At 52.0% G+C, this 115,937-nt stretch overlaps 2 protein-coding genes across 2 annotated transcripts; one reads left to right on the top strand and one right to left on the bottom strand.

Moving 5' to 3' along the window:
• Positions 1–5,680: 5,680 nt before the first annotated feature.
• Positions 5,681–61,594, top strand: BEGAIN (brain enriched guanylate kinase associated; the record flags this gene model as incomplete). Its single annotated transcript, XM_089667477.1, has 5 exons — positions 5,681–5,747; positions 39,826–39,933; positions 43,673–43,756; positions 46,088–46,111; positions 46,208–61,594. Coding segments are annotated over 5 exons (1,540 nt in total), but the record flags the coding sequence as incomplete, so codon positions are not given.
• An 11,646-nt stretch (positions 61,595–73,240) lies between these two features.
• Positions 73,241–115,164, bottom strand: WDR25 (WD repeat domain 25; the record flags this gene model as incomplete). The annotated part of the gene is made up of 4 exons (XM_089667476.1): positions 73,241–74,171; positions 82,098–82,238; positions 100,215–100,385; positions 115,034–115,164. Coding segments are annotated over 4 exons (665 nt in total), but the record flags the coding sequence as incomplete, so codon positions are not given.
• Positions 115,165–115,937: the final 773 nt, after the last annotated feature.

Here is a 115,937-nt window from a genome sequence, read left to right as displayed (position 1 = left end):
ATCAACCAATTACAAACATGGTTTTTGATTGACCTTTAAGCGTATGTAAACTTTTAGATTTGAACTTTAGCTTTGGGGAAATTTCCCTTTACTTCCTGTCCCAGAGATGCAACAGGAAATGAGAGGAAATCTCCCAAAGTGATGGGAAGTTGTCCCTGAACAGGTGTCCCCATTGAGAGATTACCTCCATCTTTTCCTCTGTGATATTAGTCACCAGAACACAAAGGGACGAACATTTCCCACAAACAGCAATAAAAAATCTTGACAGAGGGTCCAACCCTTCCCCACCCTACCCAGAACTAAAAACAGCTTGGCCTAGAGATGCCCCTCCGCAGGGTGACACCACTGCCCTCCCATAGACACAGTGGAGGAGTGAGTGTAGCCACCAGAGGACAGGAAGTGTGTTACTGGTCAGGTGAAATTAAAGGAAAAAAAAGAAAAGGAATGCGGCTGCCACATGGGAGGACGAGGAATGTAGAGTATATGATATTCTGTGTTCCTGGCTTTAGATAAAAATCCATCCATTGGATAGAGGAGGGGAGGGGGGGGTTAGATCCCTCGTCTGTGTTTGTCCTGTGACTCCGGTCTCTGGAGATTCAGTGGAAAGATTTATAGTCTACAGGGCAGGAAGTGGAGAGAAATCTCCCCGATGTGTCACACTCCACCCCCTCAGATGTCAGACACTCCATATCAATCCTCCGCTTTCCTCTCCATCACGGTTTATCTTTTGTCTCATTTCCCCCATATGATGATCTGTGGGTGTCGGACATCTGATGGGACTCTGCCCAGGTCTGTAGACAGGAAATCTTCCTCTTTTCTTCATCGTGACCCCAAAAAATCAGCCATACAGCCCGTGTCACAGCATCACCCGAGGATGCCCAACAGGGGAATATAATTGGCTCCGTCCTGGCGGGTCCCAGATGACAGCCATGGACCACAAACCAGGCAACATGCTAAAGGAGAACTCTATCCTCCCTTCCAGCCTTGAACAGGTGTACAGGCTCCTCCCATTCAGTCTTGCAAGGGTGTACCGGCTCCTCCCCTTCAGTCTGGCACAGGTGTACTCCTGTGTAATCAATGGAGAAGATACAGGTGGGATCATTGGAGAAGATACAGGTGGAGTCATTGGAGTAGATACAGGTGGGATCATTGGAGAAGATACAGGTGGAGTCATTGGAGTAGATACAGGTGTGATCATTGGAGAAGATACAGGTGGAGTCATTGGAGTAGATACAGGTGTGATCATTGGAGTAGATACAGGTGGGATCATTGGAGAAGATACAGGTGGGATCATTGGAGAAGATACAGGTGGGATCATTGGAGAAGATACAGGTGGGATCATTGGAGTAGATACAGGTGGAGTCATTGGAGAAGATACAGGTGGGATCATTGGAGAAGATACAGGTGGAGTCATTGGAGTAGATACAGGTGGGATCATTGGAGAAGATACAGGTGGGATCATTGGAGAAGATACAGGTGGGATCATTGGAGTAGATACAGGTGGAGTCATTGGAGAAGATACAGGTGGGATCATTGGAGAAGATACAGGTGGAGTCATTGGAGTAGATACAGGTGGAGTCATTGGAGAAGATACAGGTGTGATCATTGGAGAAGATACAGGTGGAGTCATTGGAGTAGATACAGGTGGAATCATTGGAGTAGATACAGGTGGAATCATTGGAGAAGATACAGGTGGGATCATTGGAGAAGATACAGGTGGGATCATTGGAGTAGATACAGGTGGGATCATTGGAGTAGATACAGGTGGGATCATTGGAGAAGATACAGGTGGGATCATTGGAGAAGATACAGGTGGAATCATTGGAGTAGATACAGGTGGAATCATTGGAGAAGATACAGGTGGGATCATTGGAGAAGATACAGATGGGATCATTGGAGTAGATACAGGTGGAATCATTGGAGAAGATACAGGTGGGATCATTGGAGTAGATACAGGTGGGATCATTGGAGAAGATACAGGTGGGATCATTGGAGTAGATACAGGTGGGATCATTGGAGTAGATACAGGTGGGATCATTGGAGAAGATACAGGTGGGATCATTGGAGAAGATACAGATGGGATCATTGGAGTAGATACAGGTGGAATCATTGGAGAAGATACAGGTGGGATCATTGGAGTAGATACAGGTGGGATCATTGGAGAAGATACAGGTGGGATCATTGGAGTAGATACAGGTGGGATCATTGGAGTAGATACAGGTGGGATCATTGGAGAAGATACAGGTGGGATCATTGGAGAAGATACAGGTGGGATCATTGGAGAAGATACAGGTGGGATCATTGGAGTAGATACAGGTGGAGTCATTGGAGTAGATACAGGTGGAATCATTGGAGAAGATACAGGTGGGATCATTGGAGAAGATACAGGTGGGATCATTGGAGAAGATACAGGTGGAGTCATTGGAGTAGATACAGGTGGGATCATTGGAGAAGATACAGGTGGGATCATTGGAGAAGATACAGGTGGGATCATTGGAGAAGATACAGGTGGAGTCATTGGAGAAGATACAGGTGGGATCATTGGAGTAGATACAGGTGGAGTCATTGGAGTAGATACAGGTGGGATCATTGGAGAAGATACAGGTGGAATCATTGGAGAAGATACAGGTGGGATCATTGGAGTAGATACAGGTGGGATCATTGAGTAGATACAGGTGGGATCATTGGAGAAGATACAGGTGGGATCATTGGAGAAGATACAGGTGGGATCATTGGAGAAGATACAGGTGGGATCATTGGAGAAGATACAGGTGGGATCATTGGAGAAGATACAGGTGGAGTCATTGGAGTAGATACAGGTGGGATCATTGGAGAAGATACAGGTGGGATCATTGGAGAAGATACAGGTGGGATCATTGGAGAAGATACAGGTGGGATCATTGGAGAAGATACAGGTGGGATCATTGAGAAGATACAGGTGGAGTCATTGGAGTAGATACAGGTGGGATCATTGGAGTAGATACAGGTGGGATCATTGGAGAAGATACAGGTGGGATCATTGGAGAAGATACAGGTGGGATCATTGGAGTAGATACAGGTGGGATCATTGGAGAAGATACAGGTGGGATCATTGGAGTAGATACAGGTGGGATCATTGGAGAAGATACAGGTGGGATCATTGGAGTAGATACAGGTGGGATCATTGGAGTAGATACAGGTGGGATCATTGGAGAAGATACAGATGGGATCATTGGAGTAGATACAGGTGGAATCATTGGAGAAGATACAGGTGGGATCATTGGAGTAGATACAGGTGGGATCATTGGAGAAGATACAGGTGGGATCATTGGAGTAGATACAGGTGGGATCATTGGAGTAGATACAGGTGGGATCATTGGAGAAGATACAGGTGGGATCATTGGAGAAGATACAGATGGGATCATTGGAGTAGATACAGGTGGAATCATTGGAGAAGATACAGGTGGGATCATTGGAGTAGATACAGGTGGGATCATTGGAGAAGATACAGGTGGGATCATTGGAGTAGATACAGGTGGGATCATTGGAGTAGATACAGGTGGGATCATTGGAGAAGATACAGGTGGGATCATTGGAGAAGATACAGGTGGGATCATTGGAGAAGATACAGGTGGGATCATTGGAGTAGATACAGGTGGAGTCATTGGAGTAGATACAGGTGGGATCATTGGAGAAGATACAGGTGGGATCATTGGAGAAGATACAGGTGGGATCATTGGAGAAGATACAGGTGGAGTCATTGGAGTAGATACAGGTGGGATCATTGGAGAAGATACAGGTGGGATCATTGGAGAAGATACAGGTGGGATCATTGGAGAAGATACAGGTGGAGTCATTGGAGAAGATACAGGTGGGATCATTGGAGTAGATACAGGTGGAGTCATTGGAGTAGATACAGGTGGGATCATTGGAGAAGATACAGGTGGAATCATTGGAGAAGATACAGGTGGGATCATTGGAGTAGATACAGGTGGGATCATTGGAGTAGATACAGGTGGGATCATTGGAGAAGATACAGGTGGGATCATTGGAGAAGATACAGGTGGGATCATTGGAGAAGATACAGGTGGGATCATTGGAGAAGATACAGGTGGGATCATTGGAGAAGATACAGGTGGAGTCATTGGAGTAGATACAGGTGGGATCATTGGAGAAGATACAGGTGGGATCATTGGAGTAGATACATTGTATCCCCTGGTGATGTATATTATGGGATGTCCCCCTCCTCTATATAGGACATTTTATATACATTGTATCCCCCGGTGATGTATATTATGGGATGTCCCCCTCCTGTATATAGGACACTTTATATACATTGTATCCCCCGGTGATGTGTATTATGGGATGTCCCCCTCCTGTATATAGGACACTTTATATACATTGTATCCCCCGGTGATGTGTATTATGGGATGTCCCCCTCCTGTATATAGGACACGTTATATACATTGTATCCCCCGGTGATGTATATTATGGGATGTCCCCCTCCTGTATATAGGACACTTTATATACATTGTATCCCCTGGTGATGTGTATTATGGGATGTCCCCCTCCTGTATATAGGACATTTTATATACATTGTATCCCCCGGTGATGTATATTATGGGATGTCCCCCTCCTGTATATAGGACACTTTATATACATTGTATCCCCCGGTGATGTATATTATGGGATGTCCCCCTCCTGTATATAGGACATTTTATATACATTGTATCCCCCGGTGATGTATATTATGGGATGTCCCCCTCCTGTATATAGGACACGTTATATACATTGTATCCCCCGGTGATGTGTATTATGGGATGTCCCCCTCCTGTATATAGGACACTTTATATACATTGTATCCCCCGGTGATGTATATTATGGGATGTCCCCCTCCTGTATATAGGACACTTTATATACATTGTATCCCCTGGTGATGTATATTATGGGATGTCCCCCTCCTGCATATAGGACATTTTATATACATTGTATCCCCTGGTGATGTATATTATGGGATGTCCCCCTCCCGTGTATTGGGCAGAGTTGAGCTCCTTAATGATTTCATTTTATCCCCATGCGGCTCTAGTTTGCCGATAAAAGTGCAAATCAACGTGAGACGTTTACGAGCGCCCCGCGCCCCTCATCATCTGTCGCAGAGTCCGCGTTTATTATCCGTCCCAGGCTGCCTGGACCTTAATGATCCCCGTCTGGCGGAATTTTTCAGAGCTGACAGCCCGTCTGTGATTCATTGTTTCTGCGGCATTTAGAATAATTGGTGGACACGGGAACTCATTAAGGAACCAGCGAGAAGTATGGCTGCCATAACCCCGCCAGAAAGATTTCACTGTGCCGCAATGAATATTCATCATCTAAAGCAGGTCTGTCCAGAGAGATCCCACGGAACTCCAGGGGTTCCACCACCATCCACCAATGCGGCACATTCATATCGGCTCAGCCGTGGCCTCAATGCCCCGACACATAATCAGGGGTGGGCAAAGTTTAGCGCCAGGGCGGGGCTCAGCCACGTCATTGGAAATCAATCCCTTGGTGACAATATGAAACCAGATCGGGGGGGGGGCGCGGAACGTGTCTTCTCTGGGGGACAGACAACAACGGGCGTGAATGAAACGTTTCAAGTGGCTGACATGATCGCTTAAAATGGAAGTTGTTGTTTCTCATCGATTTTTTATTTTTTTTTCAGAATACAAACCAATTACTTGTCCCTGCAGAGGATAAACCAGGAGCTGGAGGAGAAGCTGCACCGGATGGTGAGAACCTTCCATGGATGTATTGCTGGAATTGCTGTCCAATCATTTGTGGGCTTTCCGTATCGTGAACACTTACCTGCATTTGATTTGAGATAAACAGAAGCTTTCAGGGGCGAACTACGGGGGGCTGAACTACAGGGTGGGGGCTGAACTACGGGGGGGCTGGACTACAGGGGGGAGGCGAACTACAGGGGGCTGAACTACGGGGGGCTGAACTACAGGGTGGGGGCTGAACTACGGGGGGGCTGGACTACAGGGGGGGGGGCGAACTACGGGGGGGCTAAACTACGGGGGGGCTGAACTACGGGGGGGGCTGAACTACGGGGGGGTTGGACTACAGGGGGGGGGCGAACTACGGGGGGGCTAAACTACGGGGGGCTGAACTACGGGGGGGCTGAACTACGGGGTGGGGCTGAACTACAGGGTGGGGCTGAACTACAGGGTGGGGCTGAACTACGGGGGGGCTGGACTACGGGGGGGGGGGCGAACTACGGGGGGGCTGAACTATGGGGGGGCTGAACTACAGGGTGGGGCTGAACTATGGGGGGGCAGGTGGTAAACGTTTTTGCAGTGATTTGCAGATTGGCTGACGTATATGAAGCCTGAGGATGACAGCACAGAGCCTGCAAACAAGTGGGATGCAGAACCCGAATATATCTGCCCTAACAGCTTCATTAGCTGAACAATCCACAAAATGTACAGCTGACCATTCGAGCACTGTCCAAGGGCCCGGGGTCAGTAGGGGGCCCCACAGGGGCGGACTAACCATTCGAGCACTGTCCAAGGGCCCGGGGTCAGTAGGGGGCCCCACAGGGGCGGACTAACCATTCGAGCACTGTCCAAGGGCCCGGGGTCAGTAGGGGGCCCCACAGGGGCGGACTAACCAATCGAGCACTGTCCAAGGGCCCGGGGTCAGTAGGGGGCCCCACAGGGGCGGACTGACCATTCGAGCACTGTCCAAGGGCCCGGGGTCAGTAGGGGGCCCCACAGGGACGGACTGACCATTCGAGCACTGTCCAAGGGCCCGGGATCAGTAGGGGGCCCCACAGGGGCGGACTGACCATTCGAGCACTGTCCAAGGGCCCGGGGTCAGTAGGGGGCCCCACAGGGACGGACTGACCATTCGAGCACTGTCCAAGGGCCCCGGGGTCAGTAGTGGGCCCCACAGGGGCGGACTGACCATTCGAGCACTGTCCAAGGGCCCGGGGTCAGTAGGGGGCCCCACAGGGGCGGACTAACCATTCGAGCACTGTCCAAGGGCCCGGGGTCAGTAGGGGGCCCCACAGGGGCGGACTAACCATTCGAGCACTGTCCAAGGGCCCGGGGTCAGTAGGGGGCCCCACAGGGACGGACTGACCATTCGAGCACTGTCCAAGGGCCCGGGGTCAGTAGGGGGCCCCACAGGGGCGGACTGACCATTCGAGCACTGTCCAAGGGCCCGGGGTCAGTAGGGGGCCCCACAGGGACGGACTGACCATTCGAGCACTGTCCAAGGGCCCCGGGGTCAGTAGTGGGCCCCACAGGGGCGGACTGACCATTCGAGCACTGTCCAAGGGCCCGGGATCAGTAGGGGGCCCCACAGGGGCGGACGGACTATTCAAGCACTGTGGCGCTGCCTGAGGGCCCAGGGTCAGTGGGGGGCCCCATGAGTTCTCAGTCCGCCCCTGCGGCTGACGTATATCTGCCTGACGAATGATTGGCCAACAATGAGATGACCAGGCTGAGGACCGGACTTCTCTCTTGGTCACCTCCCTGCCCCCATCCTGTGATTGGTCTGTGAAGGAGCAGCAGAGTACTGGTTAGGTATCCCTCTGCTCTGTATGTAGCCAGCTGATTGGCTGCCATTATCTGCTAGACAGAGGAGTACAAGAAGCTGATATGAAGACACATTGATGGGATGACAATAATTCCATATACTACAGATGTGAGTGCGTCCTGCAATGTGTTACTGACCGAGTACCGGGACCGACTGGGGAATCCTTCTCTCTGCCTGGGGAATCTTTCTCTCTGCCTGGGGAATCCTTCTCTCTGCCTGGGGATTCCTTCTCTCTGCCTGGGGAATCCTTCTCTTTGCCTGGGGAATCCTCTCTGCCTGGGGAATCCTTCTCTCTGCCTGGGGAATCCTTCTCTTTGCCTGGGGAATCCTTCTCTCTGCCTGGGGAATCCTTCTCTCTGCCTGGAGTTCACATTTAAAGGACAACTAAGTTCCCCTGTAAGTTCCCCTCCCCCACATCCCCATAGCACCCCGCTGCCTATGTATCTATAGGGTGACGCATTTCCCACAGGTCACGCGTGGCTTCGCTGTGGCTGCATTGTGCTGCCACTTATTAGGAATGCCAATTAAATGTAAAAGTACAGTCAGTGCCTCCGGACCCCGACGCAGCACCCCCCCTCCTCCAATGCACACGCCCTTCGATGTGCACCCCACCCCCACCCCCCCTCCTCCCAATGCACACGCCCTTCGATCTTCAGCACCCCCCAATACATGCTCTTGGATGTGCGGCGACCCACAATGTACACGCCCTTCAATGTGCAGCACCCCCCAATATAAGCTCTTGGATGTGCGGCACCCCCCAATGTACACGCCCTTCAATGTGCAGCACCCCCCACCCCCCCTCCTCCTAATGTACACGCCCTTCGATCTTCAGCACCCCCCAATACATGCTCTTGGGTGTGCGGCACCCCCCAATGTACACGCCCTTCAATGTGCAGCACCCCCCAATACATGCTCTTGGATGTGCGGCACCCCCCAATGTACACGCCCTTCAATGTGCAGCACCCCCCAATACATGCTCTTGGAAGTACAGCACCCCCCCAATGTACACGCCCTTCAATGTGCAGCACCCCCCAATACACAATCTTCGTTGAGTAGCACCCCCCAATACACACTCTTGGATGTACATCACCCCCAATGCACACACCCTTCGTTGAGCAGCGCCCCCCCAATACACGCTCTTCATTGAGCAGCACCCTCAATGTACACGTCCTTCGTTGAGTAGCACCCCCCAATACACACTCCTGATTGAGCAGCACCCCCCAATACACACTCTTGGATGTACATCACCCCCAATGCACACACCCTTCATTGAGCAGCGCCCCCCCAATACACGCTCTTCATTGAGCAGCACCCCCAATGTACACGTCCCTCGTTGAGCAGCACCCCCCAATACACACTCCTGATTGAGCAGCACCCCCCAATACACACTCTTGGATGTACATCACCCCCAATGCACACACCCTTCATTGAGCAGCGCCCCCCCAATACACCCTCTTCATTGAGCAGCACCCCCAATGTACACGTCCCTCGTTGAGCAGCACCCCCCAATACACACTCTTGGATGTACAGCACCCCCAATGTACATACCCTTCGTTGAGCAGCACCCCCCAATACACACTCTTGGATGTACATCACCCCCCAATGCACACACCCTTCGATGTACAGCACCCCCCAATACATGCTCTTGGATGTACAGCACCCCCCAATGTACACACCCTTCAATGTGCAGCACCCCCCAATACACACCCTTCGATGTGCAGCACCCCCAATACACACCCTTCGATGTGCAGCACCCCCAATACACACCCTTCGATGTCGGTATAACATACTATATCCAGTCCGGTCTTTGCTCTGTTGCCATGAATTGGTAGCACAACAATAACATGAAAAGCACTCGCCATTGGGCGGAGCCAGCATGCTGATGTCACACGTTGCCAGTCAGGGAAGCGCCGGCAGTTACATCACCTGGAAGAGCGGATGACGTAGATTGGAGGAGTTCACAAGAGAACAATTATTTCATCTCCTGAGGACTCATCGTCTGTGGTGGAAGCTGCTTCTATAGTAGCTTTATGTTGCAAATGTTAGCATGGGCCAATGGAAGGGCCAATGAAAGGGCCAGGAGTGAAAGGGCCAATGGAAGGGCCAATGGAAGGGCCAATGGAAGGGCCAGGAGTGAAAGGACCAATGGAAGAGCCAGGAGTGAAAGGACCAATGGAAGAGCCAGGAGTGAAAGGACCAATGGAAGAGCCAGGAGTGAAAGGACCAATGGAAGAGCCAGGAGTGAAAGGACCAATGGAAGGGCCAGGAGCGAAAGGACCAATGGAAGAGCCAGGAGCGAAAGGACCAATGGAAGAGCCAGGAGTGAAAGGACCAATGCTGCGTTCCACCCGCCAAACTCCCACTTCTGCAGGGAAAATCACATCCATTCCTTGGGAGACCTTTAATGGTAATGGCCCCTTCATAGCAATAGTGGAATCCTTACTGAGCATGTGCAGAAGAAATGGAATGTTGGCTGGAGGGTTTGCAGGAGCTGCTGTGGAGCTTCTCATAGGTGGATCTCATACTGTGGACAAGTGGCACTGAGGGGGAGGGGCTAACTTCAAGGATGTGGAAAAGTCCAATTCTCCTGGAATTGCAATCTTCCTGATGGTAATGTCCTTCAGAGACGGAAGATAAAATTCTGTGCAGAGATCTCTCACCCCTCTTAGTGGACGGACCTCTGACCAGTCTACATACGGAGTTCTCTCACCCCTCTTAGTGGACGGACCCCTGACCAGTCTACATACGGAGTTCTCTCACCCCTCTTAGTGGACGGACCCCTGACCAGTCTACATACGGAGTTCTCTCACCCCTCTTAGTGGACGGACCCCTGACCAGTCTACATACAGAGATCTCTCACCCCTCTTAGTGGACGGACCCCTGACCAGTCTACATACGGAGTTCTCTCACCCCTCTTAGTGGACGGACCCCTGACCAGTCTACATACGGAGCTCTCTCACCCCTCTTAGTGGACGGACCTCTGACCAGTCTACATACAGAGATCTCTCACCCCTCTTAGTGGACAGACCCCTGACCAGTCTACATACAGAGATCTCTCACCCCTCTTAGTGGACAGACCCCTGACCAGTCTACATACGGAGTTCTCTCACCCCTCTTAGTGGACGGACCCCTGACCAGTCTACATACGGAGTTCTCTCACCCCTCTTAGTGGACGGACCCCTGACCAGTCTACATACGGAGTTCTCTCACCCCTCTTAGTGGACGGACCCCTGACCAGTCTACATACAGAGATCTCTCACCCCTCTTAGTGGACAGACCCCTGACCAGTCTACATACGGAGTTCTCTCACCCCTCTTAGTGGACGGACCCCTGACCAGTCTACATACGGAGTTCTCTCACCCCTCTTAGTGGACGGACCCCTGACCAGTCTACATACGGAGTTCTCTCACCCCTCTTAGTGGACGGACCCCTGACCAGTCTACATACGGAGTTCTCTCACCCCTCTTAGTGGACGGACCCCTGACCAGTCTACATACAGAGATCTCTCACCCCTCTTAGTGGACGGACCCCTGACCAGTCTACATACGGAGTTCTCTCACCCCTCTTAGTGGACGGACCCCTGACCAGTCTACATACGGAGTTCTCTCACCCCTCTTAGTGGACGGACCCCTGACCAGTCTACATACGGAGTTCTCTCACCCCTCTTAGTGGACGGACCCCTGACCAGTCTACATACGGAGTTCTGTCATCCCTCTTAGTGGACGGACCCCTGACCAGTCTACATACAGAGATCTCTCACCCCTCTTAGTGGACGGACCCCTGACCAGTCTACATACGGAGTTCTCTCACCCCTCTTAGTGGACGGACCCCTGACCAGTCTACATACGGAGCTCTCTCACCCCTCTTAGTGGACGGACCTCTGACCAGTCTACATACAGAGATCTCTCACCCCTCTTAGTGGACAGACCCCTGACCAGTCTACATACAGAGATCTCTCACCCCTCTTAGTGGACAGACCCCTGACCAGTCTACATACGGAGTTCTCTCACCCCTCTTAGTGGACGGACCCCTGACCAGTCTACATACGGAGTTCTCTCACCCCTCTTAGTGGACGGACCCCTGACCAGTCTACATACGGAGTTCTCTCACCCCTCTTAGTGGACGGACCCCTGACCAGTCTACATACAGAGATCTCTCACCCCTCTTAGTGGACAGACCCCTGACCAGTCTACATACGGAGTTCTCTCACCCCTCTTAGTGGACGGACCCCTGACCAGTCTACATACGGAGTTCTCTCACCCCTCTTAGTGGACGGACCCCTGACCAGTCTACATACGGAGTTCTCTCACCCCTCTTAGTGGACGGACCCCTGACCAGTCTACATACGGAGTTCTCTCACCCCTCTTAGTGGACGGACCCCTGACCAGTCTACTTTCGGAGTTCTCTCACCCCTCTTAGTGGACGGACCCCTGACCAGTCTACATACGGAGTTCTCTCACCCCTCTTAGTGGACGGACCCCTGACCAGTCTACTTTTGGAGTTCTCTCACCCCTCTTAGTGGACAGACCCCTGACCAGTCTACTTTTGGAGTTCTCTCACCCCTCTTAGTGGACGGACCCCTGACCAGTCTACATACGGAGCTCTCTCACCCCTCTTAGTGGACGGACCCCTGACCAGTCTACTTTCGGAGTTCTCTCACCCCTCTTAGTGGACGGACCCCTGACCAGTCTACATACGGAGTTCTCTCACCCCTCTTAGTGGACGGACCCCTGACCAGTCTACATACGGAGTTCTCTCACCCCTCTTAGTGGACGGACCCCTGACCAGTCTACTTTCGGAGTTCTCTCACCCCTCTTAGTGGACGGACCCCTGACCAGTCTACATACGGAGTTCTCTCACCCCTCTTAGTGGACGGACCCCTGACCAGTCTACTTTTGGAGTTCTCTCACCCCTCTTAGTGGACGGACCCCTGACCAGTCTACTTTTGGAGTTCTCTCACCCCTCTTAGTGGACGGACCCCTGACCAGTCTACTTTCGGAGTTCTCTCACCCCTCTTAGTGGACGGACCCCTGACCAGTCTACATACGGAGTTCTCTCACCCCTCTTAGTGGACGGACCCCTGACCAGTCTACATACGGAGTTCTCTCACCCCTCTTAGTGGACGGACCCCTGACCAGTCTACTTTCGGAGTTCTCTCACCCCTCTTAGTGGACGGACCCCTGACCAGTCTACATACGGAGTTCTCTCACCCCTCTTAGTGGACGGACCCCTGACCAGTCTACTTTTGGAGTTCTCTCACCCCTCTTAGTGGACGGACCCCTGACCAGTCTACTTTTGGAGTTCTCTCACCCCTCTTAGTGGACGGACCCCTGACCAGTCTACATACGGAGCTCTCTCACCCCTCTTAGTGGACGGACCCCTGACCAGTCTACTTTCGGAGTTCTCTCACCCCTCTTAGTGGACGGACCCCTGACCAGTCTACATACGGAGTTCTCTCACCCCTCTTAGTGGACGGACCCCTGACCAGTCTACATACGGAGCTCTCTCACCCCTCTTAGTGGACGGACCCCTGACCAGTCTACATACGGAGTTCTCTCACCCCTCTTAGTGGACGGACCCCTGACCAGTCTACATACGGAGTTCTCTCACCCCTCTTAGTGGACGGACCCCTGACCAGTCTACATACGGAGTTCTCTCACCCCTCTTAGTGGACGGACCCCTGACCAGTCTACTTTCGGAGACTGAGATGTATGTATCTTGTATACAGGATTCTTTTTTTCTCATGACTTTCAGTAGCGTCTGCAGTGGCAGCTTTGAACTCGTACATGATGTTTCTTCACATGCCATCCCCTCGCTGTACATAAGGACTTCAAAAGGAACCCGTCCTTCTTCTTCATTCTTCACTGGAAATTGGCTCGGAGTGATGAAGGTATCAAAGTGAAGATGTGAGACGTCTTCCTGGCTGGAGATCTGGTCAGAACGCCCCGGAAGCACAGAACAGTTTTTTGAGGCTGGGATCGTGGAATGCTCTGAGGGATCCGTCTGCCGCCTTTCATTCTCCTTGTAGCTTCCTTTTTTTCTTCTCTTTTCAGTATTTTGCTGTTGAGCCACTCGAGTTCCATTCCGCCATTAGATTGGGTTGTATTGTTTCCCTGTTTACATTACAGATTGCATTTTGTTTAGTTTTAGCTTTGGATGGTCATCAAGGGTTAGACCCTCAGGCACCTTCTGTTGATGTCTATCCCCACTTTTAGCCATAAGGAATAGCAAGTGACAACAGCAGGTCAGATCTCACCGCGCTTCTACCAATGAGTGACAATGACACCCTCAGCCTCACCTGACACAAAGACTTTCCAGCTCCAGGGAACAAAGTGCCAACAAAGTGAGAATGGCTAGCACTGGGGTTGGTTAACTATGCAGTTCACCTGTTACACACCAAACAACTGGCGGCACATGGAAACACGATCAATTCACAATATCTGCCATAGAAATGAGGACTTTTCAGAAATGTTCACAATATAAACTGCCACACCAGACAGGACATTTCAGAGATTACAATATAGTAGCACAGGAGACAGATTCAGAGATCAGTTCTGCCTGAATGCATTACAGAAGATTTTCAAATATCATTTGTTCAAAGACAGCAAAAATGGTGCAAATCACATTTTTACAGAAAGAAAATATTGCAAAAGATAAAAGAATATAATACAACAGGAAACAATAAGGGATCCTAGTTCTCCGATGGGCTGACCCCAGTTCTCCGATGGGCTGACCCCAGTTCTCCGATGGGCTGACCCCAGTTCTCCGATGGGCTGATCCCAGTTCTCCGATGGGCTGATCCCAGTTCTCCGATGGGCTGTTCCCAGTTCTCCGATGGGCTGATCCCAGTTCTCCGATGGGCTGTTCCCAGCTCTCCGATGGGCTGATCCCAGTTCTCCGGGTTTCGGTGTGATTGCTGATAACACTTTGTAGAGTTTACTGCTAACAGCCATGATAACCAACTACTAAATGACTGCAGTGTTCTGTTCCAGATATTCTGTTCAGAATTTCAATAAATTATTTAAATATTTAGCTATGGACAGCTGTCAAAGATCTACTGAATAAGATTTATGGTGCTCCTTCCCCCGCTGGAATATATGATAATGCAAGGAAATTTTAATGGAAGTCGTTGTGTCTGGTCTTGGTCTTTTCTGGGTCTTGCTCTGGTCTTGCTCTGATCTTGCTCTGATCTTGCTCTTGTCTTGCTCTGATCTTGCTCTGGTCTTGCTCTGATCTTGCTCTGATCTTGCTCTGATCTTGCTCTGATCTTGCTCTGATCTTGCTCTTGTCTTGCTCTTGTCTTGCTCTGATCTTGCTCTGATCTTGCTCTGATCTTGCTCTGATCTTGCTCTGATCTTGCTCTGATCTTGCTCTTGTCTTGCTCTTGTCTTGCTCTGATCTTGCTCTGATCTTGCTCTGGTCTTGCTCTGATCTTGCTCTGGTCCTGCTCTGATCTTGCTCTGATCTTGCTCTTGTCTTGCTCTGATCTTGCTCTGATCTTGTTCTTGTCTTGCTCTGGTCTTGCTCTGATCTTGCTCTGATCTTGTTCTTGTCTTGCTCTGATCTTGCTCTGATCTTGCTCTTGTCTTGCTCTGGTCTTGCTCTGATCTTGTTCTTGTCTTGCTCTGATCTTGCTCTGATCTTGTTCTTGTCTTGCTCTGATCTTGCTCTGATCTTGTTCTTGTCTTGCTCTGATCTTGCTCTGATCTTGCTCTGATCTTGTTCTTGTCTTGCTCTGATCTTGCTCTGATCTTGCTCTGATCTTGCTCTTGTCTTGCTCTGATCTTGCTCTGGTCTTGCTCTGATCTTGCTCTGATCTTGCTCTGGTCCTGCTCTGATCTTGCTCTGGTCTTGCTCTGATCTTGTTCTTGTCTTGCTCTGATCTTGCTCTGATCTTGCTCTGATCTTGTTCTTGTCTTGCTCTGATCTTGTTCTTGTCTTGCTCTGATCTTGCTCTGGTCTTGCTCTGATCTTGCTCTGATCTTGCTCTTGTCTTGCTCTGATCTTGCTCTGATCTTGCTCTGATCTTGCTCTTGTCTTGCTCTTGTCTTGCTCTGGTCTTGCTCTGATCTTGCTCTGGTCCTGCTCTGGTCCTGCTCTGATCTTGCTCTGGTCTTGCTCTGATCTTGCTCTGATCTTGCTCTTGTCTTGCTCTGATCTTGCTCTGATCTTGCTCTGGTCCTGCTCTGATCTTGCTCTGGTCTTGGTATTGTCTTAGTCTGGTCTTGGTCTGGCATCACACACTGCACAACTGTCAGGGCTCCGGGTATGACCAGAGGTGTGTGGACTGACACAGGGAAACGCAGACTTCAGGTATAGAGTAAACAAAACAATTTATTAAAAGACTAAACAACACAAACGCAGTGCAAGGTAAACATAACACAGTGCAAACAACCCAACCTCCAACAGATAACCATATATACAAATCAAACATAGTCGGGCAGGCCGGGTCGGTAGCAAACGGGCAAACAGGGTACAAGGAGCGAGCGGAAGAGTGGTCAGGAATAGCCTAGGTCAGGACAGGCGGAATTCGTTCAGAGTCAGAATCAAAGCAGGATCAGACAGGAAGCAGACAGGATGCAGGTACAGGGGCTCATGGGAAATATACACCAAGGCACTGATCACAGGCCTGGTCCTGCTTAAATACACCTCCTGCAATCAGCCTCAGGTGATGGCCTGATTGCAGGAGTGAGATTCTGGCTGCTGAGAGCACCCGCTGGACAGCCTTGCTACTGCAGTCCACAAGGCAGGTGAGTCCCACCACCATTGGCAAGTCCATTCCTGACAACAACATAGAGCTAAGTGTAATCTGAGACCTGAGTGGAGGGAATGGACACCCCCCCTCCCTCTACCCAGTCTCATAAGGAAACATGGAAAGCTATAGAAGGACATGCTTTGTTCATATTTCATTTTAGAGGTTTACAACCACTTTAATCCATTCAGCATGGGATGTGTAGATGTCGGTTGTCCGAAAACAGGAAGGGATTATGTAAGTAGAACAGGGGGGGTCCACAACTTTCACTCCTCCCATCCTTTCCTTGGACAATCACATGGTGATTGGATGAAGGTATTGGGGCTCCCTGTGTAAATATAAATGTTGGGGTATCTTCCTGACGCTCTGAACTGAAGAATCTCCGTCTTGAAGAAGTCCAGCGAGATGTGTCTATCACTGGCTTCATACACCGTGTTCCACTTCATCAGGCCGGTGTCTTTGTGTTGAGACATTGTAAGTGGTGGCCCAATTACGGGTGACAAGTACACCGTGCAATCAGCTCCATGAACAATAGTCAGCCTTGATGTTCTGCACCTTGCCGCTCGCCGTCTTCTGAGGAACTGTACGTGAGCGATTTAGGAAAAGCGCTTTCTTGGAAAGGTCTCTTCTGAGGGGATCGGCGAGGAAAGCTGCGTGCCGGGATGTAAATGGCGGCACTTTAGGAAGTAAATGAATTTGGTGAAATGATGCAGGAAAATGTCGAGCTTTGAGTTCTTATTGCTGAAAAGTGTATTTATGGTTAGAAATGAGCGGCGGGATGTCTGTCTGGGGATTTCATGCCTCCTTCTACGTCTCAGAAATATAAGAAGTGTTGGGTGTGATGAATGGCGCTGACAGTGGAACAAGTCGCAGCCACAACAAAATGTTTTTGCCTGAAGCCATGAATACAAAATGAGGCACCGGGGGAGAGAGGAAGGCGCTGAGCTGTGGGGTGTGTGGTTCCCCCACCACTAACTGCAGGAATGTGCCGGGGGAGGGGGGGCGGCCAAGACGCGGGGAGGACTGCTGACATCACCCAACCTCACTTATATCCTCGAATAAAATGACCAACATTGTAATGATGCAATATATATATATATATTGTGGCAGAGCGTCCCAAAGGAACCCTGGGAAAGTCCTGTTCGGGGTTTATAGATCTCCCAGGTTCCTTTCCTATAACTTTAGGGATCTCTAATATGAGATCAGTGCAGAGTTCACCTCTCTCCGGGGGCAATTAAATCCACCTGTTACAGCAAGGATGGAAGAACACACTTGTCTACAGTATGATGGAGGATTACCAGGATCCATCACTGGAGACACTTCAACTCAATAATCTCTTCTAAATCCTTTGGTCGATACAGTGTATCAGTTTGGAGTGGAATGCCCCTATTACCAATACTGGTAGAGTTCTTTATTTATGGGCCTGCAAAATCAGGACTGATGTTGGATGAGAAGACCTGGATCACCATCATCATTCCAATTCATCTCAAAGGTGTTCAGTAGGTTGAGGTCAGAGCTGTGTACAGGACACTGGAGTTCCTCCACCCCAATCTGGTCATCCATGTCTTCATGGGCCTGCACAGACAGGACTGATGTTGGATGAGAAGACCTGGATCACCATCATCATTCCAATTCATCTCAAAGGTGTTCAGTAGGTTGAGGTCAGGGCTGTGTACAGGACACTGGAGTTCCTCCACACCAAGCTGGTCCTCCATGTCTGTCATGATCAGGGGTCAGGCTCAAAGACCAGTTGCTATAGCAGTGGAAAGGCTTACCTGAAACCAGCAGGATAGGTACACAGGCAGGTCACCGTGGCGGAGGAGTGGGATCAACCGAGGTGCAGAGTCAAAGTACCAACCGGTATTCACCAGAGCTCCTAATGGTGGAGGTGGATTTGGCTGCGTGTTAGCACCAGGTCGCGGTCCTCATGATCAGCCCACCAGGAGGTGAGCAAGCGGAGGTCCAGTAGCATATAAACAGGTAAGGATCAAACGGAAGCGTGGTCAGTAAACAAGCCAAGGTCGGTAAGGAGCAGTCGCAGGTTGGGATCAGGCAGAAGCGTAGCCGAGAACAAGCCAAGGTCGGTAAGGAGCAGTCGCAGGTTGGGATCAGGCAGAAGCGTAGTTGAGAACAAGCCAAGGTCAGTAATGAGCAGTCGCAGGTTGGGATCAGGCAGAAGCGTGGTCAGTAAACAAGCCAAGGTCGGTAATGAGCAGTCGCAGGTTGGGATCAGGCAGAAGCGTAGTCGAGAACAAGCCAAGGTCAGTAATGAGCAGTCTCAGGTTGGGATCGGGCAGAAGCGTAGTCGAGAACAAGCCAAGGTTGGTAATGAGCAGTCGCAGGTTGGGATCGGGCAGAAGAGTAGTCGAGAACAAGCCAAGGTCGGTAATGAGCAGTCGCAGGTTGGGATCGGGCAGAAGCGTAGTCGAGAACAAGCCAAGGTCGGTAAGGAGCAGTCGCAGGTTGGGATCAGGCAGAAGTGTAGTTGAGAACAAGCCAAGGTCGGTAAGGAGCAGTCGCAGGTTGGGATCAGGCAGAAGCGTGGTCAGTAAACAAGCCAAGGTCGGTAATGAGCAGTCGCAGGTTGGGATCAGGCAGAAGCGTAGTCGAGAACAAGCCAAGGTCAGTAATGAGCAGTCTCAGGTTGGGATCGGGCAGAAGCGTAGTCGAGAACAAGCCAAGGTTGGTAAGGAGCAGTCGCAGGTTGGGATCGGGCAGAAGAGTAGTCGAGAACAAGCCAAGGTCGGTAATGAGCAGTCGCAGGTTGGGATCGGGCAGAAGCGTAGTCGAGAACAAGCCAAGGTCGGTAAGGAGCAGTCGCAGGTTGGGATCAGGCAGAAGTGTAGTTGAGAACAAGCCAAGGTCGGTAAGGAGCAGTCGCAGGTTGGGATCAGGCAGAAGCGTGGTCAGTAAACAAGCCAAGGTCGATAAGGAGCAGTCACAGGTTGGGATCGGGCAGAAGCGTAGTCGAGAACAAGCCAAGGTCGGTAATGAGCAGTCGCAGGTTGGGATCCCGCAGAAGGGTAGCCGAGAACAAGCCAAGGTCGGTAAGGAGCAGTCGCAGGTTGGGATCGGGCAGAAGAGTAGTCGAGAACAAGCCAAGGTCGGTAAGGAGCACTCGCAGGTTGGGATCAGGCAGAAGCGTAGCCGAGAACAAGCCAAGGTCGGTAAGGAGCAGTCGCAGGTTGGGATCAGGCAGAAGCGTAGTCGAGAACAAGCCAAGGTTGGTAAGGAGCAGTTGCAGGTTGGGATCCGGCAGAAGCGTACTTGAGAACAAGCCAAGGTCGGTAAGGAGCAGTCGCAGGTTGGGATCAGGCAGAAGCGTAGTCGAGAACAAGCCAAGGTTGGTAAGGAGCAGTCGCAGGTTGGGATCAGGCAGAAGCGTAGTCGAGAACAAGCCAAGGTCGGTAATGAGCAATCACAGGTTGGGATCAGGCAGAAGCGTAGTCGAGAACAAGCCTAAGTCGGTAATGAGCAGTCGCAGGTTGGAATCAGGCAGAAGCGTAGTCGAGAACAAGCAAAGGCCGGTAAGGAGCAGTCGCAGGTTGGGATCAGGCAGAAGCGTAGTCGAGAACAAGCCAAGGTCGGTAAGGAGCAGTCGCAGGTTGGGATCAGGCAGAAGCGTAGTCGAGAACAAGCCAAGGTCGGTAATGAGCAGTCTCAGGTTGGGATCAGGCAGAAGCGTAGTCGAGAACAAGCAAAGGCCAGTAAGGAGCAGTCGCAGGTTGGGATCAGGCAGAAGCGTAGTCGAGAACAAGCCAAGGTCGGTAAGGAGCAGTCGCAGGTTGGGATCAGGCAGAAGCGTAGTCGAGAACAAGCCAAGGTCGGGAAGGAGCAGTCACAGGTTGGGATCAGGCAGAAGCGTAGCCAAGAACAAGCCAAGGTCGGTAATGAGCAGTCGCAGGTTGGGATCAGGCAGAAGCGTAGTCGAGAACAAGCCAAGGTCTGCAATGAGCAGTCGCAGGTTGGGATCAGGCAGAAGCGTAGTCGAGAACAAGCCAAGGTTGGTAATGAGCAGTCGCAGGTTGGGATCAGGCAGAAGCGCAGTCGAGAACAAGCCAAGGTCGGTAATGAACAGTCGCAGGTTGGGATCAGGCAGAAGTGTAGTCGAGAACAAGCCAAGGTCGGTAAGGAGCAGTCGCAGGTCGGGATCAGGCAGAAGCGTAGTCGAGAACAAGCCAAGGTCGGTAAGGAGCAGTCGCAGGTCGGGATCAGGCAGAAGCGTAGTCGAGAACAAGCCAAGGTCAGTAATGAGCAGTCGCAGGTCGGGATCAGGCAGAAGCGTAGTCGAGAACAAGCCAAGGGTCAATAACGAGTGATAGCAAAATATGGATAACAGCAGAGAAGACAAGGAGCACGATACTGGCTGGAGAACACAATAATCTGGCAAACAGGAAGGGCAGAGACATGGCTTATATCAGGAAGTTCATGGGAGGAGCAAGGGGTTCAAGGTTCATGATAAACAAGGTCAAGGTAGGTTCATCCAAATAATTGTCAAGGGAGCTGTCCAGCATTCCAGGTGGCTCAGCAAGAAGAAACATTGCCAGTCACCGCAGAAGGCCCAGGTTCAGACCCAGGCTCTGACAATGTCCTATGGAGCTGGCTTTGTACACAGAGGACAGTCATGGGGGAACAGAAAAGGGTCTTCACCAAACTGGTCATCCATGTCTTTATGGAGCTGGCTTTGTACACAGGGGACAGTCATGGGGGAACAGAAAAGGGTCTTCACCAAACTGGTCATCCATGTCTTTATGGAGCTGGCTTTGTACACAGGGGACAGTCATGGAGGGACAGAAAAGGGTCTTCACCAAACTGGTCATCCATGTCTTTATGGAGCTGGCTTTGTACACGGGGGACAGTCATGGGGGAACAGAAAAGGGTCTTCACCAAACTGGTCATCCATGTCTTAATGGAGCTGGCTTTGTACACGGGACAGTCATGGGGGAACAGAAAAGGGTCTTCACCAAACTATTACCACAAGGCTGGAGGAGCACAGTTGTCTCCAATGTCTTTGTATGATGGAGGATTACCGGGACCCTTCACTGGGGACACCTGAACACCATCATTGGAAGGGGGTCCACGTGTTTTCACCATATAATGACCGTCAGGGTTTGCTCTTTGTATACATCAATGTATATGTTCTCTTTCATACCACAATCTCTTCCTGCAAGGCGTAGCAGTTAATTACTTTCTTCTATTGACTTGCTTCCCAAATATTCGTCCTCATACTTCTTCTTCTGTACACCGAATGTACGTGCGAAAAACAGCAGCTGCTCCTCTTCCTTCTCGGCCCGGCGCAGATGGTCTTCATGAAAAGCCAGCGAAGCCAATCAAGTTGAATATTTGTTAAAGTCGTAGCCGAAGACAATCGTCCTTCCTACATCCTTCTTCTGTAGACTCGAGGAGCTGCATAATCAGGTTGAGGATGGAAGACATGAATACAAAAGTCAGAGATAAAGACACAAAAGGGGGGCAGAGGAGAAGAAAGAAGTCCTCTAGGACGTAATTGGATGATGGGTCTTGTTGCCTTCTAAGGTCGGCACAGCTGCGTGTAGACAAACGCTGTCACAACAAAGAGCGAGCAAATCAGCGTGCCGGGCTTCAGTGTGGAAATATGATAATTCGAGGGAACGCGGCGTTCTTCGCGGGAACCGCTTGAAAGGAAACATTGTCTATCTCCAATGCTGCAGCACCACACGGGGATAATGAATGTACACGGAGACGAACAAAGATGCCGAAGAAACGTTCCATTCATGACTTGGTGTCTTCTCAGAGGAACGCTGGAATGTTGGAGGAACTCTAACTCCTCCACAACTTGGATCCTGCAAAATCGGTGGCATCCGGTGAAGTCACTCTTGTGGTCCTTTTCTATAAGCTCCACCCATTGTGTCATGTGATTATTTTTATCTGTAGGGACCGGCAAACAAGGGAATGGAGAGATAGATTTAGGGTTCCTAAAGTCCAACTCCGGACTGGAAGAGGGACAAAACCTGCTCCCCTCCCCCATCTCCTGCTATGGCAGGCTTCGGTGCTGTGCTCCTCTCCTGTGGGCGGTCCTTCAGTGTTATCATGTACAATGCAGGGCAATCAGCCTGGAGAGGGCGAGAGTGGGAATGGGAGCACCTTAGAGATGAGGCTTCAAGGGACCTGCCAACCCGCTGGGGGAGGGGATCCCGCTGGAGAGAGAAGTAAGGTAACTGTCACAATCTATTCCTCCAACACCCCACCCCCCACCCCCCCAGCAAGAATCAGCATGTAAGCCTTGTAGTGTGCAATGAAAATCATCCTGGCACGCAGGGACTGCGTCGGTGATGTAGGTTGAGCTGCGCATGCACAGGGGTCAGTCATCCTGGCACGCAGGGACTGCGTCGGTGATGTAGGTTGAGCTGCGCATGCACAGGGGTCAGTCATCCCGGCACGCAGGGACTGCGTCGGTGATGTAGGTTGAGCTGCGCATGCACAGGGGTCAGTCATCCCGGCATGCAGGGACTGCGTCGGTGATGTAGGTTGAGCTGCGCATGCACAGGGGTCAGTCATCCTGGCACGCAGGGACTGCGTCGGTGATGTAGGTTGAGCTGCGCATGCACAGGGGTCAGTCATCCCGGCATGCAGGGACTGTGTCGGTGATGTAGGTTGAGCTGCGCATGCACAGGGGTCAGTCATTCTGGCACGCAGGGACTGTGTCGGTGATGTAGGCTGAGCTGCGCATGCACAGGGGTCACTCATCCCGGCACGCAGAGACTGTGTCGGTGATGTAGGTTGAGCTGCGCATGCACAGGGGTCAGTCATCCTGGCACGCAGGGACTGCGTCGGTGATGTAGGTTGAGCTGCGCATGCACAGGGGTCAGTCATCCTGGCACGCAGGGACTGCGTCGGTGATGTAGGTTGAGCTGCGCATGCACAGGGGTCAGTCATCCCGGCACGCAGGGACTGCGTCGGTGATGTAGGTTGAGCTGCGCATGCACAGGGGTCAGTCATCCCGGCACGCAGGGACTGTGTCGGTGATGTAGGTCGAGCTGCGCATGCACAGGGGTCAGTCATCTTGGCACGCAGGGACTGCGTCGGTGATGTAGGTTGAGCTGCGCATGCACAGGGGTCAGTCATCCTGGCACGCAGAGACTGTGTCGGTGATGTAGGTTGAGCTGCGCATGCACAGGGGTCAGTCATCCCGGCACGCAGGGACTGTGTCGGTGATGTAGGTTGAGCTGCGCATGCACAGGGGTCAGTCATCCCGGCACGCAGGGACTGCGTCGGTGATGTAGGTCGAGCTGCGCATGCACAGGGGTCAGTCATCCCGGCACGCAGGGACTGCGTCGGTGATGTAGGTTGAGCTGCGCATGCACAGGGGTCAGTCATCCCGGCACGCAGGGACTGCGTCGGTGATGTAGGTTGAGCTGCGCATGCACAGGGGTCAGTCATCTTGGCACGCAGGGACTGCGTCGGTGATGTAGGCTGAGCTGCGCATGCACAGGGGTCAGTCATCCTGGCACGCAGGGACTGCGTCAGTGATGTAGGTTGAGCTGCGCATGCACAGGGGTCAGTCATCCTGGCACTCAGGAACTGCATCGGTGATGTACGCTGAGCTGCGCATGCACAAGGGTCAGTCATCTAGGCACGCAGGGACTGCGTCGGTGATGTAGGCTGAGCTGCGCATGCACAGGGGTCAGTCATCTTGGCATCACAAAGACAAATATTTCCCCAAATCTTCAGACAACAAAGACCCAACAGAGGTCCCTCCACACCCCATGGCCTCTGTCCTTCCAGGGTGAGGATCGTCCTCCATGTTCGTTCTCGCGGCGGGTAATGAGAAAAGCTGCATCTAGACTTTCCTTCTTCCTGTTTCGGAGGAGACGTCACCTGACGTTCCATTTCCAGGCGATTTCTCCTCATCTTCATGGAAGATTTTATGAATAATTGGCTTTGATTCCGTGGAGATAAAAAGCATCGAATCCGTCATTAAAGGCGACTCCGGGCCGCACGCCGCGCCTTCCACATTCAATTACAAGCCATTAGCGCTGTTAATGAATGCAGCCCGGCCGTAACCCACGGCCCTCCGCTGTACCATGAAGTGGGGTCAGACGTGGAGGGGATGCCGGTGACGCACGCGGTGCACCGTGCAGAGATGTGGAGACGTGTGGCCCCTTCCCTGTGGGGCCCCGTAGTGCCTCCACGTTAATTATGCAGAGATGTGTGCCGCCTGTGGCCATCAATTAGATTCCAGCTGTCCTGGTTTTACCTCGGGACGCGGCGTCTCTCTGGTTGCCAGGGGCAACGCTGATACTTTCCGCTCTGTATTCCCAGCGACGGCTCTCTGGTGGGCGGATCGTCTGTAGAAATTCACAAATCTGTCCATATGTGCCGGATCCGACCTTCACCATCCCGGCACCCGGCAAATCCTACACCCGGCAAATCCTACACCCGGCAAATCCTACACCCGGCAAATCCTACACCTGGCAAATCCTACACCCAGCAAATCCTACACCCGGCACCCGGCAAATCCTACACCCAGCAAATCCTACACCCGGCACCCGGCAAATCCTACACCCAGCAAATCCTACACCCGGCAAATCCTTCACCCGGCACCTGGCAAATCCTTCACCCGGCAAATCCTACACCTGGCACCCGGCAAATCCTACACCCAGCAAATCCTACACCCGGCACCCGGCAAATCCTTCACCCGGCACCTGGGAAATCCTTCACCCGGAAAATCCTGCACCCGGCAAATCCTACACCCAGCACCCAGCAAATCCTTCACCCGGCAAATCCTACACCCGGCAAATCCTTCACCCGGTAAATCCTACACCCGGCAAATCCTTCACCCGGCAAATCCTACACTCGGCAAATCCTACACCCGGCAAATCCTTCACCCGGCAAATCCTACACCCGGCAAATCCTTCACCCGGCAAATCCTACACTCGGCACCCGGCAAATCCTACACCTTGCAAATCCTACACCTGGCAAATCCTACACCCGGCACCCAGCAAATCCTTTACCCAGCAAATCCTTCACCCGGAAAATCCTACACCCGGCACCCAGCAAATCCTTTACCCAGCAAATCCTTCACCCGGAAAATCCTTCACCACAGGAGGGCCCTAGTCACTGGGGCTGCATGACACCCAAAGTCAGAATACAAATGTGGTCATTGCTGGCGTCTTCCATGGCGTGAGATCTGGGGGGTCATTTCCCTCCTTGTGTTCTGCAAAATGTACCTTCCTTCCTGTCCCAGTGACATCATCGCCCTTCCTTCCTGTCCCGGTGACATCATCGCCCCTCCTTCCTGTCCCGGTGACATCATCGCCCCGCCTTCCTGTCCTGGTGACATCATCGCCCTTCCTTCCTGTCCCGGTGACATCATCGCCCCTCCTTCCTGTCCCGGTGACATCATCGCCCTTCCTTCCTGTCCCGGTGACATCATCGCCCCTCCTTCCTGTCCCGGTGACATCATCGCCCTTCCTTCCTGTCCCGGTGACATCATCGCCCTTCCTTCCTGTCCCAGTGACATCATCCTTCCTGTCAAATCCTGGCAAATTCCTGTCAAATCCCAGTGACATCATCCTTCCTGTCCCGGTGACATCATCTCCCTTCCTTCCTGTCCCGGTGACATCATCTCCCTTCCTTCCTGTCCTGATAGCCGCCACCTGCAGTGGGATCAGTATATTGGCCGGTCACATGATGCTGAGCGTCGTCTTTCTCCAATGGCCATCCTTCTTCTGTGAGTGTCATATTACATCCCCAGGGGGCGGGTCCATGACACCGTGCGCTCACACAAAGTCTGTGAATGATGCTGGGGGTCATCTAACCCAGAGGAGGAGCCGCAGTCTGCAGAGGACAGCTCTGGGAAGGAGTCACATTGGCGTTTCCTTCTCAGTCTGTAAAATGCAATATGGCCGCCTGGGGGGCGTTCTGTGCACAGGTGGTATGCAGACCGCCCCCCAGAAATCTCATGTCCTGCTGTGTGATTGGCTGACTGATTTCCCCAGAAGTTTGCAGGAAGATACCAGTCAGATTTTTGGCATCCTCTGCAACAAACGTTTCCATTTTTGGGTGAGATATTCCCCAAGGGAAATTCCATGTAGAGGGATGCAGACCCTGCCGCTGTCCTCATTAGAGCCCTGCAGGCGCAGCAGCTGATTGATGAAGTCGCTCCCAGTCCCTCCACACAGGACAGAGAAACAAACAAAAGGTCGGAATCTTCTGCAGTGTTACAACCCGTGCGATGTGCAGAGATCGCCCAGAGGGGGCGGGGCTTCATCCTCCGGGAAGGTGGAGTTACTCTTTAACCCGGATTTGGGCACGGCGGGCGCGGCGGCGCCTCTTCTCTATGATGGTAATGCGGCCTGAAGCTCCATTCTGCTGGAACTGTCAGCCAGATGATGAATTGCTGGAAATGGAGCAAATCTAATTAAACGGCCATTCCCGCCGTCTGTCAGTCAATGTTCCCGCGGCGCGCCGCGCAGACGTGGTGCCGCCACCTTCTCCATCTTCACACGGAGGACTCTATAAAGGGGAACTCTGACTGTACATCCAAATAATGAGCCATGGGAATTCCATAAACCAATAGGGACACTTCTCCGGGAGTACGCCCCCTTAACCCCTCCATGTCCGAGGTCAAATCCCCTCCCCCCCCCCCCCCAGAGACAAACCTGAATGTCCAAACCAACTCCACAACTTTCACCTGTGTTAGTAAATCTGTACATTTCATCCCAACCACTAGGGGGGGATTTACTAACACCAGAGAGTGCAGCTGTGCATGGGAGCCAATCAGCTTCCAGGATTGTCAAAGCTTCATGGAACAAGCTGAAGAAAGAAGCTGATTGGCTGCCATGCAGGGCTGCTCCAGATTCTGAGTGCTCCAGTGTTAGTAAATCTCCCCTCGTGGTGCATCCTGGGGGATCATACCGCCGTTCCTCCGGAGAGATGGGGCACTAAATGGTAACAGATACATGATATTGCCCCAAGTATTGTCCCCCCCCCATATATACACTATATTGCCCCAAGTATTGTCCCCCCCCCATATATACATTATATTGCCCCAAGTATTGTCCCCCCCCCGTATATACACTATATTGGCCCAAGTATTGTCCCCCCCCCGTATATACACTATATTGCCCCCAGTATTGTCCCCGCCCCCCCCGTATATACACTATATTACCCCAAGTATTGTCCCCCCCCATATATACACTATATTGCCCCAAGTATTGTCCCCGCCCCCCTGTATATACACTATATTGTCCCAAGTATTGTCCCCGCCCCCCCCCGTATATACACTATATTACCCCAAGTATTGTCCCCCCCCCCCCCGTATATACACTATATTGCCCCAAGTATTGTCCCCGCCCCCCCGTATATACACTATATTGCCCCAAGTATTGTCCCCGCCCCCCGTATATACACTATATTGCCCCAAGTATTGTCCCCCCCCCCGTATATACACCATATTGCCCCAAGTATTGTCCCCCCCCCCGTATATACACTATATTGCCCCAAGTATTGTCCCCCCCCGTATATACACTATATTGCCCCAAGTATTGTCCCCCCCCGTATATACACTATATTGCCCCAAGTATTGTCCCCCCCCGTATATACACTATATTGCCCCAAGTATTGTCCCCCCCCATATATACACTATATTGCCCCAAGTATTGTCCCCCCCCCGTATATACACTATATTGCCCCAAGTATTGTCCCCCCCCCGTATATACACTATATTGCCCCAAGTATTGTCCCCCCCCCGTATATACACTATATTGCCCCAAGTATTGTCCCCCCCCCGTATATACACTATATTGCCCCAAGTATTGTCCCCCCCCGTATATACACTATATTGCCCCAAGCATTGTCCCCGCCCCCCCCCCCGTATATACACTATATTGCCCCAAGTATTGTCCCCCCCCCATATATACACTATATTGCCCCAAGTATTGTCCCCGCCCCCTGTATATACACTATATTGCCCCAAGTATTGTCCCCGCCCCCCCGTATATACACTATATTGCCCCAAGTATTGTCCCCGCCCCCCCATATATACACTATATTGCCCCAAGTATTGTCCCCGCCCCCCATATACACTATATTGCCCCAAGTATTGTCCCCCCCCATATATACACTATATTGCCCCAAGTATTGTCCCCCCCCGTATATACACTATATTGCCCCAAGTATTGTCCCCCCCCCGTATATACACTATATTGCCCCAAGTATTGTCCCCGCCCCCCGTATATACACTATATTGCCCCAAGTATTGTCCCCGCCCCCCCTCGTATATACACTATATTGCCCCAAGTATTGTCCCCCCCCCATATATACACTATATTGCCCCAAGTATTGTCCCCCCCCCCGTATATACACTATATTGCCCCAAGTATTGTCGTCCCCCCCCCGTATATACACCATATTGCCCCAAGCATTGTCCCCCCCCCATATATACACTATATTGCCCCAAGCATTGTCCCCCCCCCCATATATACACTATATTGCCCCAAGTATTGTCCCCCCCCCCCGTATATACACCATATTGCCCCAAGCATTGTCCCCCCCCCGTATATACACTATATTGCCCCAAGTATTGTCCCCGCCCCCGCCGTATATACACTATATTGCCCCAAGTATTGTCCCCGCCCCCCCCCCGTATATACACTATATTGCCCCAAGTATTGTCCCCGCCCCCCCGTATATACACTATATTGCCCCAAGTATTGTCCCCGCCCCCCCCGTATATACACTATATTGCCCCAAGTATTGTCCCCGCCCCCCATATACACTATATTGCCCCAAGTATTGTCCCCGCCCCCCATATACACTATATTGCCCCAAGTATTGTCCCCCCCCATATATACACTATATTGCCCCAAGTATTGTCCCCCCCCCCTGTATATACACTATACTGCCCCAAGTATTGTCCCCCCCCCCCGTATATACACTATATTGCCCCAAGTATTGTCCCCCCCCGTATATACACTATATTGCCCCAAGTATTGTCCCCCCCCATATATACACTATATTGCCCCAAGTATTGTCCCCCCCCGTATATACACTATATTGCCCCAAGTATTGTCCCCCCCCGTATATACACTATATTGCCCCAAGTATTGTCCCCCCCCATATATACACTATATTGCCCCAAGTATTGTCCCCCCCCATATATACACTATATTCTCCTGGCAACCGCCAAACCCAGACACAACCATCGGATTGCCAGACAGAGAAGCGTGATTGGTCACTCCAGAGAACACATCTCCTCTGCTCCAGAGTCCAGTGGCGGCGTGCTTTACACCACGGCATCCGACGCTTTGTATTGCACTTGGTGATGGAAGGCTTGGATGCAGCTGCTCTAGAGTCCAGTGGCGGCGTGCTTTACACCATGGCATCCGACGCTTTGCATTGCACTTGGTGATGGAAGGCTTGGATGCAGCTGCTCTAGAGTCCAGTGGCAGCGTGCTTTACACCACGGCATCCGACGCTTTGCATTGCACTTGGTGATGGAAGGCTTGGATGCAGCTGCTCTAGAGTCCAGTGGCGGCGTGCTTTACACCACGGCATCCGACGCTTTGCATTGCACTTGGTGATGGAAGGCTTGGATGCAGCTGCTCTAGAGTCCAGTGGCAGCGTGCTTTACACCACGGCATCCGACGCTTTGCATTGCACTTGGTGATGGAAGGCTTGGATGCAGCTGCTCTAGAGTCCAGTGGCGGCGTGCTTTACACCATGGCATCCGACGCTTTGCATTGCACTTGGTGATGGAAGGCTTGGATGCAGCTGCTCTAGAGTCCAGTGGCAGCGTGCTTTACACCACGGCATCCGACGCTTTGCATTGCACTTGGTGATGGAAGGCTTGGATGCAGCTGCTCTAGAGTCCAGTGGCGGCGTGCTTTACACCACGGCATCCGACGCTTTGCATTGCACTTGGTGATGGAAGGCTTGGATGCAGCTGCTCTAGAGTCCAGTGGCAGCGTGCTTTACACCACGGCATCCGACACTTTGCATTGCACTTGGTGATGGAAGGCTTGGATGCAGCTGCTCGGCCATGGAAACCCATTCCATGAAGCTCTCTACGCACTGTTGTTGGGCTCATCTGAAGGCCACATCAAGTTTGGAGGTCTTTAGCTATTGACTCTGCAGACAGTTGGTGACTTCTGCGCACTGTGCGCTTCAGCATGCGCTGACTCCGCCCTGTCATGTGACGTGGCCTACCACTTGGTGGCTGAGTGGCTGTTGTTCCCAGTGGCTTCCACTTTGTTATAATCCCACTAACAGTTGAGCGTGGAATATTTAGTAGTCAGGAAATGTCACGGATGGACTTATTGCCCAGGAGGCCACCTATCACGGGACCACGCTTGGAGTCACGGAGCTCCTGAGAGCGACCCATTCTTTCACCAATGTTTGTAGAAGCCGTCTGCATGCCTAGGGGCTTGATTGTATACACCTGTGTCCATGGAGGGGATTGGAACACCGGAATCACATGATATGGAGGGGATTGGAACACCGGGATCACATGATATGGAGGGGATTGGAGCACCTGAATCACATGATATGGAGGGGATTGGAACACCTGAATCACATGATATGGAGGGGATTGGAACACCTGAATCACATATGGAGGGGATTGGAACACCTGAATCACATGATATGGAGGGGATTGGAGCACCTGAATCACATGATATGGAGGGGATTGGAACACCGGGATCACATGATATGGAGAGGATTGGAACACCTGAATCACATGATTGGGAGGGGATTGGAACACCTGAATCACATGATATGGAGGGGATCGGGACACCCGAATCACATGATATGGAGGGGATTGGAGCACCTGAATCACATGATATGGAGGGGATTGGAGCACCTGAATCACATGATATGGAGGGGATTGGAACACCTGAATCACATGATATGGAGGGGATTGGAACACCTGAATCACATATGGAGGGGATTGGAACACCTGAATCACATGATATGGAGGGGATTGGAGCACCTGAATCACATGATATGGAGGGGATTGGAACACCGGGATCACATGATATGGAGAGGATTGGAACACCTGAATCACATGATTGGGAGGGGATTGGAACACCTGAATCACATGATATGGAGGGGATTGGAACACCTGAGTCACATGATATGGAGGGGATTGGAACACCTGAATCACATGATATGGAGGGGATTGGAACACCTGAATCACATGATATGGAGGGGATTGGAACACCTGAATCACATGATATGGAGGGGATTGGAACACCTGAGTCACATGATATGGAAGGGATTGGAACACCTGAATCACATGATATGGAGGGGATTGGAACACCTGAATCACATGATATGGAGGGGATTGGAACACCTGAATCACATGATATGGAGGGGCGGGGACAATACTTGGGGCAATATAGTGTACCTCCTGACTGAGTTTTATTAGCACAGGAAGACATCATCTTTTCTATATTTTCATGCTGTTCCCATTTCAGGTGTTTGTATGAGAGGTGAGGAATGGCGGGCGTTCTGCGTTCTGCGTCCTGCGCAGGCTCTGGAGTGACTGGAGCCCAGGCTGGGGGGGGGGGGGGGGGAGGGGGGTCATGGGTCAAAGTACAGCCAGAACCAAGAGATTCGTTATTATTTGTGGCTCCATTCAGGGAAAAGTCGTCCGTTTTGTTGGAACGTTTTGTCTTCAGATACAATGTAACCAGATAATAGGTGCCGGTATCTGCGCTTCTGAGTCTCCGCCCCTTGTCTCCACCCCTTGTCTCCGCCCCTTGTCTCCGCCCCCTACCCACCTTTGAGCATCAAGAAACGATAGGCCTCCAGCAATGACAGACCACCAACATCAACATAACCCCCCCGCCCCCTCCCCTGCATTACATGGGGGGGTCTGTAGTCCAGCAGGGGAGCGGAGGGGCGGGGCTGACAACACTTCTCGGGATTTCAGTGCGTCAGTCAGTGAGAGACGTTACTGGACTTCTGGCGGAATCAACCGACAAAATACGGGAAATATTTCTGTATTGCAAAGCCACGCCTTCCCGGGTCACCGCCCTCTAGTGATTGGATAGGCTGCGTTCTCAGTGATGTCACCGCTCTCTAGTGATTGGATAGGCTGCATTCTCGGTGATGTCACCGCTCTCTAGTGACTGGATAGGCTGCATTCTCGGTGATGTCACTGCTCTCTAGTGATTGGATAGGCTGCATTCTCGGTGATGTCACCGCTCTCTAGTGATTGGATAGGCTGCGTTCTCGGTGATGTCACCGCTCTCTAGTGATTGGATAGGCTGCGTTCTCAGTGATGTCATCGCTCTCTAGTGATTGGATAGGCTGCATTCTCGGTGATGTCATCACTCTCTAGTGAAGGGATAGGCTGCATTCTCAGTGATGTCATCGCTCTCTAGTGATTGGATAGGCTGCATTCTCGGTGATGTCACCGCTCTCTAGTGATTGGATAGGCAGCATTCTCAGTGATGTCATCGCTCTCTAGTGAACGAATAGGCTGCATTCTCAGTGATGTCACCGCTCTCTAGTGAACGGATAGGCTGCGTTCTCAGTGATGTCACCGCTCTCTAGTGATTGGATAGGCTGCATTCTCAGTGATGTCATCGCTCTCTAGTGAACGGATAGGCTGCATTCTCAGTGATGTCATCGCTCTCTAGTGAACGGATAGGCTGCGTTCTCAGTGATGTCACCACTCTCTAGTGATTGGATAGGCTGCATTCTCAGTGATGTCATCGCTCTCTAGTGAATGGATAGGCTGCGTTCTCGGTGATGTCATCGCTCTCTAGTGATTGGATAGGCAGCGTTCTCAGTGATGTCATCGCTCTCTAGTGAACGGATAGGCTGCGTTCTCAGTGATGTCATCGCTCTCTAGTGAACGGATAGGCTGCATTCTCAGTGATGTCACCGCTCTCTAGTGATTGGATAGGCTGCATTCTCAGTGATGTCACCTCTCTCTAGTGAATGGATAGGCTGCATTCTCAGTGATGTCACCGCTCTCTAGTGAATGGATAGGCTACGTTCTCAGTGATGTCACCGCTCTCTAGTGATTGGATAGGCTGCATTCTCGGTGATGTCACCGCTCTCTAGTGATTGGATAGGCTGGATTCTCAGTGATGTCACCGCTCTCTAGTGAATGGATAGGCTGCGTTCTCGGTGATGTCATCGCTCTCTAGTGATTGGATAGGCAGCGTTCTCAGTGATGTCATCGCTCTCTAGTGAACGGATAGGCTGCGTTCTCAGTGATGTCATCGCTCTCTAGTGAACGGATAGGCTGCATTCTCAGTGATGTCACCGCTCTCTAGTGAACGGATAGGCTGCGTTCTCAGTGATGTCACCGCTCTCTAGTGATTGGATAGGCTGCATTCTCGGTGATGTCACCACTCTCTAGTGATTGGATAGGCTGCATTCTCGGTGATGTCACCGCTCTCTAGTGATTGGATAGGCTGCATTCTCAGTGATGTCATCGCTCTCTAGTGAACGGATAGGCTGCATTCTCAGTGATGTCACCGCTCTCTAGTGAACGGATAGGCTGCGTTCTCAGTGATGTCACCGCTCTCTAGTGAAGCTGCGTTCTCAGTGATGTCACCGCTCTCTAGTGATTGGATAGGCTGCGTTCTCGGTGATGTCACCGCTCTCTAGTGATTGAATAGGCTGCGTTCTCGGTGATGTCATCGCTCTCTAGTGATTGGATAGGCTGCATTCTCTGTGATGTCATCACTCTCTAGTGATTGGATAGGCTGCATTCTCTGTGATGTCACCGCTCTCTAGTGAACGGATAGGCTGCATTCTCGGTGATGTCACCGCTCTCTAGTGATTGGATAGGCTGCATTCTCAGTGATGTCATTGCTCTCTAGTGATTGGATAGGCTGCATTCTCAGTGATGTCATTGCTTTTTAGTGATTGGATAGGCTGCATTCTCAGTGATGTCATCGCTCTCTAGTGATTGGATAGGCTGCATTCTCAGTGATGTCACCGCTCTCTAGTGATTGGATAGGATGCATTCTCGGTGATGTCATCGCTCTCTAGTGATTGGATAGGATGCATTCTCGGTGATGTCATCGCTCTCTAGTGAAGGGATAGGCTGCATTCTCAGTGATGTCACCGCTCTCTAGTGATTGGATAGGCTGCATTCTCGGTGATGTCACCACTCTCTAGTGATTGGATAGGCTGCATTCTCAGTGATGTCATCGCTCTCTAGTGATTGGATAGGCTGCATTCTCTGTGATGTCACCACTCTCTAGTGATTGGATAGGCTGCATTCTCAGTGATGTCATTGCTCTCTAGTGATTGGATAGGCTGCATTCTCGGTGATGTCATCGCTCTCTAGTGATTGGATAGGCAGATGTCGGGGGGGGGGGATCTCTGCTAGGGACACGGAATATCTGGAAGTCGCAGGATGTGGAGTTTGTTTTAGATGGACGGTCGGCCATTTTCTATTCATTGATGTTGAATCTGTAAATCTGGGTGATGGGTCGGGGATGATCCTTCCAGTACAAGATGGCTGATAACACTGACTCCAGAACTAGGGGGGCAGCTGTGGGGCCCACCGGGTGCAAACATCTCTCCATAACCTTCAGCAAATGTGGGGCTAAATCCCTGTGCATGGAGGAGGGGCTCTAGGACCCCGGGGGGGGGGGGGTGGTATGTAAAGGAAGCCATTGTGGGCATGCTGGAGGGGCTCTAGGACCAAGAGGGGGTAATTATAGAAAGCCATTGTGGGCATGGTGGAGGGGCTCTAGGACCCAGAGGGGGTAATTATAGGAAGCCATTGTGGGCATGGTGGAGGGGCTCTAGGACCCAGGAGGGGAGGTATGTATAGGAAGCCATTGTGGGCATGGTGGAGGGGCTCTAGGACCTGGAGGGGGTATGTATAGGAAGCCATAGTGGGCATGGTGGAGGGGCTCTAGGACCTGGAGTAGGGTATGTATAGGAAGCCATAGTGGGCATGGTGGAAGGGCTCTAGGACCCGGGGGGAAGGGGGTATGTATAGGAAGCCATTGTGGGCATGATGGAGGGGCTCTAGGACCCAGGAGGGGGGGTATGTATAGGAAGCCATTGTGGGCATGGTGGAGGGGCTCTAGGACCCAGGAGGGGGGTATGTATAGGAAGCCATTGTGGGCATGGTGGAGGGGCTCTAGGACCCAGAGGGATAATGTATAGGAAGCCATTGTGGGCATGATGGAGGGGCCCTTGGACCCGAAGGGGGTAATTATAGGAAGCCATTGTGGGCATGGTGGAGGGGCTCTAGGACCTGAGGAGGGGGTATGTATAGGAAGTCATTGTGGGCAATGTGGAGGGGCTCTAGGACCTGGAGGGGTGGTGTATAGGAAGCCATAGTGGGCATGGTGGAGGGGCTCTAGGACCCGGGAGGGGTGGTGTATAGGAAGCCATTGTGGGCATGGTGGAGGGGCTCTAGGACCTGGGGAGGGGGTATGTATAGGAAGTCATTGTGGGCATGGTGGAGGGGCTCTAGGACCTGGAGGGGTGGTGTATAGGAAGCCATTGTGGGCATGCTGGAGGGGCTCTAGGAGCCGGGAGGGGTGGTGTATAGGAAGCCATTGTGGGCATGGTGGAGGGGCTCTAGGACCTGGGGAGGGGGTATGTATAGGAAGTCATTGAGGGCATGGTGGAGGGGCTCTAGGACCCGGAGGGGTAATTATAGGAAGCCATTGTGGGCATGGTGGAGGGGCTCTAGGACCTGGGGAGGGTATGTATAGGAAGCCATTGTGGGCATGGTGGAGGGGCTCTAGGACCCGGAGGGGGTAATTATAGGAAGCCATTGTGGGCATGGTGGAGGGGCTCTAGGACCTGGGGGGGTATGTATAGGAAGCCATTGTGGGCATGGTGGAGGGGCTCTAGGACCCGGAGGGGGTAATTATAGGAAGCCATTGTGGGCATGGTGGAGGGGCTCTAGGACCCGGAGGGGGTAATTATAGGAAGACATTGTGGGCATGGTGGAGGGGCTCTAGGACCTGGGGGGGTATGTATAGGAAGCCATTGTGGGCATGGTGGAGGGGCTCTAGGACCCAGAGGGGGTAATTATAGGAAGCCATTGTGGGCATGGTGGAGGGGCTCCAGGACCTGGAGGGGTGGTGTATAGGAAGCCATTGTGGGCATGGTGGAGGGGCTCTAGGACCCGGAGGGGTGGTGTATAGGAAGCCATTGTGGGCATGGTGGAGGGGCTCTAGGACCCGGAGGGGGTAATTATAGGAAGCCATTGTGGGCATGGTGGAGGGGCTCCAGGACCTGGAGGGGTGGTGTATAGGAAGCCATTGTGGGCATGGTGGAGGGGCTCTAGGACCCGGAGGGGTGGTGTATAGGAAGCCATTGTGGGCATGGTAGAGGGGCTCTAGGACCTGGAGGGGGTAATTATAGGAAGCTATTGTGGGCATGGTGGAGGGGCTCTAGGACCCAGAGGGGGTAATTATAGGAAGCCATTGTGGGCATGGTGGAGGGGCTCTAGGACCTGGGGGGGTAATTATAGGAAGCCATTGTGGGCATGGTGGAGGGGCTCTAGGACCTGGAGGGGGTAATTATAGGAAGCTATTGTGGGCATGGTGGAGGGGCTCTAGGACCCGGAGGGGGTAATTATAGGAAGCCATTGTGGGCATGGTGGAGGGGCTCCAGGACCTGGAGGGGTGGTGTATAGGAAGCCATTGTGGGCATGGTGGAGGGGCTCTAGGACCCGGAGGGGTGGTGTATAGGAAGCCATTGTGGGCATGGTGGAGGGGCTCTAGGACCTGGAGGGGGTAATTATAGGAAGCCATTGTGGGCATGGTGGAGGGGCTCTAGGACCTGGAGGGGGTAATTATAGGAAGCTATTGTGGGCATGGTGGAGGGGCTCTAGGACCCGGAGGGGTGGTGTATAGGAAGCCATTGTGGGCATGGTGGAGGGGCTCTAGGACCTGGGGGGGTAATTATAGGAAGCCATTGTGGGCATGGTGGAGGGGCTCTAGGACCTGGGGGGGTAATTATAGGAAGCCATTGTGGGCATGGTGGAGGGGCTCTAGGACCCGGAGGGGGTAATTATAGGAAGCCATTGTGGGCATGGTGGAGGGGCTCTAGGACCCGGAGGGGGTAATTATAGAAAGCTATTGTGGGCATGGTGGAGGGGCTCTAGGACCCGGAGGGGGTAATTATAGGAAGCCATTGTGGGCATGGTGGAGGGGCTCTAGGACCTGGGGGGGTAATTATAGGAAGCCATTGTGGGCATGGTGGAGGGGCTCTAGGACCTGGAGGGGGTAATTATAGGAAGCTATTGTGGGCATGGTGGAGGGGCTCTAGGACCCGGGAGGGGTGGTGTATAGGAAGCCATTGTGGGCATGGTGGAGGGGCTCTAGGACCCGGAGGAGGTAATTATAGGAAGCCATTGTGGGCATGGTGGAGGGGCTCTAGGACCCGGAGGGGGTAATTATAGGAAGCCATTGTGGGCATGGTGGAGGGGCTCTAGGACCCGGAGGGGGTAATTATAGGAAGCCATTGTGGGCATGGTGGAGGGGCTCTAGGACCTGGGGGGGTATGTATAGGAAGCCATTGTGGGCATGGTGGAGGGGCTCTAGGACCCGGAGGGGGTAATTATAGGAAGCCATTGTGGGCATGGTGGAGGGGCTCTAGGACCCGGAGGGGGTAATTATAGGAAGCCATTGTGGGCATGGTGGAGGGGCTCCAGGACCTGGAGGGGTGGTGTATAGGAAGCCATTGTGGGCATGGTGGAGGGGCTCTAGGACCTGGGGGGGTATGTATAGGAAGCCATTGTGGGCATGGTGGAGGGGCTCTAGGACCCGGAGGGGGTAATTATAGGAAGCCATTGTGGGCATGGTGGAGGGGCTCTAGGACCCGGAGGGGGTAATTATAGGAAGCCATTGTGGGCATGGTGGAGGGGCTCTAGGACCCAGAGGGGGTAATTATAGGAAGCCATTGTGGGCATGGTGGAGGGGCTCTAGGACCTGGAGGGGTGGTGTATAGGAAGCCATTGTGGGCATGGTGGAGGGGCTCTAGGACCTGGAGGGGTGGTGTATAGGAAGCCATTGTGGGCATGGTGGAGGGGCTCTAGGACCCGGAGGGGGTAATTATAGGAAGCCATTGTGGGCATGGTGGAGGGGCTCTAGGACCCGGAGGGGGTAATTATAGGAAGCTATTGTGGGCATGGTGGAGGGGCTCTAGGACCCGGAGGGGGTAATTATAGGAAGCCATTGTGGGCATGGTGGAGGGGCTCTAGGACCTGGGGGGGTAATTATAGGAAGCCATTGTGGGCATGGTGGAGGGGCTCTAGGACCTGGAGGGGGTAATTATAGGAAGCTATTGTGGGCATGGTGGAGGGGCTCTAGGACCCGGGAGGGGTGGTGTATAGGAAGCCATTGTGGGCATGGTGGAGGGGCTCTAGGACCCGGAGGAGGTAATTATAGGAAGCCATTGTGGGCATGGTGGAGGGGCTCTAGGACCCGGAGGGGGTAATTATAGGAAGCCATTGTGGGCATGGTGGAGGGGCTCTAGGACCCGGAGGGGGTAATTATAGGAAGCCATTGTGGGCATGGTGGAGGGGCTCTAGGACCTGGGGGGGTATGTATAGGAAGCCATTGTGGGCATGGTGGAGGGGCTCTAGGACCCGGAGGGGGTAATTATAGGAAGCCATTGTGGGTATGGTGGAGGGGCTCTAGGACCCGGAGGGGGTAATTATAGGAAGCCATTGTGGGCATGGTGGAGGGGCTCCAGGACCTGGAGGGGTGGTGTATAGGAAGCCATTGTGGGCATGGTGGAGGGGCTCTAGGACCTGGGGGGGTATGTATAGGAAGCCATTGTGGGCATGGTGGAGGGGCTCTAGGACCCGGAGGGGGTAATTATAGGAAGCCATTGTGGGCATGGTGGAGGGGCTCTAGGACCCGGAGGGGGTAATTATAGGAAGCCATTGTGGGCATGGTGGAGGGGCTCTAGGACCCAGAGGGGGTAATTATAGGAAGCCATTGTGGGCATGGTGGAGGGGCTCTAGGACCTGGAGGGGTGGTGTATAGGAAGCCATTGTGGGCATGGTGGAGGGGCTCTAGGACCTGGAGGGGGTAATTATAGAAAGCCATTGTGGGCATGGTGGAGGGGCTCTAGGACCCGGAGGAGTGGTGTATAGGAAGCCATTGTGGGCATGGTGGAGGGGCTCTAGGACCCGGAGGGGGTAATTATAGGAAGCCATTGTGGGCATGGTGGAGGGGCTCTAGGACCTGGGGGGGTATGTATAGGAAGCCATTGTGGGCATGGTGGAGGGGCTCTAGGACCTGGAGGGGGTAATTATAGGAAGCTATTGTGGGCATGGTGGAGGGGCTCTAGGACCTGGAGGGGTGGTGTATAGGAAGCCATTGTGGGCATGGTGGAGGGGCTCTAGGACCTGGGGGGGGTAATTATAGGAAGCCATTGTGGGCATGGTGGAGGGGCTCTAGGACCCGGAGGGGTGGTGTATAGGAAGCCATTGTGGGCATGGTGGAGGGGCTCTAGGACAATGGTTGTAGGGACCATCCATTCCTGTCCTAGTAACGCCTTCTGTGTATTTCCAGGGACAGCATTATGAAGAGGAGAAGAGAGCTCTGGGCCACGAGGTGATCGCCCTCAACAATCATCTCCTGGAGGCCAAGGTGACCATCGACAAGCTCTCCGAGGACAACGTAAGTGGACCGCCGATACAATCCAACATTCGGATCACATAGAATGCGCTGGATGGAGCGCTGACACAGAAGATGGACCCCTCGGGGAGAGTTACTGAGACTGGGGGGTGTAGAATCCGGGGCAGCTCTGCACAGGAGCCAATCAGCTTCCAGGATTGATAGTCAAAGCTTCACAGAACAAGCTGAAGGTAGAAGCTGATTGGCCGCCATGCAGAGCTGCTCCAGATTCTGAGCCCTCCAATCTCAGTAAATCCCCTCCCCCGAGTAGTTTTATATTAAAGCCGAACTCCACAAATGTTTTACCTGCAAATTCTATCCATCCAGTCCTGAGATTTACACAGCTCTGCCACAAAGCTTAGCCATGCAAAGTTACAGTTTTAGACCATTTGCTCCTCCTCCAGCCTGCTGATTGGACAGTGAAGGAGCAGCAGAAGGGAGGTCACCCCTTCCCTCACTCTGTTGTCTCCTCCTATCAGCATGTGCCTTTTTAACATATTTGTATGCACCACATTTCATTGGCTCTCAGTCCTGCCCCTCCCCCTCCTGTATATAATGGGCAGTCACATACACTTACTGATGTACTGATGAATACATTGATTGGTGGCTTTATGTCTGCCTGGAGTTACTTCCCCATCAATGTTCCTACACAGAGCAGGTCAGGGAAAGCTGCACCGAGACACCGAATACCAGGACACAAGGCAGGTCAGGGAAAGCTGCACCGAGACACCGAATACCAAGACACAAGGCAGGTCAGGGAAAGCTGCACCGAGACACCGAATACCAGGACACAAGGCAGGTCAGGGAAAGCCGCACCGAGACACCGAATACCAAGACACAAGGCAGGTCAGGGAAAGCTGCACCGAGACACCGAATACCAGGACACAAGGCAGGTCAGGGAAAGCTGCACCGAGACACCGAATACCAGGACACAAGGCAGGTCAGGGAAAGCTGCACTGAGACACCGAATACGAGGACACAAGGCAGGTCAGGGAAAGCTGCACCGAGACACCAAACATTGGGACACAAGGCAGGTCAGGGAAAGCTGCACCGAGACACCAAACACTGGGACACAAGGCAGGTCAGGGAAAGCTGCACCGAGACACCGAATACCAGGACACAAGGCAGGTCAGGGAAAGCTGCACCGAGACACCGAATACCAGGACACAAGGCAGGTCAGGGAAAGCCGCACCGAGACACCGAATACCAGGACACAAGGCAGGTCAGGGAAAGCTGCACCGAGACACCGAATACCAAGACACAAGGCAGGTCAGGGAAAGCTGCACCGAGACACCGAATACCAGGACACAAGGCAGGTCAGGGAAAGCCGCACCGAGACACCGAATACCAAGACACAAGGCAGGTCAGGGAAAGCTGCACCGAGACACCGAATACCAGGACACAAGGCAGGTCAGGGAAAGCTGCACCGAGACACCGAATACCAGGACACAAGGCAGGTCAGGGAAAGCTGCACTGAGACACCGAATACGAGGACACAAGGCAGGTCAGGGAAAGCTGCACCGAGACACCAAACATTGGGACACAAGGCAGGTCAGGGAAAGCTGCACCGAGACACCAAACACTGGGACACAAGGCAGGTCAGGGAAAGCTGCATCGAGACACCGAATACCAGGACACAAGGCAGGTCAGGGAAAGCTGCACTGAGACACCAAACACTGGGACACAAGGCAGGTCAGGGAAAGCTGCACCGAGACACCGAATACCGGGACACAAGGCAGGTCAGGGAAAGCTGCACCGAGACACCGAATACCAAGACACAAGGCAGGTCAGGGAAAGCTGCACCGAGACACCGAATACCAGGACACAAGGCAGGTCAGGGAAAGCTGCACCGAGACACCGAATACCAGGACACAAGGCAGGTCAGGGAAAGCTGCACCGAGACACCGAATACCAGGACACAAGGCAGGTCAGGGAAAGCTGCACCGAGACACCAAATACTGGGACACTAGGCAGGTCAGGGAAAGCTGCACCGAGACACCGAATACCGGGACACAAGGCAGGTCAGGGAAAGCTGCACCGAGACACCGAATACCAGGACACAAGGCAGGTCAGGGAAAGCTGCACCGAGACACCAAATACTGGGACACTAGGCAGGTCAGGGAAAGCTGCACCGAGACACCAAACATTGGGACACATCAGTTCATGAGCTGACAAGAAGCATGCTGATAGGAGGAGAGAACAGAGTTACAGGCAGTGGAGCTCCTCACAGCGCTGCTTCATCTCTTACTGTCCAATCACAGGCTGGGGGCGGAGCCAGGAGCACATGGGCTGGGAGGGGAGTGGATTCAATGATGCTGAGGACATCTACTGGCAGAAACAAGTACTGCATTAGGAAATCTCTGGATTGGACAGAAATCTTTGTTTGAAATGGTTGGGGCCGGTGAGTGCGAGGGATCGGTCTGGGCGAGGGGCCGGTTTGGGCGAAGGGCCGGTGAGTGCGAGGGATCGGTCTGGGCGAGGGGCCGGTTTGGGCGAAGGGCCGGTGAGTGCGAGGGATCGGTCTGGGCGAGGGGCCGGTTTCGGCGAGGGGCTGGCTTGGGCAAGGCGCCGGTTGGGTCGAGGAGTCGGTTTGCAGCAAGGGGTCGGGTTGTGCAAGGGGCCGGTTTGGGCAGGGGATCGGTTTGGGTGAGGGGCCGGTTTGGGCGAGGGGTCAGGGCCGGTTTGGACGAGGGGTTGGGGTCGATTTGAGCAAGGGGTCAGTTTGGGCGAGGGGCCAGTTTGGGCAAGGAGCCGGTGTGGACGAGGGGCCAGCTTGGGCGAGGGGCCAGCTTTGGTGAGGGGCCGGTTTGGGTGAGGAGCCGGTTTGGGCGAGGGATCGGTTTGGGCGAGGGGTCGGTTTGGGCGAGGGGCCGGTGTCGGTTTGGGCGAGGGGCCCGTTTGGGCGAGGGGCCCGTTTGGGCGAGGGGCCGGTTTGGGCGAGGGTTCGGTGTCGGTTTGGGCGAGGGGCCGGTTTGGGAGAGGGGCCGGTTTGGGCGAGGGGCGGTTTCGGTGAGGGGCCGGTTTGGGCGAGGGTTCGGTGTCGGTTTGGGTGGGGGCCGGTTTGGGCGAGGGTTCGGTGTCGGTTTGGGCGGGGGCCGGTTTGGGTGAGGGGCCGGTTTGGGCAAGGGGCCGGTTTGGGCGAGGGGTCGGTGTCGGTTTGGGCGTGGGGCCGGTTTGGGCGAGGGATCGGTTTGGGCGAGGGGCCGGTTTGGGCGAGGGGTCGGTGACGGTTTGGGCGAGGGGCCGGTTTGGGCGGGGGCCAGTTTGGGCGAGGGGCCGGTTTGGGCGAGGGGCCGGTTTGGGCGAGGGGTCGGTGACGGTTTGGGCGAGGGGTCGGTGACGGTTTGGGCGAGGGGCCGGTTTGAGCGAGGGGCCGGTTTGGGCGAGGGTTCAGTGTCGGTTTGGGCGAGGGGTCGGTTTGGGCAAGGGGGCGGTTTGGGCGAGGGGCCGGTTTGGGCGAGGGGTCGGTGACGGTTTGGGCGAGGGGTCGGTGACGGTTTGGGCGAGGGGCCGGTTTGGGCGAGGGGCCGGTTTGGGCGAGGGTTCAGTGTCGGTTTGGGCGAGGGGTCGCTTTGGGCGAGGGGCCGGTTTGGGCGAGGGGTCGGTGACGGTTTGGGCGAGGGGCCGGTTTGGGCGAGGGGCCGGTTTGGGCGAGGCATCGATCCCCATCACAGCCGCAGTGTCATGTGACCAGACCTGTGTGGATAATAACCTTTGACCTCGCTGTGTGTTGGATTTGTAGGAGCTGTACCGGAAGGACTGCAACTTGGCCTCTCAGCTACTACAGTGCAGCAAAGGCTTCTACCGAGCGCACAAGCTGTCCGAGGTGGGCGTGGCATTTCTGTAACCCCTCCCCCTTCACCCTGTATATGGTGCCTGGTCACACTGCTGCAATTTGCAAATTGAAATCTCATCTGTTTGATGTGAATGTTGGCATCCTAACGAGGTCACATCTCCATGTCCTAGTCTGAGGTCACATCCCATGTCCTAGTCTGAGGTCACGTCCCCATGTCCTAGTCTGAGGTCACATCTCCATGTCCTAGTCTGAGTTCACATCCCATGTCCTAGTCTGAGGTCACATCTCCATGTCCTAGTCTGAGGTCACATCCCATGTCCTAGTCTGAGGTCACGTCCCCATGTCCTAGTCTGAGGTCACATCCCCATGTCCTAGTCTGAGGTCACGTCCCCATGTCCTAGTCTGAGGTCACATCTCCATGTCCTAGTTTGAGGTCACGTCTCCATGTCCTAGGCTGAGGTCACGTCCCCATGTCCTAGTCTGAGGTCACGTCCCCATGTCCTAGTCTGAGGTCACATCCCCATGTCCTAGTCTGAGGTCACATCTCCATGTCCTAGTCTGAGGTCACATCCCATGTCCTAGTCTGAGGTCACATCCCCATGTCCTAGTCTGAGGTCACATCCCATGTCCTAGTCTGAGGTCACATTCCCGTGTTCTAGTTTTAGGTCACATCCCCGTGTTCATGTTGGAGGTCACATCCCCGTGTTCTTGTTGGAGGTCACATCCCATGTCCTAGTCTGAGGTCACATCCCCGTGTTCTAGTTTTAGGTCACATCCCCGTGTTCATGTTGGAGGTCACATCCCCGTGTTCTTGTTGGAGGTCACATCCCCGTGTTCTACTTTGTGGTCACATCCCTGTGTTCTTGTTGGAGGTCACGTCCCCGTGTTCTAGTTTGTGGTCACATCCCCGTGTTCTAGTTGGAGGTCACGTCCCTGTGTTCTAGTTGGAGGTCACATCCCCGTGTTCTAGTTGGAGGTCACGTCCCCATGTTCTAGTTTGTGGTCACATCCCCGTGTTCTAGTTGGAGGTCACGTCCCCATGTTCTAGTTGGAGGTCACGTCCCCATGTTCTAGTTTGTGGTCACATCCCCGTGTGCCCCCCCAATCCATACCAGACCCTTTAGGTCTGGTAGGAAGGTTAGGGGGGTCAGGGGGGGCCCCGCAGTAAAAATTGTTTTGAAAAAGTGCGTGGGGTTACCCCTAAAAGCCATACCAGACCCTTGATCCAAGCACAGGTCTGGCAGGCCAGGAATAGCAAGGGGGGGCAATCGAGAGCCCCCCTCCCCCTGAACCATACTAGGCCATAAGCCCTCAATATGTGGGGTGCTTTGGGATGGGGGGGCTTGCCCCCCAAAGCACCTTGTCCTCGTGTTGGTGGGGACAACCCTGGGCTGTGGTTGTGGAGGGTCTGCGGGGCGTGACTTATTGGAATCTGGAAGCCCTCTTTAACAAGGGGGCCCCCAGATCCCCCCCCCCCTTTGTGAATGATTATGGGGTACCTATTCACCAAAAAAGTATAAAATGTGAATAAAATCAGAGCAGTTTTTGTCAAGTCCTTTATTTAAAAAAAAAAAAGCCAAAAAATGGTTCCATCATTGTGATCCACCAATCTCGGCGTCCAGCGTTGTCATGACGATGCTGACTTGCCGAAATAAAAAAATCCCGACGCTCGCTGACCCGTCCGCACCCGCCAAGCGCTCGCCGCAATCTGACATTTGCAGGTCAGATGTAAACAATTGGGTGGGGCTAGCGGCGATGTCACTTCTAGCTCCGCCCAATTGTGCTGTGATTGGACAAAGCATTGTATCAGGTGCATTGCTTTGGCCAATCACAATGAACTGTCAGAGCGCAGTGCCTTGTGGGGCGCGGCGGGTGAACGAACCGTTTGCGTGTTCACCAAACACATGACCGGCCGAGTGGAACTTATATTCGACCCGAACATGAAGCCCAACAATACTGATGATGAGGAGAATCCAGAGAAATTCAGGAAAACATGGAAACCTCAGGCAAGGCAGAGCCTCCGATAGGGAGCTGAGGAGCTCGTCGTGGCTTGCACCCATCAGGCTTCCACTGACGGGAAGATGGCGCTCGCTAGTCATCCTCTAAGCCCAACGATGATGAATCAGCGAAGATATATTTACCAGCCGCCAGCCCGGGGTATAAACATGTAGGCCGGTCATCTTCTGGGCAGACATAGCGACAGACAGAGAATTCATCATGGAGCTAAAAATACGTCTGTGATGAGAACTCCTTTGCCGGTTGTAATGTCTGATTTGACGCGCCCCATGGAGGCTGACTTTCTTTTTCTTTTTCATATCGTTTCTCATTAATTTTTACACCTTTTTTTTTTCCCGTCTGCAGCTGCCGGCCGACTTCCAGGAAAGAGTAAGTGAACACTTGGCAAAGCATGGCTGTAAACTGACTGTGTCCCTCTGTAATGCTTCATATGCTGACAGCGTTCCTACTTGTGTCATTGCTAAGGTGCTGGAAAAGCCCGATCCCAGCAGCCTCTCTTCACATCTATCAAGTACTTCGATGAGGGACCTTACCTATGAGCAAGCAGGGCAAGATCCAGAAGAAAAGTTCCGTCAGAGGCAGCAGTTTAAGTCGGAGATCTACTGTAGTGACACCGCCCTGTACTGCCCAGAAGAACGGAGGAGAGACCGGAGACAGAGTTTTGACGTACAGGTCAAAGACGAGGTCTTCTTGAGATCTCAGAACTCAACAGACAGCACGGTAGAAGATGGCTTCCACTCAAGTTTTTCACACGAAGCCTTCAATGAATATGTAGCATCTTTACCAACATCAAGTTCCTACTCCAGCTTCAGCGCTACTTCTGAAGAGAAAGAGAACAACCAAGCCAATACGCTAACTGCTTCCCAACAGGCCATATACATGGGAAACCGAGATGACCTCTTCGAAAGGAAGTCCACCACCGGTTACGAACATGCAGCCAGTCCTCGCTTTGTAAAGTCCAAGTCTGTCCAGCACATGGAGCACAGTCCGGAAAACGCAGTATCTCCAAATTTCATAAGATCTTCTTCCTACGTAGAGGAACCATTTCACTTCTCCAGAATCCGTACTCAACAGGCACTGGGAGCTCACAAGTCACACAGCGAGTGTAGAAGCTCGAACCTTTCCGAAGAAGACTTGCCAACGAGGTGGAGGCAGCTCAGCGTGGAAGATATCGGCGCGTACTCTTTTAGCAACGATGGCAGGATATCACAGTGTAGTTTTACAGAACAGTATTTTGCGCCAAGTCCAGTTAAGCAGCTAGAGAGCCCCATAAGCCCGCTGTATGCCAGTTACAAGCAAGATAGTTTTTCCGAAGGAGAAGAGGTTTGTCAAAGCAGAATGGGAGACTCGTGCTTCCTAAGAACGGATTCTGGCTTGAAAATCGACATCAGCGCTAGCTGTAAGCAAGAAATGCTGTCTTCTTTTAAGGCGAAAGAAACAAGAGAACAAAAAAGCGAGCGGATGTCAGTCCAGCTGGGGAGCAAAAGCTTAGATTCCAACTCGTCGGTCAAGAGAGAATATGTAGACGTCAGTCCAAACAGTTCGGCAGAATCTCTGACTCAAAGCCCCATAGAGGCCTCAGACTTACACCAGTCTTCCATTGACCAAGGACACGCCAGCTTTCACGGCAAGCCCCAGCCATTCCAAAGAACTGGGAGCATCGGCTTGACCAGGAAAGACAGTCTTACGAAAGCACAATTATACGGCACCCTTCTAAATTAATGATCTTCCAAATCGCAATAAGCGACATTGCAGAGTACACCTTGACACAAAGGATGATGGGAACGCCATGGGGTTCTGGTGATGCTACCGTGCCAGTATTAACAGTTGTTTTATTCCGTGTTCGTGTAACTTGCACTTTTTTTGTGGAAAGCTTCCAGTTTAAGAAGAAAAAAACACATTTTAATGACCTTGTACATATAAAGATTACCTCATTGCAGATTAAAGTAGAACTCCGCTTTTCTAAAAAATCTGATCTGGTGAAGTCGGGCAGTGGATTTATTGTCTTCTTTTATGTGCTCATGTTTGTACCGGCCATGGAAGTGTCCGTTTGTGCCCAGTAGAACGTGCAAACTCCAAGCAAACTTTGAACCTCTGCTGGACCAGATGGTGGACCGGTTGTATCTGGCATTGGCTTTACAGAACTATTTTTTTTTGTATGTTGGCATTTTATTGTTCATAGGTTGGTATGTTGAGGTTTAAGGATCATCGTTTAAGGCTGAGGGTTGAGGTTTGTAAGTTATGGCTGAGGGTTGAGGTTCATATGTTAAGGCTGAGGGTTGAAGATCATATGTTAAGGCTGAGGTTTGAGGATCATATGTTAGGGCTGAGGGTCACATGTTAGGGATGAGGTTTGAGGATCATATGTTAGGGCTGAGAATTGAGGGTCATATGTAAGGGCTGAGGCTTGAGGGTCACATGTTAGGGCTGAGGTTTGAGGATCATATGTTAGGGCTGAGGGTCACATGTTAGGGCTGAGGTTTGATGTTCATATGTTAAGGCTGAGGGTTGAGGTTCATATGTTAAGGCTGAGGGTCATATGTTAGGACTGAGGGTTGAGGTTCATATGTTAAGGCTGAGGTTTGGGGTTCATATGTTAGGTCTGAGGTTTGAAGGTCATGTTAGGTCTGAGGTTTGAGGGTCATGTTAGGGCTGAGGTTCATATGTTAGGCTGAGATTTGGGGGTCATGTTAGGTCTGAGGGTCATATTAGGTCTGAGGGTTGAGGGTCATGTTAGGTCTGAGGGTTGAGGGTCATGTTAGGTCCGAGGTTCATATGTTAGGTCTGAGGGTTGATGGTCATGTTAGGTCTGAGGTTCATATGTTAGGTCTGAGGGTTTAGGGTCATGTTAGGTCTGAGGTTCATTTGTTAGGTATGAGGGTTGAGGGTCATGTTAGGTCTGAGGTTCATTTGTTAGGTCTGAGGGTCATGTTAAGTCTGAGGTTTGAGGGTCATGTTAAGTCTGAGGTTTGAGGGTCATGTTAGGTCTGGGGGTTGAGGGTCATGTTAGGTCTGAGGTTCATTTGTTAGGTCTGAGGGTTGAGGGTCAAGTTAAGTCTGAGGAATGAGGGTCATGTTAGGTCTGAGGTTCATATGTTAGGTCTGAGGGTTGAGGGTCATGTTAGGTCTGAGGTTCATATGTTAGGTCTGAGGGTTGAGGGTCATGTTAGGTCTGAGGTTCATATGTTAGGTCTGAGGGTTGAGGGTCATGTTAGGCTGAAGTTTGAGGGTCATGTTAGGTCTGAGGTTCATATGTTAGGTCTGAGGGTTGAGGTTCATATGTTAGGTCTGAGGGTTGAGGGTCATGTTAGGTCTGAGGTTCATATGTTAGGTCCGAGGGTTGAGGGTCATGTTAGGTCTGAGGTTCATATGTTAGGTCTGAGGGTTGAGGGTCAAGTTAAGTCTGAGGAATGAGGGTCATGTTAGGTCTGAGGTTCATATGTTAGGTCTGAGGGTTGAGGGTCATGTTAGGTCTGAGGTTCATATGTTAGGTCTGAGGGTTGAGGGTCATGTTAGGTCTGAGGTTCATATGTTAGGTCCGAGGGTTGAGGGTCATGTTAGGTCTGAGGTTTGAGGCACAAGCCATTGGTGCTGGATTTCTGGCTATGGTAGTTATGGGTAGGATCAGCAGAATGAACTCGGTGAAATTGATTTGACCAGGAAATGACTGATTGATCGTATTTGCAGGATGTTTTGTTGGAGCGTATTTAGGGTGGTTTGGTTGTTAAGGGCCCTCACACGGGCACAGTGCATTAGGCAGCCTCTTGGAACGGGCGGGCAATGCACAGAATCATCTGCAGCATTTTCCTCAAGCAGAACACCTCGGTACTCCCCAATGTGTGAGCTTACATTGGCAAGGTGTGTTGAAGTGCCATTAGGAATGAATTGCTCCACACTGCACCAATGAGTGTGATGCACCCTCCGATAAAATGACCATTACCGCACTGCACCATGGGCCTTTCTTGAGGTCTTTATTTGGTTCCCCCGTTTTTGTGTTTAGAATTATTGGAGTTCAGTAGCTTTGATTTTTTTTTTCTTCACTTTTTTTTAACTTTCTGTGAAGAAAATTGAGGCGGCCAATGAGGGGCCTTTTCTGGTCCAAGAACTGGTCCAGGAGAGTTGGATGGAGGAGAAGGTTCTGAGCTTCTGTAACCCCCAAATAGCCATTTAAAGGGCCTCACTTTTTGAAGCCAAAAGCCCAAAGTAACGATAAACCCCCCAGAAATGGCCGTTCTTTCACCCTCCCCATTGGCTCCAGTGCATTCTGCCATCCCAGGGATGGGTCCCAGTAAAGTCCGTTTGTTTGCCATTAGCGCCAGTTCCATAGAAGAATGGAAAGTCCTTTGCTTGTGTGGAATTTATGGCACCAAATACAACCGCTCCACCATGATGGATACTTCTAGAGCCTGGCCAATCATGGAAGAGCGGGATGGAGAGCAGACTTCTGCCACACATGACCGGATCGGGTTTATCAGGAAGGGAGCGATGGCTGAGCGCAGTCACATCTCTAAGGCCGGGAGACAAATAATCGAACCAAAGCCCGAACGATCGTTTACATTTAGCCATAAGATCTGACGTGAAAGGGAAAGCGTTTTGTTCTTTTCAGTAAGTTTGAGTTGTTATTATTGTTACCTGAAAGTGATTTTGATGTGACTTCACTTTTTACATGCTTGCTTGTTCCATATTTTTTTTATGACGGCACTTTATACATCGCCGGTTCCCTCTCCAGCGTCAGTCTGCCTCATTGGCCACCCGAGACACCAACTGCTGAAGCAAACCCAGAGAGTCGATTGTGTTAGCAGTCATAGCAGACTGGCATTGCATGAGGAGCAGTGCAATCATTGTGCAGCACTACTAAAGGGGAAGTCCATCCTGCACCGACATGGGACCAGTACGGCCGGTACCTTCTGAATGATATACAATCCAGGCGATCAAACACCGCTGATCGCTCAGTTCTCCCCTCTGCTCTGAGCAGAGAGCCGGGACTGTCAGTCTCCGGCTCTCCACTGTACCCCTCCAGAGTGCCGGTCTGTGGAGGGGGTGGGGGGGGGGGCAGGCTCACAGGGAATCACTGAGAGGCTCAGCCAGGTCAGGATCTTTTCAGAACCTGGGCCGGCTCTGTGACGTCATCCAGCAGAGGACTGTTGGCTGAAATCAGGTCACAGGAGTGCAGAACGAAGTGTCCTCCTTTGATATAATACAGCTTTGGCCGTACTTCCCCTTTGATGAATCTTGAACATTTGTTTTACGGCAAAGAAATCGGTCATGATTGGGCTCCTGCAAGAACCTCAATGTTCAGGCTCCGATCATTAGATTGTGCCTGCTTACAGAAGATTTGCCTCTTCATTTGACCCCAGAGGTGACTCTTCAGCCTGAGTCCGGGGTCATAGGTCACATTGACCGTCCCGAGCTGCTGGACCTCATACACCGGACCTCATACACCATCTCCCGGCTCTGGGGCCAGAAAGCAGGACATGAACATGAACACACGCTGGGCTGTGATATGTGATACTGCTGTGCACACTCCGCAGATGGAGGTCGACATTTGTGTCCAGATCACATCGATGGACACCAAGATCCCTTAAATTACAAAGAATAGAAAGCCAAACACACAGAGGACTCTTACAGGTGCCCCACCATTTGTACTCTGTACACCTCAGGAAAAACTTCAACATTTGAATCTAAGTTTCTCCATAAATGGATCTTCAGATCCGGTAAAATTCCAAATACTCTGGCCATAGAAGGCCCATTAATGGTCGTACATCAGTAGATATTACAGAATATGGAATATTGGGTTCCTCAGGAACTGTTGTGCTCCTCACCCTTCAGCCAATGGCTCATATCTTCATCATTTCTGAACTGGGTGTTTCCCAAAGTCCTACACGGTGATAGGATCAGAGGGGTGTTTTTCGCAGTTATTACACAACAAATTTTGAGGGTTTTACAGGTCCCACTTCTTCAGGTTCTGTGAAACACTTAGGAATCTCATCCATATAAAAGAAAGAAACTATTTTGCTCCTCTGGTATCCCAGGCCAGTTCATACTCTAAATCTCTCAGAGGGAAGAGACTCGAGATATTCATACAATGACCTTAAAGATGGAACTTCACCCAAAAGGGGAAATTGGGCTTGTCTCTGCCACCAGTAGATATTGCAGAATGTGAAATATTGGATTCCTAGGGAACTGTTGTGCTCCTCACTCTTCAGGCGTTGGCTCATATCTTCATCATTTCTGAACTGGGTGTTTCCCAAAGTCTTGCATGGTGATAGGATCGGGGGGAGGGGGTTGGCGATTATTACACAACACGTTTCGAGGGTTTCACAGGTCCCACATCTTCAGGTTGGAATGTCCTTATCACATACTGTCTGCTCTGGTGGCTTTATCTCACACGATGTGCTAAGGACATACGATTCTGCTACACAGCTTAAAGAGGATCTTCAGCCCCCCCCCCCCCCAAAAAAAATAAAATTCAGCAGCTACAAATCCTTTTGTTGAAAGGACACTCACCTGTCAGGGGATCCAGCACCATCCTCACTTGGGTTGGTTAGTTGTCAGTCTTCAGGTCCCCAGCATGGTTACCAAGGGAATCTGGCTGTGACTCCATGCAGCTTCATGGCCGGCTCCCCACTGTGTATGTACGAACCGCACTATGTCCTGTGAATGGCCCTGCAACCTCCTGGGGCCAGTGACGTCTCCTAGAAGGCTGCAGGCAAAGGGGGGGATCTAAACTTTCACTCGGATTTCCTAAGTGATCCAGGGGGAAGTGGGAGCAGGTACCTATCAAAATTAGGTACCTGCACCCAAAAAAAATATAAAACTGTCCACAAGTGGTAGAGGAGGTGGACAAGCCCAATTTCCCCCTTTATTGTGTGAGGTTCCACCTTTAAGGTCATTTTACAAATATTACGAGTCTCTTCCCCCTAAGAGATGTAGCGTAACCCCCCCTGGAATAAACTGGCCAGGGATACCAGAGGAGCAAAATTGTTTCTTTCTTTTATATGGATGGGATTCCGAAGCGTTTCACAGAACCTGAAGATGTGCGACCTGAAAAACCCTCGAAACACGTTGTGTAATAACCACTGAAAACACCCCCAATCCTATCACCATGCAGGACCCAATGATGAAGATATGAGCCATCGGCTGAAGAGTGGGAAGCACAACGGATAACTGTGAAACCAATATTGTATGTACTGGATCTACAGGTGTATGTCCATTAATGGGACGTCTATGGCCGGAGCGTCCTTTATTTTACCGGATCTGAAGATCAATGCTATAGAGGAACAAGGATTCAAATGTTGAAGTTTTACCTGAGATGTACAAACGTCGGGGCACCTGGAAGAGTCCTCTATGAGTTTTGTGTTCTATTTGTGGCCAGAAAGTTGCCAGAACAGCAAATACCAGAGTTCTGGTGACCTCAGACCCGTGACAGCCATGCTGAGGAGCCGAGCTCAGAGAACGTGACGTCAAATAGGAGATCCAAAACTGGACCTTTCCCGATGACACGGATCTGTATTCTTACTGGCTGACGCCTCACCTCTGTGCATTGCGGAGTGTTGGGAATGGGATTTAGAGTGTTTGGCCAATTATTTCAGTGGAGCCCACCCTAATATCTATGCAGAAACACACCCAACCCTTTATCTCACCGTAACGCATAGCTGCAAATACATGAGCGGTGGTGCGTGTTGGGGAGAAGAAAGAGTCAGCCATGTTTTTTGGTGCATAGCCGCTAGATGAGGATTCAGAGGAAATTAAACCGCAGAAAAAAAACACAACGCCCATTCCAGCGTCACAAAATGGCAAAGTTTGGACAGACCCTGAAGCTGGACTGTAGGACAACATTCAATCTAGAAATAGAGTCCACCAATCAGACTTCTATTGTACTGCACAGTGCTGTCGGTCTAACACTAGTGACGTGTACGGGAGGGAGAGGTGACCTCTGTCGGTGGTAAGGCCCATGAAAACCTGTCTTCAGTTTGAAGATGGTTCACCAAATTCCCTCAGGTACAACCAGACTTTATATATATTCGTATTCTTGCATCAGCCCAATGATGACCGGCTCTCTCCAAGCTGATTGCATTTAGTTGACTATCAAAAAGTAATGAAATGATAGATTTCCTGTAGACTGAAGTGTCCGGGAGCAGGAAATGGGTTGATTCAGTTTTTGTGATGGAAATATTGTCCCATCGTGCAGTTTAGCCCCTTTGCTCTAGCCCTTGCTCCTCAGACTAGTCCCTCGAAGGTAAAGGGTGAATATAACACGGCCCCGCCTTACACTGAATCCAGAATTTGATTCAACTTTATATTTTCTATTTTAGAGTCCTCATAAAAAAGTGGAATTTGTGGCTGGTGGGTTCCCCCATTTTGGCCACCAGACAGGAATTCTGATTGACTGAGATGATGAGTTTTCAGCTCCGCTCACCGGCGTGCCAAGGCATCTCATTCTCTGCTGAGAGGGGGGCAGAGCCACCATTGACCCTTCCTCAGGCGACCCCATAGTCTGGATCTCTACATTGTAGTCACAGGGATGTGTAGGAAGATGGATGACTCTTTATGCCGCTTTGAACCAAAGCAGATCTTGATGACAATGGTACATGGCTGAGGTCATAAATACAAAACATTAGATAGCACTTATATCTAGCAGTCTGGTTGTTCTGGGTGTTCATGTGTACAACTTGCTGAGCAAAGAAGCAGTATGATGTCACATGACCTGGTACAGCCAATACGAAATCCATGGTTGGTTTTTAGGACTCCTGGCCGGTAGTTGGTGATGATTTTCATACCCAGAGTTGGCTTGTATGGAAGTCAGAGTGAAAAATGGTGGAGAATTGATCTGAGTCAGTGTGAGACCATTGTCTTCCTATGGACAGACTGTTGTGACTGCGTAGGGTTCACAAGTGCACAATATACAGGGTTTAATATATGCCATCAAGTTTTCAAACCATTGGGGTTCTCTCATTGTTGTCTGATGCTCTGATGGGGGGAATGTTTGTCCAATCAGAGCCCTGCCTAGTTACCCACCCTGCTCTCCAAAAGTCTTAATAGGGCGACAGAAGCTCTGAAATATTGACCTCTGATGAAAGGGCGAGTCAATGTGAACCAGCAGAGATCCACGGTTGAGTTGGGCCAATGAATGGCCACCATGGCCACATACACCCCTGATGGAGGCTGTGAATGATACGTGCTGTGCAGGCATGGTACACTGTTGTCACCGTCAGGGAGCTGATTTTGAACAGTAATGTGCATGTAGATAGGAAGTGGCTGAAAAAGGTTGGCGGAAAGAAAAAGTAAAAAACAGTGTTCTTTGGGGGAAAAAGGGTCATTTGTTTGATTCACAGTTTTTCATGACATTAAATGTCCCCCGGTTAGGTCTTCGATCTAATTCATGGAGTGGAATGGGCAGGGTGGAGGGATTCCCAATTCAGAATTTTATCATTCGGTTTGTTGATGGAGAGCAGAGTCGGAGACTGGTGCAGGCAGATGCTGAATGCACTACCTATCTCAAAACAGATTTTCTAACTAATGTCCATCTGCTCACAGCCAATCATACTGGAGTGTGCATGTGGGTACAAGGGTGGTGGGTACAAGGGTGCTGGGCACTTTATAAAGGCAGCACAGATCTACGCCCTGGTGTGGGAAGATAATGGGAACTGGTCAGCAAGGGGTTAAAAATGTGTATCTTCAAACAAGAAAATTGCACTGTATATATTTTAATAAATTTGCAAATTTATAACTGAATGTGTGACGGTTGTAGCTGCACACGTAGTCCCACGGGGCCCCACCATGATCTGCAACCAGATTAGAGACGTCGTCTACGCTGCGGTGCTTCCCAGAAATCAGTGAAGTTTGGGGATGATCTTTCAGCCTAAAAGCGTCAAAAGGTAACACACAAAACACGGCGCATGGAGTTTGTGAGTCGCCTTCTGATCGCTTCTACCCTCAAGTGGAAGTTTACAGCAGCAGGACTATTGGGACTGGCCAATAGGGTGTAGCACCTTGGTAGATTGTGTGCGCACCCGAAAAGTATCCCCAACTCTAAGCAGCTTCCTATACTGGGCTGGCCAATATGGCGATGATGGTTGTGGCACGGAGGGAGGCTCCTCATGGCTACCTCACAAGAGGGGCGGTTTCTTCATACGATTTTTTTCTATAGGCTTGCATTTATATTGGTAATAACGCATGAACTGTCCTTGATAGTGTCGTATTTTGCATTCTCCAATGAAAGCAGCAAGTTGAACTCTTTCTATTTTCTATGAGGATTGTGTTTTTAAAAACGTGTTTCTAAATGGGAAAAAAAAAAATCTGCAGATGATTCCCTGTCTGTCAGGATGATGGATCTACGGAGGCGGCTCCGCCATGGAGGACGCTCTGCGGGTTTACTGCACACTGGCGCCTTGGTGAAAATGTACACTCTTCTCAGGAATACGTTCCCCCTTCAGATATTTTGGAACGGCATGAAATGTGAGAAGCAGAACAAGAGATACACATTTCTATTCATTCCGGTGATTCTGTTTTCTGTCTCTTCTTTTGGAGATCGAACATTGAGTAGACGATGTGCTCGGAGCACTCAGGGGGTTTTCTGGAACGTTGGGGAAAGGATCTGTCGTGTCTTCTTACCCATCGAGGTTCTCCAAGTATCTCTAGACAACATTCTGTCGGTTTTGGATAGATTGGGGAAGGGGTGGAATCCCTGTCAGGTTTTCAGAGCTGTTCTCTGTGTCCCCGCTGGGGAGGTTCACCCTATTGGTCATCCATGTCACCGGGCTGAGAGAATCTAGAATTGAAGAGCCACAGTGAGAGATTCCAGTCCAGATACAAGTTTCCTCCAATGACAGACTCTGCAAATCCAACGTGTTTCCGGTCCCTAATTGGGGATTAAAGTCCATGTGACCCCTCACCATGTAAAACAACACATTCCTTTACATCGAAATGCAAGGCTGTGTGTGTGTGTATATATATATACACACCTTTTATATATATACACACAGCGAGACACTGATCTTCCAAGTGAATGGTTGTGGAGTGGGGTATGTCAGCCCAAGTCTGACCAATGTAGTACAGGCAGGCTGTTCCAGGGGGAGGTGTCAGCCCAAGTCTAACCAATGTAGTGCAGGGAGGCGTGTCAGCCCAAGTCTGACCAATGTAGTACAGGCAGGCTGTTCCGGGGGCAGGTGTCAATCCAAGTCTGACCAATGTAGTGCAGGGAGGCGTGTCAGCCCAAGTCTGACCAATGTAGTACAGGCAGGCTGTTCCGGGGGCAGATGTCAATCCAAGTCTGACCAATGTAGTGCAGGGAGGTGTGTCAGCACAAGTCTGACCAATGTAGTACAGGCAGTGCTCCCAAGTAGAAATGTGACCACACTGGGATGGATTTGCTTCCTGGCACAATTTGAAATAGGAAAGCAGAGGGACTGATAGGACCATCACGTATTTCACACAAAGAGAACAGGAGACGTCTTCATAGCAGGACATGGGACAGCGGGCACAGAGCAGGAACAGGAAATGTTGGGGTAACAATGTACACGGAATCAGTAGTAACGGTACTGTTGGGTGTTTGGACAATGTTGGGGTTTTCTCAGCATCATAGCCCCACGAGAACCATCTGCTGATGGATGCTGAGCAAACCCACAACCCCGTCCGAACACCCAACGCCCTTAGTACTGAGTCCCTGTACATTGCTTCAGCATGTTGAATCGCAAAGAGCTGGACATTGGAATGAACTTGGATCTGGACTTGAATATGACACTCTGGTGCTTCCATTTTAGACTCACTCATCCCTATCACAACACAAGGTGATAACCGACATCCTGGGATGTGTAGAGGCAGCCGGGTTCCAGTTCTATGGCCAGAAAGTAATGAGAAATCTCAAACTCTTTACTGGTCACCAGAACAGGAGGTAAGGGGAACATGTTTCAGTGGGGATTCTTTAAAGGGTCCTGCATTTCCCCTCGCTGTTTTTGTGACAGGATGTGAGGGACAATCTCCTCAATGGGCCACGGAAACAAAGACAGAAGGTTTACCCATCCACAACCAACCCAAAACGTTTGTACTAAAGGTGGACTCCACTGTTCTTTATTTATATAGATAAACTGTCCAGCATAATTCATTTCAGAAATGAAAGTGAACCTCAAAATGCAAAGTAGAGACAGAGTTCCACAACCAAATACTTCATCACCATGGTGAACCATACCACCATCCATTATCTACATACGTAAGAAATCGAAAAGTCTTCATCAAATATGAGGACTGGAAACTATGACTGATGTTTGGTTTCATCCACATTTCCTTTCCACAACGTGGAGAGAATACCCCTTGAAGGGCGAGGTCACGTCTAGGGTCCACACACATGGGCACCCAATCACTGGAGGGCAAGGTCACATCTAGGGTCCATGCACATGGACACCCAATCACTGGAGGGCGAGGTCACATCTAGGGTCCATGCACATGGGCTCCCGATCACTGGAGAGCGAGGTTTGATCAAGGGACCATGCACATGGGCACCCAATCACTGGAAGGTGAGGTCAGGTCGAAGGTCCATGCACATGGGCACCCAATCACTGGATGGAGAGGTCATGTCTAGGGTCTATGCACATGGGCTTCCGATCACTCAAAGGTGAGGTGACATCTAGGGTCCATGCACATGGGCACTCAGTCACTGGAGGGCGAGGTCACGTCTAAGGTCCATGCACATGGGCTCCTGATCATGTCGTAATGATGCAGCTTTGCTGTGTTTAAATTGCTGGTAGGCCGAAGTGTGCTGGTACCTCCAGGTCAGAGATGTGCTATGGAGGACAGTAAAGGCTTGGAGATGCCTCCTTCTGTCTGTCTAAATGTGCTGCAGGGATAATCTGCTCTGTTTTGAATAACATCCTCCATAAAACAATTTTAAAGGAGACATTAAAGAGTTAAAAGAAGCTTCTCACAACGTGCATTAGAATCTGCAGCAAATCAGATAGAGCTCCGCCTCATTTCCTGGCTGGAGGACGTTCAGCATCATCTAGCGCTTTCTTCCTCAGCCTGACTTTCCCTGGCCCCGCCCCTTTCTTTCATTGGATTTCAGTTCTTTCAGTCATGGAAACTCAGCACACATGTGGATGTTACATAGGGGAGTCTTCATGCAAATATACCGCCTGACTAGGACCACTCACTCCTCCAGACTGAAACCCACCTATCAAGACTTTGTGAGATTTGCATAGCTGCTTGCATTAGGACTGAGGGCTCTTGAGAGGAGTACGTTGGCGGGGTGCTGTGATGTTTTTAGGAAGCTATGTACAGCCCCCTGCCAGTGTGCCTTCATTGTAGCTTTGGGGAGCTTGTGTTGATGAGCATGTCATTGGATGTTATGGGGGACAGCTGGGACCTTAGAAGTGAGAGGCTCTGGTGGCATCTTGGTGAGTTTTTAGGAAGCTGGAGGTTGATGTAGGCGTTTGAAGATTTTTTTTCCAGCCGTTTTTAGGTTGCTCTGACCTTGTGAGGGTCAACTTTGGCAAGGACTTAGCCCGAAAACTAATGACATCCACCTCCATACCCCTCATTTTATATATAGAGATTATAATTCTGTTCTAGATCAGCTTCCAGGTAAAATGCCCACAAAACACCCTGAATGTGAGTATTGTGGGATTCCTTGCTGATGAATGTGGTAACGGGTTGGTTGGTTGGTGTAAGGAAACATGGGTAGATGAATACTATCAAGGTTTGAATTCATATACAGTCTGGTCCATATATATTTGGCACAATTTTAGATTTTTTTCAGGTATTTACCAAAACATATTCCAGCTCTAGTTCTATGATGGATCTGGGCGGACAGTGCGCACTCTCTGGTGTAATTTGAGGGTATGTACATCCACATTGGGGGAGGGGTTTAGAAATTACAGCTCTTAAGAGTAGCCACCTCCCCCTCTTTTTTAAGGGACCAAAAGTAATTGGATTATTAAATATAATCATAAATAAAATGTTCCTTTGTAATATTTTGTTGAGAATCCTTTACTGGAAATGACTGTCTGAAGTCTGGAACCCATGGACATAACTAGAGACTGGGTTTCCTCCTTTCTGATGCTTTGCCTGAAGTTTGGAACCCATGGACGTGACCAAAGACTGGGTTTCCTCCTTCCTGATGCGTTTCCTGAAGTCTGGAACCCATGGACATGACCAAAGACTGGGTTTCCTCCTTCCTGATGCGTTGCCTGAAGTCTGGAACCCATGGACATGACCAAAGACTGGGTTTCCTCCTTCCTGATGCGTTGCCTGAAGTCTGGAACCCATGGACATGACCAAAGACTGGGTTTCCTCCTTCCTGATGCGTTGCCTGAAGTCTGGAACCTATGGACATGACCAAAGACTGGGTTTCCTCCTTCCTGATGCGTTGCCTGAAGTCTGGAACCCATGGACATGACCAAAGACTGGGTTTCCTCCTTTCTGATGCTTTGCCTGAAGTCTGGAACCCATGGACATGACCAAAGACTGGGTTTCCTCCTTTCTGATGCTTTGCCTGAAGTCTGGAACCCATGGACATGACCAAAGACTGGGTTTCCTCCTTTCTGATGCTTTGCCTGAAGTCTGGAACCCATGGACATGACCAAAGACTGGGTTTCCTCCTTTCTGATGCTTTGCCTGAAGTCTGGAACCCATGGAGGAAGTTAGAATGCTCTCCTTACAGTTGCAGGCAGAATTCCACCCTTACAAACAACTACAATGACCACTGGTGTGGTGGAACTGGCTATGCCATGAGGTATTTTCCCCAGAACCATGCAGGCATCATCAAATAGGAGGTCAATCAGCCACACCGCAAGGAACCATGGGTAAAAATGGTTGATCTAGACCTTCACAAACCAGAAGAAAGGTATGGAGGTGGGTGTATGACAAGGCTGGCTGGAACGTGATGCACGTTAAAGTTGCACACAAGCAAACGTAATCCATTGTCATCATCATAGAGAAGAAGGAAGCACAATTTACAGATTAGACCATCTCCTGCACCAATCAGTGGATAGAACAGACTTCTACAAAGTGTCAGGAAGGAGGACATGTCCACCGGTGTGATATAATAATGTTGTCTTGCTCCTCACATGGGGTTCATTCCATGCTAGATGCCATAAAATGATTTCCAAACAGCACAGGTCTTCAGTGGAACGTCTACAGACAGGAAATGAGAGGAAGTGGGAGGAGTTGAAGAACATGGCACCCCAGCAGCACTTTGTCTTCGCAATCTAAGAGCCGACCTCTGTCTCGGTATAGCTAGACTTTAGAAGGTGATGTTCCAGGGAAGCCTTCTTTAATACATGCGTATGAGGCCTAATGTAAACGTAAAGACGATATATAGACCGGCCGGGCCCTTGAGGACCCATCTTCAAATCTGTAAGGAAGGGGATAAGGAAATTGCATTCATTTTGTAAAGCGCGGTGCAAACTGTTGGCGCCATATCGATCTTTTATAATAATTTGCCTGAATATATTCAATGAGCTAATGAGTTTTAAAAGTGCACTTATCCTTTAAACACAGCAAACAGCATTTTCTTCAGATGAAGACCTGACCTCGCCCCGCCGGTGGGACACCCCCCAGGTTTCTGCACATGGAGGAGATATATGCAGGTGCATTGTACATTTTAGTTTTTGGTGTTTTCTTTCTCCCGGAACGCCCTTGCTTTATAAGCTAGCCTGATGCAAGGTTGGTTCAATACTGAGCCCACATTTTGCTGCTGCTGATCCTTTTCTTCATCCACAGTCACCCCGAAAATTTGTCTATTCTTCTAACTGTGACATTTCCATTTTTTGGAAAAAAAGAAGAATGCATTTATGAACTATTTTGTAATTTTCAATGATGAAAGATCCTAAAATGAATAAAAAAATCTGATTTAGTGATGATTGGTGTGGTTGTCTGATGATGTCATTGGTTGGGGGAGAAAGGTAACTATTATATGGGGGGTTATTAACGGGCTTCGGACATTTGGAGCTGAGGAGCTTTGGTGGCAGAAATGTCCTACTGAAGTGGGATCTTGGAGGGGTCGCTCCTCTGTGTCTTTATTGCTGTCTGTAAGTCCCAGGCAGATTTCCCCTCATTTCCTGTCCTGGTGAGAAAGGAAATGAGGAGAGATCTCCCCATTGGATGCAAACACAGTAATAGGTCTAACCCCCTACCCCATCTCTTCCGTTCTATTAGTTGTATCTGGAGTTTCATTGTAAAGAACCCCAGGAAGACACGTACACCATGATGGAGCTCACCTAATGACCAGATATTCAAAATCAAGATATAATTGTTTAGTATTGGCAGTTTAATTACCTGAAATCTGTCTACATACAGTATATGGCCAAACACCTGTAGACCTGACCTTCATATCTACTATATAGGTGGGAGAATGCGGACACCCCCCCCCCAACCCCCACCCCGCCCCCTCAGTGATGGAGTTCAGAGGTCTCCAGTGAAGGGTCCTGGTAATCCTCCATCATACAAAGACATTGGAGACATTTGTGCTCTTCCAGCCTTGTGGTATCAGTTTGGTGAAGACCCTTTTCTGTTCCCTCATGAATGACCCCGTGAACAAAGTCAGCTCCATAAAGACATGGATGACCAGTCTGGTGAAGACCCTTTTCTGTTCCCCCATGACTGTCCCCTGTGTACAAAGCCAGCTCCATAAAGACACGGATGATCAGTTTGGTGGGGAGGAACTCCAGTGTCCCGCACAGAGCTCTGACCTCAACCCTCCTGAACACCTTTGGGATGAATTGGAATGCCGATGGTGAGCCGGGTCTTCTCATCCAACATCAGTTCCTGACCTCACAATGGCCACAAATTTCCAGACACCCTCCAAAATTTTGTGGAATGTCTTTCCAGAAGAGTGGAGGATGGTATATCCACAAAAGAGGGTAACTTCATCTTAATGGCCATGGGGGGCAGGGGAGGGGCAACAACATATAAATAGCCACGGGGGAACTACATACTACATAATAATGGTTTTTGAAATGAGATGTCCTGTACACAGCCCTGACCTCAACACTACTGAACACCTCTGGGATGAATTGGAACGCTGATGGTGGGCCGGGTCTTCTCATCCAACATCAGTCCTGTCTTTGCAGGCTCATGACTAAATAACTCAACTAATAATGGTAATAGGGGCATCAGACTATAAACAGATACACCTTTTGGCCCAAAGTCTGTGAACTCACCTCCAGGTGTTTCCAGTGAAGGGTTTTCAGGGTGTGCCTAAAGGTGAGGAGGGTAGGTGGCAGTCTGATGGATTGGGGTAGTGAGTTCCAGAGGATGGGGGAAGTCCTGGAGATGGGCATGGGAGGAGGAGACCAGGGAACTAGAGAGTAGGAGGTCTTGTGGGGAGCGGAGAGTGCGTTTTGGGTGGTAGATGGGTATCAGGTCGGTGATGTAGTTTGGGGCAGTGTTCTGGACAGCTTTATATGTCAATGTTAGAAGTTTGAATTTTATGCGTTGGGCAATCGGAAGCCAGTGGAACGATTGGCAGAGAGGGGTGGAGGACATGGAGTGGAGGCCAGTGGAGGGATTGGCAGAGAGGGGGGAAGGACACTGAATGGGGGCCAGTGGAGGGATTGGCAGAGGGGGGTGGAGAACACTGAGTAGAAGCCAGTGGAGGGATTGGCAGAGACACTGAATGGAGGCCAGTGGACGGATTGGCAGAGGGGGATGGAGGACACTGAATGGAGGCCAGTGGAGGGATTGGCAGAGGGGGGTGGAGGGCACTGGAGGCCAGTGGATGGATTGGCAGAGGGGGGTGGAGGACACTGAATGGAGGCCAGTGGAGGGATTGGCAGAGGGGGGTGGAGGGCACTGGAGGCCAGTGGAGGGATTGGCAGAGGGGGGTGGAGGGCACTGGAGGCCAGTGGATGGATTGGCAGAGGGGGGTGGAGGATACGGAGTGGTTAGTAAGGTGGATGAGTCTGGCAGCAGAATTCAGGATGGACTGAAGCGGGGATAGCCTGCAGTGAGGGAGGCCGGTGAGGAGGGAGTTACAGTAGTCAAGTCGTGATATAATAAGGGAGTGAATGAGTTGCTTTGTAGTGTCTGGGGTTAGGAATGGACATATTTTGGAGATGTTGTGGAGGCGGAGCCTGCAAGAGTTTGTCAGAGATTGGACATGGGGTTGGAAGGACAGATTGGAGCCTAGAATGACACCTAGTACTTTGGCTTGCATGGTGGGACTGATGGTGGTGTTATTGGTTGTGATGGAGAGGCCGGGGGGGGGCGCGGGCTGGGGGGGAAGACTAGGATCTCAGTTTTGGAAAGGTTTAATTTGAGGAAGTGGAGTGACATCCAATCTGATATGTCGCTCAGTAGGTGTGTGATTCGGGCGGAGACTGAAGGGGTGAGGTGGGGGGCGGAGACCGAGGGGGTGAGGTGGGGGGCGGAGACCGAGGGGGTGAGGTGAGGGGTGGAGACCGAGGTGGGGGGTTGAGAGATAGATTTGTGTGTCGTCGGCATAGAGGTGATAGTTGAAGCCGTGGGAATTTATCAGTTGGCCAAGGGAGGAGGTGTAGATGGAGAAGAGAAGGGGCCCGAGGACAGAGCCTTGAGGGACCCCAACAGAGAGGGGGAGGGAGGGGGAGGTGCTAGCATTATAGGTAACGCTGAAGGAGCGTTGTGATAGATAGGATGAGAGCCAGGAGAGGGCGGAGTCTCTGAGGCTGAGGGAGTGTAGTTTTTTGAGGAGGAGGGGGTGGTCGAAGGTGTCGAAGGCGTCGAAGGCCGCGGAGAGGTCGAGGAGTAGGAGGATTGAGTAGTGAATAAATGAGGATGTCCTCCTGCGCTGTATATGGATGTGATCCCTATAATTATAGCTGCTGCCACTCAACGTAGACCAATAAGTGTGAAATAAACATATAAATTAGTGAAGCGCAATAACAACCTAAATCCTAATCATGAATAAATTTGTGACAACATAATAGTGCTCAGTGGTGACCCATAACAGGAATGTATCCTTATTGGGAAACTACACAAGAATATGGTGAATGTATTACCAGCGATATAAAATATCTGCATAAACAATATATTCACCTAATAACCATTCAATATATTAACATATAAATGGGAATCAAAAATAGCAAAAAAAAATCTGTGAATAATCAAAATGTAAAGTCCATGCAAGTGAAACTGCTAAAAGGTGATCTTCACTCTGGTGAATAAATCCTCAAATGGCAGCGATGCCTCCACACCCCCACACACTGACCCGCAGCAATGCCTCCACACCTCCACACACTGACCCGCAGCAATGCCTCCACACCTCCACACACTGACCCGCAGCAATGCCTCCACACCTCCACACACTGACCCGCAGCAATGCCTTCTCACCCCCACACACTGACCCGCAGCAATGCCTCCACACCTCCACACACTGACCCGCAGCAATGCCTCCACACCTCCACACACTGACCCGCAGCAATGCCTCCACACCTCCACACACTGACCCGCAGCAATGCCTCCACACCTCCACACACTGACCCGCAGCAATGCCTTCTCCCCTCCACACACTGACCCGCAGCAATGCCTTCTCCCCTCCACACACTGACCCACAGCGATGCCTGCTCACCCCCACACACTGACCCGCAGCAATGCCTTCTCCACCCCACACACTGACCCGCAGCAATGCCTGCTCACCCCCACACACTGACCCGCAGCGATGCCTTCTCCCCCCCACACACTGACCCGCAGCAATGCCTTCTCCCCTCCACACACTGACCCGCAGCAATGCCTTCTCCCCTCCACACACTGACCCACAGCGATGCCTGCTCACCTCCACACACTGACCCGCAGCAATGCCTGCTCACCCCCACACACTGACCCGCAGCAATGCCTTCTCACCTCCACACACTGACCCGCAGCAATGCCTGCTCACCTCCACACACTGACCCGCAGCAATGCCTGCTCACCCCCACACACTGACCCGCAGCGATGCCTCCACACCTCCACACACTGACCCGCAGCAATGCCTGCTCACCTCCACACACTGACCCGCAGCAATGCCTGCTCACCCCCACACACTGACCCACAGCGATGCCTGCTCACCTCCACACACTGACCCGCAGCAATGCCTGCTCACCCCCACACACTGACCCGCAGCAATGCCTTCTCACCTCCACACACTGACCCGCAGCAATGCCTGCTCACCTCCACACACTGACCCGCAGCAATGCCTTCTCACCTCCACACACTGACCCGCAGCAATGCCTGCTCACCCCCACACACTGACCCGCAGCAATGCCTTCTCACCTCCACACACTGACCCGCAGCAATGCCTGCTCACCTCCACACACTGACCCGCAGCAATGCCTGCTCACCCCCACACACTGACCCGCAGCGATGCCTCCACACCTCCACACACTGACCCGCAGCAATGCCTGCTCACCTCCACACACTGACCCGCAGCAATGCCTGCTCACCCCCACACACTGACCCGCAGCGATGCCTTCTCACCTCCACACACTGACCCGCAGCAATGCCTTCTCACCTCCACACACTGACCCGCAGCGATGCCTTCTCACCTCCACACACTGACCCGCAGCGATGCCTTCTCACCTCCACACACTGACCCGCAGCGATGCCTTCTCACCTCCACACACTGACCCGCAGCAATGCCTTCTCACCTCCACACACTGACCCGCAGCGATGCCTCCACACCTCCACACACTGACCCGCAGCGATGCCTCCACACCTCCACACACTGACCCGCAGCAATGCCTGCTCACCCCCACACACTGACCCGCAGCAATGCCTTCTCCCCTCCACACACTGACCCGCAGCAATGCCTTCTCACCTCCACACACTGACCCATACAGGACAACAGGGACCGCAAGGTAAATGGAGACTCCTCCCCCAGCGTATCTATTCCCCTCACCTCCACACAATGACCCATACAGGGCCAAAAGGCTAGTAACCTCCTCTGTACCAGATCCTCCAATGCTTATTGGCTTCCCCAGATACCATGCAGTACACCCATTGGATGGGATGTGGTGACAGGCTGATGTGTTGGGGAATACATGTGATCAGGGGCGGACAAACCATTCGAGCACTCGGGCACTGCCCGAGGGCCCGGGGTCAGTAGGGGGCCCCATGAAATGCCCCTGGTACCTTTTTTATAGGCTTTTTTGAGTTTGGGCAAGGACACAGGGGCCCCATGATCCCCTATTGCCCGGGGGCCCCATGAGTTGTCAGTCCGCCCCTGCATGTGAGTGCAATTTTACTTTATATCTATTTACAATAAATATTGCACTATGGAAGGATCACTTATATGCCATTGAGTGGAGGTGGAGCGGATTAGGTACGCTGGGGGAGGAGTCTCCCTTTATCCTGTGGTCCCTGGATGAGGAGCATAATTATGAGGATCTGGTACATACATTCCTGTTTATGGGTCATTTACCACTGAGCACTATTATGTTGACACAAGTGGCACAATAAGCACAAATTTATTTATGATTAGGACTGAGTAGTGGCCATTGGCTTTGGTGGTTAGCAGATCGTTGGCGAGTTGAGTAGGGCGGTTTCGGTGGATTGTAGGGCGGGTTCGGTGGAGTGTAGGGCGGGTTCGGTGGAGTGTAGGGCAGTTTCGGTGGAGTGTAGGGAGGTTTCGGTGGAGTGTAGGGCAGTTTCGGTGGAGTGTAGGGCGGTTTCGGTGGAGTGTAGGGCGGTTTCGGTGGAGTGTAGGGAGGTTTCGGTGGAGTGTAGGGAGGTTTCGGTGGAGTGTAGGGAGGTTTCGGTGGAGTGTAGGGCGATTTCGGAGGAGTGTGGGGCGGTTTTGGTGGAGTGTAGGGGGGTTTTCGGTGGAGTGCAGGGCAGTTTCGGAGGAGTGCGGGGCGGTTTCGGTGGAGTGCGGGGCGGTTTCGGTGGAGTGCGGGGCGGTTTCGGTGGAGTGCGGGGCGGTTTCGGTGGAGTGCGGGGCGGTTTCGGTGGAGTGTGGGGCGGTTTCGGTGGAGTGGTTTCGGTGGAGTGTGGGGCGGTTTCGGTGGAGTGTGGGGCGGTTTCGGTGGAGTGTAGGGCGGTTTCGGTGGAGTGTGGGGCGGTTTCGGTGGAGTGTAGGGGACGGAAGCCGGACTGTAGGGGATCGAGGAGGTTGGTGTCGGTGAGGTGGGAACTCAGGTGATTGTAGATGAGGCGCTCGAGGAGTTTGGATGTAAATGGCAGCAGGGAGATGGGTCTGAGGTTGTTCAGGTCGGTGGGGTCCAGGGAGGGCTTTTTAAGTATGGGGGTGATGTGCGCGTGCTTTAGGGGGGAGGGGAATGCACCAGTAGAGAGGGAGAGATTGAAGATGTGGATGAGGGAGCGTAGGATGGAGGAGGAGGGTGACCAGAGTTGTGTGGGGACAGGGTCAAGGGTGCAAGTGGTGAGGCGAGCTTCAGAGAAGACCTTAGTGACCTCTTCAGTGGTAGCAGGGTCGAAGGAGTGCAGTGTTGGGGGGGGTTTTAGTGTGAGGGATGTTGGGCGCGGTGGAGGTCTTGACAGTGACGAGGTCGAAGGAGACATGGATCACCAGTTTGGTGTGGAGCAACTCCAGTGTCCTGTACAGAGCCCTGACCTCAACCTACTGAACACCTTTGGGATGAACTGGTCCACTAACGGTGTGCTAGGTCTTTTTCTTGGTGCCCAACATATGGCACACAACTAGGTCTTCTCACCCAACATCAGTACCTGACCTCTATAATGGCCACAAATTGTGGGAAGCATTTCCATAAGAGTGGAGCCAACTCCATAAAGACATGGTTTGACCAGTTTGGTGTGGAGACACTTGAATGTCCTATACAAAGTCCTAACCTCAACCTACTGAACACCTTTGGAATGACTGGGAATGCCGATGGTGAACCAGGTATAACTCTTATGGACCTGTAGGTATCTTTGAACCCAATGACCTGCATATACACCGGCTCAGTTTCAGGTCACATAGACAAGATGAGGACACAAGCAGCTATGTACCAAACAGGGCCCGGCCAGGTGAACATCAATGGCAGTAAAAAGCCAACTATCAGGTAAGACTTTAGTCTTTTTACTTTACTTGAAAAGTCTGATAATGTGGCTGGAGTGCTCCTTTAACAGGAAACAAATGAATTTTAGGCATTTATATTTTTTTTTTTAGCTTTACAGATTTATAAACTGATGATTTACATATATTGTTATCATTTGGGAAGTAAAGATTTTATACAGCTTACCAGTTGACATGGAACATGTCCATGATGCACAATTTGCAAAGGATGCTGGGATTTGGGATTTGAAGAAAGCCCAGATCAGCCATTTACTATTGGTCTCCTCCATGAACATCTGAGTTCAGTCTGAACTCCGGAATAATAAATCCATTCATCAGATGTTATTCTAGAATCTTCTTCCAGATCTGAGCCGCCATCCAGGGTGAGACGTCCTGTAATAAAGACCGCCCACTGCTGCCCTCTCCTTGTGCAGGGGGACTCCCCTCCCGTAGTTTTCTGTACAAGATGGAGCCTGCTGATCCCCTCCCACTGCTCTGTTCTCTCTTCTGGAACAGGGGGACTGATCTGGTCTCCGCCCCCTCCTAGAGTGTTCTGTAGCGGGTGGAGCCTGTCATGCCCCTCCTACAGCTCTGCTCTCTTCTTGTGCAGGAGGACTGGGCTTGGTTATATGGAAAGTGCTCAGGGGGCGTGTCCTCAAAGCTTTGCCAGTGTCCAATCATCTGAAGGTGCATGTCTATAACCCAGGGTCTATGAATACTCTGCTTGTGTCCTGCACTGTACCATTCAGAGATTCCTGGTAATGCAGAAAATTGCTAGCTGGCAGAATTTCTTCTGCCAAAAAAATGCAAAAAACACTTTACCTGCCTGCTAGCAAACGTATTCCTGGGGCACAAGCACAGTGCAAGTCCACTAGAGTCAGGTGTGGAAATGGCAGGAGGAGCGATGAAGGGGAGAGCAGACTACGAGAAGATGGCAGCAGTGGCAAAAGGAGCGATGAAGTGGGGAGCAGACTATGAGAAGATGGTGGCAGATGGAGTGATGAAGGGGGGTGCAGACCAGGAGAAGATGGTGGCAGATGGAGTGATGAAGGGGGGTGCAGACCAGGAGAAGATGGCAGCGGCGGCGGATGGAGAGATGAAGGGGAGTGTGGACCAGGAGAAGATGACAGCAGTGGTGGATGGAGAGATGAAGGGAAGAGTAGACCAGGAGATGGCAACAGTGGTAGATGGAGCAATAAAGGGGAGAATGGACCAAGAGAAGATGGCAGCAGCATTGGATGGAGAGATGAAGGGAAGAGTAGACCAGGAGAAGATGGCAGCAGTGGTAGATGGAGCAATAAAGGGGAGAGTGGACCAGGGGAAGATGGCAGCAGCATTGGATGGAGAGATGAAGGGAGGAGTAGACCAGGAGAAGATGGCAGCAGTGGTAGATGGAGCAATAAAGGGGAGAGTGGACCAGGGGAAGATGGCAGCAGCATTGGATGGAGAGATGAAGGGAGGAGTGGACCAGGAGAAGATAGCGTGAGCAGTAGATGAAGCAATGAAGGGGGTGCAGACAAGGAGAAGATGGTGGCAGTAGTAGATGGAGCGATGAAGGGGCGAAGAGACCAGGAGAAGATGGTGGAAGCAGTGAATGGAACGATGAAGGGGGGTGCAGACCAGGAGAAGATGGCGGCAGCGGTGGATGAAGTGATGAAGGTGAGAGCGGACCAGGAGAAGATGGCAGCAGCGTCAGATGAAGTGATGAAGAGGAGAGCGGACCAGGAGAAGATGGCGGCAGCGGTGGATGAAGTGATGAAGGTGAGAGCAGACCAGGAGAAGATGGCAGCAGCGTCAGATGAAGTGATGAAGAGGAGAGCGGACCAGGAGAAGATGGCGGCAGCGTCAGATGAAGTGATGAAGGTGAGAGCAGACCAGGAGAAGATGGCAGCAGCGTCAGATGAAGTGATGAAGAGGAGAGCGGACCAGGAGAAGATGGCGGCAGCGTCAGATGAAGTGATGAAGAGGAGAGCGGACCAGGAGAAGATGGCAGCAGCGTCAGATGAAGGGGAGAGCAGACCTTGTATTGCTGCAGGGCACACAGGAATGTAAGTCTGACAAAATATGCAAGTTTGCTGTGTGTGGCCCTCCAGTGGCTCTAATTCTGCATTAGGCCCCCTTCACACCTTAGCATTGAGTTCCTTCATGTGTGTTGTCCTGGACCTGAAGCCAAACCTCAGACACAATGCAGGTCCTTCAGCATATACTGTACTAGTGTGTTGGATTGGCGTAGAGAAGAAACGTCACTGCAGAACATCACGTAGACCGCCATGAGCCGCCATGCATTGGATTCACATGGATTTCAGCAGTGAGGCTGATTTACTAAAGGTGTTGAGACTCATCAGACGATAAATTCCATGGTCCAGCCATGTGCAGATGAAATGTAGAGGACTTTCTCACACTGCAGTCAGTACATCGCCCCCATGGCAGCGGTGTGCGCAGACTTCAGCACTGGACAGCTCTGGTTGGCTCTGCAGAGATGTCTGCTCTCGTTAGATGAGGAAATGTCATCGTCTAATGCCGGCAAATGTCACTGCTTCCATAGCACTGCCCAGTCCGGTCTCCCAGGGCAACCACTGCTTCCCCCAGCACAGCATTTGTTCTCCAGTATGATGAGGCAGTGCCGCCGGCACACGTTCCTTCCTTGGGATTGAGGTCGGTGCTCCTGCTGTTTGTTTGTCCTCCTCGGTGTCTTTGGGGATTTTTTCCGGCAGATGGTAAAACAAAGCGAGTCACGGATCTTCACTCTCTACACAACATCACCCTTCGTGGCCCTGTGTCACCTCGTCAGGGAGCCACGACCCAGACAGACGATCATTCCTACAGCCAAGGAATTCCACCATTAATAACATCTCCAACGATTGATGAAAAGGAAACGAGATCACTGGAAATGGTGGAAATGGTGGAAATGGTGGACCCTCGTTACCCCAACAGATCCCAAGACGTCTCGTCACTAAACTGATTTCATGGGAGAAGCAAACATTGCAGAGCATCTGAGGGACCGTGATAATGTATATATGGGGGGGGGGGGGACACGGACAATGTATACATGGGGGGGGGACAATGTATATACGGGGGGGGAGGGGGACACGGACAATGTATATACGGGGGGGAGGGACACGGACAATGTATATACGGGGGGGAGGGACACGGACAATGTATATATGGGGGGGGGACAATGTATATACGGGGGGGGAGGGGGACACGGACAATGTATATACGGGGGGGGGGGACACGGACAATGTATATACGGGGGGGAGGGACACGGACAATGTATATACGGGAGGGGGAGGGGGGGGGACACGGACAATGTATATACGGGAGGGGAGGGGGGGGACACGGACAATGTATATACGGGAGGGGGAGGGGGGACACGGACAACGTATTGATAATATCAGGTAGTAGAGGCTCTGTCAGGCACTCACACAGCAATATGAAGCAGTACGGGGCCCGGCCTTCCTGACACCTCCCTGTGTGTGGCCCCCGGTGAAGGTTTCAGTTCTGTGCAATAATAATAACAATGTAACACTCATCTATACAAATGTGGACAATATTCCAATGTGACATATATATCTAAGGACTACATATCCCATGGTACCTTGCTGATTCCTGGACTGACTCCGCCTCCTCAAACTCCTCCCATTAGAAGGCGGGCTTTGTGAAAGGTGTGACACAGCTGTGCCTACTCACAGGGTATAGTGACTCCGTGTCCCAGAATCCCTGGAAGGAGATGAGTGGGGTCTCCTTCAGTGATAGGAGGAGGCCGGGAATCATCAGACACAATGAATAGTAATAATAATGCCCTCTGATAGGACCCCCTATACCCCTCCCCCCCTCATACCCCTCCCCCCAGCCCTCCGCTCTCAGATGGAGTTCAGTGATAGGAGGAGGCCGGGAATCATCAGACACAATGAATAGTAATAATAATGCCCTCTGATAGGACCCCCTATACCCCTCCCCCCTATACCCCTCCCCCCCTCATACCCCTCCCCCCCTCATACCCCTCCCCCCCTATACCCCTCCCCCCAGCCCTCCGCTCTCAGATGGAGTTCAGTGATAGGAGGAGGCCGGGAATCATCAGACACAATGAATAGTAATAATAATGCCCTCTGATAGGACCCCCTATACCCCTCCCCCCCTCATACCCCTCCCCCCAGCCCTCCGCTCTCAGATGGAGTTCAGTGATAGGAGGAGGCCGGGAATCATCAGACACAATGAATAGTAATAATAATGCCCTCTTATAGGATTCCCTATACCCCTCCCCCCCTATACCCCTCATACCCCTCCCCCCTATACCCCTCCCCCCAGCCCTCCGCTCTCAGATGGAGTTCAGTGATAGGAGGAGGCCGGGAATCATCGGACACAATGTGGAGATGAAGAGCGGATTTTACATCCTCACCATAGACTATAATAATAATGCCCTCTTATAGGACCCCCTATACCCCTCCCCCCACCCCGTAACTCCTCCCCCCACCCCGTAACTCCTCCCCCCAGCCCTCCGCTCTCAGATGGAGTTCAGTGACACGAAGAGCCTCTCGTAGTATAAAACCATCAAAGTAATTTATTGAGAGATAAATCCATTTCCAAGGCCTGACCTCCGGTGTGTACACATCCCCCACCTCCCGGGATAAGGAGCAGCTGATCACTTCCTGGTAATGTGATCATGTCAGCTAGCCCCTCCCACTCTCATGTGCATTGACTTCCTCAGGAGCAGAGCCCACCCCCCTCCTGAGGAAGTCAGTTCAGACCAAATGTTTATTGATATTAGTAGGATTGTTTATGGAGCCTCCGGGATGTCTCCAGTGTTTTCGGGTATTACATTCGGATAGAACCGGTCCCCTTCTAGTCCCACAATGTCCCCCCCGAGTGACAACACGCCGAGTGTGATCCGATATTTCCCTGGCAGGGACCTGAACCCCAGAATTGAGGGCATCCAGATTCACCCACCCTGGAACGTTCTGACTGTTCTCTGGTCCACTAGTCCTTGTGGACTCAGGAAAAGCAGGAGGAAAGAACCCCCCTGGGTGGGGGTGGGGGGGGGGTCTCCGATCACACAACCTGCTGGTGGTTTTATCTGGTTTTCTGACATATGAAGGATCCTGCTGTGTCCGGCCATTCTGAGGTCACATGAAGGGGGCGTGTCCGATCCACCGCCACGTGTTGGCTCTCCTCATACAAAACATTCTGCACTCTGACCACTAGGGTGGTGACGGCGGATTGGCTGGACACGGTCAGCTGACCACGCGGCTATTGCCAGACTCGGATCTGTCCGTCCCAGTGGGCGGTGCCCAGCAGGGAGGGCAGAACGGGGTGGCAGGTAACACTGACGCAGGCATTCCCGTCCCCAGGAAGCGATTGGACCGTCCTGGAGGTGTGATAATTGTAGAAATACACAGAGCCGTCTGAACTGCCCGTGACGATGAGCGACCCATCGGGGGACACCTGACACCCCACCGAGAACCCTTCAACCTGCAAGAGACAACAACAGAGATTAATGAGCCGGTCTGAGGATGTCATCCCCTCCCCCACACCGGGGCAGATAGAATATCATCCCCTCCCCCACACTGGGGCAGATAGAATATCATCCCCACACCGGGGCAGGTAGAATATCATCCCCTCCCCCACACCGGGGGCAGAAAGAATATCATCCCCTCCCCCACACTGGGGCAGATAGAATATCATCCCCTCCCCCGCACTGGGGCAGATAGAATATCATCCCCTCCCCCACACTGGGGCAGATAGAATATCATCCCCTCCCCCGCACTGGGGCAGATAGAATATCATCCCCACACCGGGGCAGATAGAATATCATCCCCACACCGGGGCAGGTAGAATATCATCCCCTCCCCCACACCGGGGCAGGTAGAATATCATCCCCTCCCCCACACTGGGGCAGATAGAATATCATCCCCTCCCCCACACTGGGGCAGATAGAATATCATCCCCACACCGGGGCAGGTAGAATATCATCCCCTCCCCCACACCGGGGCAGGTAGAATATCATCCCCTCCCCCACACCGGGGGCAGATAGAATATCATCCCCACACCGGGGCAGATAGAATATCATCCCCTCCCCCACACTGGGGCAGATAGAATATCATCCCCTCCCCCACACCGGGGCAGATAGAATATCATCCCCTCCCCCACACCGGGGCAGATAGAATATCATCCCCACACCGGGCAGGTAGAATATCATCCCCTCCCCCACATCGGGGGCAGATAGAATATCATCCCCTCCCCCACACATCGGGGCAAATGGAATATCACCTCCACCAAGGTAGAAATCATTGCAGTGTTACTTATCCACTTTAAAGGAGATCTCCGGTCCCAGCACACGTCCCCTATATATATATATACTGCTCCATGGTGTCCATTCCTCCATCCTCCAGGAACTGCCAGCACACTCTCCCCACATGAGGCCGGGCATTGTCCTGCACCAGGAGGAACCCGGGACCCACCGCACCAGGAGGAGCCCGGGACCCACCACACCAGGAGGAGCCCGGGACCCACCACACCAGGAGGAACCCAGGACCCACCGCACCAGGAGAAACCCAGGACTCACTACACCAGGAGGAGCCCAGGACCCCCCTGCACCAGGAGGAACCCAGGACCCACCGCACCAGGAGGAGCCCGGGACCCACCGCACCAGGAGGAACCCAGGACCCCCCTGCACCAGGAGGAGCCCGGGACCCACCACACCAGGAGGAGCCCGGGACCCACCACACCAGGAGGAACCCAGGACCCACCGCACCAGGAGAAACCCAGGACCCACTGCACCAGGAGGAACCCAGGACCCACCGCACCAGGAGGAACCCAGGACCCCCCTGCACCAGGAGGAGCCCGGGACCCACCACACCAGGAGGAGCCCGGGACCCACCACACCAGGAGGAGCCCGGGACCCACCACACCAGGAGGAGCCCGGGACCCACCACACCAGGAGGAGCCCGGGACCCACCGCACCAGGAGGAACCCGGGACCCACCGCACCAGGAGGAACCCGGGACCCACCGCACCAGGAGGAACCCGGGACCCACCGCACCAGGAGGAACCCAGGACCCCCCTGCACCAGGAGGAGCCCGGGACCCACCACACCAGGAGGAGCCCGGGACCCACCACACCAGGAGGAACCCAGGACCCACCGCACCAGGAGGAACCCAGGACCCACCGCACCAGGAGGAACCCAGGACCCACCGCACCAGGGGGAACCCAGGACCCCCCTGCACCAGGAGAAACCCAGGACACACTGCACCAGGAGGAACCCAGGACACACTGCACCAGGAGGAACCCAGGACCCACTGCACCAGGAGGAACCCAGGACCCACCGCACCAGGAGGAACCCAGGACCCACTGCACCTGGAGGAACCCAGGACCCACTGCACCAGGAGGAACCCAGGACCCACTGCACCAGCGTAGGGTCTGACAATGGGTCCAAGGATTTCATCCCGATACCTAATGACAGTCAGGGTGCCATTGTCCAGCCTGTAGAGGTCTGTGTCCCTCCATGGAGATGCCCCCCCAGACCATCACTGACCCACCACCACAACGGTCATGCTGAACCATGTTACAGGCAGCAGAATGTTCTCCACGGCTTCTCCAGACCCTCTCACGTCTGTCACATGTGCTCAGGGGGAACCTGCTCTCATCTGTGAAAAGCACAGGGTGCCAGTGGTGGACCTGCCAATTCTGGGGTTCAATGGCAAATGCCAATCCAGCTCTATGGTGCCGGGCAGTGAGCACAGGGCCCACTAGAGGACGTCGGGCCCTCAGGACACCATCATGAAGTCTGTTTCTGATTGTTTGGTCAGAGACATTCACACCAGTGGCCTGCTGGAGGTCATTCTGTAGGGCTCTGGCAGGGCTCCTCCTGTTCCTCCTACAAAGGAGCAGATACCGGTCCTGCTGATGGGTTAAGGACCTTCTACAGCCCTGTCCAGCCCTCCTAGAGGAACTGCCTGTCTCCTGGAATCTCCTCCGTGCTCTTGTCTCCTGGAATCTCCTCCGTGTTCTCGTCTCCTGGAATCTCCTCCGTGTTCTCGTCTCCTGGAATCTCCTCCGTGCTCTCGTCTCCTGGAATCTCCTCCGTGCTCTCGTCTCCTAGAATCTCCTCCGTGCTCTCTTGTCTCCTAGAATCTCCTCCGTTCTCTCTTGTCTCCTAGAATCTCCTCCGTGCTCTCGTCTCCTGGAATCTCCTCCGTGCTCTCGTCTCCTGGAATCTCCTCCGTGCTCTCGTCTCCTGGAATCTCCTCCTTTCTCTCGTCTCCTGGAATCTCCTCCATGCTCTCGTCTCCTGGAATCTCCTCCGTGCTCTCGTCTCCTGGAATCTCCTCCGTGCTCTCGTCTCCTGGAATCTCCTCCGTGCTCTCGTCTCCTGGAATCTCCTCTGTGCTCTCGTCTCCTGGAATCTCCTCCGTGCTCTCGTCTCCTGGAATCTCCTCCGTGCTCTCGTCTCCTGGAATCTCCTCCTTTCTCTTGTCTCCTGGAATCTCCTCCGTGCTCTCGTCTCCTGGAATCTCCTCCGTGCTCTCATCTCCTGGAATCTCCTCCATGCTCTCGTCTCCTGGAATCTCCTCCTTTCTCGTCTCCTGGAATCTCCTCCATGCTCTCTTCTCCTGGAATCTCCTCCATGCTCTTGTCTCCCGGAATCTCCTCCGTGCTCTTGTCTCCTGGAATCTCCTCCATGCTCTCGTCTCCTGGAATCTCCTCCTTTCTCTTGTCTCCTGGAATCTCCTCCATGCTCTCGTCTCCTGGAATCTCCTCCGTGCTCTCGTCTCCTGGAATCTCCTCCTTTCTCGTCTCCTGGAATCTCCTCCATGCTCTCTTCTCCTGGAATCTCCTCCATGCTCTTGTCTCCCGGAATCTCCTCCGTGCTCTTGTCTCCTGGAATCTCCTCCTTTCTCTCGTCTCCTGGAATCTCCTCCGTGCTCTCGTCTCCTGGAATCTCCTCCGTGCTCTCGTCTCCTGGAATCTCCTCCGTGCTCTCGTCTCCTGGAATCTCCTCCGTGCTCTCGTCTCCTGGAATCTCCTCCGTGCTCTCGTCTCCTGGAATCTCCTCCGTGCTCTCGTCTCCTGGAATCTCCTCCATGCTCTCGTCTCCTGGAATCTCCTCTGTGCTCTTGTCTCCTGGAATCTCCTCCGTGCTCTTGTCTCCTGGAATCTCCTCCGTGCTCTCGTCTCCTGGAATCTCCTCCGTGCTCTTGTCTCCCGGATCCTCCTCCATGCTCTTGAGACTGTGCTGGGAGACACAGCAAACCTTCTGGCAATGGCACGTATTGATGTTCCATCCTGGAGGAGTTGGACTGCCTGTGTGACCTCTGTAGGGTCCAGGTATGGCCTCATGTTACCAGTAGTGACACTGACCCGAGCCAAATGCAGAACCAGTGAGACAGTCAGAAAAGAGGAGTAAGGAAACAAATGTCAGTGGCCTCCACCTGTAAAACCATTCCTGTTTTGGGGGTCGTCTCATTGCTGCCCATCTAGTGCACCTGTTGGTGATTTCATGAACACCAAAAGCAGCTGAAACTGATGAACAACCCCCTCTGCTACTTACCTGACCAGATCCTCTGCTACTTACCTGACCAGATCCTCTGCGACTTACCTGACCAGTTCCTCTGCGACTTACCTGACCAGATCCTCTGCGACTTCCCTGACCAGATCCTCTGCGACTTACCTGACCAGATCCTCTGCGACTTCCCTGACCAGATCCTCTGCGACTTACCTGACCAGATCCTCTGCGACTTACCTGACCAGTTCCTCTGCGACTTACCTGACCAGATCCTCTGCGACTTACCTGACCAGATCCTCTGCGACTTCCCTGACCAGATCCTCTGCGACTTACCTGACCAGATCCTCTGCGACTTACCTGACCAGATCCATATCCCAGGAGGTTCAGGGACTTGATGCGACTCGGATTACAGTCGTCCATCATTTCTTGAGCCGTATATATATATTACACACAATACTTCTCACTGACAATCCAATAGAAGATGGCGGGAAATCTCCTCCCATGCTGTGAATGCTGCCTGTCTACCAGCCGCCTCTTCTCGGATTCCCAGCATGCTTTGCAGCTTCTCAATTTCTAAGGACTACCTATGCCATGGTACCTTACTGATTCCTGTACTGACTCCGCCTCCTGAAACTCCTCCCCTCAGAAGGTGGGCTCTGTGAAAGGTGTGACACAACAGTGCCTACTAACAGGGCATAGTGACTGTGTCCCAAAATTCCAGGAAGGAGATATGTGGGAGGAGCCTGGAGATCATTGGAGGACAATGTACCCAATGAACACTTCCCCTCCTCCCCATAGAGACACTGTCATTCAATCTGTGATAATTCAACAAAAGGAAATGAATTTTCCACTGCTCATTGCTCAGCACTCGTCTCCAGGATATAAGGAATGTGGAGGATCGGAGCAGAATCTCCGTATAAATCAAACTTCAATCCATCAAATCAGATATTCCGAGGTATCGCCGCACACGGCAGACGCGGCTTCCCAGGTAGCAGAGTTTAGAGGAGCTCCGTGTAGACAAAGCGCTGAATATGAATAATAGATGAGCGCCTCCGGTGGCGGGTGCGGCGCGCGGCTGATGTCGGGGTTCTCTGTCTACATCCTCCCGGCACTCCTCTCATCTTCTGTCACATCTCAGAACTGCAAACTATCACAGAGCATGATGGAGGCGACTCCGAAATCCCATCCCGGAGCCGCCAGACCGGCGGAGGAGTCAATGTGAGCCCAACATGGAGGAAACCATATCTGCACCCCAAAACTGTATCCATCATGTCTGCACCCCAAAACTGTATCCTTAATATCTGCACCCCAAAACTGTATCCATCATGTCTGCACCCCAAAACTGTATCCATCATATCTGCACCCCAAAACTGTATCCATCATGTCTGCACCCCAAAACTGTATCCTTAATATCTGTACCCCAAAACTGTATCCATCTCTGTACCCCAAAACTGTATCCATCTCTGCACCCCAAAACTGTATCCATGTCTGCACCCCAAAACTGTATCCATCATGTCTGCACCCCAAAACTGTATCCTTAATATCTGTACCCCAGAACTGTATCCATCATGTCTGCACCCCAGAACTGTATCCATCATGTCTGCACCCCAGAACTGTATCCATCATGTCTGCACCCCAAAACTGTATCCATCTCTGCACCCCAGAACTGTATCCATCATGTCTGCACCCCAAAACTGTATCCATCTCTGTACCCCAAAACTGTATCCATCTCTGTACCCCAGAATTGTACCAATCTCTGTACCTCAGAACTGTATCCATCATATCTGTACCCCAGCAGCCACCCAGCAGCTCAGCTCTCCCTGCTCCCCCTCCCAGCAGTGACTGAGCAGCTCGGCTCCCTCTGCTCCCCCTCCCAGCAGTGACTCAGCAGCTCGGCTCCCTCTCCTCCCCCTCCCAGCAGTGACTCAGCAGCTCGGCTCCCTCTCCTCCCCCTCCCAGCAGTGACTGAGCAGCTCGGCTCCCTCTGCTCCCCCTCCCAGCAGTGACTCAGCAGCTCAGCTCCGTCTGCTCCCCCTCCCAGCAGTGACTCGGCAGCTCGGCTCCCTCTGCTCCCCCTCCCAGCAGTGACTCAGCAGCTCGGCTCACTCTCCTCCCCCTCCCAGCAGTGACTGAGCAGCTCGGCTCACTCTCCTCCCCCTCCCAGCAGTGACTGAGCAGCTCGGCTCCGTCTGCTCCCCCTCCCAGCAGTGACTCAGCAGCTTGGCTCCGTCTCCTCCCCCTCCCAGCAGTGACTGAGCAGCTCGGCTCCGTTTGCTCCCCCTCCCAGCAGTGACTCAGCAGCTCGGCTCCGTCTGCTCCCCCTCCCAGCAGTGACTCGGCAGCTCAGATGAACATTACACCAACCGCGACATAAGATGACCGCAGGACCCACCAGCCGCCCCACAGCTGCTCAGTCCAATGATGGTACGAGGAGGAGGAGTCATCTACATGGATGTGCTGAGCAGAAAGCCCTCCAGGAACATTTCCTTCAGTCGGTTTTCTTTGCCCCAGTGACTGGTCAGCAGTGGAGTGACTGCAGAGGGCGCTCTGGGCCCCAGTGACTGGTCAGCAGTGGAGTGACTGCGGAGGGCGCTCTGGGCCCCAGTGATTGGTCAGCGGTGGAGTGACTGCAGAGGGCGCTCTGGGCCCCAGTGATTGGTCAGCGGTGGAGTGACTGCGGAGGGCGCTCTGGGCCCCAGTGATTGGTCAGCGGTGGAGTGACTGCGGAGGGCGCTCTGGGCCCCAGTGATTGGTCAGCGGTGGAGTGACTGCAGAGGGCGCTCTGGGCCCCAGTGATTGGTCAGCGGTGGAGTGACTGCGGAGGGCGCTCTGGGCCCCAGTGATTGGTCAGCGGTGGAGTGACTGCGGAGGGCGCTCTGGGCCCCAGTGATTGGTCAGCGGTGGAGTGACTGCAGAGGGCGCTCTGGGCCCCAGTGACTGGTCAGCGGTGGAGTGCCTGCAGAGGGCGCTCTGGGCCCCAGTGATTGGTCAGCGGTGGAGTGACTGCAGAGGGCGCTCTGGGCCCCAGTGATTGGTCAGCGGTGGAGTGACTGCGGAGGGCGCTCTGGGCCCCAGTGATTGGTCAGCGGTGGAGTGACTGCGGAGGGCGCTCTGGGCCCCAGTGATTGGTCAGCGGTGGAGTGACTGCAGAGGGCGCTCTGGGCCCCAGTGACTGGTCAGCGGTGGAGTGCCTGCAGAGGGCGCTCTGGGCCCCAGTGATTGGTCAGCGGTGGAGTGACTGCAGAGGGCGCTCTGGGCCCCAGTGATTGGTCAGCGGTGGAGTGACTGCAGAGGGCGCTCTGGGCCCCAGTGATTGGTCAGGGGTGGAGTGACTGCAGAGGGCGCTCTGGGCCCCAGTGATTGGTCAGCGGTGGAGTGACTGCAGAGGGCGCTCTGGGCCCCAGTGATTGGTCAGCGGTGGAGTGACTGCGGAGGGCGCTCTGGGCCTAGAGGCGTCTCACAAGCCGCTCCTGTCGCCCGGATCGGGGAACACACACCCATGGATTATTTACACGTTTCTCCTGATTGGACTCCCGGGAGAACATTTCAGCTTCTTCATGGGAGATAGGAGGAGATCCCCCAACCACGGAACACCACACCCGGAGCAGGTAAATGCAGCCTCCGCTCTATTCATCCAGGCCACGCCCCCAATGTTTCACCCCGCCCCTGGGCCATAAACATGGAGGTGAATGTCTTCAGGGGCCTCATTCATCTCCCACACAACAGATCACATTACTCCTAGCTCCGCCCACAGGGACCCATTCGCTGTGCTGATCTCTATCACCCCCCAGGACAGCAGGAGATGGTCCATGACCCCCCTCTGCCCTGAACAGATCCCCGCCCCCACAATGTCTGCCTGTCTGTGGTCCTATGAGAAGGAAGATGGCGGGTTACCTTGTGCCCCTCATATCTCTTCCTCTTGTTCATTTTGTAGGGGCGCTGGGCGGAGAATAAAGCGATGTAGTTCCCATTGGTCTGCGCTATGAAGACGTTCTCCTTGGGGTGCAGGCCGAGGCTGGGACACGTGTACCGCTCCTGAAAGACATTTCACATGTTATTGCTTTGCAGCCAGAAATGAAGACAGACACAGTTTTTGTTTTATCTAGCTGAAAGAAAGAACACCAACATGGCAGGAAAAAAAATTAAAAAGTTCAAAAACAGAATCACTGAGTTGGAGGACGAGTCTCCCCCCTCCCCCCCTTGTCAGTATTCTGTTGAACCCCCATTTGCTGTCATTCCAGTCTGTAGTCTGTTGGGATTTGTCTCTAACTCTGCACATCCAGACTCTGCAGAACGGCCCACGTTCAGGGACATTGGATGGTGGAGGGTTGTGGACTGCAGGCTTCAGGTCATTCCACAGATTTTCAATGGGGTTGAAGTCTGGGCCCTGACTAGGCCATGCAAGGACATCCCCCTTCTTCTCCTCCAACCACTGGGCGGTCCAAGGACATCCCCCTTCTCCTCCTCCAACCACTGGGTGGTCCAAGGACATCCCCCTTCTCCTCCAACTACTGGGGGGTGCAAGGACATCCCCCTTCTCCTCCTGCAACCACTGCGGAATGCAAGGGCATGCCCCTTCTCCTCCTCCAACCACTGGGGGGTGCAAGGACATCCCCCTTCTCCTCTTGCAACAACTGCGGGGTGCAAGGACATCCCCCTTCTCCTCTTGCAACAACTGCGGGGTGCAAGGACATCCCCCTTCTTCTCCTCCAACCACTGGGCGGTCCAAGGACATCCCCCTTCTCCTCCTGCAACCACTGCGGAATGCAAGGGCATGCCCCTTCTCCTCCTCCAACCACTGGGGGGTGCAAGGACATCCCCCTTCTCCTCCAACCACTGGGGGGTGCAAGGACATCCCCCTTCTCCTCTTGCAACCACTGGGGGGTGCAAGGACATCCCCCTTCTCCTCCTGCAACCACTGCGGAATGCAAGGGCATGCCCCTTCTCCTCCTCCAACCACTGTGGGGTGCAAGGACATCCCCCTTCTCCTCCAACCACTGGGGGGTGCAAGGACATCCCCCTTCTCCTCCTGCAACCACTGCGAGGTGCAAGGACATCCCCCTTCTTCTCCTCCAACCACTGGGAGGTGCAAGGACATCCCCCTTCTCTTCCTCCAACCACTGGGGGGTGCATTGACATCCCCCTTCTCCTCCAACCACTGGGGGGTGAACAAGGCTGGAAGAGTACATTCAGCCGGGGAGACTCCTGAACTGTGGAAGGGATACAAAACCTCCCACAAGTGAGAGATCCCCTGACCAAGAGACGTTCCAACAGGATAATGGCCTGGAGGGCTCATAGGACCCCTGCTAGGTCGTCTAAAGAAGGCCAGAGATCACACTGAAGCAATGCTGTTAGATAAACCAGCATAACCCGATCTACAGAGAGATGGGAAGATAACATCTCCTCCCGAAATGGACAAAAAAACGGGGAACCCATCCTGACTGAGGCAGAAAGCCAAAACCACATTGGGAAGTAAAGAGGCTCTGAGCCTCCACATCACTCCATCACTGTGTAGGACCCTGAAAGGTCCTCTCCAGAACTAGACCTTTGCCTCATGATTTCCCTGCAAAATAAAGGAAATTACGATTCAAAGCGGGCAGCCAAGACCTCCAGGACACTAGGCTATGAACTGGGCTGTCTAGTCTTTGGGGGGTTCGGCTACCATTGGGACGTTTCTTTTTTGTATCCTTCTCCTGAAGGTGACATTATACCCCAATGGTCAGAGATGGAGATCTCCATGGTGTCCTTCAATGAAGGAAGGGAATTTATTTATACATTGCACATGGATCTTTGTTTAAACCATGGCTGGGAGACGACTGTTTTTGTTTTTCATTTGCCTGGAGTTGGAACGACGTCATACTGTCATGGACATACAGAAACATTCTTTTCTTGACATTTACAAAAGCAAATCTTTCATATGAATATATTTCATGTCCCTGCACCTCACTGGTCTGTCTGTTCATTTCTAGCCCCGAAGAAGATGGTGAAGATCCCTGGATTCCAGGAATTCAGAAACTTTGTAACACAAAGGTGAAGGCGCTCTATGAGTTACGTCACAACAGCCGCCTGCCACCTTGTGGGCTTATCTCTACTATTTATATCTGACAGGTTTATTGTGCTCCAGCAGCAAAGGACTCAGCTGGGGTCGGTGCAGCTACTATGCCCGCCCCTTCCCTCCTCCTGCCCAGTCACGGAAGCCTTACATACGGAATAGAGCATCTGCCTTCCCATTCTTGGATCCTGGGTGATAGGTTATGTGGAAGTTGAATCTGGAGAAGTATAGAGCCCATCTAGCCTGCCAAGGCCTTAGGCGCTTTGCGGATCTTAAATATTCCAGATATTTATGGTCTGAAGATCATAATCGGGTGACTAGCTCCTTCCAAGAGGTATCTCCATTCTTCAAAAGTTCCTTCATCGGCAGAAGTTCCCTATCGCCCACGTCGTGGTGTCTTAAAGCTTGGCTCAGTTTCCTAGAGCAGAAGGCTACCGGATGAAGCAGAGCCTTTGGGCCCTGGCGTTGAGAGAGCACGGCTCCTGTAGCAACCTCAGATGCGTCCACCTCCAGGATGAAGGGAAGTGTTGGTTCCGGAGTTGTAACACAGGAGCGGAGGTGAATCGAGCTTTTAATTGCTCAAATGCTATTTGTGCTTCCTGGCTCCAGAGGAAACGTGTATGCTGGCGAGTGAGTTGGGCAATGGGGGCAATGATGGTTGAAAAGCCTTTGATAAACTTTTGATAGAAGTTGGCAAAGCCTACAAATCTTTGGACCCCTTTCCTGTCAGAAGGTGCAGGCCAATCCAAAATTGCAGAGACTTTCTGAGGGTCCATGGAGATCCCTTCAGTGGAGATTATGAGCCCCAGGAACTAGATAGACTGCTTCTCAAACTCGCACTTCTCTGCCTTTGCGTACAAGCCACGCGTCCTCAGAGTAGTCAGTACTTTAACATGGTCTCGGTGGAGTTCCAGTGAGGTAGAGAAAATCAGGATATCATCCAAGTAGATGATAAAGAAAAGATTGAGGTATTCCCTGAAAACATCGTTTACAAAGTGTTGAAACGTTGCAGGGGCATTGCATAGTCCAAACGGCATCACAAGGTTCTCGAAGTGTCCGAAGCGTGTTCTGAAGGCGGTTTTCCACTCATTGCCTTCCCTAATGTGGACTAAATTGTAGGCCCCCCGTAAGTATAATTTAGTGAACACTCGGGCTGTCCGAAACCTCTGAAATAACTCGGGAACAAGAGGAAGTGGATACTGATTCTTGCTGGTAATTCTGCCGAGTTCTCTATAATCAATGCAAGGTCTGAGAGACTGATCTTTTTTTTTCAATAAAGAAAATACCTGCCCCGGCAGGTGAGGAAGAGGGGCGCATGAATCCTTTGGTGAGGTTCTCATCTATGTATTGCCGGAGGGCTTCCAGCTCAAGTTCGGACAATGGGAAAATCCACCCAAAAGGTATTTCTGCCCCTGGAAGAAGTTCAATTGGACAGTCATAAGATCGATGAGATGGCAATGTGTCGGCCTTTTTCTTGTCGAATACATCGAGAAAGTCATGGTAGGTAGGGGGAACAGATTGACTGGCATCTGATGTAGGTTGAACAGAGAGGCATACGGGAAAAGTGGTGAGTGTGGAGGCGCCACAGTGCTGAAGGCAGTAGCTAGATGGAAAAGTGACTTCTCTTTTGGGCCAGTTGATTTGTGGGTTGTGAGCTTGCAACCAAGGTATTCCTAGGATGGCTGGAAACATGGAAGACCTGATGACGTCAAAACGAATGAACTCCTGGTGGCCAGAGTCAGTTGTTGCTAGGATGGAGATGGTTTCCAGGGTAACAGGTCCTGAGCTAGGAGTAGTGCCATCAGCTAGTAGTACATCGAGTCTTTGTTTCTTTGGATGAAGAGGAATACATAAGTCCTTGGCAAGGTTGATGGCCAAGAAACAGCTACAGGCTCCCGAGTCAACGATTGCCCGCATCTTGACTTCGCTTCCAGCCACCTGCAATGATATGGGGAGAATGACATGGGTGGCTAAAGTTCTGGATAACTGGAGATACGAAGGATGGGGCTGGCTGGACTTACTTGGTCGCACTGGGCAGTTGCACAAGAAGTGGCCCGTGGCCCCACAGTAAAGACATAGATTGCCTTGTCGTCTGCGTAGCCTTTCTTCTGGAGTTAGAGCAGGTCGGAGAAGGCCAATTTGCATTGGTTCCACTTCAGAAGTGTTGGTGGGCTGAGGAACAGATGCAGGAGCCGCTAGTCCTGGAGTTTTCGGCAGAACCCACGTGGGTCAAAAAGTCTGGGTACATTCAGAACGTCTTTCCCGTAGTCGTTGATCCAACTGGGTGGAGAGCTGAATAAGATTCGCCAGGGAGGAGGGGACTTCAACCCTGGCTAACTCATCCTTGAGGGATTTGGACAGGCCTAGACGGAACTGGTATTTTAAAGCTGTGTTGTTCCAACCGGTATCAGCTGACCATTTGCGGAATTCCACAATGTAATCCTCCACAGGCCGTTGGCCTTGTTGTAGAGCAAGGAGGGCGGATTCAGCAGTGGAGGTCCTCTGGGAATCATCATGGAGGGCAGCCATCGCTTCGAAATATGTGGTCACAGAGTTAAGTGATGGGTTCTTTTGTTCCAGTAGGCGGTGTGCCCATGATTGAGGTTCATCAGACAAAAGGGAGATAATGAACTCAACTTTGACAGCCTCAAGTGAAAAGTCCTTGGTTGCAGAGCAAAGTAAAGTTCACAAGCGTTATTGAAGGCCCTGAATTTACGTCAGTCCCCTGAGAATCGTTCAGGAGTGGGGACCCTGGGCTCTGGGGACGGTAGCACCACAGCAGGTGTAGGAGGCGAACTGGCAGGTGCAGCTACAGGGGTAGAACTAGCAGAAGGATTCTGGTTTGCAGAAGTCACAGAAGTAGTGAGGGAGCAGAGACGTCCTTCCAGCTGAAAGTATCCACAGGGCCTCTAATGCGGAAGCGCCTCTCTCGGCCTCGGACATAATTGCTAATTGATACTATCACGTACCTGGTGTTAGAGGCCAATGGAGAGAGGGCTTCCTTTGCGGCTAAGTTAAAGACTCCCTTGGATATGGGACAGAAGGAGTCAGGCCCAAAGTAGCACGGGTCGCATGTAGGAGTGCTTGTCAGAGGTACACCCAGGAGCACAGCTGATGCACTGGAATGGTGTCTGCAGACAGGTGGTGCCCGTGAGAGGTATGCAGGCCTTCAGGGTAGCAGAGGACCACAAAGTAGTTGGTTCAAAGCCAAGGTCAGATGCCGGGTGGAGATTAGAGGAGGCATAGTCAATAGGATAGCTGGGATAATACACAGGAGAGCGAGTGAGAATATCTACTAGCCAAGCCGGGGTCAGATCAGGAGAGCAGGTGGGAACATCTATTAGCCAAGCCATTAGCCAAGCCAAGGTCAGATCAGGAGAGCAGGTGGGAACATCTATTAGCCAAGCCGGGGTCAGATCAGGAGTCAGGCAGAGAAGATCGGTCCAGGAACAATCCAAATCGGTAACAGGAGATCACAGTAGCAATGGAACACGGACAAAGGTAGTGGGGAGCCGGAGATCAACCAGCAATTTGAGGGAGTGATGGGCTTCCTTATAAAGGCCGTCTGGTGCCAAACTGAGCTTATGCGTGAGTACCTATGTACCAGTATGCATGCGTGTTCTGGCTCGCGTCCGTGCGCCAATGCGCATAGATTTTCACTGGGGTGCATTTCTGCGGCCAGGTACTGGCGGGAATGCCAGGTCTCCGAGTACCTCTGCTGTGGACAGAGCCCTGACACCATCCGTATCTCCACCTCTATCTCCACCCCTATCCCCATCCCAATCTCCATCCCTATCTCCACCCCTATCTCCATCCCTATCACCACCCCTATCTCCACGCCTATCTCCATCCGTATCTCCACCCCTATCTCCACCCCTATCCCCATCCCTATCTCCACCCCTATCCCCATCCCAATCTCCATCCCTATCTCTACCCCTATCTCCATCCCTATCACCACCCCTATCTCCGCCCCTATCTCCACCCCTATCTCCATCCGTATCTCCACCCCTATCTCCACCCCTATCCCCATCCCTATCTCCACCCCTATCCCCATCCCAATCTCCATCCCTATCTCTACCCCTATCTCCACCCCTATCACCACCCCTATCTCCATCCGTATCTCCACCCCTATCTCCACCCCTATCCCCATCCCTATCTCCACCCCTATCCCCATCCCAATCTCCATCCCTATCTCCACCCCTATCTCCGCCCACTCAATTCATTATCTTCATTCATGTCTCTTCATCCTTGCCTCAGACATGGACATTGATGTTCTGACTGTCTGCAGAAGGATCCTTGTGAATGGCGAGCAGCACCTTTTACCAAATGTCTCTCCACCAGGAGGAGCAACTCTGACGATCCTATACGCTGTACACCAGCCTTTCTCAACCAGGTACCTACCCGGGCACCATGGGGCGCATTCAGGTTTCTTCAGGGGTGCATTGGCAAAATCCCTCAAAACTGCCCACAAACTGCATACATTCCAACACGTGGATCACGCCCGACTTTTAGTTACACAAAGCTCCAGGTTTTCATTGTGCGCCATTACAACCTTCCAGCCACCAGCATCATAACAACCAATCATGTCATTGGATAAAGAAGATGTTGGGTGCCTGCACAGCATCCTTGTTTGCCCCTCCCATCTCCATCAGCACTCTTTAGTGAGGGAGAAGAGAAACAACAGAATACTAGTCAGTACCAGTGTGCATTGGAGGAATAAATCCCCCCTGCTGCTGGGTGTCCGAAGTGTATGAATGTCGCTCCGTTATGTACAGATATTCGTTTCAGTTTTTACATTTTGGAATGGGGTGCCTTGAGATTGCTGTACACCCTGCACCACCAACAGTGTCTTAGCAACCAATGCCGCTGTGTGACGGGGGAGGAGGGCACTAAGCCTGCACTTTGGACAGACTGGCCAGTATGGAGACTCCTCCTCAGTGTCACCCCCCATCATGTCTCCATCATCTGTAATGTGTAGACAAGGACTATCTTTACACAATCTGGGGTATACTTCCGGCACATTAACCGTCCAGGGATAAAAGATGGGGAACAGCGTGGATTCCAGAAATGACCAATACACATTCACCGTCCACTTTATGAAGTCCACCTTGCTGGTGCCAAGAAGATCTCCCCCACACCATGACATCACCAGCCTGAACCATTGATACAAGGCAGGATGGATCCCCCACACCATGACATCACCAGCCTGAACCATTGATACAAGGCAGGAGGGATCCTCCACACCATGACACCACCACCACCAGCCTGAACCATTGATACAAGGCAGGATGGATCCCCCACACCATGACATCACCAGCCTGAACCATTGATACAAGGCAGGAGGGATCCTCCACACCATGACACCACCACCACCAGCCTGAACCATTGATACAAGGCAGGATGGATCCCCCACACCATGACACCACCACCACCAGCCTGAACCATTGATACCAGGCAGGATGGATCCACCACACCATGACACCACCACCACCAGCCTGAACCATTGATACAAGGCAGGAGGGATCCTCCACACCATGACACCACCACCAGCCTGAACCATTGATACAAGGCAGGAGGGATCCTCCACACCATGACACCACCACCACCAGCCTGAACCATTGATACAAGGCAGGATGGATCCCCCACACCATGACACCACCACCACCAGCCTGAACCATTGATACAAGGCAGGATGGATCCCCCACACCATGACACCACCACCAGCCTGAACCATTGATACAAGGCAGGATGGATCCCCCACACCATGACACCACCACCAGCCTGAACCATTGATACAAGGCAGGATGGATCCCCCACACCATGACACCACCACCAGCCTGAACCATTGATACAAGGCAGGATGGATCCCCCACACCATGACACCACCACCAGCCTGAACCATTGATACAAGGCAGGATGGATCCCCCACACCATGACACCACCACCAGCCTGAACCATTGATACAAGGCAGGATGGATCCCCCACACCATGACATCACCAGCCTGAACCGTTGATACAAGGCAGGATGGATCCCTCACACCATGACACCACCACCACCAGCCTGAACCATTGATACAAGGCAGGGTGGATCCCCCACACCATGACACCACCACCACCAGCCTGAACCATTGATACAAGGCAGGATGGATCCCCCACACCATGACACCACCACCACCAGCCTGAACCATTGATACAAGGCAGGGTGGATCCATGCTTTCATGTTGTTTACACCAAATTCTGACCCTACCATCTGAAGGTCGCAGCTGAAATCCAGACTCATTAGACCAGGCAACGTTCTTCCAATCTTCTATCATCCAATTTTGGTGATCCTGTGCGAATTGTAGCCTCCGTTTCTTGTTCTTAGCTGACAGGAGTGGCACCCGGTGTGGTCTTCTGCTGCTGTAGCCCATCTGCTTCAAGGTTGGATGTGTTGTGGGTTCAGAGGTGGTATTCTGCATACCTTGGTTCAGGGCTAAAAATTTCAAGTCCTGAGCTACTAGTCAGTCCTTAAGAGTTTTTTGCGACCAGTTGCCCCACCCAACCCCTACCCTGCCCATTCCCACCCCTAAACACGCCCTCATAAATTATCTCATGAAATTACACTGTTAAATGTTTTATGCAAATCCACCCCCAGGTCAGGAGGGGGGCAGCATCACAGGAGGGGGGCAGCGGGAGAGGTGGGGGGCAGCATCACAGGAGGGAGGCAGTGATTTAGATGGAGGGGCAGCATCATAGGAGGGGGGCAGTGGGAGAGGTGGGGGGCAGCATCATAGGAGGGGGGCAGTGGGAGAGGTGGGGGGCAGCATCATAGGAGGGGGGCAGTGGGAAAGATGGAGGGGCAGCAGGATAGATGGGGGGCAGCGTCACAGGAGGGGGGCAGCGTCCGGGGGGCAGCGTCACAGGAGGGGGCAGCGGGACAGATGGGGGGGCAGCGTCAGGGGGGCAGTGGAACAGCTCTCACATGTCCAGCAGCATCAGTGGAGAGGATCTGGTGGCAGGAGGGATAGCTGGTTGTTGTGGTCAGTGGCAGTCAGTGCCGTGCTGCAGGTGTCACACAGGTGGCAGGACTTGGTGGCCCCAGTGACTCCAGTCCTCTGGTGGGGAGCACCACTGCACTTCCGGCGTATGGCCCTCTGGTGGTCGGTGCAGGAGGCCGTGCCCTCTGCTCCATGGGTTCTCCGAGGAAGGGGGGGTTGGATGTGTGGTGAGGTGGGGGATGTGCCTGCAATGTTCTCCATGGGGCTGTGCAGGACTCCTCTTCTGCTCTGCCTGGACTGTGAACGTGGAGGGATGGGGGAGACTCCGGAGGTCCTGGAACACTGGGCTAGGCTCCACACTTGCCCCTCATGTTATTTCCACTCGTCAAATGTGAGCAAGTGAGTGTAAATTTTGAGGTCTGTTGGTTGTAACGAGTGGTTATTGGAGTTCCTGTTGCCTTTCTATCATCTCCTCTCATTCTCCTCTGACCTCAACCAGGCATTTTCCTCCACACAACTGCCGCTCACTGGATATTTCCTCTTTTTCGGACCATTCTCTGTAATCCCTAGAGATGGTTGTGCAGGAACATCCCAGGAGATCAGCAGTTATAGAAATCCTCAGACCGGCCCGTCTGGCACCAACAACCATAACATGTTCAAAGTCACTTAAATCTCCTTTCTTCCCCATTCTGATGTTTGGTTTGAGCTTCAGAAAGTCGTCTTCACCACGTCTAGATGCCTAAATGCATGGAGTTGCTGCCATGTGATTGGCTGATTATCAATTTGTGTTACCAAGCCATTGAACAGGTGGACCTAATAAAGTGGCCGTTGAGTGTGTTTTTATTTTGCCTTTCCATACGTTAGGGTGACTTCAACAAAATGGCAGCCGTCTGCACACAATCACTGACTCCCTGTTACATAAATATGAAAGGTGGCTTCAGCTCCTGTTCTCCACCTAAAAAGGGCGAAACGCGTCTGAGTTCTCCGCGGCTGGAGGACAGGAAATGAAGCCATCTTTTACGCATCTCATTCACATTTATGTAACAGGGAGATGGAGTCTGTGTGCAGACAGGCGCCATTTTGTTGAAGTCTACTAGAGCGTGACAAGCCGATCTTTCTTGCACCAGTCTATTCACATGCTGATCTAACACAGGGGGCATTGGGGGGCATTGGAGCGGTACTATTGTTTTGGGCTACATATATAAGTAATGTTGAGTATGAAATCAGAACCTCTTTCTGGGTCAGCACACAATACTGAGGCTTTTCACTCAGAATGACAGCCAGAGAACTGGCATTTTCCAGAGGCAGCCACTCCATTCGTCTCACCTGTATGGAGGGGAGAGCAATGGCTGCCTCTTTGTCACCTTCAAGAAGCTCTAATCAAGCAATGTTGACATGAAAGTCGCGACGACCTCCTCCTCCTCCAGTCTCATATTGAGAGGTTGACGCCTGCTGAATGTACACATTAATAAACCCTCAAGAATCACAATCAACAAATAATCCTCACACGGTGTCACGCTCGGCTCCGAGACGGGAAATATTAATAGGTTCTACTAGAAGAACACGAGTTATTTTCCACATGGCAGACTCCACAGAGCTGCTCATTATATGGAGAACCATCAAGGCTTCACGTAGGCGGCACTCTGAGCGGAAGGACATTTTCCTAGGAAGGTTTCTTTATAAATAGCGATGTTCTAGAAAGACAATGAAGCAGACACCGGCCATGGAAGCCTGGAACCCCGAGGTGGTGGAAACAAAGATGGAGTCCCCTGTGTCATGGTGCCAAGGACAGCGTCATGATAGAACCAAGCCCAGACAGAAGCCGGGCCCTCATAGTAAATAGAACGCTGGGAACGAGAAGGTGGGGAAGGAACACCCAAAGAGAAGGGTGGGGAAGGAACACGCTGTACACCCAAAGAGAAGGGTGGGGAAGGAACACGCTGTACACCCAAAGAGAAGGTGGGGAAGGAACACGCTGTACACCCAAAGAGAAGGGTGGGGAAGATACACGCTGTACACCCAAAGAGAAGGGAGGGGAAGGAACACTCTGTACACCCAAAGAGAAGGTGGGGAAGGAACACGCTGTACACCCAAAGAGAAGGGTGGGGAAGGAACACGCTGTACACCCAAGAGAAGGGAGGGGAAGGAACACGCTGTACACCCAAAGAGGAGGTGGGCAAGGAAACCGCTGTACACCCAAAGAGGAGGTGGGCAAGGAAACCGCTGTACACCCAAAGAGAAGGGAGGGGAAGGAACACGCTGTACACCCAAAGAGAAGGGAGGGGAAGGAACACGCTGTACACCCAAAGAGAAGGGAGGGGAAGGAACACGCTGTACACCCAAAGAGAAGGGTGGGGAAGATACACGCTGTACACCCAAAGAGAAGGGTGGGGAAGGAACACGCTGTACACCCAAAGAGAAGGATGAGGAAGGAACACGCTGTACACCCAAAGAGAAGGGTGGGGAAGGAACACGCTGTACACCCAAAGAGAAGGGTGGGGAAGGAACACGCTGTACACCCAAAGAGAAGGGTGGGGAAGGAACACGCTGTACACCCAAAGAGAAGGTGGGGAAGGAACACGCTGTACACCCAAAGAGAAGGTGGGGAAGGAACACGCTGTACACCCAAAGAGAAGGTGGGGAAGGAACACGCTGTACACCCAAAGAGAAGGTGGGGAAGGAACACGCTGTACACCCAAAGAGAAGGGAGGGGAAGGAACACGCTGTACACCCAAAGAGAAGGGTGAGGAAGGAACACGCTGTACACCCAAAGAGAAGGGAGGGGAAGGAACACGCTGTACACCCAAAGAGGAGGTGGGCAAGGAAACCGCTGTACACCCAAAGAGAAGGGAGGGGAAGGAACACGCTGTACACCCAAAGAGAAGGGAGGGGAAGGAACACGCTGTACACCCAAAGAGAAGGGAGGGGAAGGAACACGCTGTACACCCAAAGAGAAGGGTGGGGAAGATACACGCTGTACACCCAAAGAGAAGGATGAGGAAGGAACACGCTGTACACCCAAAGAGAAGGGTGGGGAAGGAACACGCTGTACACCCAAAGAGAAGGGAGGGGAAGGAACACGCTGTACACCCAAAGAGAAGGTGGGGAAGGAACACGCTGTACACCCAAAGAGAAGGGAGGGGAAGGAACACGCTGTACACCCAAAGAGAAGGGTGGGGAAGATACACGCTGTACACCCAAAGAGAAGGGTGGGGAAGGAACACGCTGTACACCCAAAGAGAAGGTGGGCAAGGAACACGCTGTACACCCAAAGAGAAGGTGGGCAAGGAAACCGCTGTACACCCAAAGAGAAGGGAGGGGAAGGAACACGCTGTACACCCAAAGAGAAGGGAGGGGAAGGAACACGCTGTACACCCAAAGAGAAGGGAGGGGAAGGAACACGCTGTACACCCAAAGAGAAGGGTGGGGAAGATACACGCTGTACACCCAAAGAGAAGGGAGGGGAAGGAACACGCTGTACACCCAAAGAGAAGGGTGGGGAAGGAACACGCTGTACACCCAAAGAGAAGGGTGGGGAAGGAACACGCTGTACACCCAAAGAGAAGGTGGGCAAGGAACACGCTGTACACCCAAAGAGAAGGATGAGGAAGGAACACGCTGTACACCCAAAGAGAAGGGTGAGGAAGGAACACGCTGTACACCCAAAGAGAAGGATGAGGAAGGAACACGCTGTACACCCAAAGAGAAGGGAGGGGAAGGAACACGCTGTACACCCAAAGAGAAGGGTGGGGAAGATACACGCTGTACACCCAAAGAGAAGGGAGGGGAAGGAACACGCTGTACACCGAAAGAGAAGGGTGGGGAAGGAACACGCTGTACACCCAAAGAGAAGGATGAGGAAGGAACACGCTGTACACCCAAAGAGAAGGATGAGGAAGGAACACACTGTACACCCAAAGAGAAGGGTGGGGAAGGAACACACTGTACACCCAAAGAGAAGGGTGAGGAAGGAACACGCTGTACACCCAAAGAGAAGGGTGGGGAAGGAACACGCTGTACACCCAAAGAGAAGGTGGGCAAGGAACACGCTGTACACCCAAAGAGAAGGGTGAGGAAGGAACACGCTGTACACCCAAAGAGAAGGATGAGGAAGGAACACGCTGTACACCCAAAGAGAAGGATGAGGAAGGAACACGCTGTACACCCAAAGAGAAGGTGGGGAAGGAACACGCTGTACACCCAAAGAGAAGGGAGGGGAAGGAACACGCTGTACACCCAAAGAGAAGGGTGGGGAAGATACACGCTGTACACCCAAAGAGAAGGGAGGGGAAGGAACACGCTGTACACCCAAAGAGAAGGGTGGGGAAGGAACACGCTGTACACCCAAAGAGAAGGGTGGGGAAGGAAACCGCTGTACACCCAAAGAGAAGGGAGGGGAAAGAACACGCTGTACACCCAAAGAGAAGGGAGGGGAAAGAACACGCTGTACACCCAAAGAGAAGGTGGGCAAGGAACACGCAAAGAGAAGGGAGGGGAAGGAACACGCTGTACACCCAAAGAGAAGGGTGAGGAAGGAACACGCTGTACACCCAAAGAGAAGGATGAGGAAGGAACACGCTGTACACCCAAAGAGAAGGGAGGGGAAAGAACACGCTGTACACCCAAAGAGAAGGGAGGGGAAGGAACACGCTGTACACCCAAAGAGAAGGGTGAGGAAGGAACACGCTGTACACCCAAAGAGAAGGGAGGGGAAGGTACACCCAAAGAGAAGGTGGGGAAGGAACACGCTGTACACCCAAAGAGAAGGGTGGGGAAGATACACGCTTTACACCCAAAGAGAAGGGAGGGGAAGGAACACGCTGTACACCCAAAGAGAAGGGTGGGGAAGGAACACGCTGTACACCCAAAGAGAAGGGTGGGGAAGGAACACGCTGTACACCCAAAGAGAAGGATGAGGAAGGAACACGCTGTACACCCAAAGAGAAGGGTGGGGAAGGAACACACTGTACACCCAAAGAGAAGGATGAGGAAGGAACACGCTGTACACCCAAAGAGAAGGGTGAGGAAGGAACACGCTGTACACCCAAAGAGAAGGGAGGGGAAGGAACACGCTGTACACCCAAAGAGAAGGATGAGGAAGGAACACGCTGTACACCCAAAGAGAAGGGAGGGGAAGGAACACGCTGTACACCCAAAGAGAAGGGTGGGGAAGGAACACGCTGTACACCCAAAGAGAAGGGAGGGGAAGGAACACGCTGTACACCCAAAGAGAAGGGAGGGGAAGGAACACGCTGTACACCCAAAGAGAAGGTGGGGAAGGAACACGCTGTACACCCAAAGAGAAGGGAGGGGAAGGAACACGCTGTACACCCAAAGAGAAGGGTGGGGAAGGAACACGCTGTACACTCAAAGAGAAGGGTGGGGAAGGTACACCCAAAGAGAAGGTGGGGAAGGAACACGCTGTACACCCAAAGAGAAGGGTGAGGAAGGAACACGCTGTACCCAAAGAGAAGGGTGGGGAAGGAACACGCTGTACCCAAAGAGAAGGTGGGGAAGGTACACACTGCACACCAAATGTGATGAATGCTTTACTCCAGTGGTTCCCATCCTTCATTCACTTGGCATACCATTATGGTAAATTGTACCCCCCATGGGGGTGGGAGAGGGGCAGAGTAGGGGGGAGGCTGATGGCACCAAAACATATTTATTAGGTCCCAATTTCACTACAGACATCTGCTCAGACCACAAAAGGCGACCCCATCTTAAGTCCTGGTCAGCCAATCAAGGCGTGGACAGGAGGTGGGGCCCCAACACATCCACACAGTCAGCTAATGAGGCGAGAGCAGGAGGACACCCCAACACATTCAGAGCTCTGTCACACAATTGGGGGGTCTGAGGAATTGGAACTTTCGGTAGATGAGATTGGTTGTACGAGAACTAGACTGATACTATCCCAGTGGGGTATCTGGGTAAAACGGTGGCTACATGGAGGAACTCCCACAGAAACCATGAGATGTGATAGGCTTGTAAAATGGCTGAGAAGGATTCAGGCTCCGGATAAAAACAAATCTCAGAAATATTTTGGCCCTGTTCAGCAGCTAGTATGTGTAAGCCCTGATGAAGGGGGCCAAGTGTGGCCCCTGAAACGCGTTGGGTATTACATTTACTGCATGTTTGGAATAAAACATTTCCACATTTCGGCACTCCAATCTTGTGATCCAACTACTGCAAATGGTCATGGGGCCCAGAAGGCAATCCCTGGTCATCCAATCAGAGAGAGGCCAGGAGGTGACCTCACTATATCCAGAGCACACGCCTATGGTTCCTCCCCCACCACTCCAGGGGACACAATGAAATCCCTGGCCGCACCACCCCTCTCTGCTTGTCCACGGCTGCTCTTCGCCACTCACTGGGGTGCAGGCAGGTCCAGTGTGAGACACACGGCACCCGTGACCAATCAGAGCATGTGGTTCCCTCTCCCCACCCCCAACATGACGAGAGATATGAGCACCAGTGAGGTAGGCTGTCACTGGAGGGTTTGGGACGCCAGCTGGTTAGGTGGACTTGTGGCATTGGCTTGGGATCCTGCGACAGCTGCGGGGGCGGAGCTTTTCTGCTGCTGTTACTGATCTTTTTTAGGTTTCCGGGGGGGGGGGGTACGGAGGGTACATTTAGCCCAGGTTGGGAACTGCTGCCTTGGTGCATATACCAAGTCTCATGTTTAAAGAGAGAACAGCATTATAATAAAAACTGCCCCTTCCTATTGGCCTGTCAGGGAGCCCACCATAGTAATGGGCCAATAGGTGGGGTGTTGGCGGCAAGCTCTGAGACTTCCCGGAGTATCAACTGGAAAGCTGGATCTCTATATCAGCCGACAGCAGCCTCTGTGTCAATGAAGTCTGCAAACAGTATTTGCGGGCTTCATTCATAAATATATTTGTTCTAATATTGCCACAAGTTATGTTGTAGTATTACCTGTGTGCAGAGAAACGACAACAAAATCCTCCCACGAAGTATTACTTCCCGTCTCCCCATCCCCCAGGACAAGACATGAGGGGAAATCCCCCCCAATGAGCACACAGACAGCAACAAATACCGGGGAATATCAGAGAGGAATAGCGACACCTCATCAGGTTTGGGTCTAGAACAGGGGTGGGCAAACTTTTTGACTTGAGGGCTGCAATGGGTTCATATATTGGACCCGGGGGCCGGACCAAGAGTAGATGAATGATGTGTATGTGTCATCCATAGTAAGTATAGTAATATTCCCCCATAGTAAGCATAGTAATTCATCCCCCATATAGTAATTCATCCCCCATAGTAATTCATCCCCCATATAGTAATTCATCCCCCATATAGTAATTCATCCCCCCATATAGTAATTCATCCCCCATATAGTAATTCATCCCCCATAGTAATTCATCCCCCATAGTAATTCATCCCCCATATAGTAATTCATCCCCCATAGTAATTCATCCCCCATAGTAATTCATCCCCCATATAGTAATTCATCCCCCATAGTAATTCATCCCACATAGTAATTCATCCCCCATATAGTAATTCATCCCCCATATAGTAATTCATCCCCCATATAGTAATTCATCCCCTATAGTAATTCATCCCCCCTATAGTAATTCATCCCCCATAGTAATTCATCCCCCATATAGTAATTCATCCCCCATATAGTAATTCATCCCCCATATAGTAATTCATCCCCCATAGTAATTCATCCCACATAGTAATACATCCCCCATATAGTAATTCATCCCCCATATAGTAATTCATCCCCCATATAGTAATTCATCCCCCATAGTAATTCATCCCCCCTATAGTAATTCATCCCCCATATTAATTCATCCCCCATATTAAGCCCCCAAGTCCCCCCTGTGTCAATTCACTTACCTTTGCTCCGCACGTTCCTCTCGCCGTGTTCCCGCGCCGTTCCGGTGTAGCATGAAAATCTGTTTCCTATGAGGATCTGTCCCCCTCGACGTATCTGCGCATGTGCTAGTTTCAGGCATTAGCAGCCGATCGGCGATCTCCGGCACATGCGCAGATACGTTGAGGGGGACAGATCCTCATAGGAGACAGATTTTCATGCTACACCGGTCTTCAGGGCGGACTGTGAGAGGAGCCTAGCGGGAGCCTAGCTGGCCGGATTAAAAGGTCCGCCGGGCCGTAGTTTGCCCATTGCTGGTCTAGAAGTATCTTATATGGCACATGAAGCCCCGATGAAGGACCCCCACCCCGAAGACGTGCGGCTTTGCCATCTTGGATTGTTATGATGGATCAAATGCCGTCCTGCTTCACAATCAATGGCGCGTCACGCTTCTTCTCTCCGATTTCCTGAATTCTATCACAGAACTGGCCATTTATAAACCAAAAGCTGCCTTCTGGAGCCATTGAATCCCATAAGAAACCTTTCTCTGTCTGGCCAATCAGAAGACACCCAGATCCAGGTCCTCCTACGACAGATGGATACAGAGGGTCTGACCCCTCCCAATTCTTTTTAAAAATAGTTCAAAAATATGTTCCCCCAACATCCCCTCCCCCAGCTCTGTGCCGGCTGTCCCATGTACTGGTATGAAGAAGTCTCATCTTCTCTTTGTATTTCTTCCTTTCTATGAAATCCTCGCTGTTCCTGCCAGTCACTCTGCTTTCCTACTACTGACCACACTGGGCATGACAGCACAGTGTGGTCAGTTCTCTAGCTGTTCTGGGAACTCATCCTGCTCTTCTCCAATGATTAGACTTGTCCTGACACCCCCTGGCACAGCCATTCATTTGGAAGATTGTGTGCTGCTGTTTCTCCTCCCCTAGCTCTCTGAGCTCCTTAGGCAGCTGAAAACAGAGGTCATGTGATCACTTATAAAAAAGGGGGAAAAAGGTGTTTAGAATGATTTTATATCTATATACACAAATGTTTTATCTTTCATTTCTGTTTTACACTGAATGGGTTGTTCTAGGTGAGGGTCACATAGACTTGAAGACGTCCAAACAAAAATAAAACAAGAAACGTACATGGAATATCTGATTAGATATTTTGGAGGCGGTGCCGAAATCCCACGCGATGATGGTGCGGTCAGCAGAATCTCGGCTCACGGAGTCTGTCGTACTAAGAAATTCATTCCCACCGGAGAGGAAGAGGACATCAAAGTGTTGCTGCACAGAAGCTCTATAGACATGGATCACCTGAAAGACGAAGATTTCATTGTTAGCTGCCGTTCTGTACAGTGACACCCCATCCCCCGTGTGGGGTTCCAATTCATCCCAAATGGGTTCCGGTAGGGTTGAGGTCAGGACTCTGGAATAGAAAAGGCTCTTCACCAAACTGATGCCACAGAAGAGCACAATTGTCCACAATGTCTTTGTATGATGAAGTATTAGCAGGACCCTTCACTGGGGACACCGGAATCTAATCATCTGGAAGGGCGTTCACAGACTTTGGCCCATATAGTGTGTCCCATCATGAGCCTGCAAGGAGAGGATTGCTGTTGGGTGAGAAGACCTGGATCACCAATGGTGTTCTAATTCACCCAAAGGTGTCCAGTAGGCAGGGGCGGACTGACAACTCACGGGGCCCCCGGGCAATAGGGGATCATGGGGCCCCTGGGCAATAGGGGATCATGGGGCCTGTGTCCTTGCCCAAACTCAAAAAAGCCTATGAAAAAGGTACCAGGGGCATCTCATGGGGCCCCCTACTGAGCCCGGGCCATCGGGCAGTACCCGAGTTTCCAAATGGTCAGTCCGCCCATCAGTAAGGTTGAGGTCAGGGCACTGTGCAGGACACTCGAGTTTCCCCACACTTCACACCTATATGAGCTTGGTGGACATCCCATTCCAAAACCATGGCCATTAATATGGAGTTACCACCCCCCCATGGCCATTAAAATGGAGTTACCACCCCCTCATGGCCATTAAAATGGAGTTACCACCCCCCCATGGCCATTAAAATGGAGTTACCACCCCCCCATGGCCATTAAAATGGAGTTGCCCTCTTTGTGGCTACCACTACCTCCACTCTTCTGAGAAGGCTTTCTATGAGATTTTGGAGGGTGTCTGTGGGAATTTGTGTCCATTTCTGAGGTCAGGTACTGGTGTGGACAAGACTTGGCCCACATGCTGGGCACCAAAACCAAGACCTGGCTTTCAATTGACATTTCAATTCAAGCCAAGGGTGTTCAGCAGGGTTGAGGTCAGGGTTCTGTGCAGGACACTCCAGTTAATCCACACCAAACTGGTCATCCACGTCTTTATGGAGCTGGCTTTGTACACAGGGGAGAGTCATGGGGGAACAGAAAAGGGTCTTCACCAAACTGGTCATCCATGCCTTTATGGAGATGGCTTTGTACACAGGGGACAGTCATGGGGGGACAGAAAAGGGTCTTCACCAAACTGGTCATCCATGTCTTTATGGAGCCGGCTTTGTACACAGGGGAGAGTCATGGGGGACAGAAAAGGGTCTTCACCAAACTGGTCATCCATGTCTTTATGGAGCTGGCTTTGTACACGGGGGAGAGTCATGGGGGAACAGAAAAGGGTCTTCACCAAACTGGTCATCCATGTCTTTATGGAGCTGGCTTTGTACACAGGGGACAGTCATGGGGGAACAGAAAAGGGTCTTCACCAAACTGGTCATCCATGTCTTTATGGAGCTGGCTTTGTACATAGGGGACAGTCATGGGCGACAGAAAAGGGTCTTCACCAAACTGGTCATCCATGCCTTTATGGAGCTGGCTTTGTACACAGGGGAGAGTCATGGGGGAACAGAAAAGGGTCTTCACCAAACTGGTCATCCATGTCTTTATGGAGCTGGCTTTGTACACAGGGGACAGTCATGGGGGAACAGAAAAGGGTCTTCACCAAACTGGTCCTCCATGTCTTTATGGAGCTGGCTTTGTACACAGGGGAGAGTCATGGGGGAACAGAAAAGGGTCTTCACCAAACTGGGTATCCGTGTCTTTATGGAGCTGGCTTTGTACACGGGGGACAGAAAAGAGTCTTCACCAAACTGGTCATCCATGTCTTTATGGAGCTGGCTTTGTACACAGGGGACAGTCATGGGGGAACAGAAAAGGGTCTTCACCAAACTGGTCATCCATGTCTTTATGGAGCTGGCTTTGTACACAGGGGACAGTCATGGGGGGAACAGAAAAGGGTCTTCACCAAACTGGTCATCCATGTCTTTATGGAGCTGGCTTTGTACACAGGGGACAGTCATGGGGGGACAGAAAAGGGTCTTCACCAAACTGGGTATCCGTGTCTTTATGGAGCTGGCTTTGTACACGGGGGACAGAAAAGAGTCTTCACCAAACTGGTCATCCATGTCTTTATGGAGCCGGCTTTGTACACAGGGGACAGTCATGGGGGAACAGAAAAGGGTCTTCACCAAACTGGTCATCCACGTCTTTATGGAGCTGGCTTTGTACACAGGGGACAGTCATGGGGGGAACAGAAAAGGGTCTTCACCAAACTGGTCATCCATGTCTTTATGGAGCCGGCTTTGTACACAGGGGAGAGTCATGGGGGACAGAAAAGGGTCTTCACCAAACTGGTCATCCATGTCTTTATGGAGCTGGCTTTGTACACAGGGGACAGTCATGGGGGAACAGAAAAGGGTCTTCACCAAACTGGTCATCCATGTCTTTATGGAGCTGGCTTTCTACATGGGGGACAGTCATGGGGGAACAGAAAAGGGTCTTCACCAAACTGGTCATCCATGTCTTTATGGAGCTGACTTTGTACACAGGGGACAGTCATGGGGGAACAGAAAAGGGTCTTCACCAAAATATTGCCACACGGCTGGAAGAGCCCAATTGTCTCCAGTCATTGTATGATGGAGGATTACCAGGACCCTTCACTGGAGACGATGAATCTGGAGGGGGATTCACATACTTTATTACATTATATATAATATCTAGTTATTTATGTTTCAACCTTTACGATCACATTGTGCAGTTCCTCAGCAGTGATGAAGAGAAATGACTCCTCTGGGGCTGTGTGCAAACTGTCCGCACAGTACATTCAACCCGCAAGTAAATGGATGACACTAATAAGCACTTTAGGACCGAGCAACCGTCTACCCGTTCCTGGGGACCATTACTGCTCATCGCTTTCATCGCTTTCATCCAGAGGCAATTAAATGCTATGATATTTCCGGGAGTGACAGTTGGACTTCTGTCCAGGGAGGCAATAAAGGAGCCGGAGAAAAAAAACAAACAGCCATGTGACAGAGTTCTGGCCAGGACTGCGCTCAGTCCTCGCTACTTACACCTCCTGTCCAGCAGCAACCAAATCACAACCACCGTGGCCTGAGACCAAACAAAGCACATATCTGTCACTAGATAAAGGGGACCTGTCACTAACCTGAGCTATTCAAACTAAATGTGTATGAGAAAAAAACAGAACCACAAAACATCCTGCAGGCAGTCCCTAAAATAGAATGTCCCGTGTCTCCTACCCCCCCTCCGTTCCCTGTAATAGAAGAGGTATTACACCCCCCTCTCCGGTGTCCCGTGTCTCCTACCCCTCCCCTCCTCCCCTCCGTTCCCTGTAATAGAAGAGGTAATATACCCCCCTCCGGTGTCCCGTGTCTCCTACCCCCCCCTCCTCCCCTCCATTCCCTGTAATAGAAGAGGTATTATACCCCCCTCTCCGGTGTCCCGTGTCTCCTACCCCCCCTCCGTTCCCTGTAATAGAAGAAGTATTATACCCCCCCCCCTCCGGTGTCCCGTGTCTCCTACCCCCCCTCCGTTCCCTGTAATAGAAGAGGTATTATACCCCCCTCTCCGGTGTCCCGTGTCCCTCCCCCCCCATTCCCTGTAATAGAAGAGGTATTATCCCCCCCTCTCCGGTGTCCCGTGTCCCCTACCTCCCCTCCGTTCCCTGTAATAGAAGAGGTATTATCCCCCCCTCTCCGGTGTCCCGTGTCTCCTACCCCCCCTCCGTTCCCTGTAATAGAAGAGGTATTATCCCCCCCTCTCCGGTGTCCCGTGTCTCCTACCTCCCCTCCGTTCCCTGTAATAGAAGAGGTATTATACCCCCCTCTCCGGTGTCCTCCCCCAGGGGGCCCAATATCCACGTATACACATAGGATCCATTCACATTTCATTGTGGGGCAGAAAATCAGAGATGATCCTTTTTTTTTGGGGGGTACCAATTATTAGAGTCCTGTTCCTGAGCTCTGCTGTACCATAGCACTGTTCCTGAGCTCTGCTGTACCCCAGCACTGTGACTGAGCTCTGCTGTACCCCAGCACTGTGACTGAGCTCTGCTGTACCCCAGCACTGTGACTGAGCTCTGCTGTACCCCAGCACTGTGACTGAGCCCTGCTGTAGCCCAGCACTGTGGTTGGGCTCTGCTGTACCCCGGTGACTGGGCTCTCCTGTACCCCGGTGACTGGGCTCTCCTGTACCCCGGTGACTGGGCTCTCCTGTACCCCAGCACTGTGGTTGGGCTCTGCTGTACCCCAGCACTGTGGTTGGGCTCTGCTGTACCCCGGTGACTGGGCTCTCCTGTACCCCGGTGACTGGGCTCTCCTGTACCCCGGTGACTGGGCTCTCCTGTACCCCGGTGACTGGGCTCTCCTGTACCCCGGTGACTGGGCTCTCCTGTACCCCAGCACTGTGGTTGGGCTCTGCTGTACCCCGGTGACTGGGCTCTCCTGTACCCCGGTGACTGGGCTCTCCTGTACCCCAGTGACTGGGCTCTCCTGTACCCCGGTGACTGGGCTCTCCTGTACCCCAGTGCCTGGGCCCTGCTGTACCCCGGTGACTGGGCTCTCCTGTACCGCGGTGACTGGGCTCTCCTGTACCGCGGTGACTGGGCTCTCCTGTACCCCGGTGACTGGGCTCTCCTGTACCCCGGTGACTGGGCCCTGCTGTACCCCGGTGACTGGGCTCTCCTGTACCCCGGTGACTGGGCTCTCCTGTACCCCAGTGACTGGGCCCTGCTGTACCCCGGTGACTGGGCTCTCCTGTACCCCGGTGACTGGGCTCTCCTGTACCCCGGTGACTGGGCTCTCCTGCTCCTCTTCTGGTTGGAGAATCTGTCCCAGTGTCCTACTTCCAGTAACAAGCCGAGTCCTCTAATGTGGAGATGGGGGAAGGACAGCGCTCGGCTCGGCTCGGCTCGGAGCTATAATTAGATTCGGAACAATTGCTCTGCAAGTAGCTTCGTGTCAACAAATAATGAAAGCGTCCGTCTATTGATCCCGCAGTAATTGGAGGTCGCTGGTTCTGTCTACAAAGAGGCCGCTTTATCAGTACGGAGCTCATGAAGGTCACAAGTCCCGGCTACTATTATTGGCCGTCTCTAGAACTTCAGGGGTCATCAGCCTTCTGACACCACCACAGAGTAACTTCCAGCGCCGTTCTGGGGGGATTTTCTACAATTCGCCTTCATCACGGGAACAACAAAAATCTTCTGGAGAAATCCATGACGACCAGGAGTGCCGAGGCTCCGAAACGGAGATCCAAATATGGGAGCCGCCCTTTCACCAGGTCTGCAACCCTCAACTCAGGTCCTTTGCCTAAAAAGCAGCAAGTGGACTGGATGGACGGCCTCTTCCCGCTCACTGGATGGACGGCCTCGTCTCGATTACTGGATGGACGGCCTCTTCCCGCTCACTGCATGGACGGCCTCTTCCCGCTCACTGGATGGACGGCCTCTTCCCGCTCACTGCATGGACGGCCTCTTCCCGCTCACTGGATGGACGGCCTCTTCCCGCTCACTGGATGGACGGCCTCTTCCCGCTCACTGGATGGACGGCCTCTTCCCGCTCACTGGATGGACGGCCTCTTCCCGCTCACTGGATGGACGGCCTCTTCCCGCTCACTGGATGGACGGCCTCTTCCCGCTCACTGGATGGACGGCCTCTTCCCGCTCACTGGATGGACGGCCTCTTCCCGCTCACTGGATGGACGGCCTCTTCCCGCTCACTGGATGGACGGCCTCTTCCCGCTCACTGGATGGATGGCCTCTTCCCGCTCACTGGATGGACGGCCTCTTCCCGCTCACTGCATGGACGGCCTCTTCCCGCTCACTGGATGGACGGCCTCTTCCCGCTCACTGGATGGACGGCCTCTTCCCGCTCACTGGATGGACGGCCTCTTCCCGCTCACTGCATGGACGGCCTCTTCCCGCTCACTGGATGGACGGCCTCTTCCCGCTCACTGGATGGACGGCCTCTTCCCGCTCACTGGATGGACGGCCTCTTCCCGCTCACTGGATGGACGGCCTCTTCCCGCTCACTGGATGGACGGCCTCTTCCCGCTCACTGCATGGACGGCCTCTTCCTGCTCACTGGATGGACGGCCTCTTCCCGCTCACTGGATGGACGGCCTCGTCTCGATTACTGGATGGACGGCCTCTTCCCGCTCACTGGATGGACGGCCTCTTCCCGCTCACTGGATGGACGGCCTCTTCCCGCTTACTGGATGGACGGCCTCTTCCCGCTCACTGGATGGACGGCCTCTTCCCGCTCACTGGATGGACGGCCTCTTCCCGCTCACTGGATGGACGGCCTCTTCCCGCTTACTGGATGGACGGCCTCTTCCCGCTCACTGGATGGACGGCCTCTTCCCGCTCACTGGATGGACGGCCTCTTCCCGCTCACTGGATGGACGGCCTCTTCCCGCTCACTGGATGGACGGCCTCTTCCCGCTCACTGGATGGACGGCCTCTTCCCGCTCACTGGATGGACGGCCTCTTCCCGCTCACTGGATGGACGGCCTCTTCCCGCTCACTGGATGGACGGCCTCTTCCCGCTCACTGGATGGACGGCCTCTTCCCGCTCACTGGATGGACGGCCTCTTCCCGCTCACTGGATGGACGGCCTCTTCCCGCTCACTGGATGGACAGCCTCTTCCCGGTGGAGGGGCGGGGTGGAAGGTGGGGGCACGATGTGGAAGGGGGGGGCGATGTGGAAGGGGGGGGGGAGCGATGTGGAAGGGGGGGGGGCGATGTGGAAGGCACAGATGGGCGGGGTGGAAGGCGGGGGCGTGATGTGGAAGGGCGATGTGGAAGGCACAGATGGGAGGGGTGGAGGGCGGGGGCGTGATGTGGAAGGCACAGATGGGCGGGGTGGAAGGCGGGGGCACGATGTGGAAGGGGGGGGGCGATGTGGAAGGCACAGATGGGCGGGGTGGAAGGCGGGGGCGTGATGTGGAAGGCACAGATGGGCGGGGTGGAAGGTGGGGGCACGATGTGGAAGGGGGGGGCGATGTGGAAGGCACAGATGGGCGGGGTGGAAGGGGGGGGTGTGATGTGGAAGGCACAGATGGGCGGGGTGGAAGCGGGGGGGCGTGATGAGGAAGGGGGGGTGATGTGGAAGGCAGAGATAGGCGGGGTGGAAGGGGGGGGGCGTGATGAGGAAGGGGGGGGTGATGTGGAAGGCAGAGATGGGCGGGGTGGAAGGGGGGGGCGTGATGAGGAAGGCAGAGATGGGCGGGCAGAGTCGGTTCCCGTGGCGGTTCCTGACCTCTATACCACAATCAGTGGATTTTGATGGCAGACGTAATTACTGCAGCAGATGGAAATAATGAGGTCAGACAATCGGAGGCTCGGGGGGGGTGGGGGGACCGGAGGCTGGGGGGGGGGGGGCGGAGGCTGCTTCTAGGAACAATGGCCTCCCGTGATTTACCCCCGGCTGAATATTACTCGCTAACGGGCCCTAATGTGCACAAATGGTTGCCATGGAAACTAAGGATCTGCTACTTGGCTTAGTAAACCATTATCCTGTTATTGCCGCTTAAATTCTCCGTATTGTATGATAAACCGACAGCGAGCACCTTTACCGCCCCCCACCCCGCTAACACGCACAGCCCAGAGCGTACAATGTGTTCCTATGGAGAGGGGGCGCTCATTATCACCTTCTGGGCTGGAGAACACAATGCCCCCCGAACTTGTTTAGGGGGGTCTGCTGGATACAAAGTATATACAGTGCTGTGCAAAAGTCTTAGGCGGGGGGGAGGTCGGGAACAAGGAGGCCAACTTATCAATTAACAAGATGGAAGCAAATGAAGAGAAACCCATTATTTGGGGTGACCCCCCCATATCCTCTGAGCAGTAATGGGGTGACCCACCGCACCTCCGCCTTCCACCTCACCCCCCCCCACCTTCCACCTCACCCCCGCCTTCCACCTCACCCCCCGCCTTCCACCTCACCCCCGCCTTCCACCTCACCCCGCCTTCCACATCACCCCCGCCTTCCACATCACCCCCCGCCTTCCACATCACCCCCCGCCTTCCACATCAACCGCCGCCTCACCGGAAGGAATGTGACAGCCCACTACAATATAATATGCGGCCCCCGCTGGGGTCAGAGGTACAGACTGAGGAGTCACTGGAGGTCACCTATGGTCTTCCCCATAAAGCCCCCATGGAGTCTCCAGGTGGGCATCTTGCCCGGGTCTCAGCAACCAATGATGTGCATTCTCAGGAGGAACTTCCTCCATCCGGACCTGCACTGCCTCCACTATGAGGGATTCCACTGTATGCAGAATGGAAGTTCTAACACCCGGCCTTTAGCACAGCACTGAGAGCGACCCAGCCGCAGACTAGTGTAGGGTGCTGAGTACACTGTCAGAGTGACCCTTCCAGGTATTTATTACCCCTCCCAGAGATCACAGGACTCCCCCTGACAAGGCCTTCATCTACTTCTCTCTCCAGAAGGATGGCGCCATCTTTGTTCAGGTGTCATCCAGGGTCACCACCTACTTCCTGGACTGAGAGAAGTCATAACTTCATATTTCTTTTGGGTCATTAGGTAATGAAGCGCGGATAGAGATGACGTTCCCAGGACCCCACCCTGAAAACACGCCAAAATCGATTTCTATCCCGGCCGGCTCCCTCTAAAGACGATCGCTCTCCATCAGTCAGGAAGAATCTCTACGAGAACGAGATGAGAAGATGACAAGAGGTTCTGCAACCGTCTGTTGGGCAGTTACCACGGTAACACCAGTAATAAAAGATTTACTGATCTGCAGAACTACTAAGTTGTAAACTTTTCTCTCTCCACATCAAAAGATGAAAACGAAGGCAGACGACCTACCTGGAGGAAGGACAGACCGATCCCTTCTGCACCTATTAGGACCCATTCACACCATCGCATGGCAGTAATATGCAGAGAACTCTGAATTGCACCACAACACACAGTATAGTGCCGTACAAGGGGACACACTAAGGTACGTTGTGCTGCACTGCCGAAAAATGCAGCATGCACAGTTGTTGTCCATTTGGGTGGCGAAGTGCTGGATTCTACACTTGATGAAGGGTCAGAATCAATGAAATGATTGCTAAGGTGTGGCAGCTCTCTGCTTCCTGGTGGAGTCCTGGCGGGGCCCCTGGAGGAGTCAGCTGATAGTGAGAGAAAGCCAACACGTTCCGGGGTTCTGTACAAATCACAAGGTGTCTGCTGTCTTGTGCAGGAGGAGTCTGGATGGGGGGGGAGGAGTAAATCATCAATCAAATGGCTGGTGTCATAACTGATCACATGTCAGCATCATGGCAGTTGAAGATCAAAGAGAGGCCAAGATGGCAGCTTCCTTAACTGAAAAGGAGAGGAGGGTTTAGTTCCCCATCCAGATTCTCCTCGGATCATAGAGAAGTCCAGCCCTGGTGAAGACAGATTTGTGCAGAGACAATAAAATGCAATGGATGTCGACTATTGATAGGAACTTTTAGGATGACAAGAAAAAAATTCTGTCTGGATCGATCCCTACAACCTGATGCTCTTATCCTTGCGGTCTCTCCAACTAACAGGAGATCTCAGAAGATGGGACCAGATTCAGCCTTGGGGGAACCTGCTAAAATATGGATTTATAGTCAATGGATTATGTCTCAGATTGAATTATACAGAAGAACGATTGGAGGAAACTAACAGGAACAGGTCCTCCAGGCCCAACACCAACACAGCTTCAAAGGGCAACAGGTCCTCCAGGCCCAACACCACAACAGCTTCAAAGAGCAACAGGTCCTCCAGACCCAACACCACAACAGCTTCAAAGAGCAACAGGTCCTCCAGACCAAACACCAAAACAGCTTCAAAGAGCAACAGGTCCTCCAGACCCAACACCAAAACAGCTTCAAAGGGCAACAGGTCCTCCAGACCAAACACCAAAACAGCTTCACAGGACAACAGGTCCTCCAGACCCAACACCAAAACAGCTTCAAAGGGCAACAGGTCCTTCAGACCCAACACCACAACAGCTTCAAAGAGCAACAGGTCCTCCAGACCAAACACCACAACAGCTTCAAAGAGCAACAGGTCCTCCAGACCAAACACCACAACAGCTTCAAAGAGCAACAGGTCCTCCAGACCAAACACCAAAACAGCTTCACAGGGTAACAGGTCCTCCAGACCCAACACCAAAACAGCTTCACAGGACAACAGGTCCTCCAGACCCAACACCAAAACAGCTTCACAGGACAACAGGTCCTCCAGACCCAACACCAAAACAGCTTCACAGGACAACAGGTCCTCCAGACCCAACACCAAAAACAGCTTCAAAGAGCAACAGGTCCTCCAGACCAAACACCACAACAGCTTCAAAGGGCAACAGGTCCTTCAGACCAAACACCAAAACAGCTTCACAGGGTAACAGATCCTCCAGACCCAACACCACAACAGCTTCACAGGACAACAGGTCCTCCAGACCCAACACCAAAACAGCTTCAAAGGGCAACAGGTCCTCCAGACCAAACACCACAACAGCTTCAAAGGGCAACAGGTCCTTCAGACCCAGCACCAAAACAACTTCACAGGACAACAGGTCCTTCAGACCCAACACCACAACAGCTTCACAGGACAACAGGTCCTCCAGACCCAACACAACAGCTTCAAAGGGCAACAGGTCCTCCAGACCAAACACCCAAACAGCTTCAAAGGGCAACAGGTCCTCCAGACCCAAAACCACAACAGCTTCAAAGGGCAACAGGTCCTCCAGACCAAACACCCAAACAGCTTCAAAGGGCAACAGGTCCTCCAGACCCAAAACCACAACAGCTTCAAAGGGCAACAGGTCCTCCAGACCCAAAACCACAACAGCTTCAAAGGGCAACAGGTCCTCCAGACCCAACACCACAACAGCTTCACAGGACACAATCTCCAAGGAAAACGTAACAATGGTCAAAGTAAGCAAGGGTCACTTTTATCTTTTAATGGACTAATACATAAGGGGGGATATGATCTCCATGTATAATACATAAGGGGGGATATGATCTCCATGTATAATACATAAGGGGGGATATGATCTCCATGTATAATACATAAGGGGGGATATGATCTCCATGTATAATACATAAGGGGGGATATGATCTCCATGTATAATACATAAGGGGGGATATGATCTCCATGTATAATACATAAGGGGGGATATGATCTCCATGTATAATACATAAGGGGGGATATGATCTCCATGTATAATACATAAGGGGGGATATGATCTCCATGTATAATACATAAGGGGGATATGATCTCCATGTATAATACATAAGGGGGATATGATCTCCATGTATAATACATAAGGGGGGATATGATCTCCATGTATAATACATAAGGGGGGGGATATGATCACCATGTATAATACATAAGGGGGGATATGATCTCCATGTATAATACATAAGGGGGGATATGATCTCCATGTATAATACATAAGGGGGGATATGATCACCATGTATAATATATAAGGGGGGGATATGATCTCCATGTATAATACATAAGGGGGGATATGATCTCCATGTATAATACATAAGGGGGGGGATATGATCACCATGTATAATACATAAGGGGGGATATGATCTCCATGTATAATACATAAGGGGGGGATATGATCTCCATGTATAATACATAAGGGGGGGATATGATCTCCATGTATAATACATAAGGGGGGGATATGATCTCCATGTATAATACATAAGGGGGGATATGATCTCCATGTATAATACATAAGGGGGGATATGATCTCCATGTATAATACATAAGAGGGGATATGATCTCCATGTATAATACATAAGGGGGGATATGATCTCCATGTATAATACATAAGGGGGGGATATGATCTCCATGTATAATACATAAGGGGGGGGATATGATTTCCATGTATAATACATAAGGGGGGATATGATCTCCATGTATAATACATAAGGGGGGGATATGATCTCCATGTATAATACATAAGGGGGGGATATGATCTCCATGTATAATACATAAGGGGGGGATATGATCTCCATGTATAATACATAAGGGGGGATATGATCTCCATGTATAATACATAAGGGGGGATATGATCTCCATGTATAATACATAAGGGGGATATGATCTCCATGTATAATACATAAGGGGGGATATGATCTCCATGAATAATACATAAGGGGGGATATGATCTCCATGTATAATACATAAGGGGGATATGATCTCCATGTATAATACATAAGGGGGGATATGATCTCCATGTATAATACATAAGGGGGGATATGATCTCCATGTATAATACATAAGGGGGGGATATGATCTCCATGTATAATACATAAGGGGGGGATATGATCTCCATGTATAATACATAAGGGGGGATATGATCTCCATGTATAATACATAAGGGGGGATATGATCTCCATGTATAATACATAAGGGGGATATGATCTCCATGTATAATACATAAGGGGGGATATGATCTCCATGTATAATACATAAGGGGGGGATATGATCTCCATGTATAATACATAAGGGGGGATATGATCTCCATGTATAATACATAAGGGGGGATATGATCTCCATGTATAATACATAAGGGGGATATGATCACCATGTATAATACATAAGGGGGATATGATCTCCATGTATAATACATAAGGGGGGGATATGATCTCCATGTATAATACATAAGGGGGATATGATCTCCATGTATAATACATAAGGGGGGGATATGATCTCCATGTATAATACATAAGGGGGGGGGGATATGATCTCCATGTATAATACATAAGGGGGGATATGATCTCCATGTATAATACATAAGGGGGGGATATGATCTCCATGTATAATACATAAGGGGGATATGATCTCCATGTATAATACATAAGGGGGGGATATGATCTCCATGTATAATACATAAGGGGGGGATATGATCTCCATGTATAATACATAAGGGGGGATATGATCTCCATGTATAATACATAAGGGGGGATATGATCTCCATATATAATACATAAGGGGGGATATGATCTCCATGTATAATACATAAGGGGGGAGATATGATCACCATGTATAATACATAAGGGGGGAGATATGATCTCCATGTATAATACATAAGGGGGGGGATATGATCTCCATGTATAATACATAAGGGGGGATATGATCTCCATGTATAATACATAAGGGGGGATATGATCTCCATGTATAATACATCAGTGGTTCATATAGTGAACTCGGTGTAGTTATCCCCCCTGAGGTCATCACAGAGGACAAGGGGGCGCTCTTTACGTTTTGAGGTAAAGAAATGTCATCTCCAAACACGGAAAGGTTTCTTCACAGTAAGAGCTGAGAATGTGGAATAGACTCCCTCCAGAGTTGGGTGTGGCCAGCTCAGTGGGTTGCTGTAGGAAAGTCCTGGATTCTTTCTTGGATACACAGAATATAACTGGATATAACATTTATAGGGAAAGGTGATCCCGGGAATATCCGATTATTGATCCCGGGAATATCCGATTATTGATCCCGGGAATATCCGATTATTGATCCCAGGAATATCCGATTGCCTCTCGGGGGATCAGGAAGGAATGTTTCCCCTGCAGGAGGAGATCGGATCGTGGTTTGCTGGGTTTCTGCCTTCCTCTGGATCCACTGTGGGTGGAGGATTATAACTTGTTTTATGGTTGAACTGGATGGACTTTTGTCTTTTTTCAGCCAGACTAACTATGGAACTATGTAACTATGTAATTATGGAACTAGGGAACTATGTAACTATGGAACTATGGAACTAGGGAACTATGTAACTATGTAACTATGGAACTAGGGAACTATGTAACTATGTAACTATGGAACTAGGGAACTATGGAACTATGTAAGTATGTAACTATGTAACTATGTAAGTATGTAACTATGGAACTATGGAACTAGGGAACTAGGGAACTATGTAACTATGGAACTATGGAACTATGTAAGTATGTAACTATGGAACTATGTAACTATGGAACTATGGAACTAGGGAACTAGGGAACTATGTAACTATGGAACTATGGAACTATGGAACTATGTAAGTATGGAACTGGGAACTATGGAACTATGGAACTATGGAACTAGGGAACTATGTAACTATGTAACTATGTAACTATGTAACTATGGAACTATGTAACTATGGAACTATGTAACTAGGGAACTATGTAACTATGGAACTAGGGAACTGTGTCAGGTAACACCACTAAGCCCACCTTTGGGATATGTAATTCCTCCGGCTGATTTTGGATGAAATGGACAGAAGAGTGAGAGACCTGCAAGTCATTTATGGGAATGTCTGTGTCAGTGTGGGTGGAGCCTCAGTGTGGGTGGAGCCTCAGTGTGGGTGGAGCCTCAGTGTGGGTGGAGCCTCAGTGTGGGTGGAGCCTCAGTGTGGGGAAGACCTTTCCAAGTATAATGTGATTTCCATACCAGGCAGAATATTTGGGGGGGGGTTCCCCTCCAGCAAAGGTAGGTACTCAGCCCAGGTCAATCATTCCATCGTTTCTCTTTACTCCCCAATTGGTCATTTTTGTTGAATGTTTTATTTCACATGAAAAGCTGAAGATTTGGGGAATTGTGAAATGATATATATACTGTATACCCCCCCCGCCCCGCCCCCGCCTACCTTGCTCATCCTCACATCCCACGCCTTTACGGCGGGCGAGAACCCCCCACATATAAACAGATTGGGGTCATTTGGGTGAAACTTGAGGGTTCCAATCCTCCATTCATTATTCGCTCTCAGAAGGTCTTTACCTAAAGAAAGGAAAACAATCGTCTGGTAAGTCCAGCGTCACAAATCACCGATCGATTCCCCCCCCCCCCGTAATGAGCACATTGTGTGACACGGGGGAGGGGGGGACCAATCAGCGGCACATTGTAACCATTCTCCTGACACGTGTGAGCGCATTCCTTTAATTTCCCCACGGAAAATTACATTGAGATATTAAGGTGGGGGAGGGGCCGCGGTTGCCATGGTGATGCGCTCAGAGATATAATTATGTGCGCAATTATTACCGCCAGTTAGACACAAAATTTTATTAACAAAACCTTCAGCAAAACTCTGACAGCCGGGAGGGAAATCATCGTCTCTGCGTCACCCACCGCGGGCCAATCTCTGCGATAATCACAGATTCCTGCGCAATGACACGCTGTGATGTCATCGCCATCATCATCCGCTGCATGAGGGCGCAGAACCCACAGCACACGTCATACAGAGGGGTGTGAGGGATGGATGGATGGATGGATGGGGGGATGGGGGGATGGATGGAGGGAGGGAGGGATGGGGGGATGGAGGGATGGAGGGGGGGAGGGAGGGATGGGGGGATGGATGGAGGGATGGATGGAGGGAGGGAGGGAGGGATGGGGGGAGGGAGGGAGAGGGAGAGAGAGAGAGGGAGAGGGATGGAGGGAGGGATGGAGGGGATGGAGGGAGGGAGGGATGGGGGGATGGATGGATGGAGGGAGGGATGGATGGATGGAGAGAGGGAGGGATGGAGGGAGGGATGGAGGGGATGGAGGGGGGGAGG

The sequence above is a fragment of the Staurois parvus genome, unplaced genomic scaffold (assembly GCF_062004578.1).
Source record: "Staurois parvus isolate SC_StPar_1 unplaced genomic scaffold, SC_StPar_1.0 ptg003275l, whole genome shotgun sequence".
Lineage (NCBI taxonomy): Eukaryota > Metazoa > Chordata > Amphibia > Anura > Ranidae > Staurois > Staurois parvus.
Note: the sequence above shows the minus strand (reverse complement) of the source record. Positions and strands in the feature narration are given on the sequence as shown.